The sequence below is a fragment of the Leptodactylus fuscus genome, chromosome 5 (assembly GCF_031893055.1).
Source record: "Leptodactylus fuscus isolate aLepFus1 chromosome 5, aLepFus1.hap2, whole genome shotgun sequence".
Taxonomy (NCBI): domain Eukaryota; kingdom Metazoa; phylum Chordata; class Amphibia; order Anura; family Leptodactylidae; genus Leptodactylus; species Leptodactylus fuscus.
In genome coordinates, this window is record NC_134269.1 from 74,084,208 (window position 1) to 74,228,386 (window position 144,179).

General features: G+C 40.7%; 2 protein-coding genes across 3 annotated transcripts; both read right to left on the bottom strand.

Moving 5' to 3' along the window:
• Window positions 1-1,482: 1,482 nt before the first annotated feature.
• On the bottom strand, window positions 1,483-8,385 carry DUT (deoxyuridine triphosphatase). 2 transcript variants are annotated; one of them, XM_075276201.1, is made up of 7 exons: window positions 8,273-8,385; window positions 7,708-7,813; window positions 6,488-6,579; window positions 4,210-4,254; window positions 3,423-3,497; window positions 1,970-2,040; window positions 1,483-1,814 (listed from the first exon to the last, which is right to left on the bottom strand). In XM_075276201.1, exons 1-7 carry the CDS (start codon window positions 8,382-8,384, stop codon window positions 1,758-1,760), a joined length of 558 nt encoding a protein of 185 aa, XP_075132302.1. In that variant the 5' UTR covers window position 8,385; the 3' UTR covers window positions 1,483-1,757. The 2 variants fall into 2 exon arrangements, with proteins under 2 accessions (XP_075132302.1, XP_075132303.1); XM_075276202.1 differs by lacking the exon at window positions 8,273-8,385 and having other exon boundaries at window positions 7,708-8,266.
• Window positions 8,386-20,336: 11,951 nt separating this feature from the next.
• SLC12A1 (solute carrier family 12 member 1) lies at window positions 20,337-107,049 on the bottom strand. The gene is made up of 26 exons (XM_075273442.1): window positions 106,645-107,049; window positions 97,629-97,751; window positions 97,069-97,144; window positions 88,635-88,730; window positions 85,159-85,298; window positions 82,992-83,102; window positions 80,662-80,773; window positions 79,722-79,849; window positions 75,115-75,199; window positions 72,873-73,024; window positions 70,508-70,615; window positions 67,415-67,538; window positions 64,625-64,726; window positions 62,444-62,599; window positions 61,111-61,210; window positions 60,090-60,201; window positions 59,304-59,444; window positions 52,994-53,100; window positions 51,734-51,816; window positions 37,565-37,708; window positions 28,560-28,685; window positions 27,034-27,145; window positions 26,648-26,734; window positions 23,497-23,632; window positions 21,911-21,978; window positions 20,337-20,472 (listed from the first exon to the last, which is right to left on the bottom strand). Exons 1-26 carry the CDS (start codon window positions 107,047-107,049, stop codon window positions 20,337-20,339), a joined length of 3,270 nt encoding a protein of 1,089 aa, XP_075129543.1.
• Between the last annotated feature and the right edge of the window lie 37,130 nt (window positions 107,050-144,179).

Genomic DNA, 144,179 nt, shown 5'->3' on the forward strand with positions numbered 1-144,179 from the left:
CTTCAACTTTCTTAGTGGTGACAGTCCGTTGTCTTGATCAGTTGCCAATGGATACGACCACAAACGCAGAAACTTTCTATGATTTTCTTATTGTAGCTGGGATATCAGGTAGGGACACTACACGTATCAGAACATATCCCGGCCACAATAAGGAAATCATGGCCGATTTTCTGACCTTAGAAAGTTCCTGCTTTCATGGTCGTATCCACTGGCAATGGATCAAGACTACAACTTGTCACCACTAGATATTTAGAGTAAATCTTTAAAACTCTGCCAAATGTTTAACTTTTAATTGTCTACAAATATAAAAACTATTATGATCATGGGACTACCCCTTTCTGACATCTGCTGAAACAGTACAATGGATGTCTGGTATTTAAATATAGCAGCTACTTTAGGGCATGTTCACACTGAGTTTTCAGGCAGGTGGAGTTTATTCTGGAATTATTCTGCCAGCGATTTTTTTCAGCTAGCAGAAAAAAAGCATGGCCTGCTCTATCTTCACATGGATTCCACGTCTGAGTCAGCCACGCCTCAAGACACCCACCGCTCAGGCCCATACATCCGGGCCTAATCAGGAGCAGGATGTCATGACAGGATGCTGATGCATTGCATCAGCATCTAGTCGCGGGAAAAAGCAAGATAAGTTTCCACCATGTCACTATACCCTTACCCATCATATAAATGCTGTTACTTTGAGATGAATTAACATCGTAACGCATTGCATTAGTGGTAATCAGACCTCCTGGGGTTCAAGACTCCAAGAGGATCTAATAATTACAGCATTTATATATCTGAAGTTTCCACTTTCATTTTTTTTTTTTTTATATTCAATGCCATAAACGAGCATTTGACAGCAGTAGAAATGTCTTAAATAATGTCTTCGTTAATGCCTCATCTGGTTTCAGAGTTTGTCTTCTCTCACCATAAGGGGGCATTGACAAGGGGCAAAAGGGCTCGGATTCTGGTGCGACTCAGTGTGGAATTGCCGCCAGAATCCGCACGGTTAAAAAAAAAACAAAACCTCTCAATAGAGTTCTATGGGTAAGCTTTTTAATCGCACAGATTCTGGCAGCAATCCAGCACGGAACTCCGCCAGAGTCGCGCCAGAATCCGAGCCATTTTGCCCCGTGTGAATGCCCCCTAAGGTGTGAGTGCTCTAATCAGATACTATGGAACGCTTTTCCCCAGTTATCATTGACGAGTGCTCTTACACAGAACTGTGTTACAGCTGTCTGTATGCACACAAAGTGCTTATGCAAACATAAGTAGAGACTCATTTACTGTACATTTTCATTACCAATTTGACTCCTTTACCCCAACACAAGTTGGAACATTTTCACACACCAAGTCTCTTTAGATCATACCACATGTTTAAAAAGGAGAGGAATGCTTTTACACTATAACAGGAAAATAAACAGAATGACAAACTAGGATTAAAAAAAAAATCTATATACTTTATTAATGGACAAAAAACTCCCCAAAAAACATGGACAAAAAATTAAAGTGTCTTTTATGACGTTAAGCGCACACAGTTTTCTTATGAACACATGTTGTGCTTCTGAAGCTTGATGGATAACATGTTTTTTTGCGAATAAAAAAAAAAAAAAAAAAAAAAATTATATATATCCTGAAAATGTAACATTTGGATTACAAATACAACCCAAAATGGAACCTTTGGCCTTTGACAGTGTATTTGAGAGTAGAGGATGTAGCAGTCAGTTTACAGTAACGACACAAAGTCCTCTTTACTAATCTTAGTTTTGACCAGTTGATCCAAAACCACCAGCACCTCGCTCTGTATCATCCAGAACCTGTATAGCAAGAAACGCAAGAGAAAAAACAAAAAAAACCCACTAAGTTGACGCATTATTACAATTTTACGATGTTCACTTATAACAATTATTTATTATAATCACCAGTCTAGCTGAAAGGCCAGACAGGCACTATATGAAATGTAGTTACTTACTTTAACTTCCTCAAGATCAGGGTAGACTATTCTTTCACATATTAATTGAGCTACTCTGTCACCCTTTTTAACTAAAACAAAAAAGTAAAATGACATTGCATTAGTAGCTTAATAAATGGATGATACACCGTTCTGTAGAGATCACTTTTCAGTAGACACCACATAATCATAGGCAGAATTACAAAGAATGGTAGATAGATATTATATAGAGGACAAGATTACACCACTCACAAAAGGCACATCTTACCTAGTCCTCTCCTTGCACAATGACCTTGTTCATAAATCACACGCACAGAAAATTCCCCCATAGAAGTCAATGAATACTCTAGTTTCCATCTCTGAGAGCCTGCTGTAAAACCCCTCTATCCCAGGCAACAAGAATTGGCTACAAATCCAAAGACTGTTTCTGTAGAGGTGAATATAAAGTACAAAAACAGCGTAGCACAACTACATTGTTTCAACACTTCCATATCTCTGCTGTTAGAAAAATAATATGGTTGTATGTGCTGCACTATTTTTACACCTCCCATTCACCTCTATGGGAGTTAGGGTAAGTTTACAACGGTTTTTTGGACCAGAACCTGAGGCGGAGGCCGCCTCAGGTTCCAGTCCAAAATACAGGTAGCTGCAACTGAATGCCAGTGCACACTCCGCCCCGGTTTAGGCCCAAATGAATGTGCCTAGTAGGGGGTGTCTTCAGGTGGATGTCTGCCTGAAAGAATGAGTATGTCGCTTCTTTTTCCAATGCCGGAACAAACGGCTCCCGGAAAAAGAGAACTGACCGGCTCCCATTGATTTCAATGGGAGCCGTCTTTTTGGTCAGGATTTTGAGGAGGATATGGCCTCAAAAACCTGACCAAAAAACCCTGTGAACTTACCCTTAGGGAAAAAGGAAAGAGCAGCATTGCCCACCTGTTTCTGGAAGTTCCGAACAGGTGGTTAAGTCTTGTGGCCATTTACTGCGGTCTCAATAGCAATTTGCACAGATGGGAATAACCCTAAGGCCCCACGTAGGAAAAGTGTTTTTCTTATTATACCTAAACGGAAAAAGCCAGTTTTTTTGACATGCTGCAATTTTCAAAAATGTAGGCGGTTTCTGAAGACACAGGTTTTCAGCTGCGTTTTTTTTTTTTTGCAGAGGGAAAATGAGTGAGCAAGCTTTAGCTGAGCAGATTCTCCTCTACTTTGTGTGTATTGGAAACGCGACAGGTAGCTTCTGCTCAGCAGCTCAAGGTGCAACTAAGATTTAGAGAAAGCCTTCAAAAGTAACTAAAAAGGAGGAAAGAAAAAAAAAAAAAAACCATAGGAAGTTCCCTCACATACATAATAGTAGCTTACATGAAGTAATCTACTCTTTCAATGCAGCATTACCCTGTACCAGAACTACTAGAGCTTCATGACATGCATGTATCAATTTCCACAAGCAAAACGTCCTTTACAAAATAGGACATACCAGTAAAAGGCTCCTTTCCAAAATTGAACAACACAACACCGACATTTCCTCTATAGTCTTCATCAACAACACCAGCTAAATAGAAAGAAACAAATGTTAAAACTGCTTAAAATTTTTATTCACATTTAAGATAGTGACTCTAGGCTCCTTAAAATGTCATCAGAAGGAAGCTATGTGAAATGGCCTCCGTAATATAGAAAAATATTCTGCATTGTGTAATGAGACTGGAAAATACACTGCAGTCATCAGTGGAAAATGCACATTGGTGCTGGCAGGTTAATGTGATGGCCCTCAGATGCAAAGCTCTAACTGTGTCAGGGCCTTGGCTCTAAAAGCTGCCGACGCCTTCCAGCTGTGGAGGAGAGTACAATGTTACATTGTGTTTGTATTTCTATAGAGTATTCAAAAGGTTTGGAAATGAAGATTAAATATTTCAGTTACAGAATCAGGTTTTTTTGGTTTTATATAACAAAACTGCACCAATATAAAACTGCCCCACATCAACTTCATTACATATAAAGTGTAGTTTTTACAAAAACCTACAGGTTTGGAGACAGTCTCAATATCCGACTCAATTTTATATCCTTATAGGCTATAGGGCAGTGTAGTCAAAATCATAATTTCCTGTATACTACTACTATAATATAAAGTCCTACCTCTGGGGTGGACAGGGTGAAAATATCAAGATACCTGAAGCTGTCTGCACTTCGGTACTTCATTTCGGGACAGTAGGAACACAGTAAATGTAGCAATACTTAATATTTCTAAATGTAAAAACAAGGATTACCTCCTACGTCAATGAAGTGTTTAGCTGCCAAACCAGAACGTGGAGCTAAGAACAGCAGGAAGAAAAGGAAAATTATTAATATGTAAAACACTCAATATAACAGAAGCCATAACTACCTGCTTCACTTCTATTAACTCCTAAAGATCATCTGTCACTAAACAACCCTGTGATCTGGATATGCTGAGCTAGGATTCTCCACAAAGATCCATAATTATAAGAGTTGTATAGAGCATTCTCATAAGTTCACAACAGCCATTAGCAGACTTCTATGGCATCATGCACACAAGCACTTTTTTTTTTAATGGATTAGCAAAAATAGATAGCAGAAAAACCCATTAATTTCGATAGCCCCTCACAAATGTCCATAGTTTTCATAGGCTAGTGTTCAGGCCATTAAAACAAAGCAGGTTCTATAACTTCTGTTTTTGCAGCTCTGTCTATTCATTCAAGTGTATGGGTCAATGAAAAACAAAAATGGCTTATGGATGCCATTGTGTGTACCATCCGCTCCATTTTATTGGACATGTGAATGAAGCCTTACTGCACAACTATAGACCTTGATGTTCACATGGATGTTTAAAATTTTGGATTGGCATGCCCAGTGATGCGCCCCTTAGTCTCCCCACTGATAACTGCACTTTTTAAGTAAAAAATGTGCTGCCTCTGACACCATATGCCATGCTGCAGCAAAGTAGTGGGGATATGGGTACACACGTCATGGCAGGAGCTTTCTACAGGTCATTTAACTCCTTCCAGTAAAGAATAGCTCCAGGGGGCAATATAAGAAAGCAATACTCACAATCACTCCACTCTCTAATAATTTGACTACGCTTTGGCACAAGGCCCTTTCTGGCGCCACATTCCCCATTTTGCACCTTGTTCACCACTTCCTGTGAATGTGGGAGGAGCAGGGACACTTTGGTCCATCATTTTTATTATAACTCATGCCAATTTTCAGCTGTGAGTTGTACAGGAAAGCTATGCCCCTTTCTGACAGATAAGGCATCCATCTACAGGTTGCAAAAGGATCCATTTGTTTTTTTTATGTTTTGTATTTATTTATTTATTTATTTATTACACAAAATTTTGGCATACTATGTTTGATTATATATGATTTTTAATTAGACATGCTGGGTTTTTCAAAAACCAGAGATTTCCGTTCTACGATGTGTGGATGGGATTAGCCAGAATCTCATTCACTTTGCTGGAACTATCAAATGCAGCACAGAGCCATAGCCCTAAGTGGAGTGTAATGTGTATGCTGTACCTGCCTTTAGTTATGACTGTGCTCCTGATTGCCACATTCCTCTCTTACGCTCTCCGTTCCATCATGTTACCAGTTACTTCACAGCATCTACTGTGTGGTCCAGAATTCTCTTTCTAAAAAAAAGTCTGAGACTGACATTGAGATATCAGACATACAAAAGGAGAGACTTCTAGTCCATACAGTAGACACTAATGTGAATAGGCTGGCCACATGAATAAAAGGGAGACCTGAAAAAAAAATCATTAGTGAGAAATGCAGTGATCAGAGGTAGAGCACATTATTATTTATTTATATAGCACCATTAATTCCATAGTGCTTTACATTCGGACATCTATCACACTCCAGGGAAAAGATGAAAAATTTCCCTAAACTAGTTTCCAGGAATGTAGTACAGATTACCTATAATTAGGAAAGGTTATCAATATCTGATTAGTGGGGAACACACACCCAGGATCCCCACTGATCAGCTATTTCAGGAGAACACAGCACCTAGGTGAGCACTGCAGCCTCTTCACTAAATATCAAGTGCAAACACAAACATTGCATAGGGGCTATGCTTGGCATTACTTCTCAGCCTCATTAACTAGTATTGTATGGACAGCAACAGGCCAGATGGTGAATAAACATGACATCACTGCAAAGTGGCGCTCACCCAGTTTCTGGACCTCCATCATAAGGTTTCTATTTCTATCATTGTTTTTTTCCCAGATAGCAATGAATGGGGTTAGTGTGCCATGGGCCCACTCACATAACTGAATATTACAAAGATTGTTGTGCAGGCCGACCTCCTGGGCCATAAAACTCAGGACAGGCCCTATTCCCGTCCAGTTTTGCTTCAACAGCTTGTATTCATAAAATGAATGGAGCCACGGAAGAATGGCTGGTACAAGGTTGACATCCGTGTGTCACCCGTACTGTTCAGTCGTGGCCAGTGGCAAGCACATGGTCGTGTGCAACTAGCCGAAACATAAATTGGAAAACAAAAAAAACCCACACCATCCTAATACTTACCAACTCTGCCATAGCATCCACTAGGAACACAAATCTGGATGTCAGTTTTCACTATAGCTTTATCTTGTGGTCCAATAACATAATCATAGGCACTAAAGAGTGGAAGGAAATAAAAAATAAGAAGCTATCCACATCTTGTTTTATATGCAGAAATAAATATAACTATATACTTTGCATTTCGCTACCAAAAATGAATTTCAATAGAAGCAACTTTAATTTTGATAAACCGAATGCAAAAAATGTGACATGACAGCGGAGGAACAAGCATTTTGATAAGTGTTCATACATTCAGGATTTGCCCTTACTGTACAAGCAGATAAACATGGGACCAATCCTACCTGCTGATACTCTATTTACACCTCTGCAGTTTTTTTTTTTTTAACTCTTAAATAGTATCCATTATGTGATTATCTTTGTAATTGGCTTTAATTAAAAACATTGCTTGGCTTTGCTTCTACAGCTGTATGTATAAGCACTGAGCACTCATTAAACGGACTTGTTCACATGATCATAATATGTGAAACAGTCCATGTGCAGGCTGCATTTCCCTGACTGACAAGTCAACTAATGTACAGGTTTTATTTCAACTGCATTTTTATTTTTTAAGCTACTCTTTGCTATATGTGGGGTTAAACTGAAAAATGTAATTTACATTGCTGTCACTGAGGTCTGGATCTGAGCAAACAATGCCATAATGGCCGACACTGACAGAGCACCCTCAGCCTCCATGATTCACTGTAACATAAAACACAAGATGGAAACTTGTTCTTTACTTTTCAAAAGGGACGTCTCAAAAGAGACATCTGCAGAACTTTAGCTTCCATTTGGAGAGCAACAAAAAAATAAGATATAAGAAAGCTTATTTTTTACATGACAGTGAATGCAGACGGACACAGAAAACATGGCTAAATACGGACGGCTTTCCACTGACGTGTAGAACAAATGTGACAGAAAGGAAGGTGCCCAAAGGGTTGTGGTAATAGTCACCCAGGCCTGACACTGCAGTCATTCACAGGTCACATTTGTACAACTATTTGTAGCAAAATGGAAAGAACACTAAATGGAAACATAAGTTTTTATTGTCAGAACAGGAAAACAAAACAAAACAAATTAAAAAATATATAAATAATAAAATAACACACACAGATAGATAGATAGATAGATAGATAGATAGATAGATAGATAGATAGACACACACATAGAGCTCTGTAATGTCTCACCTATAGAGGTCATAGCCTGCAGCCCGGGCAGAGCCTCTGGTAGGAGTGTACGCGTTTTCTGACAACTTGGCAAATCGCAGCACGACAGTGGCCGTGTCGCTGGCATCTTCCTTTGCCCGTTTGGCGGGAGATGAAGGCACAGGAGTGAGTGGCATGATGGTGACAGGACACAATGAAATCTAACTATCCCGCCAAAATCCTAAAGTACCCGCGTAATTTACGTCTAAGCCCACGTCACTCCCACAATCCCCTCAGAAGTGCAGTCTCCGCTATCAGTATTAGTTATATCCCCTACACTAGGACAGACACTACAGGCTGTGACATTATACACACAGATATATATTTTTGTTCCTCTATGTGTGTTACTGTACTCTGCCCCCTCCATGAACTGTACAACTACGAGTCCCAGAATTCCATGCGACCACAGTAACATTATCACAGACGGCCGCCTGTAATGTGGCATCATGGGATTTGTAGTTTCCTTTCGGTTTAGGTCTTCTAACACAATACGTGTAAAGCAGGCCTGTACACTGAGCTGACATATGTGCTGTAGGATTACATTTACCTGGCTTGGTGTAGCCCCGAAAAGAATTACGGAGGCAGCCAGCTACAGTCCGCCGTCTGCAGCACAGGCGCCCCGACAGCAGATACAGAGCACTCATTGTGGCTGCCGACATGATGCACAGAGCAGTGCTGGTCATGTGACATCAATATACAACGCCTCTAGGTATCCGTACACACCCTGCTGCTTCCACCTGTACAGATGTGACCGCAGGCCAAATGACGGATCCTATTGGATAATACATAATGTATACTGCTGTGCATGTTTTCTGTTATTACTTTCACTGAAGGACTTTTCACAAGAAATGTGACACGTGTTTGTGCAAAAGGCAGTTTGTGAAAAATTTTGCAACTTTTCTACACCTAAAAATAGATCCTGTAGATCCTGTCCTATGCTATCCTCCTATCCTATCCTATCCTATCCTACTTATCCTATCCTACTTATATTATAAATGTGAAAGTTTGTGTGTTTGAACCGATTTGGAAGAAATTTGGTACATACATAGTTTGTAACCTGGATTAACACGTAGGCTACTTTATATCCCAGTAAATGACATGGCTTCACAACTGTTATGAATTTATGTTCACATACTATATTACACTGCTCTTAGCACTTAGCAGCTCTTATCAGCTATATTGCATTTTGCTGATAAAGCCAAGTCTGTCATGTCTCTATGTAAACACACAGATAACTCCTCAGTCCATTGTGAACAAGCATCTGCATATCTGCTCCAGGGCTGAGGCACTGGATGAAAAAACACCTTTAATCCAGATTTGCAATTCACCAATTTTAAACATGCCAGGAAAAAGAAAATCTAATTTGTCGCAAAATTCTAAAACCATGAGAGCTATGAAGGTAGCCAGAAGTCACAGAGTTCTCCTCAAGCGGAGCTCAGGGGGATTGAGCAAGCTAGGGGTCAAGCGGTTCTTAGAGCAGCCGAAACACTGCAGCAAGCTGATAATCAGCGCCAACAACACACTCATTGTATGGCATCCCCACGAGCTCCCAAGATACCGGAATAATCACAGGCACGGTGTGAGGAACAAGTTCAGCAGCAGGCCCGCTTGAGAACTGCTGAAATGCCAGAGTAGGTGGATCATCAACGCCAACAACACACTCAATATATGGCGTCCCAGTCAGCTGCTGAGATGCCAGAACAATCATATGCATGGTGCGAGGAAGAAGTTCAGCAGCAGGACAGCTTGAAAACTGCCGAAACGCCGGAGCAGGCAAACCATCGACAACAGCAATTTGCTGAATATATGTGTCGACAACATGCAGACAAAGTCGTGGGCAGAGGCTAGTACTTTGATAACTCCCCCTTTGCTTTAACCCCTTCCTGCCGCAGACATTTTTTCGTTTTTCATTCTAGACTTTCAGGCCCCATAACTTCTCCATTCACAGAGCCATATGAAGGCTTAATGTTTGCAGGACAAATTGTACTTCATAATATTGTATATAATGTTCTTCTTAATATTCCTTTCAATGTCCTGGGAAGCTGGAGAAAAATTCCGAATGGGGTGGAATGAGAGAAAAAGGGCGTTTGTGTGAAGTTCTTACGGGCTTTGTTTATACAGTGTTCACTGTGCAGCCAAAATGACCAAAACTATTTTGGACAGATCACTTTTATATAGTTTTATCTACATTTTAACCCCTTAAGAAAAGTAATGTACCCCACAATACTCAATTTAGTGACTAAATAAATAAATAAAACGTAACTTTTATTTCTATTATTAAAATCAACCGACAGTGTACGAGTCCTGAAAAGGTGATATGTCTTTGTGACTGGGAATACCAGAGATCACCACTAGAAGCCACCGACCCTAATATAGCTTAACTCCAGGTCGTCTTGGTGTATCCAATTCTGAATTATAAAACACCCATTTTCTTAATCAATCGGGTCTGTGCTAACCGCTTAATATGTATTGAGCACGGACAGTTATTTAGATCCTATGGGCAATTCCTAGAGGGACTCATCTACTGGGTAGGATCACTTCACTGTACACAGCCTAGTCAGCCTTGGTTCAATAGTGTTCTTGAGTGAAGCCCTCATTAGTGGCCCATCTGGGCCCTGGAACTCTGCTTCATCTAAAGTTACCCTGCTCTGTCTTAGCCATTCGATAGTTCTATGTGTGCTCCTCAACGCGTTTCACCACTTTGGATCGTCAGGAGGTACTATGTTTATGCACACATTGTATCTGCTAGATGCAGTAAAGATGTGCGGTAAAAACTGCAATTCCCAGGGCCTTAATGGTAGACCCCGGTACTGATGTAGGCTTGACTGATGTAGGCTTGAATGATGTTGGCTTGTTCAAGCCTTGACTGATGTAGCCTTGGTCAAGCCTACATCAGTACCGGGGTCAGAGATGCGCTGAACCCTGCTACACACTCAGCTCTGCTGCATCAGAGATGTAGCAGAGCTGAGTGTGCGCTGAACCCTACTGCACACTCAGCTCTGCTGCATCAGAGATGCGCTGAACCCTGTTGCACACTCAGCTCTGCTGCATCACTCAACCCTGCTGTATCTCAGCAGAGCTGAGTGTGCAGCAGGGTTCAGCGCACACTCAGCTCTGCTTCATCTCCGGTGTAGCAGTGCTGAGCGCACGGCCAGCACTGCTACATCTCGGCATAGGAATGCATTGACCAGTGTTGATTGGTCGAATGCCATACAGACTACAGCATTCGGCCAATCATCGCTGGTTCTGCCGGAGTAGGCAGAGTCTAAGATCGGTCTATAGCAGTCTCCATTCTGGTCCGATCTTAGACTCTGCCTCCTCACAGACGAGCCTCCAGCAGAAAAAGTGATTGACCGAATGCTGCACTCTGTATGGCATTCAGCCAATCAACGCTGGTCAATGCATTCCTATGGGAAAAAGTCAGCTTGCGCATATTGCAAGCTGACAGGGATCCCAACCAGATAGAGCCCCAAAGAGCTGTTTGAGTAACATTCCCACCTAAATAAAGGTAATCCCTAGCTAACTCTGCCTGTACATCTGTCCCTGTCTCACTGTCACATAGTTCACAGTCTCATATGATCCGGATATTAAATCCACCATTCCTATAAATTGGAGGTCACCTGAATTAGCCAGCCAATTACTTTTTCCGATTTTTTTTCGATGCCTCCATTGTCATAGTTCCTGTCCCACCTCCCCTGCGCAGTTATTGGTGCAAAAAAAGCTACAGGGAAGGTGGGAGAGGAATCAAATTTTTAGTGAGTTTGCCACCTGGTGTTCGACTCGAATTGAACATCTCGAACAGCCTGATATCCGATTGAACATGTACTCGATCAAACACTGCTCGCTCATCTCTAATGACAATATGTAAGGTTATAAGATAAGATAAGATAATCCTTTAATAGTCCCACAGTGGGGAAATTTCAGTATGTTTCAGCTGCAAAGTAATACAGATACATGATAATACACAGTAAATATTACAGAAGTAGTAGACACAGTGCCGCACCTCCCATGAGGCGACCTGAAGCGAGCGCTTCAGGCGGCACTATGCCAGGGCCTCAGGGAGGGCGGCATTTTTGCTAACCTAAGCCAGTCCAGGACAAGCTGTCCTGGACTGGCTTATCACCGAGCGGTGGTTTGGGGAGGCCACTGAAGCAGCGCTGCTCCGGCAGCCTCCCCTCACGCTCAGGCAGAGAGCAGGCAGTCTCCGGGCCTACTCTCTGCCGGCGAACGGGGCTAAGCCACGCCCCCGATCCACCCGGCCACGCCCCCGATCCACCCGGCCACGCCCCCGATCTGCCCCCTCCTCCCGGCAGGGGGGGGGCGGCTTTCTGCAGTTAGCTCGGGCGGCGAAAGGGGAAGGTTCACCCCTGAGTAGACACACATATGCTGAGAAAGATATACTAGGAGTCCATAGCAGCTTAGGAACAGAGAAGAAAGAAGGAGGACATTCATAATCATTAGTTCTCTGTGCGGAGTGATCTTCGCTTGGTCTGATGTAGATTATACAGCCTGGTCGCGGTTGGAAGGAAGGACTTGCGATAGCGCTCCTTCTCACACTTGGGGTGAAGCAGACGGTCACTTACAGTACGGCAAAAACAAATTTCTCCGGCAACTCTCCGATGATAAAATATAACTTTTAATCAGAAAACATCATAAAATGACAAAAAATTTGATGTCGATCACAAAATAAAGAAAAAAAATGTAAACCCTCTAAAAAACGCATTTTTGCGTTTTTTAGGGGGTTTACATTTTTTTTCTTTATTTTGTGATCGACATCAAATTTTTTGTCATTTTATGATGTTTTCTGATTAAAAGTTATATTTTATCATCGGAGAGTTGCCGGAGAAATTTGTTTTTGCCGTGGAGATATTACACTCAAGGAATAGAGTGTGTTGCCGTGCACCCCAAAGAATTTAACCATTGAAAAGCCGATGTCTGATATCAACCTGTGGGTGAGCTGAACCTTTTTGTACCTTTTTTTGGTCACTTACAGTGCTGCCAAGTCCCATCAAGGTCTCATACATGGGGTGGGATTTGTTCTCCCGCATGGAGGTCACCACGGACAGTATCCTTCTGTCACCCACCACCTGTACTGGGTCCAAGGGGCTCCCCAGGACAGAGCTGGCCCTCCTGATCAGCCTGTCCAGTCTATTTCTGTCCCTGGTTGATATACTGCTCCCCCAGCAGGCTACACCGAAAAAGATGGCTGAGGCAAACACAGAGTTGAAGAAGGCCCTAAGAAGTGTCCCCTGGACTCCGTAGGCCCTCAGCCTCCTGAGCAGGTAGAGTCTGCTGTGGCCCTTTCTGTGCAGCGCCTCCAGGTGATCAGCCCAGTCTAGTTTATTATTGAGGAGCACACCCAGATACTTATAGGTCCTGACTATCTCAATACATGTTCCTTGGATCTCCACCGGGGTCGGAGCACTCCTCCGCTTCCCAAAGTCCACCACCATCTCCTTGGTCTTCCCAGCATTAATCCTGAGCTGGTTCCGCTGGCACCATTCAACAAAATCCCGATTTAAGTCTCTGTATTCCCTATCGTTGCCATCAGTGATAAGGCCGACTATAGCAGAGTCATCAGAGTACTTCTGTAAGTAACAGCTGGAGGAGTTGTGCCTAAAGTCAGCAGTGTACAGTGTGAAGAGAAATGGGGCAAGAACTGTACCTTGTGGTGCCCCCGTACTACAGATCACAGTGTCAGACACAGAGTCCCGGGCTCTCACATACTGAGGGAGGTTTGTCAGGTAGTCTAGGATCCAGTTGGACAGGTGATGGTCCACACCATCAAGGTTCAGCTTCTCCCTCAGTAGCTCTGGCTGAATGGTGTTGAACGCACTGGAGAAATCAAAGAACATTATTCTCACAGTGTTCCCGGGTTTCTCCAGGTGAGAGAGAGCTCTATGAAGAAGGTGGATGATGGCGTCATCTACCCCAATGCCCGGTCGGTAGGCAAACTGGAGGGGGTCCAGAGCGGAGCTCACTAGGGGCGTAGGTGTGTCAGGACCAGTCTCTCTAGGACCTTCATCAGGTGGGATGTCAGTGCTACAGGTCGGTAGTCATTGTAGTCCATCGGGTTGGGTTTCTTTGGGACTGGTACCACACAAGATGTTTTCCACAGTTGAGGTACCACTCCCAGCTTTAGACTCGTATTGTACATGTGCGTAATAATACCACACAGCTGGTCACTGCACATTTTAAGAACTCTTGCGCTTATCCCATCGGGCTAAGCCATACTGGTAAGCCATACCATTAAAACCAGTGAATTGAATAATATTTCTTCTTTTGTGGCAATGCCATCTGATAAGGCAGTGGTTCTCACCCTTTCTAATGCCGTGACCCTGTAATACAGTTCCTCATGTTGCGGTGACCCCCTTCAGTTTGAAACGCGCGTCCATAATGGCGTGCGTTCCAGCTGAATAGCGCTGCTGCAGACAGTAGCGCGGCTTCTCAGCGGCTAAACCCATCAGAAATATTTATTTTCTGATGGCTTTAGGCATACCTCCCAATTTTCGAAGATCAGAAAGAGGGACAAATTGTGTGGCGTGCGCAGCGCGTGTGGCAAATTTAGCTCTGCCCACTTTTATGTTGACTCCGCTGATTCTCATTCATTTTTCATGTGCTCCCACACAGTATAATCCTCCTACAGTCACCCTACATGATATGTCCCCCGCCATCTCTCCCCCAGTTTCATATAACCCCTTCATCTGCCGCCAGTTTCATGCCCCCCCTCCATCTCTGCCCCAGTTTCATATCCCCCTCTCCATCTCTGCCCCCAGTTTCATGTCCCCCCATCTCTGCCCCCAGTTTCATCTCCCCATCTCTTCCCCAGTTTCATGTTCCCCCATATCTGCCCCCAGTGTCATGCCGTACCCCCTCATCTGCCCACAGTTTCATGTCCCCCCATCTCTTCCCCCAGTTTCATGTCCCCCATCTGTTCCTCAGTGTCATGTTCCCCCATCTTTGTCCAGAGTTTCATGTCCCTCCATCTCTGTCCCCAGTGTCATGCTGTCCTCCCTCCTTCATCTGCCCCCAGTTTCATGGGCCCCTTCATTATGTTCTACCTTAATGTTTAAAACAAAAAAATCCCACTTATACTCACCTTCCAACGCTCCCCCGCCACTCTCTCCACAATCTTGCTCACTCATATAGTTGTAGCCGCGATGTGACATCATCACATCACAGCTACACATGCAGAAGCCTCCGTTAAAGCAGGAGCGGAGCTGTGACAGCTCCTGCTTTAATCGCTTGTGTGTTCAACTCATCGGCGTCCTCCAGGCGCTGATGAGTTGAAACCGGGACATACCTCCCACCGACCAGGATGGTTGGGAGGTATGCTTTAGGCGACCCCTGTGTTTTGGTCGTTCGGCCCCCGCCGGGGTCGATACCCACAGGTTGAGAACCGCTGGGTTAAGGGGTATAATGTGTGAGTGGCAGCAGTTGGTCAAAAGTGAACCATGGAGCAATGGAAAGATATAGTCTGGTCCAATCAATGATGTTTTTACAACATGCGGACGGCAAAGAGTGTGTTGCTTACCTGGGAAAGAGATGCAACATTCACTATGGAGGAATGCAAGCTGGTGGAGGAAGTGTGATGCTGTAGGCAATTAAATCCTGGCCTCCATGTGGATGTTACAGTACATTCATATAACATATTTATAAATCAATTTCATCCAGTCATTTAATGGATCCATTAAAAACAGATGCCATTGTAAGGGTAACTGTTTGCATACGGCTCAGGTAGGTCAAAGGAAGAAAAAACTGTTGTTGTCCATTTTTTTATGATGCACAAAAGTGTGGTAGAATATACTTTAATAAAATTAGCAAATGAGCAAAACATATGATGCTCAGTATCTGCACCACAAATACATGAAAGGATAACACCAGGATCCGAAGTACTGAAATGGAAGCTGTCACCATGGAAATTCAGTCCAGTCTGCAGGCAGCATGTTGTAGCGGTGGATTTTCTGAGCAGACTAATATATGGTTTTGTGTGAAAAGATTCTTTATAACCTGTTATTTATTACTCTGTCTTTTTATGCTCAGAACTAATTGAGTCCAGTGGGCGGTCCTCATGGTTATTAACAACCTACCCTGTATTATTGTGCATACAGATGTGCCTGGACTCAATTAGATTGTAAGCCCTTGCGGGCAGGGCCCTCTATCCCAGTGTGCCAGTCAGTCATTGTTAGTATCATATCTGTTTGTACCAGTGGCGTAACTACCACCATAGCAGCAGAGGCAGCTGCCACAGGGCCCGGGACATTAGGGGCCCGGTGACAGCCGCTACCGCTGCTATCATTATTCTCGGGGGGTCTTTTTGGACCCCCGAGTATAATGATCGGGGCCCCCTGTTGGTGGAATACTGTGTGCAGGGGCCACTATGGCACATAATAGAGCGCACAGGAATGCGTAGGAGGGACTCGGTTGAGATCTTGGGGGGGGGGGGGGCATGTCAAAAGTTCGCCACGGGGCCCCACCATTCCTAGTTACGCCACTGGTTTGTACATTTTGTGTACTGTATGTAAACCCCCAAATGTAAAGCACCATGAAATTAATGGTGCTATATAAATAAATAAATAATAAGCACAGAAAGAACACAGAAAATTGATAAATGACAGGGTATGCTGAATCCTTTCTCACAAACCTATTGTTAGGGAATTGCTTAGATGACAATTCCCCAGTAGCTGCTGGAGAACCCTGGAGGAAGGCACAAGAGATAGTGAGCCCTAAGCGGAACCCCCCCCCCCCCCCCCCCACACACACACACACACACACACACACACTGTCCCTTCCTCTTGCCAGGCCCTATCCTATGTAATAGGCGGCAACTTGGAGACGATCCCCTCCTATATATGTGACACACAAAACTCAGACAAGACAAACAACAACAAAGGGAGGTCAGCTAGCCAGGGTTCGGTAACAGTCGAGCAATGCAGTGCCAAATCGAAGTCCAAAAGAATAGTCAATAGGAAAAGCCAAGGTCAGGATAAAGAATACAAGTAAAATAACAGCAAGAGAAAGCCAGCAAGGACAAGGCAATAACAGGCACCAGTGTGAATGTGAGCCAAGACTAAATAGGGGAGAATTAACCCGCCCTGGACCTGACAGGAAGGCAGGCTGTCAATCACAGGGCAAGACCAAATTAACTACTTCATGGACTGAGGCAGACAAGGGCAGAAGACGGGTGTGGTGCAAATTCAACTAAAGAACTAGAGCAGTGTTCACACAGTGCAACCAAAAACTCTAAGCAAGGAACTAAACTGCACACGCCTCCTGCACCGCCGCATGCGAGCAGAGGGTGGCGCAGTGACATGAACAGGCAGAGATGTTACACCTATACTGTATCTCAATCTTCCCCTGCTATATGAGATTCTGTCCGTAGGTTGTACGGCATTTTCCATGTGAGAGGTTTCCTTAAAGTAACACTGTTTTCTGTACATTATTAAGGGGCTGCCATTTTGTCTGAGCTTCTCCTCTGCGCTGTTAACAGCAATTTAATTATATGCTTTACAGCACTCTCATGGCCATAGTCAGCAATAGACTGGTGGTGACTCATTGAGGTCTATGAGAAAATTTTCTAGACATGCTCAGTACAGGGTGGGAGTGTAGATAAGCTTTGCCATCATTGATTGTTAGTAGAGAATGTCATGATGGGTCAGTGGTGTTATCTATAGAAGTGTTACTTTTTTTTTTTTTATTGTAATCCTGTCTGTTGTGTCTGTGATGTAAATAACAGAATTATCAATCTAATACTAGGATAATATTAGTGAATGTGGACTATTCACATGACTGTTATTTTGATGGTCCCTTGTCACAGTCCGTCAATATATAGGTCATGGCCTATTTTTGTCCGTTTTTACAGATCCGTGAAAACTGGTGCCCCTTCAGTGTAAGAGGGCTGTGAAAAATTGACAGTGCTTTGCACCTTAGTCATGCGGATCTAGCCTTAGGCTTATTTTGTTGCATTGCGTCCAAACAAAATGATCAAAAATACATATACAGCTCATAATGGTAACAATAGAAACTATAGCTGATCCTGAAAAGAAACATGCTCTCACGTAGCTCAGATGATGGAAAAATGAAAATATTACAACTTTCAGAATATGGTGGCATTAAAACAAATGATTTTTGGCAAATATGTTATTTTATTGTACAAAAGTGGTACAACATAAAAACAACTGTGTAAATTTGGTATTGCTGTAATCGTAGTGATTGGCTGAATAAGTATGTGTGGAGTGTCACTATGGAAGCCACTGTGGGACATTATACAGTGCGGAGGGGCCTCTATGGGACATTATACTGCTGAAGGACTGTTATGGGACATTATACTGTGTTGGGGTCACTATGGGAAATGATGCTGTGTGGAGGATCTCTATTGGACATTATCCTGCATTTACTGAACAGCCTGGGTTCCATGGTACTCTTAATGCATCCCTGGGGCCCCTGAAGTGTGATTGAGGAGAAGGGGCCCAGATAGGAAGGATACTAGTTGGCCCTGTGCCTAGATGTCATCTCAGCCATCCAACCCAATATGCCTATAGTATATAAAAATAAACTGGGTAGTTACCTGAATATTCTTCCCAGTGTATTATACAGATTGATATGCTGTATGAGTATCTGAATGAAGTACAATGAGTGTACTGTTCCAAGGAAAGGTGAGTTGGGGCCCATCTGGCCAGTCCAAGCCCTCTAATAGCTCGGCGATATGTGCAGGACATCCTGCGGCCACATGTGTTGCTTCTTATGGCAGGGCTACCATCTCTCTCCATGTTTCATCAAGACAATGCTCGCCCACACATAGCAGGGGTTTCACAGAAATGTTTCATCAGATTTCATCCCTTCTTTGACCTGCCTGGAAGTCAGATTTATCACTATTTGAGCATTTTTGGGACCATCTGGGAATATCAGTTTCAGTATTATCTAGATTATGCAGAATCTACAGGCCCAGCAGCAACATCTATGGGCAAATGTACTGCAGAATATCATATGGAACCTGTATTTTTTTTTTGTGAATGAGTGTATATATTACAGCCCCCTAGAATATAGCAATTCTAGGCCAATGTTCCAAAATGAGATGCCCACCATCTAACTTTATTGATAACCCATTTGGCCTTTATGTCCACCATATACTCTGTGCTGTCTCTGTTATCTCCACTATATACACTGCGTTGTCTCTTGTTGTTTCTTACATAATGGAGACCAAACAGATATTAATAGAGCAGTATTTCATGGTGGATCTTTTATTATGGAACATTATGGCCTATATTTTAGGTGGCTGTAGTATACATTTAGATATTAATTTATAAAGTGGGTAGTATGGTAAAGGCCTCCTCATAAACACACCTATTGTTGAAATGCATAATGAATCTTTTATTTACTATGTGATAAATCATTTACTTTTCATTTCTTTTAATTAATAAATATTTTGTGGAGTTATGATTTTTTTATGCTGACATTTGCATCCAAACGGCTTCAAAATTAAAGCAAGATTACTCATATCACCGATCCCCATTGCTGCCATTCTGCCACTCTCCAAGTCCTTTGCTGCTCTTTATTGCCTGGTTGCTTTCATCATGCAGTAAATTATCACTTGACCCATCAGTAAACCACAATGGTGGCCTGTCTGATGGGGTTATTGGCCATTGGAGTGTGTGTGTGTGTGGGGGGGGGGGGCGGTTTAGATGGGGGCAACAGAATGGCAGCTACAGGGATTACTGAGTTGAGCAATGCTCCTTTAATTTTATTAAACCCCCTTTTAAAAAAAATTTCCTCCTGTAGGACAACCCCTTTAAGCTGTAGCCAGTTTTGTGCACTCATAATGTATATATTCACATTTATACTAGAACTTCATTGTAGCCAGTTTGAATGAAAAAGGTGAAAACTTGAAAAATGCGTATGTTCAAATCTCAATTTCACGGCCAGTATAATATTGATTTCATTACTAGAATAAACACACCAATTGTACTTTTTTCCTTGTTCTGGTAAAAAAGGACCTGCTGTATTTTATATATATGACAGATATCCAATTACAAATGTTATTACATTTATTGATTGCTCAAAAGAATTCCAAATCAACCCATTACAAAGCATTCTAGATGGGTAAAAATATCAAAGAATAGTAAACCAAAGAAGTGTGAATAAAGAAAGCTTAAGAAAAACTTTAAAATACTTTATTTATATAAATTTGTTATCTTTACATACATTCAGATGTCTAGAGGCAAATCATTAGGTCTAATTAAATAGTATAGAATATTACTGTCTTCAAAAAAATATGACTTATAGTTCCTACATAACTGAACATTATACTCAAAGCCCCTCGCAAAACACACCTATGCCATTGACGATCTAAGACGCCATACTGACTTACAAGTAAAGAGCAGAGAAATGATTATGAGAATTACAGATTTTGACAAATAAAGGTCATATTTTAATATTTTATGTTGCATCAATCATTGTTGGTCAACTGAATTGTTTTAGTCTTTCATATCAGGTAAAGAATTAGATTTTTATGCATTTAATCTTTTTTCAGCATCAATTTATAACTTGTATATAATTTATTTTAGTTACACAGGCAATAATATTCAAGTGCATGAAAACAGCAGCTTTAAGTGTTAAGAGTAGAATGTCAGTACATTTTTGTGATTTCCTCTAACCAGTAGCACAGGTGGAAGATTTTTAGAGAGAATTTCCACCCATGCCATGTATAGGTGATCAGAAATGGTTGCTTTTCTTGCGACAGGGAGGCTCCTGTTAAACAAATAAGAACAGAAAATTAATTCAACCAACATTTTTAACCAACTTGGAGTCTCATGGATACCATACCATGAGTTATATGCACTTTTAGAACTCAGGATATATTGCTGTAGCATTAATGAAAGGTGCCATACAGTTTCTGTAGTCATGTGTTACTCTCTACCATCTGATCACTTTTTTTCCTAACCCGTATACTTTAGAAGAAGTAGTAAATGGAGAGTAACATAAATAGTTCATTTCCACCAGTATTCTGTCCCTCTCGATGGCGGCTCCAGCCATCTTACCTCTGACGGGGTCTCGGTGCCTTGTTTCGCTCCATCCCTGTTTAGCATCCTCCTCTTTCACCATCCTTGCTAGTGGTGCCCATAGAGTACATGCACTGGCTCTCTTAGTTTCTTAACCGAGCACATACACCAGTTTTACTGTGTCCCTGTCAATCTCTATAAATCTGATCAGTCCTCTGCTCTGCACCTGAACAAAATGGTAGACCTGCTATAAGATGTTACTGTATATGACCTTGCCTGTCATCTAACCTTCAGCTTGTTTATGACTTTGTGCCTGTCTGTTGTTCCTGTCCTGTACTTGACCTCCATACTGTGCCTTCTGCCCTGACTGCCTGCTTGTATCTGACCACTCTTCTGCTTGATCCCTGGAGCTTTGCACTGGTGTCTCGTGACCCACCGGATCAACTGCTCCCAACACTGAAACCACCTAAGGAGGCATTGACTTAGCAGTCTCCACACATGAAGTCCACATCCCTGTACAGAAGTAACGGTAAATACCGGTGAGGGTGCTTAGAGAACGCATGTAGAGGTGGCCAAACGTCATACTGGTTTGGTAGCACAGTGGGTTCACAGCCTCCCTGATAGGGAGTAACACATAACTGCATGATCAGACTACATATGGTTTGTTTGTTATCTGGAACCATGAAGAAACTTAAATCTGCACAAGATCACTTTGCACAAATTGGTAGGGGATCTATAATAAAGACTATTTGCAAAGTTGCTTTGTTTTTTTAATTTATTTTAGATGTATTAGAGTAATAAAAAAAATAAAGTTTGTAAAGAACACATTTTTGACATTTATGGAACATCCATTTAAACCTCCTATACGCATTAGTGAAAATTCAGCTGAATCTACCAATTTCATCAGGATTGCCAGAATATCTAATAATGTATGGCAGCCTCCCTATCCTCTCATGATAGTTAATGTAGGGGGGGAAAGGATCAGGCATGTTGAATTTCAGCGCCCCAGTCTTTTTCTCTCCCTGGAGATAAGCAGCCAGCAGAGGTGTGCCAATCTGCTGACACAGAAATGCAAAAGCTACTGGCATAGCCCTAGCCACATAGTGCACTTTCTACTCTAGAATGACAGACATCAATATATATATATCTTTATTAGAACTAGAAGTTCAGTTTCTTGTTTTACTTACAGAACAATGAGGTTAGCGGAACGAGAATGTTCCTGTAGAAGTTCATTAAGTCGGACTTGACGATAGCTCTGTGAATAAAGGCATATACTGTGTTAAGTATCTTGTAAAGTATGACAATTTTAGACTACTTCTAATAGTGGATGAGAAATATACAAATATTATAATGGAGCACAGTGTAAAGGAGATCTTATGTGCGCCTAAGGGGTTGTCCAGGCAAAAAAAATTATTTTTGCAAGAGGCCGGTGGAGGTGAAAAAAATAAGATCATACTCACCTTTCCCCGATGCCTCACAGCCGGTCCCATCCTGCAGGTCCATTGTTGTCTTCTGGCAGGAGTCCCTGCTGCACGTGAACTACCTATCTGTGACATCCTGGGTCCTTTCCCGAGGCCGCTGATTGGCCTTTGTGGACACAATCAATGGCTTCAGCAGAAGGGATCCAGGGCACCACAGCCGGTGAAGAGTTTCACTTCAAGAAGACATCAGATTAGCAGGACCAGACCATGCTGGGAGGACACCGGAGCACCAGGGACAAGTGAGTATGATTTTTTTTTTAAATGTTCACCTCCCCGGCCTAGATTCACCTCTTTAAAGTTTTTCTATATTCTATATTTTCTATATAATTAGCCAACTATACATAGACAGTCCAACACTGCTCCTAAAGTAATTATTCCTCTTTGTTAACTTTATATAATGCTTTGACTTAAAAGTGAACCTGTCATATGGAGAAATACAGTGCAATATGCAAGCAGCATGTGATAGAGCAGGAGGAACTCAACTGTTATATATTTATGTGGGGAACGTTTAAAGGGGCTCTATCATTGGGAAAAGTTATTTTTAACTAAGCACATCCTTGCATAGCCTTTAGAAAGTCTATTCCACACATATCTTTTGTATGCTAATCACCTCAGTAGTTTTTGAATGAGACCGTTTTTATCCATATGCTAATTAGCCTCCACTGTGCACCCCGGAAGTCTCATTATGCACCCTCTGCTATTCTCTCCTTTGTGTGTTTACAGCACAGGCTGCTGCTGCTGATGACTCATCTCCCTGCTGGCACACACATAGGAGAGAACAGCAGAGAGGGTGCACGATGACAATTTCCTTTGCTGTCTGGAAGCTAATTAGCATATGAATAAAAACGGGCTCATTTTAAAAACTACTGAGGTGATTTACATACAAAAGGTATGTGTGGAATAGCATTTCTAAAGGCTATGCAGGTATGTACTTAGTTAAAAATAACTTTTCCCAATGATAAAGCCCCTTTAAGTATAATTTGTTATTTATCCTTGCTCTTCCTATGCTGAGAAGTGAATGTGGTGGTCCCATCAGCAATATTTCTATGTTCAGTCATATTGGAAAGGCTGTCACTTATAGGACTTCCCCCTCCTTTATTTCTCAGCATAGCAAGAGTAGAGATTTAAATGAATAAAATACAAGTTATACAGAATGTTTTCCCACAAAACTACTGCTCAATTCCTCCTGCTTTATACATACAGTTTTCAGAATGCACTGCATTTTCTATGTCCCGGGTTTCCTTTAAAGGCTTTGCACACTTTAGATATAGAAAAAAATGTACACGTGCTACCTTTTCTCTGAACATCTCAAGCTCTGAATCTGTTATTTTCCATGGGTTTTCTCTTCTTATTTTCTCTGCAGTGGGTACATCATTGGCGCTTTCATGGAGTCTATACGGTTCAATCATCTCTTCAAAAAATTTCCAGCTGTTAAAACATTAACAATACTGTTGTCAATAAGTTCAGCAATTATATGGCTGCTAATTCTATTTCAGCACTTTGTGAGATATTTTGATATAATGTCTTTTTTTAGATGAATGTACAATTATATTGACAGGATTGTGTTCATGTGCTTAAAGTGCACAGCTTTGCATAAATGAATAGTACGCATTAATGCAAGAAAGTTTGTAATATATCTTATGAAAGAAATATGTTTTTTTCTCCACTTTTCAGACTGAGTTACTTTTTATATATTAATCTGTGAAAAGGAGAAGGGGATGCAGAAGCTGCTAGAACACACTCAAGTAATAGCTTCTGTTACATTCTGCTATTCTATTCTTTTAATACTGCAAGGTTTGTAGATAAGTGGCTGCTAGTGCACAGAATGAGGCAATAAATCGATTAACCAGCTAGCAGATACTTCCTATTTCTCCACCTTCTCCATAGATCTTTATGCGTAATGCTGAATATGGAGACAAATATAATGAAAATAAGCAGTCTGATTAAAGATAAGGAGCAGGAGAAAATCTTAATAGTTTGGGAAAAATACAGATCTCCTTAAAGGGATTCTACCATTAAAATCAAATTTTTTCTCATTGACACGTAGGAATAGCCTTAAGAAAGGCTATTCTTCTCCTACCTTTAGAAGTCTTCTCTGCACCACCGTTCGGTACAAATACCAGTTTTCATTTGTATGCAAATGAGTTCTCTTGCAGCACTGGGGGCGGTCCCCAGCGCTCGAACAGCACTGGCGGCGTCCACAATGCTGCGAGAGAACTCTCTCCAGCGCCGCCTCCATCTTCGTCAGCAGCATCCTCTTCAGCTTCTTCTTCCGGCGGTGGCTTGTATCTTCTAGAAGTCTAGGCAGAGCAGACTGCGCATGCCCACAGGCCACGGGAAAATGGCCGCTTGCACAGTATTGTATGTGGCCATTTTCCCGTGGCCTGTGGGCATGCGCAGTCTGCTCTCCCCAAGGCCCGAGGCCTAGAAGTTACAAGTCACCGCTGGAAGAAGACGCTGAAGAGGACGCTGCTGATGAAGATGGAGGCAGCACTGGAGAGCGTTCTCTCGCAGCATTGGGGACACCCCCAGTGCTACGAGAGAGCTAATTTACATACCGAGTAAAACCGGGATTGTAGGCGAACGGCGGTGCGGAGAAGATGACGACAGGTAGGAGACAAGTAGCCTTTCTTAAGGCTATTCTGACGTGGTACGTAGAAAAAATCATGTTGGAGTGATAGGATCCCTTAAAACATATATTACAAAGTTTATAACAGGAGGTACACTTTAAACAGGTACCATGTGTTATACATTCATGTCTTCACACAGTATAATGTCCCATCGTGGCTCCTCCATACAGTATAATGTCCCACTGTGGCCCCTGCATACGGTATAATGTCCCACAGTGGCCCCTGCATACAGTATAATTTCCCATAGTGGCCCACAATGTCCCATAATGGCTCCTCCACACAGTATAATATCCCCTTGCAACCCCTGCACACAGTATAGCGTCCAATAGTTGCTCCTACAGTGTTACTTGCAAATCCAGCAAAATCTCGGATATGGTAGAACTCCAAATTTTTGCCCTACACAATCCTTGAACTATTATTATACTCTAGGGTCTTTTCAGACCTCAAGAGTATAATGGTTAGCGGCCAAGGGGAGGTGACAAACATAAAAACCAGTGTTAGTCACCTCCCCTTCCGGTGCAATTCCCTACTATTTATGGATTTCTTCAATGACGTCACAGACATAGGTTACACCGGCGTCATTATGTGACATGACACCACTCTAACCCACATGATGCAGAGGGCGTCATTGAAGAGGCCTGAAGACAGTAGGGAGTTGCGCTGGAGTCCAGGAGAGGTGAAAAACATTGTTTTTTTATGTTTGTGCACCTCCCCTGGGCCTCTGATCATTATACCGAAACAATAAAGTGGAGCTCCACCACCCAAAATTATAAATAGAAAAAATTATAAACACATGAGCTGAGGGCTACATGGAGAAAGCTCTGTACTGTGTCACGGAGTCTATGTAAGTAAACCAAAATAAAGAAAAAAGTTCTCCAGCATGCCTAATAAAATTTATCCTTTACTTCAAATAGTCATGGATGACATCTCCCTCACAGTCTCCTTAGACTATATTCACACACCAGTTAATAATGGCTGTGTGAGGTCTGTGTGCCATAGATCAGCATTAAATTCAATTCAAGTGAAAGAACACTAAAATGTATGGGGATCCAAAAAACCTCGGGTGAAATAAATGAATGTTTTTCACAGCCATTTTGTACCTCGGTCATGTGAATGTAGCCTTACTTGCGATCATCATAAGACAAGTGTGATTACTATGGGTAGTGTGACTAGGCTGAAGCTGTCCCCGCCCCCATGACTACTTAGGGTAATTTGCGTACAACTTTTTATACTTTCAAACATTTATAACTTTACTTTGCAGCAACAGAAAGATTACAGAAGGGCAGCAATGCAAAGGGAATTATTTGATCCTGCACATTATGGGGAATTTATGATGGAAAAACCAAGAGACAGTTTCCCTTTAAGTAAAGCTTCACTTGATAGCTATATAGGTGGGACAAAGAGCTCCATATCGACTTAAATGAACTTTGTATGTAACTTTGTGTTGTTGTATTATAAAAGTTAATAGAATGACAAAGTTGATAAATCCTGTATACTTTCACACAAATGTACTAGCTATTATTGTAAAGCAATGCTGAAGATTATAAAGAGCTGTAATAATAACAAGAACAATGACAGTTATAATATAATAAAATAATAATGACTGCATAGTTAATAAACACTCTAAAACTTTACAGCAAATGCGCAGTTAGACCATTTTCGATGTACTTGATCCATGGGGGCCCTGTATTGCTGTATCGGTAAATGAGTTTTATGTTACTCCTGCTTACCGACAGTTCCCTACCTATAAAACAGGTAATAAAAGTATTGTAGTTTGATGCAGCAAGTCTGACAATATGCCACTGTTACATACCTTTCTTTGCTTGGCTTAGTGTTAATGTCTGCAACAATATATACATCGGCAAATTTAATGCGGAACTTACTGAGAAGTGCGGCCATCCTGTGAAGATAAAGAATAAAATATGAATGTAATGTGCCTGTGGTTCCTAACTAATTTCCATCCAAATGAAAAGCTACAAAAATAAATTCTACTTTAGGTAGGATATATTTTCCTTCCTCTCTGAGATGCTTACAAGAAGGAAAATATGCCTGGACCCTGGGGAAATAAATATATATATTTGATGAACATTTAATTACAGTCTTTAAAAAGAATAATGAAGACGTGCCGCATTTACATAAGATTATTTTCAGTCTTTGAAGTTTATAAAATAAAGCCGGACAAACTATTTGCATAATTACATCAATTTTTCATCTTCAATACGGTTCACTTTTCCGCCCATAAAGATTCGCAGTTTACAATCCTTCCATTTCTTTCTCAGGGTAAGAATATGTGGAAGAAGTAGCGTCAAGCCTAAAAAAAACAAACACATTTCATACAAGAGGAGTAAGGCCAACCTGAACATTGGGTTACCATGCAATTCTACCCTATTATAAACCTACCACCAACAGAATTTAGCTCCCTCGTGCCTTGACCTTTCCAACTTTCCGAAAAGTAGCAATTCACCTTAAGTTCTGTGTAGTTCTTATACTGAGGAAGCGAAAAACTCCATAAAGAAGAGGGGCTTATCTTCTGAATCCCCTCCACTCTGTCTATGCTGCTCTCCACCAGTATTTGTTGTTTATTTGCTAATGGGGGATGAAATGGTGGCATCATATTGGTGGCTCATGACCAGTGATGGCCTGCTCCAGTAATGTCACCGCTTCAGCCCCATCAATAAACATTGGTGAGGAGCAACGAAGGCCGATTGCCAGGGAATGTAGTCGGTAAGTGCACTCACTTTCCTATTTAAATATATCCACTACAAGTTCTTTCTTAAACCAGAACTTTAACTTTAAGGAAAGGATTTGGGGTGGTTAACAAATCTACAGTAAGCATATTAATTTATATGCCTGGGATAAAAACATATCTATACTATGATAAAAAAAAAAGTCAAGTGATTTATGCTGCTTTATCTGAGAGCAAAATATGCTAGAGAGGGGAAAACTTGTATCATGTGATAGGTGTATATGATTTAGGGGAAGGATTTCTAAATATAAGACACAGTAACTACTCCGAGGATTCCTAAGGCCAGATTCACACTGGGTTTTTTGGTCTGGAACCTGAGGCGGAGGCCGTCTCAGGTTCCGGACCAAAAACGGGTAGCCGTGCAGTGCACCGGCATCCAGCCACGAACTCCACTCCGGATTAGGCCTAATGAATGGGCCTAGTTGGGAGGAGGGAGTTAGTTAGGCGGATTCGTGAGGCGAACGGCTCTCAGGAAAAAGACCTGACTGGCTACCATTGATTTCAATGGAAGCCGTCTTTTTGGTCAGGATTTTGAGGTGAATACAGCGTCAAAATCCTGACCAAAATATCCTGTGTGAACTCAGCCTAAGGAAGACAGTAAGGCTGAAGCCCCATGTTATGAGAAAGCTGCTTTTTTGGTTGCAGATTTTGCTTTGTTGGTTTTTTGTTTTTCTTCAAGTTGCAGTCTCAGCTTCAGAGTCCTGATTTCCTTGCCCAAACAGAGTGATTAACTGCTTTCCCTGTGTCAATGTGTATGCAGAAGACTGTCATTCACTGTGTGTATGAGCGAGGAAAGCAGGACTCTTACGGTTTTCCCTAGGAGTCCTGTCAGGCTCCTGCTCCAAATGACATACATATTATAGAGCATAGTTTATCTCTCTCTATTATATCCTGCTCTCAGATAGGTCAGCAGATATCGTGGAAGGTCCACTTTAAATGCAGTAAATTATTTCTTACATATCCTTGCATTATATCTTACCTCCATCATCAAATAGCCACCAAACATCAATAGTGCCTTTCCCTTGCTTCTTCTTAAATTGTTCACTAGCCTCTACAAGTCTCTGGTTATACTCGCCCATGTGCATTGTTGGACTTGTACTGATTTCTAAAACATGAAGGAAAAATAATAAATTGTTGCCACTAGACACCAGCAATTCCATTGTAGATGACAGCAGAGTGCCATTAAAAATGCATCTTCATATTCCAAGGTAGAGACTGAATTTGATTATAAAATCTCATATATTTAATATCATACTCCAAAATATGGAAATTTTAGCTGCCTAGAACAAAGGAAATGGATTTGTCAAATTAAACAGTAGGCTGAAATGAGAACAATGCAAACAGTTTAAGAAATGTCATCTTAAATTATTTAGTGGATGTAAGATCATAGCCCACATTATTTAAAAGTATCAATCTTGACTTCTGTAATGTTTTTTTTCCCTGCAGATGCTTAGTCTGTCTGTCAGATCCATTCTTTATTGGTAGGTTGTTTAACATATTTTGTTAACAAAACTACATTCATTTTTACAAAATGTTCCCCTTTTCCCTGACCCGCTATGACATGGAACATTGATTAGGAGGCAGGAAAAAATTCAGACCCCAGTGTATAATAAATGGAGGCCCGGGAGAGATGTAAAAGATAATAAAAAAAACATTCACACTTACTTCTTTGGGCCTCCTCGCAGTTCCTGGCTTTTTTCTTATGTCATTTGGTGCTCGTCTGTGATGTCATCAGCCTGGAGGTCAGGGTGGAGATTGGGCCACCCACAGTCATATGGGCATGCCAAACATGATGTCATGACGCTTAGTATCCCCAGTTGACCGTTCAGGCCCAGTCAATGCTGAATCCAGGCCGATGACATCACAAAAAAAGCACGAGACACAAGGCGGGCAAAGAAATGTAACGGGAAGTGAGTATAAGTGTTTGGGTTTTTTTTATCACCCCCCCCCTTCCCTCTGGGCCTCCACCTATTATACTCTGACGTCTGAAGAGACCCCAGAATATAATGCGATGGACATTTTAGTTTGCCATGACAAATCTCAATTTGTTCAGTTTCATAGTTAGGACAAACCTGGCTCATTACGAGCCAATTCGCCCATCGGTAATGGAAATGGAAAAAAATGCAGCTGTGACATATTGTTATGGGTTATGTTTTTATAGCATTCACTGTGTTGTAGAAATGTTATTGACATGTTATTTATATTCTGCAGGTCAGTAGGATCATGGTAATATCAAATGTATGTAGTTTTTTTGAAAAAAAAAAACCCATAGAAGGTAAGTAATGACTGGTCTGCGAATCTTCCACAGGCTCCACTGTGTCATGCCAACTAGTCACTACCTCCTGTTGATACTCTAGGGGCAGCAGTCAGTTTCAATATGGCGGTGCCTACATGTGGCCGTTTAGAAGCTGTGCTTGTAATTGATTACAGCATCTAACAGGTTAAACGCAGAAAATGTTGCCATCCTGAGAACTCTCCGAACTTCCCTACCTAGATAAAAATATATGCTTAAGTCCTCTTGTAGGAAGGGGTTAATAAAGGGGTCCTTCAAACATTTATGTAATATTCACTACTAAAATTGGGCTCTAATTTTTAATTCTTTAGATTGCTACTTTATTTGTGTGCCATTGTCCTCAGGTGTGTTAGACCTCTGGAAATCTCATACATGGTAATGTATCAGTAACACCCAGTTTGTGACTTATAGTCGTAGACGTAAGAAAAGTAGACGAGTAGACGTAAGAAAGTAGAAGAGTAGACGTAAGAAAAGATGATTCAGAATTGATATATTATGGTGAATAAAATTATTCACTAAAACAAATTCACTCAAATTATTCACAATTATTCACAAAAACAGTCAAATCAGTTCCTCTTTAGGATCAGGAGGACCAAAGCTAATTTTTAGGATTTGTCTGACTGAGATGTCATAAATGTTCAATACCAATAATCCCCTTCCAAATTGGAAACATTGAATAATATATTGTACTAGAGGGAGGACCCGGCTTCGCACGGGTATATTACATTTTATGTTTGTGTAGTGGCCCCATAAGAATTGTCCAATTTTGCATTGTTGTATTTTGTATGTTGTTTGTGTGTATGTCCATAAGCATCATGTGATTATGTGTATCTCATTTTGAATGTCAGTGAAAAACCTGTGATCAGTTGTTATGGATACCTGGAGTAAAGCTGTATCTAATCCTTCCCCATGTAGTACTGTGTTTAGATGCAAGTATCTAATCCTACGGCATGTGGTACTGTGTGCAGACGTGTGTATCTAATTCTATGGCGTGTACAACTGTGTGAAGACACGTGTATCTAATCCTCCCCTGTGTGGTATTGTGTGAAGAGGCACGTATCTAATCCTACGGCGTGTGGAACTGTGTGTAGACGCGCGTATCCAATCCCCCAGCATGTGGTACTGTGTGCAGACGCGCGTATCGAATCCTATGGCATGTGGTAGTGTGTGTAGATGCGCGTATCTAATCCTCCCCCGTGTGGTACTGTGTGCAGATGCGTGTATCTAATCCTCCCCCGTGTGGTACTGTGTGCAGAGACGCGTATCTAATTCTCTGACTTGTGGTACTGTTTGCAGAGGCATGTATCTAATCCTCCAAAGTGTGGTACTGTGTGCACACACACGTATCTAATCCTCCCCTGTGTGGTATTGTGTGAAGAGGCGCGTATCTAATCCTTCGGCGTATGTAACTATGTGTAGATGCGCGTATCTAATCCTTCGGCATCTGGAACGTGTGCAGACGCACGTATCAAATCCTTCAGTGTGTGGAACTGTGTGCAGAAGTGCGTATTTAATCCTCTGGTGTGTGGGACTGTGTGCAGACCCGTGTATCTAATTCTACGGCATGTAGTACTGTGTGTAGACGCGCGTATCTAATCCTATGGCGTGTACAACTGTGTGAAGACACGTGTATCTAATCCTCCCCTTTATGGTATTGTGTGAAAAGGCACGTATCTAATCCTACAGCATGTGGTACTGTGTGCAGACGCGTGTATCTAATCCTATGGCGTGTACAACTGTGTGAAGACATATGTATCTAATCCTATGGCATGTGGTACTGTGTGCAGAGGCATGTATCTAATCCTCCAAAGTGTGGTACTGTGTGCACACACACGTATCTAATCCTCCCCTGTGTGGTATTGTGTGAAGAGGCGCGTATCTAATCCTTCGGCGTGTGGAACTATGTGTAGACACGCGTATCTAATCCTACTGCATGTGGTACTGTGTGCAGACGCGTGTATCTAATCCTATGGCGTGTACAACTGTGTGCAGACGCGCGTATCTAATCCTCTGGAGTGTGGAACTGTGTGTAGACGCGTGTATCTAATCCTAAGGCCTGTGGTACTCTGTGCAGACGCGTGTATCTAATCCTAAGGCCTGTGGTACTCTGTGCAGACGCGTGTATCTAATCCTATGGCGTGTACAAATATGTGCAGATGCGCGTATCTAATCCTCTGGAGTGTGGAACTGTGTGTAGACGCCTGTATCTAATCCTTCGGCATGTGGAACCATGTGCAGACACACGTATCAAATCCTTCAGTGTGTGGAACTGTGTGCAGAAGTGCGTATTTAATCCTCTGGTCTGTGGGACTGTGTGCAGACCCGTGTATCTAATCCTCTGGCGTGTGATACTGTGTGCTGATCTGTGTATCTAATCCTCTGATGCGTGTATCTCAGTTTGGATATCAGTGTTGTATTGTGCATGTGGAGTGACCGTGTGTATTGCAGTTGGAATATGAGTGAAAGTCTTGCAGGTTTGTATTGGCTAAGGGGGGGGGGGGCATTGTGTTTGGAATGCTGTATCTCAGCAATGGTGCGTCCGAGCGAGTTGGAGTCTCGTCTTAAACCTTCCCGGATACCTGAAGTGTCTCTGTACCAAATTTGGTGAAGATCGGTCCAGTTGTTTGGTTCGCATTAGAACACAGACAGACAGACAGACAGACAGACAGAAATTCATTTTTATAATATAGGGAGATGTACTAATATATTGATTTCTCCATTTCTGGCCATGTCAGGGTGGGAAAGCACAGACTGCGGGATCTTCAATAGGAGTACTGAGGAAAAGAACTAACAAATATGAAATCATTTTCTTTATCCTCTAGTTAAACTAGTTATACATTTTCCACAATATTATAATTCTTACATATGACTTCAAATATGATAAAATGAAGTAAGCCTTACTGTTTTGATAGGACAGGGGAGTTTTTATTTTGCTGTGCCGGTTCTGTGAGAGCTGGTAACTTGGAGAGCAATTACAGTGATAGATGGCCTGTCATGTGGGCACTAAGAGTGGCGATTAGTAGCTCTTGACATGTTCAGTATTGCACAACATAGCGTAATGGGAGAGGTGATAACACCATCAAGCATTTGAAGTGCATCTTTCCACAAATTGTTATCTTCTCAGAATACTGTCAGAAACAATTCACTGGAGCTTGTATATTTACAATATTTTTTTTAAACAAAAAATTGCAATAAATTTAGGGGCATTTGAGTAAAGATAATTTCTTGATTCTTGTTTAGGTTATTATTTTTTGTTCTAAAATATCTAACTTAGAAACAATGCTTTTCTAATATTTTCTTCATGAATTCTCATGATGGTAATAAAACCTCATAAAGCATCTAATCAGGAAACATAACTTATACAGGGGCACTGGAAACATGGTGAGCATATAGAAAACATTACACTACTACCAACCGCCACAAAGATGGATATCCATCATACCGGGCAATAGACAAACTCAGCAAGATGGTGTGGACATGAAATAATCCCTTTGTCTTGTCTTAATAAAGATAGACACTGACTGCTTTTCAGTTGCCGCACAATTCCTCACAATGTTATAGTAGTCTATTTATCAGATAAAAAGAAAACAATGCTTTGCCTTTAAAGAGGTTTTCTTATCTTATAAAATTATGGAAAAAATACTTACCGGTATTTCTGTATGAATATTTTATAGGTTACACTACAAAAGTTCAAAAGTATGTTTTTCATTTTTGTGGACAGTTCTGTACAGTGCCTATGTTACAATGCTGCCAGAGCTTACTCTAGATGAAATTACCAATCTGAAGGACTGCAATTCCCATAATTCCTCCCTTCTCTGACATATATTGCCTTTATATACAGTGCCTGAAAACCTATTATATCTATTATTATAGTTTGCAATGTAATTTTGTAATTATCCTCTTTCTTTCCTGCTATTCTCCTACTCACTGAACACTACACTATCTACTGCTCAGTATGTGAAACACAATCCTTACAGAGAATGAGAGAGAAAGGAGATGCCAGAGAATAGTTGAGATAAAAACATGTGATCTGTGAATTCCTATACTACAGGGAGGGAAGGATATCCATGTGTTCAGGGTATAAGACACCCCTTAGGGAGATAAACACTAGGTCCATGGTCCTGTAAATGCCTGCGAGGCTTGCTAACAGACGGTATATTAGTAAGTGACTAGTCTTACTGTATTTAACCCATTTTCCAACATTTTTTAAAGATTGAAATAATCCCTGGACCAATCACAATTGATAGTTGAATGGCTGTCTGACAACCATTATATTACGCTTCATAATCAAAGGTAAGTATGACAGGGGTTACAATCTTCTCTATCATTGTATATGTACTGCACCCATGGACTAGATAATAATGCATTATTTTCGTCACAAGGGAATCATTAATGAAAATTGGACAAACTAATGATGGCATATAAATTATTTTGCAGACAGAAAGTTTCTTGAGCATCACACATCTATAGTTGTGTACACTTTATCATTTGTCTTTGTCTGGTCTTTTCTATTTTTTCAGAGTATAAATAGCTCTTGACAAGTTTATTCCAATGTTATCATACAGACCGTGCCAGCGTATCTATCTCACTGACCCTGTCAACACCAGCAATCACAAATTCAATGCATATATTTGTATATAAAATCATTTTAGTCAGGAATAAAATTACATTAAAATACAATGTACGATCAGTTTGCAGAGAACATGACATGGTTTGGAATCTGAAAAGTTGATAATATATTTAAATTGACTTGTTTTTGTAAAATATTCCTTTTTTAGTTCAAGTTCATTTCCTCAGGAGGATAATTCATATTCATAAATATGTTGTAAGTTTTGTAGGCTGCCATATTATCTGTCCAGCTGTCTTGCTTAATTTAGGAGTTCTTATGTCAAGCTTCTACCCTCATAAAATGCGTTGAAACTGACAGAAAATGAAAGGCTTTGCATTGCCACAAGTAATGGGTAAATATAATTTATGCATATTTAATGAAGACCCTCATAGTCGGCTTTTTCTATAAAAGTACTGTTGGCAGCTGGCACTTAAAGGAGTTTACCAAGACTTGATCATGATGTTTTAACCTTAGGATAGGTCACTAATATCAGATCATTGGGGTTCTGAAATCCTGTACCAGATCTAAAGAGTGTAGAGCAGAACACAGCCGTGTAGTAATGGAAATTTTCACAGGCATACTATGTACTAGCAGGTTAGGGTTGGTTCACATCTGCATTGGTATTCCTTCGGGGGACCCCCCCTCCCCCGAACGGAATACCAAATGCAATTGCAAGCGGTGTGCTGTGAAAGCACACGGATCCCCATAGACTATAATGGGGTCCATGTGCTTGCCACGAGATCTCCGCACAGAACATGCGGACTGGAAAGCACTTCACAATCTACATTCCTGTCCGCATGATTCATGCAGGCAGCGCGCGGCAAGCACACGGATCCCATTATAGTCTATGGGGTTCGTGTGCTTTTACTGCACAGCGCTTGCAATTGCATTTGGTATTACATTTGGGGGGGTTCCCCTGGCACCTCCCCCGGACGGAATACAAATACAGATGTGAAGCAACCCTTATATCAGGTAGGGGATTCAGTTATGTACTAATATTTGATATTTGTCAATACCCCAATATGCACTGGGTGATGTGTACAGTCTCTACATCTATGCTACATCTATGACAGTTCCATGTATGTCTGTAAAACAGCGAGCTTATGCTGAATAATAACCCTACCACATCTCTTGACAATTTTGTATAACTTTATGCATTGCAATGCTTTATCATTAGAATCGAACCGAAACATAGAATACAGATGAAATGTAATTTTGGTTGCAAAGTGAACACCATAAAAACAAAGCCTCTAAAAAAATTTGCACAAATGTTTTTTTCCTCCAGTTCCACCCCATTCTGAATTTTCTGGTAAACCATGCCCAATTTATATTAAGCCAACTCCTTTTTTGTGTACGGCAAAGTCTCACATGGTGAGCCACAGCGAGAAACCACTAAGGAAAAGACTGCGGGAGAAACAAAGTCTGCAAAGTTTTCCTTTGTGGACTTTCTGTCACTATTATACCTAAATAGAAACCGCCAACGTTTCTGTAGGTATAATTGACATGCTGCGATTTACAAAAATGCCAGAGTATACATGTGATACATGGCTTGTGTGCCAGAGTTTGTTAAAAAGACCTCCCTCCAGACTATTAGACTGCTAGATTCTTAGAGTTCATTTGAGCTATTCCATAACTTTTTACACATTCATATACATAGCTGCTGTCAATTTTTTTGTTTCCAAAAATTTTAGCTTCAGGGTGATCTCACAGCTAAATGAGTTAGTACATATTAGATTTAGGTCAGCCAGCCAAATGTAACTGTCTGATAATATAATGAGTATAGGTCAACCCAAGAGTCCCCTAACAGCAGAAAAAGGGGATAAAAGGATTAGATATGTTGAATTTCAACATGCTTGATCATTAGTATATATTATAACAGAGGGGAATGACTGCAGCCTATTCCCCTCTCCCCATTGAGTTAAATGTGTAGATTAATCCAAAAGCTAGCTAATATGTAGAAGCAGGAACGGCTCTATATACTTGCCATCTGAATTCCTATAAAGCTTCCCGCAAGCAACATAATAGTTCTTAATTTGGCATACATTAATGAAGACTAATATACGGACTAGAAATCAGTATATATAAAATGATACTGTAAGTAATGAATTCCCTACTATGGAAATCCACTAGGGGCCCCACACATTCTGCTTAGAAGATGGCCATTGATCTTGATAGAACTCTGTTGGCGAAGCCGGGGTCTTTAGCTTCCTAGTGATATCTTCGGCTCAGTGCAGACCTGCTACATCGACCCCAAGGCAAGAGGAAAAGAGCTTCATCGAGTTTCTTGGTAACGGGACTTGGTAAGTATTACATTTTCTTTTTTTTTTTTATATGGCACAACTATTGTGTTGGAACACTGCTGAGCATTATACTGTGTATATAGGTTCTTGTCATCCAGGAAGACTTAAAGACTTAAGAATCTTATTGCATTCCTAATTTACTAATTCTGAACATTTTCCTAGAGTTTCACATTGAGCCGTACATTTGTATCACAAAACTTTACAAACTTGGTTCAAGACACACAAATATGCTGAATGGAGAACTCAACGTATTGCTGTCAGTAGCGAAAAATGAGTCAATAGCATCTAATACTGGAGGCCGATATACAATAGAATCCACTGCATCAGATCTAATTTATGTATTTTCCTGCAATCACTTTATTTGTGAATACATAAGCAGGAAATCAGGCTGCTTACCATGCAATAAGTGTGAACTCCCTTCAAGCTAAATGCAAATGTCGCTATAGCTAAAGTACGCTATTATTTAGTGGGTGCTATTTTGACAGCTCAACATAACATAAATAGTTATAAGTAGAAATCCTTGTAATGTATATAAATGACACCGCTATTCCTTCAGGCTCTAATTTTAATTTAGATGAAGTCATATATTTTCCTTTCAGGAACTATTTTGTAAATTATTTAGAAAATGGAATAACTCACACAAACACAATAACAACTTTTTTTTTTTTTTTGGGGGGGGGTTCTCTTAAAGTATATAGTTAGTTTTAATACCAACTCTCACAATTCTATAACCGTGAGATATAGTCTAAAGAAAACCTGTGAAAACTCTGCAATGGGGTTACCTTTATTAGACACTTGACTAGAAATATTCAGCTTGGTGGATTTCCCGAAGAACCTGCGAATTCTACTATGCCCATCTTGAAATTCACTGTCTTTAATGGTTGCTTCAAGTGCCAGTCTCTCTTGTTCTAGTCTCTGGAACTCTTCTAGAAAATAGTATATGAAGACAGAAAAAGTTAGGATAGATTCTGGAGACTTAAATGTTGACTACATTTTCAGACAACTTAGACTAATTTAATAGAGGATATGATTCTGGACCACAATTTAATGTAGTCTAATTAAACATGGCGCTGTTTTCTGACTCTCGATCCTCTCCAAAGTTCCTGCCACTAGGTTTTTCCTTTCTAGCTTGTTTGCAATTCACTCCTTGTTACTAGGGAAGGTCCATCCATACATACCATCCAAAAGCAAGATATCTTCCTAGTGAGTGGAGGGTGGAGGGGTTGATTCTCCTCACAGCCTGTCAGCAAACAACTTGCTGTGTGAAAAGGACTGAACATTCAGCAAATCTCACAGCTTACAATTTAAGGAAAGTCTTCTATATACTTGTTTCTACTTGCTTGTGTATTTAGACATGGGACTTTATGACAGGCAGCAAGCAACTTTTGTGACTGTGCTCATAGATTGTTGTTTTTTTCCTGTGTTTTAGCTGCATACCTGCATGTATTTGCCCTGCATTTGTAGTTCAGTATTCCTGGATCTCCTATATTATGGTCACTTGGTCTTTTCTCAGGTATTTGTTTGCTACTGTACAGTCACTCCTGGCAGAATTACATATGAAGAGACCAATACTATCAGTAATGGGAGGCAGACTGCTCTTTACTGTACACATCCACAGCCTTTGTAGATCAATTGTTTTTGGACGTGAGGATATATAATTTGTTTATGTTTAATTTTGTATTATTTCCTTTTTGTATTTCAAATCCAGGGAAAGGGGGTGATTTGAATTTTTTTATTTTTCAAATTTTAAACTTTCTTTTTTTAACTATTTCATTAGCTCCACTAGGGGACTTGAACCTGCAATTGTTTTATAGCATGTCCCATATACTGCAATACAACTGTATTGCATTCTATGGGACTTTTGCTATATAGCTATTGGGGCTGGTCATAGAAAGCTTTCAGCTGTCATAAAAACAGGATGGCTCCTGCAATCTCTACACATCGGGAGCTGTCCTGCACAGATAAAGCTGGCCCCAGGGGGGTTTACTCTGGGTGGGGGGGGGCACAACACAGTGCAGTGTCTCCATCTTTAAAGCCCCAGCAATCTCCGTAGGGCTTAGTTCACACATGAATACCATGTAGCGTAATTTGGTCCGGAAAAAAAAAGCTTCCTAATTAGGAAGTGGTTTTTGGACTTTGAGGCCTGTGTCCTGGGTCATGTGACGTCCAACGTCATTGAAGAAGGATGGCAGCAGAGGCCGACAGCGTAGGAGCCTGGGGACAGGTAAGAAACAGTCGTTTTTTATGTTTTTATTCCCCCGGGTCTCCGATTATTATACTCTGGGGTCTTTACGAGCGCTCCCATTGAAGTGAATGGGAAGTGTTCGGGAGCCTTCCGCAGCGCTCGCGTGTACGGCTGTGAATGAGGATTTTTACAAGCCTGGCGTTACTCTGTGTGAAGGCAGCCTTAGTGAAAAAGTCATGCATGATGTTTGAGGGGGCTGCCCCTAGAAGGCAGCAAACAGAGGCACTGTTTTCCTATTTACATCTTGGAAAACAGATTTGCATATTTTTCTCACAATTCCCCAGTGGAGAGAAAAAGGCTTTTTACTACTCCATACGCCTGCGAAGGTGCACACTCGGTATTCCCGGACCTACATTTTTATCATGTTTCCAGGGCCCTTATCGATCAGCTGATTGAAGGGGCTTTGGCCCTTGGGTGGTATTGCAGCTCAGTACAATTTCCCAATGCTTGAATAGGATTGAGCTGCAAAATAACAACGTAACTGATAAACATGACATCTCAGTAATATTAAAGTTTCAGAAGTGATCTGGTGGTATTTCTTAATATAGTTGCACTGAACATGTAACTCAAGCTAGACTGATACATACTATACACATACTAATGTATGGAGCGCAACTTAACAGGTGCAGAGGTTGTGATCACACCACAATGCATGAGTCTTAAGAGGCCCATAAGGTGTATTTTCCCAATATGAAGAGACCAGTACTACAAATGATATCTTATAACTGAGGCGCCTGGTACAGATATAGCAATGGGGCCTAGGAGCTTCATGTTACGCCTCTGCTAATGTATATACTGTATTAACACTGCATTAATATTTTTATATATTCAAATACAAAAATGTACAAGGAATTACAATAAAAATTGGATAATATAATGGCCAATTTCTATCGTGAATGGTACATATTTCCATCAGAGAAAGGGGCATCATTCAGAATTAAGCATTAAGAGGTTTGTTATCCATTAATGTGATAGGAGCACTAGACTGTGGTAAAGGTTCCTCACTGGGAAAGTTACCTTTTATTGTACAAGAATGAAGTACAGAGCTAATCTTCCTTGTCTGGCAAATGGCGTATAAAAATGGTTTCTACACAGTGCATAGTCAACTGATACGGACTTCAATTACCCATCTGACACTTACGATCGTTAATACTTCTTCTTTAATTAGGCTGTGCTATAATAACAGGATGGCTGTATTTAATAGGATATAACATTAATCATCCATATGATGCATACAGAAAGGTTATCCCTAATAATTCTCTCAGTATTTTCATCAAAAATCTCTTCACAAAACAGGTTTCTCACATAACTATCCTCAGCACATACAGGGGACTCAAAAAGGTTCATCACGTTTTTGTTTAGCCTACGAAATAATACGTGGAACCGCATTATAATCTGAACACGAGGTGACCTTCTGCAGCACAACTGAGAGCTCCTACGCTTTCTTTTACAGGTTATGAGGGGTTAGTGCATGCTGTTTTGTGGCGCTGATTTTAATGCTGAATCCGCCTCAAAATCAACCTCCCAAAAAAATCCTCCCAATAGAGTTCTATTGGGAGAGTTTTTATGGAGACTGATTTTGAGGTGGATTCACCGTCAAAATCAGCGCCAAAATACTGCACTGACCCTTCATAACCTGTAAAAAAAAGCATAGGTCCCCATAGTCCCCTGTATGTAGTAAGGATAGTTATGTGAGAAACCTGTTTTGTGAAAAGAGTTTTAAGCGTTCAATATATATATACAGTCCTATGAAAAAGTTTGGGCACCCCTATTAATCTTAATCATTTTTAGTTCTAAATATTTTGGTGTTTGCAGCAGCCATTTCAGTTTGATATATCTAATAACTGATGGACATAGTAATATTTCAGGATTGAAATGAGGTTTATTGTACTAACAGAAAATGTGCAATATGCATTAAACCAAAATTTGACCGGTGCAAAAGTATGGGCACCTCAACAGAAAAGTGACATTAATATTTAGTAGATCCTCCTTTTGCACAGATAACAGCCTCTAGTCGCTTCCTGTAGCTTTTAATCAGTTCCTGGATCCTGGATAAAGGTATTTTGGACAAACAATTCAAGTTCAGTTAAGTTAGATGGTCGCCGAGCATGGACAGCCCGCTTCAAATCATCCCACAGATGTTCAATGATATTCAGGTCTGGGGACTGGGATGGCCATTCCAGAACATTGTAATTGTTCCTCTGCATGAATGCCTGAGTCGATTTGGAGCGGTGTTTTGGATCATTGTCTTGCTGAAATATCCATCCCTGACGTAACTTCAACTTCGTCACTGATTCTTGAACATTATTCTCAAGAATCTGCTGATACTGAGTGGAATCCATGCGACCCTCAACTTTAACAAGATTCCCGGTGCCGGCATTGGCCACACAGCCCCAAAGCATGATGGAACCGCCACCAAATTTTACAGTGGATAGCAAGTGTTTTTCTTGGAATGCTGTTTTTTTTGGACGCCATGCATAACGCCTTTTTGTATGACCAAACAACTCAATCTTTGTTTCATCAGTCCACAGGACCTTCTTCCAAAATGAAGCTGGCTTGTCCAAATGTGCTATTACATACCTCAGGCGACTCTGTTTGTGGCGTGCTTGCAGAAACTGCTTCTTTCTCATCACTCTCCCATACAGCTTCTATTTGTGCAAAGTGCGCTGTATAGTTGACCGATGCACAGTGACACCATCTGCAGCAAGATGATGCTGCAGCTCTTTGGAGGTGGTCTGTGGATTGTCCTTGACTGTTCTCACCATTCCTCTTCTCTGCCTTTCTGATATTTTTCTTGGCCTGCCACTTCTGGGCTTAACAAGAACTGTCCCTGTGGTCTTCCATTTCCTTACTATGTTCCTCACAGTGGAAACTGACAGGTTAAATCTCTGAGACAACTTTTTGTATCCTTCCCCTGAACAACTATGTTGAACAATCTTTGTTTTCAGATCATTTGAGAGCAGGTTGTCCATGTTTGGCGACCATCAAACTGAACTGAACTTGAATTGTTTTGTAAAGAGGAATGGTCCAAAATCCCTTCATCCAGGATCCAGGAACTGATTAAAAGCTACAGGAAGCGACTAGAGGCTGTTATCTTTGCAAAAGGAGGGTCTATTAAATATTAATGTCACTTTTCTGTTGAGGTGCCCATACTTTTGCACCGGTCACATTTTGGTTTAATGCATATTGCACATTTTCTGTTAGTACAATAAACCTCATTTCAATCCTGAAATATTACTGTGTCCATCAGTTATTAGATATATCAAACTGAAATGGCTGCTGCAAACACCAAAATATTTAGAACTAAAAATGATTAAGATTAATAGGGGTGCCCAAACTTTTTCATAGGACTGTATATATATATATATATATATATATATATATATATATATATATATTTATATTTAAAGGGATTGACGAGGCAAAAAATTTATTATTTTAATTGGCCTGGGGAAGTGAAGAAAAAATAAAAAAAAATCACACTCACCTTTCCCTGGTGCTCCAGTGCCTTCCAGCGTGGTCCAATCCTGCCGGTCTGTTGTAGCATTCCAGCAAAATCTCTGCCGCACATTACTGCTGAGACCAATCAGTGACCTCAGTGAAGGACATGTGATGTCTCTACCTGGGACGTCACAGCCGGTGAGGAATTTAACTTCAAGACAACATCGGAGCAGCAGGATCAGACCGCGCTGGGAGGACACCAGGGGCAGATGAGTATGATTTTATTTTTATTTTTTTTCACTTCCCCCAGCCTATTTAAAAAAATTATTTTTTTTGCCCGGATAACCTCTGTAATGCCATTTGAATACTCATGTTGCTACAAAACATTTGCAGTCTATCTATCTATCTATCTATCTATCTATCTATCTATCTATCTATCTATCTATCTATCATTGGCCAGTATTCACTTGATAGAGGCCAAAGGAGTATTATGGAGGAGCTAGACAGAGTTAGAATGTTTGCCATGGGTAAAAGAACAAGTAGTTTCATACCATGTAGAAGTAAGTGAGCATAAATCTTGATTCTGTTTTATTTTTAATCATGAAGATCTATTGCACATATTTTGTTCAATGGGATTATCCCTTAATGGAATCCCAATATACAAATAAGGACCACGTGGAATGGGTCTAACAGTATTCCAGTATTCATAAAAAGATGCCTGACAACTATATGCTGGTGAGCTTAATTTATATAGCTGTAAAATTATGTGGAAGTCTATTAATAGGCCACATTGATTTGTGTTTTAGATAGCAATATAACCAGCAGTATCTAGCATATCTTTATGAAGGGCAAGTTGTGGGGAACCAATTTATTCACTTTTTATGTAGTGGTAAGAAATAGAGATGAGTGAACACTAATGTGTCCGAGGTTCGAAATCCGATTCGAACAGCCGCACACTGTTCGATTTTTTGAACGGATTTCGAACCCCATTATAGTCTATGGGGGGAAATGCTCGTTTCAGGGGTAGGCAACACTCAATAAAATAAAACTTACCAAGTCCACGAGTGACGGTCGGGCTGCATTCCCCTTGAAGTCTTCTCCCAGCGCAGGGTCCCCGTGTCCTCTTTCGGGTGGAATTCACTCTGCCTAGGCATCCGGCCTGAGCAGAACCGACTGCGCATGCGCGTGTATGCGCGTGCATGCCCGCGCATGCGCAGTCAGCTCTGCCTAGGCCGGATGCCTAGGCAGAGTGAATTCCACCTGGAAGAAGACGCGGGGACACAGCGCGGAGAAGACTTCGAAAAGGTAAGAGAAGAGCCAGCGTTGATTGGCAGAATGTATAGCATTCTGCCAATCAACGCTGGTTCTGCATCGAACATTAAACTTCGAACAGCTAGTAGTGTTCGATCGAGTACGAGTATTTCGAATACCGTAGTATTCGATCGAACACCTACTCGATCGAACACTACTCGCTCATCTCTAGTAAGAAGCAGTGGCGTAACTAAAGTCCCCCGGTGGGCCCCCGGTATAATCTTTTGTCCGGGGCCCCCTACCTCATCCCTACAGAGTATTCTTGATGGTGATGGTTACAGATGCTAAGGAGTTTAATCAGCCTTAGTGTGGTTAGGGTAATCTGTAGGTCTCCTTGGCTTATGGGCCAGATGCAAGCTGCAATCTCAATACTGATGTCAGGGCTTATAGGCCCTGCTGCGACTGCACCCTCTGCACCCCCTCAAGATACATCCCTGGTAAGCAGGAACCTGGACAAGGTGCTGCCACTAGACATCATATACTTGGAATTTCTGAAGCCTTTGATACTGTCCCTCTCATGTGCTACAGTCCTATGAAAAAGTTTGGGCACCCCTATTAATCTTAATCATTTTTAGTTCTAAATATTTTGGTATTTGCAACAGCCATTTCAGTTTGATATATCTAATAACTGATGGACACAGTAATATTTCAGGATTGAAATGAGGTTTATTGTACTAACAGAAAATGCACAATATGCAATAAACCAAAATTTGACCGGTGCAAAAGTATGGGCACCTCAACAGAAAAGTGACATTAATATTTAGTACATCCTCCTTTTGCAAAGATAACAGCCTCTAGTCGCTTCCTGTAGCTTTTAATCAGTTCCTGGATCCTGGATAAAGGTATTTTGGACAAACAATTCAAGTTCAGTTAAGTTAGATGGTCGCCGAGCATGGACAGCCCGCTTCAAATCATCCCACAGATGTTCAATGATATTCAGGTCTGGGGACTGGGATGGCCATTCCAGAACATTGTAATTGTTCCTCTGCATGAATGCCTGAGGATTTGGAGCGGTGTTTTGGATCACTGTCTTGCTGAAATATCCATCCCCGGCGTAACTTCAACTTCGTCACTGATTCTTGAACATTATTCTCAAGAATCTGCTGATACTGAGTGGAATCCATGCGACCCTCAACTTTAACAAGATTCCCGGTGCCGGCATTGGCTACACAGCCCCAAAGCATGATGGAACCTCCACCAAATTTTACAGTGGGTAGCATGTGTTTTTCTTGGAATGCTGTTTCTTTTTGGACGCCATGCATAACGCCTTTTTTTATAACCAAACAACTCAATTTTTGTTTCCAAAATGAAGCTGCCTTGTCCAAATGTGCTTTTTCATACCTCAGGCAACTCTATTTGTGGTGTACGTGCAGAAACGGCTTCTTTCTCATCACTCTCCCATACAGCTTCTATTTGTGCAAAGTGCGCTGTATAGTTGACCGATGCACAGTGACACCATCTGCAGCAAGATGATGCTGCAGCTCTTTGGAGGTGGTCTGTGGATTGTCCTTGACTGTTCTCACCATTCTTCTTCTCTGCCTTTCTGATATTTTTCTTGTCCTGCCACTTCTGGGCTTAACAAGAACTGTCCCTGTGGTCTTCCATTTCCTTACTATGTTCCTCACAGTGGAAACTGACAGGTTAAATCTCTGAGACAACGTTTTGTATCCTTCCCCTGAACAACTATGTTGAACAATCTTTGTTTTCAGATCATTTGAGAGCGGGCTGTCCATGTGGACTGTGTTTTTCTTGTCCATGTTCGGCGACCATCAAACTTAACTGAACTTGAATTGTTTTGTAGAAAGAAATGGTCCAAAATACCTTCATCCAGGATCCAGGAACTGATTAAAAGCTACAGGAAGCAACTAGAGGCTGTTATCTTTGCAAAAGGAGGATGTACTAAATATTAATGTCACTTTTCTGTTGAGGTGCCCATCTTTTTGCACCGGTCAAATTTTGGTTTAATGCATATTGCGCATTTTCTGTTAGTACAATAAACCTCATTTCAATCCTGAAATATTACTGTGTCCATCAGTTATCAGATATATCAAACTGAAATGGCTGTTGCAAACACCAAAATATTTAGAACTAAAAATGATTAAGATTAATAGGGGTGCCCAAACTTTTTCATAGGACTGTATATGTTAAGTTATGATCCTTAGGTTTAGGGAATAACACTTGTATCTGGATCCAAAACTGGCTAAAAGACCATAGTCAAAAAGTAGTCATAAATGAGTTATAGTCTACAGGGGGTGGTACTGGGATCTTTACTGTTGTCAGACACATTGGGGAACAGAATCTCTTATTGTTCCCATGTGAAGTCTGTAGGAGACATGATAGGATGTGGTAGCAAGAGGTCTTTCTCCACCACTAACAAAGGGGCAACTGAGAATTAGAAATGACTGAAGGTCTCTGAAGACTCAGACGTGAATGTTTTCTTTTGCTTTGTATTTGTCATAATGTTTCATTTAGAATAAATAAATTGTATTTTACAATCTATACTAATCCTAATGTGGACTTTGAAACCAATAGGAATGCATGCATCTAGTTGGAAAGTTGGTTTTTATATACAGTATAATAGGAAATGAAGCCTACAAAGCAGAAACTTGATAAAAATGTAGGGCCGGCAATATACTATTTCTTGTATACACACGTCAGCTTATCCTAAAAAGTTCCCATAGTTCAGGTATGCATTAAATGTGTTTCCCACCGCTATGATATTGATGACCTTTATCTAGGATAGGTCAATATCAGATTAATTCTTAACCATTTCTGTAGTCACATGCTATGGGCTATGATTTCCAGCAGATGGCAGCAGATACATTCCTGGCAAATGTGTTGTAAAACGAAATATCTCAGGATTTGTCTTGTCCTACTGTCTATGCAGTATGAGTCACAAAAACACTAGAGCTGTTTACATTGCCATAAAAAGTAACATAAAATATGATATCACCACAAAATGAAATCTCCAACTTTGCAATGACTTTAACTATTATGTTAGAATTTACATTTTTAACAATTCTTTACAATATACTTATTATCCTAATCATTCCCTTTAGGAGAGAGGGGGAGATCCAGGTTATAATATATTCATATGCAGCAGATCTGTTGTAAAAATTTCTGCAGCTGCTTTATTCATTATAATTTACTTGCCAAGAAGACAACCTCATTCAACAGGATGGAACCGAAACTGGAATTGTACATGTTGGAGTTCGACATGACTGATCCTTTTGCATTTTTTAGGTGCATTTTGCTATGTGCATCCTTAGCCTTTTCTTATAGATCTTATTTATTATCTATCCCTTGATATAAGGGAAAAACATTTGACCAATACATCTGATATTAGGCATTTACTCCAATAGGTCAGATGTATAGGATAACAACATATTCATGTCTATTTCAAAGAAATCTGTTCTACAGTATAATGGTAGACAGCACAATCCCCCCTGATGACCAATAATGTGTAATATTGACCAATGTTGTATTAGAGGTTTAGGCTTTCCATGTATAGAATCAATGACTAATGTTAAGTGTCTGACATCTTTACTCTAATCTCTAATGACTTGTTCATTTGCCTAATTTATTTAAATTGTACATAAAAGCCGGAGTGAAATATAATTCTATCACCACTAGGGGCAGTTTGCTTTAAATAAAGTTACCAGTTTGTGCTCAGTAAACTCCATCCAGTTGTTGCTGCAGGCAACAGAATTATTATTATTACTGTCCCAGGATCTACAATTCTCACCCAGATAGTAATAAATATCTGATTGATGGGGTTTCCTCTGATCACAAGCACACAGTCCCATGTCCTTTACTTTAATGGAGCTGATAATTTCACATCCACAAAGACTCTTTGAGTGCTGTACTTGGTTAGGTACAGCAATCTCATAGACTCTTATTACAGCAACTACAAATTCACGTAAACTGGGGACTCGGGACCCACATTCTTATGATCAGTGGAGACCCCAGCAGAGTGATCACTAGTGATCAGACACTTAACATCTATTCTTGATAATAAGCGTCAATCTTGGGACAACCTGATAAGCTATATAAGCAAGATGTTTGTAGGTGTGCAACAGAAAAGCAATGGGAAATACACTATGTGATCAAAAGTATCCAGACACCCCCCAAAACATACGTTTTTCATATTAGGTGCATTGTGCTGCCACTTAATGCCAGGTACTCCATATCAGCGACCTCAGTAGACATTAAACATCGTGAGAGAGCAGAATGGGGCGCTCCGCGGAACTCACGGACTATGAACGTGGTCAAGTGATTGGGTGCCACACATCACACAGGTCAATGCCAAACAACGCCTCGCTTGGTGTAAGGAGCGTAAACATTGGACAATTGAACAGTGCAAAAACGTGTAAAGTGATGAATCACGGTACACAATGTGGCGATCCGATGGCAGGGTGTGGGTATGGCGAATGCCCAGTGAACGTCATCTGCCAGCGTGTGTAATGCCAACAGTAAAATTCAGAGGCGGTGGTGTTATGGTGTGGTCATGTTTATCATGGAGGGGGCTTACACCCCTTGTTGTTTTGCGTGGGACTATCACAGCACAGGCCTAGATTGATGCTTTAAACACCTTCTTGCTTCCCACTGTTGAAGAGCAATTCGGGGATGGCGATTGCATCTTTCACCATGATCGAGCACCTGTTCATACTGCACGGTCTGTGGCGGAGTGGTTACACGACAATAACATCTCTGTAATGGACTGGCCTGCACAGAGTCCTGAATTGAATCCTATAGAACACCTTTGGGATGTTTTGGAACGTCGACTTCGTGCCAGGCCTCACCAACCTACATCGATACTTCTCCTCAGTGCAGCACTCCGTGAAGAATGGGCTGCCATTCCCCGAGAAACTTTCCAGCACCTGATTGAACGTATGCCTGCGAGAGTGGAAGCTGTCATCAAGGCTAAGGGTGGACCAACACCATATTGAATTCCAGCATTACCCATGGAGGGCGCCACAAACTTGTAAGTCATTTCCAGCCAGGTGTCCGGATACTTTTGATCACATAGTGTATAAACGGAGCAGTTATATTTTTAGTTTCTGCTAAATTCACTTCTCGCTTTGGCTCAAAAAAATGAAGCAAAATCTGCAACAAAAAAGCAGTTTTTCTGCAACATGGGGCCTCAGCCTCAAGCTGATAGGGCTCTCTGACCTGAATAGCCATTGTGTAGCTACATAGGTCGTATCAATGCTATGTCTACCCCTGGATTGATCATAGACCCTGGTATTTAGCAAACCAGTTTGCAGATTAAAACAATATATAATTTGTATAACTGCATTTATCTTTAAGTCTGTGTCCATTTCCCATTCTAATCATTGATCTATTTTTTATCATTGCATATATTTTGTCTTTAGAAGAAGATGGAATATGGAATTACATGTGACAAAGTATAAATCATGCATGTTATCATCATAACTGAATGTGTCACTGTATGCTACAAACCATTACTATACTGGTTCAGTCCACCAGTTCCAGGACATTTATTACTATCATAATTGATGTCACTTTCATTGAATGTAACATTTTCCTTTACACCCTGTTCTCCGCTATCATGAAATGAGTTATGGCAACGCAAGGTGAACAAGAGAATGTGTATTTCATTGCTTTCCAATAAACAGATTACAGGAAATTCACAGCTCAAATCTGAATTAATTATAGCTTTGCATAAAACCGGTAATTTGTAAGCATCAATCCCTGAAAAGGAATAAAACAAAACTATAATTCAATATTTTTATCATCTATAATTTGATTTAGTAGTGCCAGAAAACTGGGATTTCTGTGTCCTAAACTGCTATTTCTTCCTACTTGTTCACAGATATCTGATTTATAAAGGCCGGTGACCTGGTTGCAGCCATATTAATTAACAATTTTGGCTTTTTATAAAACCTAAATGCTTGTTCCATCCAAAATATCTTAATGAATTGGTACAAAGGGAAACAAATAATCAGTAGGGGTTTAAAACACCATCATATTATGCACGTGACTCTATGAAAGCTATTGATCAAAACCTGTGGAGAGTAATGCTACTATAATAGTACCAAAATAAATGTGTCACACTGGGCCTAAATAATGCTACAGCAGTAAATAACAATATAGTAGAATGCATATCTACACTATAATACAGTATCCACATTGTACAGCCATATTGTGTATACATATCAAAGCCATACAGTACTGAAAGTAGCCTAGTTATATAGTACCAAAATAATGTCAGCATGAAGCAGCTGTGTGATATCACAGCCACTAACATGAAGTTCCCAGTGAGATGCCAAAGTACAAGTTTACACTGTAGAGGAGAGAGGCGATGGCCTTTAAATGGTGCTAGCTTTTGGGCAATTGACCCTTTTGCTCATTATCCTTGTATGACAAAATGCCAGCAAAAAACAGGCTTCTTGTACACTAAGATTGTATGAACCATGAGTTTGTTCTAGGGATCCATGATAAGGATAAGGATCCCTTTAGGCTGAGGCCCCACATTGTGGCAATGTAGCTTTTTGTGTTGCAGATATTACTGTGTTTTGTTTTTGGGTTTTTTTTTAGCCAAGTCAGGAGTGAATTGAGCAGAAGGTAGAAGAATAGGAACCTCCTTTTTATTTCCCATTCCTTCTGTAGCCACTACTAGGTTTGGCTCAAAAAAAAGCACCAAAATCTGCAACAAAAAAAGCTGCATTTCCACAATGTGGGAACTTAACTTTAAGCTTTTTCATGAGATTCAAATCACTAGTTGTGGCCACCTAGCCTGCTGACAAACACTTACTAAGTGAAAACTACAGGCATGAGTTCCATGTGATGGCCATATAAAAAGTGGCCTAACTGTGTATGAATGTGAGACTTCAGGAGAAGGCTTTCCCAATTTTTGAGATAACAAACCAGTGGTAGTTTTACTTTACAGTCTAAAGGCTGAGTTCACACGTAGTCTTTTGGTCAGGATTTTGAGGTCGAATTCACCTCAAAATCCTGACCAAGAAGACAACTCTAATTGAAACCAATGGGAACCGGTCAGTTCTTTTTTCTGGGAGCCGCTTGTTCCGGCCCCCGGAAAAAAGAAGCAGCTTGCTCATTCTTAAAGAGGACCTTTCATCAGATCGGGCACATGCAGTTCTATATACTGCTGGAAAGCTGACGGTGCGCTGAATTCAGCACGCTGTCGGCTTTCCCGATCTGTGCCCGGTGTAAAGCGCTATTGGTCCCGGTACCGTAGCTCTTTACAGTCAGGAGGGTGTTTCTGACACTTAGCCATGGACGCCCTTCTGCCCAGCAGCGCCTATCGCGCTGTACTGTGTGAGCGGGGAGGAACGCCCCCTCCCTCTGTTCACAGTGCTCGTCCATAGACGAGTATTATCAGGACGGGAGGGGGCGTTCCTCCCCGCTCCACAGTACAGCGCGATAGGCGCTGCTGGGCAGAAGGGCGTCCCTGGCTAAGTGTCAGAAACGCCCTCCTGACTGTAAAGCGCTACGGTACCAGGACCGATAGCGCTTTACACCGGGCACAGATCGGGAAAGCCGACAGTGCGCTGAATTCAGCGCACTGTCAGCTTTCCAGCAGTATATAGAATTGCATGTGCCCGATCTGATGAAAGGTCCTCTTTAAGGCTAAAGCCTCACATGCGTAAACACAGCTTTTTTTTTTTATTGCAGAATTTGTTGCGGTTTTTTGAGCCAAAGCCAATAGTGGATTGAGCAGAAGGTAGAAGTAAAAGTACTTCCTATACATTTCCCATTCCTTTAGTAGCCATTATTGGTTTTGGCTCAAAAAACCACAACAAAAAAAGTTGCGTTTACGCAACATGGGGTCTTAGCCTAAGGCTGGATTCACATAAAACTGTTGTTTTTTTACCTAATTTGGAAACAACTGATACCAAAGTTGTGCAACTTTGGCGTCTGTCTTACATTATACATTTAAGCCCAAAGACTTTTGGATGGCCATTTTTACCTTGAGCCTGAAGAACTGCAGAGATGTCAAATCCTTGGCTATTCCTCACAATTACAATTCCATATTCAAAGTCAAAGGCATCACTGTAGAGAAACACAGAATATAATATATGTGATAGAAAATCAAGGAATCTATATCAGTAAGACAATCCTCGTAAGACTAGCCATATTTTATTTGTGTATTTCAGCACAGTCATCTAACACAGCCTAAATAAAAGTCCTTATTTTGCTAAGGTGTCCATATGGCATCACCCTGAAAAATATATTACTCAGAATTGCTGTATAACTGGTTTTAAGAACTTCTTATGTATGGGTTATTGTTTTTTATTTCCTTTTAAGTTCACTAGTCCCATCCCTACCATCCCATCCCTACCATGTTTCAGTGCGATATATTGTCAATACTTCACCATACTTGTGGGTGAAATGTTTACCAATGTTCTTCCTTTGTGCAGGAAAACAAGAAATAACTGAATACAATTTTTAAGAACTTTTTTTTATTTATTATGTAATGGTGTTTTTATCCCTTCAGTTAATCAATCCTTTCCCTGCCAAGTCAATGCTTGAAAATCCATAGTAGCTTGGAACTTGTGGGTTAAAAGTGTAGACATTTTCTCACTCTGTAAAGGTGACTTTTCCCTCTTAATTTTGTAGGATTTTTCTCAGTGTTTTGTATTAGAATATAATAACTTTTTCCTTCCGAGCCACTAATTACCACCTTCAACAAGATATCCATTATTTCAGCTAAACTAAAGAAGTGAACTTTTCTATGGGTTGTTCAGTTACACAGCAGGTGCCTTGTTTCTAATAGACTTGTCATTATCAGTGTAACAGTTGGGACACTCGTTCAACAGCGAATCTGAGAATGCAGCAAGTCCAATCTAGTGATGATTGAGAGCCTAGACCAAAGCAAATGCATTACGCTTTGTAAATATAATTATGGCGTGACCGTTTGGTCTGTCATTTTATGTTGGCGCTTTTGTATTTTTGGCAAGACTTTATTCCTTTGAGAGCAGGTGTTGGCATCACCTCGGCTCAGTGAGCAAGTAGAACAGTTGGCAGCCAGATGCATCCTCATTGTAAATATTGATTTCTTTTAAGTACAGGTCTTGTTGTATCAGTTATAGTTAATGTAGACCAACAAGTATTCTGTATTGAATATGAGAATATATGAATATAACACATATGTCTACACTTGTTTTATAAATGGAAACAACATAAGTGAGCAAAGCTGGCCCACAAAAGCCAAGATAAGAGCACTTACTGCAATATGCCCACATAGTTTGCCAAGTCCACAGTGCTGGCCTGTCTCCAGTCTTTCTTGAAGCCCATCACCAGGGTATTTGGCTTCATTCTTCCCAAACCGGCAGCCTGCAGAATAATAAATGATTACTAAATAACAGTCTATTAAAAATATCATTATTATATTGTTTACTTTGCAATTGATTCTTCAACCTTTTAATGAAGAACTTTGAGGTATTCTAAATCATGAAAATAACTATCACTTGGTATAAATGTAATGTATATATTCTCTATGATTACCTTGGTAAGAATTCTCTACCACCCAGCCCTAAAAAAGCAAAGACTATATTGTGTGCCACAGCAGTAATATTCCTCTGCAAGGACTCTGGATTTGGGGCAGTGCTAAAGATTTGAGTTTGTTCATTTATACCAGGAGTAGGCAACCTTTTTTGTACGGTGTGCCAATTTAAATAAAGAAAAAAAATCAAAGGTGAGGTACTTGGAGTACCGGGCAATAATTGTAAGGCTGACGACCCCTATACTAAAGTCATAGACCACAGACCTGCTGCCACGAGATGCATATAGGCACATGCATTTACTGCTATTTCCCGGGAAGGCTGTAAGCAATGAAAGTCCATGTGCAGTCGCCAATTAGTGGTAAATGTATGCGCTTAGAAGCACAGTATGGCAGCAGCTTTATGGTGGAAACACACTATGTACTGTATCTGGATGCAGCTATAGCCACTGGTACTTTTACTTTGATGTAAATCTGAGTTCACATGGTGTTTTTTTGCACAAAAAATTCATGCATTTTTTATTAGAAAAGTGCTTGTGTTGTTTGTGCAAAAACACACCGTCATACAGAAAAATGACCCATAGTGGCCCCTCCATACAGTATAATGATCCATAGTGGCCACTTCACACAGTATGATGTTCCATAGTGGCCACTTCACATTGTATAATATCCCATAATGGCCCCTTCACATGGTATAATGTTCCATAGCGAACCCTTCACATGTTAAAATGTCCAATAGTGGCCCCTCCTCACAGTATAATGTCCCATAGTGGCCCCTTCACATGTTCACATGGTATAATATCCCACATTGGCCCCTCCACATGGTATAATGTCCCACAGTGGCCCCTCCACATGGTATAATGTCCAATAGTGGCTCCTCCTCATAGTATAATGTCCAATATTGGCCCCTCCTCACAGTATAATGTCCCATAGTGGCCTCTTCACATGGTATAATGTCCCACAGTGGCCCCTCCACATGATATAATGTCCAATAGTGGCTCCTCTACATAGTATAATGTCCAATAGTGGCCCCTCCACACCGTATAATAGCAGAAGCTATTATTATGTTCTGGTGTCTTTTCAAAGTTCCTGGGTGAGTTTGTCCAAGTGCTGCTCCCTCAGGTACTTGGGTTGCCAGGCCAGGGAAATATGCCTCACGTGCCACTCTTAGCACACGTGCCAGGGGTTGCCGACCCCTGATTTGTATATTAAACAGGTTCTACTAAACACCAAACCACAGGATAAATTATAAATATCTGATCGATGGGTCTGACTTCTTTGGCCCCCACCAATCACAGCAACAGGGGTCCTGTGTCCTCCTGTATAAATGGAGTGATAGTCAAGCATGTGCTTTGCTACTCATCTGTATGGGACTGCTGAAGGTGGATTTAATCACAGTTCTATACATTTGGGGTTATATATACATTTTTTATGAAGCGTTCTGAAGCGTTCTACCCAATATAATATATTGGTAACAATCTTAATTTTACCTTTGCGTGTTTATTAATTGTAATACCTAATTGGTTTGCTACTTGGTTATAGATGAAGTGTGTACTTTAGAAGAGCTCCTGGAGAGTGGGGTAATTTTATAGAAAAATCTTACAAATATTTTGTAGCCAGTGCAGTGATGCTGCAGAGACACTCTTGTCATGCAGTGTTGAGGACCTAGGCTTGAATCCACCCAGGACAACACCTGCATGAAGTTTGTATGTCCTTGCCATGCCTACATAAGTGTCTCCCCACACAGTAAAACATATTGGGAGGATAATTGGTTGGTTATAAAACATGGCCAATTATTGATGTCCGTCTGAGATAAGAACATTAGATAGTTAACGCCACTGGAGACATGGCCAGAATCTTGTATAGTACTACAGAACATGTGCTATATAAGCAACCTAATAAAACCAAATTCTGGGTTTAAGTAATTTCCACGAAAAAGTTCTGTCTTGAAGTTGCTGATGATATGACATACTGTACAAGATTGGCAGGCAGCATTGTGAAATGTCCACCAGGGCCTTTTTTTTTGTTTGTCTATGGAAGGGGAAGTTTTGCTTTCATTGGTATATTAAATGACTTCAGATGAACGGAAATGATTTCCTTGCAATTAAAAGGATTTAGATTTCAGCTGTCAAGCTGTCATTTCAATAGATCTGTAACTTACTATCTCCAGAGCACATGTTGTTTTCCAGGGGTTTTATTGTCACAGAAATGACAAGTTTGTTCCTGGCCGACTTTACGAGAGTGCAGCTGTGATGTTCGCCACAATCACATGTTTACTTTTATTGATTTTTGTCATTCAAAGATGTAAAAAGCCGTAATGATTTTGTGGGAGTTTTCAGGGACGAGTGCAATCTCCTTATTTTACATTCTGCCTGATGGCAAATTCATCTGCTCTCAGAAGTTTCCATTAGAACGCTTGACTAGAAGGAATCGTGTTTCAAAGGCAGCATTTAGCACAAACAGGTCATCCTCAGATGGTAGAAATAGCCGTTTTGTAGGGTAAATCAGTTTTTATTGGAATGCAGGGTATAAGGTGTGAATAGGTAGTGAATTAACCATAAAGTGGACCTGTCATCTCTCCTGAGACATTGTTATGTCTGCTTTAGTAAATAACTATATTCCACGTGAAATAACAATTCAAGAACATCTTCTCTTATATCTCAGCATGGTGCTGTTCCTCTGTTATTCCTAAAAATGTATGGCTAAATTCATAGCTGGGTGTTACCAGTGGACTTAGCTCTTTGAGAAGAGACCTAGTGGTTAACCTAGTCATACATCTTTAGGGGGAATGGCATAGTACAAGGAGAAGTCTATCCAGAATGGTAATTTCTTCTTCTTCAAAAAAAATCTGTCACACTGAACAGGATTTCCACCCAAATCCTAAAAATATCCTGCATGCACAACTTCTGCTTCCATCAGAAAAGTAAAAAACCATGACAGAAGAGGGGGCTCCTTTTACATTTGTTATTTAATGTCTGTTAAATAGCATTAACAATAATAGACATTAAATAACGGTAGTGTGAACTTACCCTTAGTATGGTTCCCCAAATTCATTACTGCTCCTGTTCTAAAATTGTCTCTGGTCCCTTTTGACACACAGTAAATGCTTCTCCAAAAATCACTGGCTGAGGTGTGTAATGACCATGGTCAGTGATTAGCTGGTCATTTCCTGTGTGTTGTGAGGTGCTAAGAATTAAAGACCAGCAGGGGGTCCAAGCAGCAGGCAAAAGCCAATCTTTCAGGTGTAGCCTTATTGTGAGGCTACAGTACAAGTGGTGGGTGACAGAAGGATACTGTCTGTGGTGAGCTCCATGCTGGAGAACAACTCCCATCCCATGTATGAGACCGTGATAGCACTGGGCAATATTGTCAGTGACCAACTGCTTCACCCCAAGTGTGAGAAGTAGCGCCATTGGAGATCCTTCCTCAGGGGTGAACCTGCCCCTTTCGCTGCCCGAGGCGAACGACAGAAAGCCGCCCCCTCCGGGAGGGGGAGGGGTGGGGCGGAGGGGGCGTGGCTGAGTGAATGGGGTGGGACGAAGTGAAGGGGCGGGGCTTAGCGGCATTCGCAGGTAGAGAGCAGGCACGGAGAGGACCTGCTCTCTGCCTGTGCATGAGGGGAGGCCGCTGGAGCAGCGCTGCTCAAGTGGCCTCCCCAATCCACCGCTCGGTGCTAAGCCAGTCCAGGAGAGCTTGTGGTAAGCAAAAATGCCGCCCTCCCTGGGGCCCTGGCATAGCGCCGCCTGAAGCGGTCGCTTCAGGTCGCCTCATGGGAGGTGCGGCGCTGTCCTTCCTCCCAACTGCGGTCAGGCAGTATAATCAACATCAGGCTAAGCAGAGATCACTCCACACAGAGAACTAAATGATCCTGTGTCTTTCTTTTTCTTCCTAGTTGCTATGACTCCTAGTATATTTTCTATCTGCTATGAGCTTGTATGTGTTTCTTTCTTGAACTATATTACTGTACTATCCATGCTGCTGTAACTCACTGAATTTCCTCATGGTGGGACTATTAAAGGATTATCTTATCTCTTATTGGTTGTCATGAAATACATTATAAATTATACATTTTAAATACATTAACATTGGGTGGTTTCTACATAAGAAGTGCCCATCCACTTGCATTATTGGGTCCATATTCTGTTTGTATGTTATTCTATGGAGCTGTTATCATCTTTGTATGTTAGATGTATGGATGTTTTCCAATAAACACTATGTATTTTCCAATATGACATTCCATGAGACGCTGTATAAATTCCAAAAATTCATATGTAAGTCTGACTAAGGATTTTTTCTTTCTCATATTTTTTCCCCTTCCAGGGTGAAAATTTCCACATTTTAGCTATAAGAACTGTGGGTTTTAATAGAATTATTGCTTGTATTTTATTTCAAAACTATAAAAAAATAAAAAATTCTCATTTTACTCAAATGGAAACAATGATATCTATTTGATAAATTATTTCTACATAACTTTTTACCTCCAGATAAGAGCAGATTCATTAAAAGTGACCCTCAACTTTTTATAATCAAGGAAAAAGTTTCTGTCTATAAAAAATCCCAAGTGTATCTGGCCATCATTAAAAATGTAATAGTGTATAAAACAGTCAGGAAATATGTCAGCCCTGGAGCTGTCTGGAGTTAGTAGCTAGCACTAGTACACATTGTTAGATTTTTAATGATAGCAGAAAACGTTCTGAAGTTTTTATGTTGCAAGGACTTTTTCTTCATTACTGAAGCCGTGGATCACTTGCCGTGACACGTTTATGTCATATGCAAGGTTTAGAACGCTGAGGATCTTACCTGCTGAAGTTAGTTAGAAGCTACGTTCCTCTAAGCAGGGATTAGATTTTTATTGTTGCCTGCTAATGCTCCGGAAAATAGAAAAGAAGTTTTTGGGTCTTGGGAAAAGCATGCAGTTAGCCTACATTCACACAACAGTGAAAATCGGCCGATCATCACACGGCTGCATTAAATTCACTTTATATGAATGGGGGCTATTCACATGACAGATTTTTTGATGGTCTGTCCTACTTTGTATGTATGAGGGATCTTTGAAAACGGGTCCTCCTTGGGTGCAAAACAAGTGAGAAAAATTGTAATTTTTTTTACAGTCATTTTGTACCATGATTGTCTAAACGTAGGCTAGCTGGGAAAAATGTGTATTTTTCATGGCCATTTTCTACCACCGTCGTGTGAGCGTAGGTTTAGTCTTAATGACCTTTTCAGAATATGGAATGATTTAGGCTAAGTCCACACTGAGATTTTTGGTCAGGATTTTGAGGCCATATCCACCTCAAAATCCTGACCAAAAAGACGGCTCCCATTGAAATCAATGGGAGCCACTCAGGCACTTCTTCCGTCTCCTGGAAAAAAGAAGCGAGATGCTCATTCTTCAGGCCATTTCACCTCGCGATTCGACCTGAAGACACACCCTCCTCCGGACTAGGCCCATTCATTGGGCCTAATCTGGAGTGGAGTGTGCGGCTGGATGCTGGTGCAGTGAACTGGCTTTCAGTCGCGGCTACCCAGTTTTTGGTCCGGAACCTGAGGCAGCCTCCGCCTCAGGTTGCGGTCCAAAAATCTCCGTATGAACTTACGCTTATGGGCAGGTGGTGATATAAACAATAAAGCCAATGTTGTTCTTATTACTGGAATTTGCTTTATTGTGTAATATAGTGGTTCTTGTAACAATAGCCCCGTAGTTTAGGCTGTGTGTGCATCTTGTTTTTTCATAACTGTGATCCTGGTTCACACACTGATGCAATGTACCCATCGGCCCCATGTTCCTAATACAATATGAACACCTTGAGAACATTTGGTGTTTACCTGAGAGCCCCCCCCCCTTCCATTTTATTTCTCTCTCTTCCCTCCCCTTGTAGTTGCTCCACCCCTCTTTATCTGCTCCTAGTCTGGTCTCCCTCTGATAGTTTCCCTCCTCTGAACCTGTAGACTCTATGTTCCTGTTTTGATCATGCCGAAGATTATGATGTGTTTTGTTATGGAGAAGAACACATAATCTTCTGTGCCTTAAGCATACCTGAAGGAGTGTTCTTGTACCCTCACGGAAGTTTTCTGCAGCAACAGCAGCGTAAAAGGCTTTCTTTTTGTTTTTATTTAACCACGTCTGCTTTTTGATCATCCCACTGTTCATTTCTTTTACAGCTTGTTTGCGTGGTCCCTGCATAACACAAGAAGGGTTTAGCAGAATGAAACCTTATCAAATGTTCAACCCAATCTTTGGAAAATGTTTCAAAGTATAACATGAAAATAAAACAATTATATTTTCTTTTGCTCGCCACAATGAAGATGACAGATGGATGAGATTGCGTATTATTTATTACCCAGTGATGGATAATGAGTACAACACAACGGTAATGTAATGAATGTATCAGAGTCTGGAAGCCATATTGATCTATTAACTAGTTAATTGCTATCAATATCTTTAGCTTGTACTTGCTACAAGCAACCAGCATTGAGCCGCAGTGAAACTAATATTGAAGTTTAAGAACTCTGAAGGTCTTATCCATATGAAAAATCTATTTTCAGTGGAGGTTAAACCAAGACATGTTTTACTATGATTTAATGACTTGTGCTGAAATCCTTAAAGCAATCTAATCTATTTCTTGTTTGTACAGACATCACTCGATTGCATTATACGCTACAAGTTCCAGAATCTGCCTGAATGCTTAGAACAGTGGAAAATTGGAAAGAAAGAAGACTGAACAACAATGAGGGCATGTTTAAGCCTCTCCTCTGGCGAAACATTACTTACGATTTTCTTTGTATCAGAGAAGCATACATAACATTAGTTCTGTCTACTTACAGAAAACACCTCACAGCAGATGCAAAGCCCTATATTCTTGGTGATACTGTGGGTAATATCCAAAAGGGCTGGTCTTGCCATTGGTGCACCAGTTAAAACCAAGCATTGAGGTCTACAAAATGAAAAATAAAATAAGACGGCTGTTTTTATCTATTACTACACTGCATATATCACAAAAGAATAAGAATCTTTGCAAATAGTCTTCATTAAAGGGATCCTATCATTCAAATGCCTTTTTTTCTGACTAAGACTTCGGAATAGCCTTAAGAAAGGCTATTCTTCTCCTACCTTTCATTGTCTTCTCTGCACCGCCATTCGCCTGAAATCCCGGTTTTTGTCGGTATGCAAATGAGTTCTCTCGGAGCACTGGGGGCGGGCCCCAGCGCTCAAAAAGCACTGGGGGTGTGAACTCTCCCCAGCGCTGCATCTTCACCTTCTTATTCTGGCGCGCTGTGGGTCAAAATTCAACGCATGTGCAAGTCGGCTCTGCCAGCAGGCCTCAGGTAGAGCTGACTTCACATGCGGGCAGCAGTACGCTCCTGTAGTTCTATGGCCACTCCTGATGCCTGCAATATGGGGCCAGACTGGGAGCTTCCAAGAACCTGGCCAAAGTCTGCAGAATCAGGCAATATCATCTGCAAGGACAGTGGCAGTGACCAGTGGAAACAACAACTAGACCTATAATTGATAATGGGGCTTAACTAAAACATAATGGTATTTACAGTTATTTCTTATTTTACATCAGGAACATGGATAAGATAGGGTAGGATAGGATAGGATAGGATAACACAGGTCATTAATAAAATAAGAATTGGACAACGCCTGAGCAGCAGGACCGGACTGTGGTGGGAGACACCAGAAAACCCAGGACAGGTAAGTATTTTTTTTTTTAAATAATTTTCCCCAACCTCCTTGCCTCCTAGATAACCCCTCTATTTTTTACATGCATCAGACCAATAAAATGGTACATAGCCTTTAGGTCAGTGACAGTTTAAAAGAGCAGATATATCATAGGCAATACCTGAAGTTTTTCACATGCTCATCTATAATGTTCAGGTCCAAGGCACCACTTAGGGCTTTTGTGTATTGAAGAGCTTGAGTTGAAGACCCCCAATTAACATCTGTCCAGAAAACAATGACATTAGTTTACTATGAATGGAATGGGCAAGTTTAGACACTTTAACACCATAGATAGAATTATACATATCATTGCTTCCATACTGATCAATAAAAATCGGTGTTGACAAAATATGCAAGTAATGTTAATATGGTTTTCTGAATAAAATTGTAGGAACTAATAATGATGAAGATTATATATTTTCAGGGTGACTGCAGTTATGAGTAAAACACTGGTTTGACTAGGTTTGAGGCATTTGTGGGGATATTAAGGATACTATATCTCCTTACAAAGACCATCATGAAGGTACAAACAGTCTTATAGTAAATTGATAAAAGGCACATATCCTGAAACAGCTGACTGCAGATGACAGTCTGCTTTGGTTTATATGCTAGCTGAGTACTAATGGTCGGGCAATGACTTATAGGACTGCTGCCTGCTGGTGTTTTTTTTTTTTGTTTTTTTTTCTGAAAGAGAGCTATAATGCACATACAATGTTAGGTCCTCCATATGGAGAGATGCTCTTAGTAGACAGTCTCTAATCTGACTAATAAAAGAGCATAGTGAATAGGCTACCCCCACACTAATAACGCAAATTTCTGTAATAGAGCAGGCCTTTTTTTTTTTTCTTTTTCACTTGGGCCTCCCCAGTCATAATGTAGTTATCCCTGAGCCACATCATCTGTGGTCAAAATCTATACCAAAGTTAAATAAAATATTGCTTAGATTACCATTTATTTCTGTCCAAAACATTAAAATAAGCACAAAATGAGTCCATTAGGTTGGTAAACCTGACATTACTTGTGATGATAGGAGGGAGGAAGCCAGGGGGTCAGGTCTGCACAGACCTCCATTCCGAGCCACTGGCTTCCTCCCTCTGACCACCATCTAGTCCATGGCGACCAGTCTGTGGACTCTGCAGCCACCTTCACCTTCTATGCTCCCATTGGTGCTGTGACTCATTGACAACACTTGAAGGTGAGGGACCAACTGGTCCTTTCTTCTATTTCTTTCTGTTTCCAGAACCCATTGCCAACATATCTACACTATAAACTTGCTCGGTGTTCTTCTCTTTTTGTCTTCATTACTTGTGATGATAACTGTTTAAAGGGATTGTAGCACCAGAGCAGGTTATGATCCATCCATCTTTCCATTAGTGGGAGCCCAATGATTGGACCCAACAGGTCAGCAAGTTATGCCTTATTCTGTGGATAATTTGCTATACAGTTTATTATACCTGGCTTCTTGTAGGTCACATAGATGTACAGGAAAAGTTCTATCCCATAGGTGATGACAGCAGCCCACCAGTTGATGACGAACATCACTCCACAACACAGCATAGCTCCAAACAAGGACACCCACATGTTATAATATTTGAATGCAGGTCTCCATCCTGTTTATATAAGATTGATACATCATTATATATATTAAAAGTAGGCAGATACATAAATTATTAGGACATTTTATTAAGAAGCCTACATACTATGTATTTCCCTACAATCGGTTCTATGACTGCCTATGAGCTAGTTGTACCGAATAATGTGGTTGTGTTTTGAACATCGGATAAATCTTCTAGCGGAACATCCCTACATTAAAAACTTATGCTAGTAATACTGTAAATAAGCAAGGTTAACAGTTTTGTGTAACAATAACATCTTTTTGCAGGCAATGGAGCCGAGGCCTTTGAAAGGGTTATTAAACAATGCAAAATAATGTTTGTTTTTTTTAAATTCCCTTGATCTCCAGAGTGTCTGTTTCCTGCCAATATTGCCATTAAATATCGCATTAGTATTACTGGCTTAATTAATATTGTGTCATATTTCTAAATGTATAATCAATGCAGCAATACAGTGATGCAGGGATGTGTGCTTTAAAGATATGGTCTGGAAGAAGGATATTGACAATCTTGTCTCTACTTATTCTAAAAACCTTCAAGAACAAAGGAATATGGCAATGTTGGCTCCCCAGATAGAGCCCTGCATATATCCTATTGCTGGGACCATTAACATGCAATTTGTACAACCCATATAAAGAAATTGTCACTGAGCAACATGTAGTTATTTTATAGCAACATACAATATTATTGTTATTATATATTATATAACATTACATGGATCGTTGTGGTTGTGATGTAATAAACCGCAAACAGGTTAAGGGCCCTATGTTTGCTTTGGAGCTGTCTTCCCCCTGTTTCCATAACCACATACATACCTCGCAACAATCCCAGACTCAGCAAGACAGTCCCAGATTCTGTATGTCCCGGTTTCAACTTATCCAAGTCTGGAGGACACAGATGATTGAGTACAATAGGGAAGCAGGGAGCTGTCAGCATTCGCCTGGCTCTGCTCTGGTAGTAGAAGGAGCAATGTAGTGACGTCATTTACATCACCCCAACAGTTCCCTGTAGCCACCAGAACCAGAGACGGCTGACAGAATAGCAGGGGAACATGTTGAGGTGACGATTAGTTTTTTCATGTTTGTTTAGCATCAGAAGACAGATATAATATTATGGGGGCAACTGCAGGATCGGCTTTAACTGTGGGGGCATATGGAAGGACATCAATCTGTTGGGGCACCTGGAGGGGGGGCATTAAATTGTGGGAGTAGATGAAGGGGGACTTTATACTGTGGGGGTAATTGGAGGGGGACATTATAATGTAGGGACATATCATGCTAGGGTGACTGTAGGGACCTCATACTGTGTTGGAGCATGAAGAAAAATGGCAGGGGTCAGAGTGGAAGTGGGTGGGGATAAATTCCCTGCACATTCTTTCCCCTTTGCTGTCATTTGAAAGTTGGGTGGTATGCCCTTAGATGAAAGTAATCCTGTATTTATTTTCTGTATTAGACAGTCCACGCAAATCCATGCAAACACGGCGAGAACATACAAACTCCTCGCAGATGTTGTTCCTGGCATGAATTGAACCCAGAACTCTACTGCTGCAAGGCTGCAGTGCTAACCACTGAGCCACCATGTTGCCCCAGTAACAATGTTTTTTATGTTTCCTTACCTCTCCTGGGCCTCCGATCATTATACTACGGCCACGGTAGGGAACCTTCGGCTCTCCAGCTGCTGGGAAACTACAACTCCCAGCATGCTCCATTCACTTCCATTGGAGTCCCAAGAACAGCGGAGCAAGTATGCATGCTGGGAGTTGTAGTTTTGCAACAGCTGGAGAGCCGTACGTTCCCTACCCCTGTACTACGGGATCTGAAAAGACCCCTGAGTATAATAATAGTGTTTGTGGGGCCTCCTGCCAGGATTGGTAAGTAATTAGGGCCCATTACCGGCTGGAGTAACTCCAGCCGGTAACTGCCTATTAAGAAAAAAAAAAACACTGTTACCCTGGTAGTTACGCCACTACTATAACATAATGCCAACTGAATTAAATGATATGACTGTGTTCATTATACTGACCTGGTGATTTTGCATATGAAGCATGGAAACATGAGAAGTTGATCAGAGCATAAGAAGCCAGGAAGAAGTTAGAGATGATGGGTGCAATGGTGTTCAGCTCAGCTGCATGATGAAAAGGACATGTTATCATACTGTATCTAAATGGTTATGTTCTGTCAGTTCAATATACACCATCCCTGGAATTTCCTTCCAACTATATTGACTTCATAGTAAAAAAAGAGGTATAAAGCTCAATGACATTCATCAACCACTTCCTATCACAGCCATTTTTTTTATTTTGGTTTTTAACCCCCCACTTTCCAAATGCCATAACTTTATTATTTTATGTTCACAGAGTTGTATGAGAGCTTAATGTTTACAAGATAAATTGAACTTTGTAATTTTACCAAAATTCAGAACGGGGTGGAATTAACTGCATTTACGTGACTTTCATAAATGCTTCATTTTATGGTGTTCACTGAGTAGCCAAAATGACATGTTACCTGTTTTCTGTGGGTCAGTACGATTATGGCAACAACAAATTTAGGGTGAAGCACCATGTTGCAAAAATGCAGTGTTTTTGCCGCTGCAGAAATGCTGCAGCAAAAATTCTATGTTTTACAGTACCTGCAAAGTGAATGGGTTTCTGGCTAATCCCATTCAAACATTGCAGAAAAAAATCTTCAGCAAAAAAGCTGAGTTTTCAAAAATGTGCATGCTTTTGATAATCACAGCATATCAATTATACCTGTGGAAATTCTGGTATAATAAGGGCAGAAAGTCTATGGGGAAAAACTCAGCAAAAACACAATGAAGAAAAAACTGTGCGTTTCTAAAGCTAAGGCAAATCGGGACGTCCCACACCAATAAAGCGCTGCAGGAAAAAACGCAGGGGCAATGCATCGCGGTTCTTCCTGCAGCGCTTTAAACAAAAAGTTCACAGAGTTTTCCTCTGATGAATTTCTGTTACAATTATACCTATGGGGAAACCACCGGCATTTCTGTAGGTATAATTGATATGCTGCGATTTCCAAAACCACAAAGGTTTTGGACACTGCGGCGTGTCCGCACGACGGGTTTAACCACAAAGTGAGCATGGGATTCGCTTTAGCCTTTTATAGGTTTTTTGTGGTTTTTTTTTACATTTTATCTCCTTACAAAAAAATCCAAAACTTTGCAAAAAAAAAAAATTCTTGGAGTTGCCATATTCTGACACCTGCTACTTTTTTTTATACTTCTAAGCAGAAGACATCTTTTTATGTGGGGCCAGATGTACTTTTTACCATTTTGGGGAGTGTCATGTCCTATTGTTTTTGTATGTGTGTTACTTTACATGTGTTTTAGGAAAAGTGGGGTGATTTTTTTATTCTTTTTATTTATTTTTTAACTTTTATTTTTACACTCCCTAGGGGTCTTGAACCAAGGGATCTGATCACTAGACACGTCCAGGAATGGATCCTAAACAGATAAGTATAAAAGAAGAGATTGTTAAGTGAATTAACTTACATCATGCAAAAACGGTTCTGTGTCAATACAGGTCAATGAGTGAGCTGTGAGCATGAGATCCTACTACCTACCAAAGGAACTATCACATGATATCGGGATACAGTGGCTTAACTAGGAATGGCGGGACACCGTGGCGAACCTTTGACATGGGCCCCCCCCCGACCGACGCCGAAGACCCCGACCAACACCCCCCCCGCATCCTGCGCGCACTATTATGCCCCATAGTTGCCCCTGCACACAGTATTATACCCCATAGTGGCCCTTTCACCCAGTATTATGCCCCATAGTTGCCCCTGCACACAGCGTTATAAACCATAGTGGCCCCTTCACACAGTATTATGCCCCATAGTGGCCCCATCACCCAGTATTATGCCCAATAGTGGCCCCATCACCCAGTATTATGCTCCATTGTGGACACCCATTAACAATTATTATACTCTGGGGTCTTTTCAGATCCCAGAGTATAATAATCGGAGACCGAGAGGGGGATACAAACATAAACACTTACTTACCTATCCCTGCGCTCCCCGCTGTCGGCTATCTTCAATGACGTCAGGGACGTCATGTGACCGGGGGCCTGCGTCGCGACGCATAAGGATGCAGGCCCCGGTCATGTGACATCTGAGACGTCCCACAAGTAGGCCCCGAAGCCTTCACGGAGCGTGGAGAGGTAAGTAACACTGTTTGTTATGTTTGCTTACCTCTCCTGGGCCTCTGATCATTATACTCGGGGGTCTGAAAAGACCTCTGAGTATAATAATGATGTTTGTGGGGCCCACGGTTTCACTTACAGATCCCGGCCCCTTCCAGGATCGGTAAGTAAGTAGGGCACGTTACTGGCTGGAGTAACTCCAGCCTGTAATGGCCTATTAAAAAAAAAACTAAAAGGCAGCGGTAGCGGCTGTCGACGGGCCCCCTAATGTCCCGGGCCCTATGGCAGCTGCCTCCGCTGCTTCCCCAGTAGTTACGCCACTGTCGCGATAGCTGCACATGTCCTCCACCTCTGAAAAAAGCTGATTCTGTCTGTTATGTGTACATGCTGTGCCCCCTCCTCATGTCCTCAAATCAGGGTCAGGCTGTATTATCAACATCACTCCGCATAGAGAACTAAATGATCCTGAAGTCTTCCTTTCTTTTTAGTTGCTATGACTCCTAGTATCTTTTCTATCTGCTATGAGTTTGTATGAGTTTCTCTCTTGCTATATACTACTATACTATCCATGATGCTGTAACACACTGCATTTCCCCATTGTGGGACTATTAAAGGATTATCTAATCTTATCGAGTTACAATAAATTCACTAACCAATCAGGATAAAGCCCAGTGCGATGATAAATGTAAGTACATATCCTCTGATTGGTTCGTTGTTTTTTCCATGTCCTTTAGCGAAAAAGTGAAGTGCTTTGTAAATGTTATCCTTGCAGAGAGCCTGTAGGGAAATCAATACACGAACACTTAACTTATTTCTTTGCAATAAAAATGTTCCAGTCCACTATATGACCCTTCATCATTGAGATGATTCACTGTCTCCAACTGATTACAAAAAAGCTCCCATCATGGATTGCATTAAACTTTATGGGTACAACCATATAATATTTAACCAGATAATCATTGAGACTGAACCTTTTGAGGACGCGGCATAAAAGTGTTAAGATCTCGTGTAATTTGAAAGGACTTTGGTGTTGATTGTACTACAAGTGTCTCTCCGCAGCTATAGAAATAATATTACATGCTATTAACCCATCACCTGAATGCTCCATTCCCGGACATTAAGGTCAAAATGTTCTGTATCTACATGAACACTAGGTAATGCTTGCATTGGTGCAGATGCTAATTACTGACCGACAGATTGTCTTTAATGACTATGTGAAATGAAATAATAATCTACAAATCCTATAGAGAAAATGAAATCTATTCCAACAATGACCTCCAATTGTACTTTCTCTTATGTCTCCCAGCTGAGATGTGCATATATAATGTGTTCTATATATTTAGATTTGGTTTATGACGGTTTGAAGTTACCTATTACTATTTGCAGTACAGACATCCTACCTTTGCAAGCAAATAAGTAAATCAGTGATAACATTCTCAAGTGTTATATACTGTAGTTTCTGGCATGGAACTGCAAGATAATCTGAAATCTCACAAGAACAGAAGCTGAAGCAGCTACAGCCAATTATGAGAGGGTAGATAGAAGTATATTTTATGTTAAGCATTTTATTTTATCCATTTTGTGGATATGTTTTATGTCATTTTATAACCTTCCGGTACAATATAGATTTATACATTAAAAGCTGATAAAGACAATGGGGATGATTCATGAGGACTGGCATTATTAACCCCATCACTGCGCCCCGTTTATGAGGAGGCACACACCCCTCATAAGTGAGGTACACCCTCACTCCAGGCCGTTTGCATTTAGGGAAATCTACATCAGCATCATTTTTGCCAGACTTCAGGTACAATCGATAATAAATCTGGTGGGGCCAATATCTCTGCCCCCCTTCGTCCCCCAACATGCCCCTTTTCAGCACAAAAAAATAAAGTCACACATTTTTTTGCACAAAAAAAATTGAGACTTTTTATGTCTTGTGTGCAAGAAAGCTGGAGTGCAAGGTTACACATGCTATACTAGCAGGCAACGATCAAGAATGGATATTCCTAGGAGTGCTCATTCCAATCATCGCCCACTCCTATACTGCATTAAAGAAATTGTGCCTTTAAAGGGGCTCTATCATTGGGAAAAGTCATTTTTAGATAAGCACATCCTTGCATAGCTGTTAGGCTATTCCACACCTACCTTTAGTATGTAAATTGCCTCAGTAGATTTTGAATAAGTCCGTTTTTATTCACATGATAATGAGCTTTGACCGTGCACCGGAAGTTTCTGTCTGCTCTATGCGTGTGCACAAAAACACGGCTACTTTCTTCTTCTCAGGAAGTGACATCATGTCCGTTGGTCGCATGGCCAGGCTACAGCTAAGTACCATTCATTTTAATGGGATGGAGATGTAGCATTGCCAAGTACCCAACTGAATGAGGTCACTTCATGAGAAAAATAAAGCAGTCATGTTTAAGTCCTGCACGAACCCTTTGAAACACAGCAGATAATTGAAATGGTGTGGAGATAAAGTGATCATTCATTCCCATACAGTTTGCATTTGTCGGCAGCACATTGCCGTATGCACATAAGGCAATGTACTGCTGATAATCTAGTATCTTTCCCACAGGGTAGGCTTTTGCGCAGTTTCCAGCACCTATTATTGGTAAAGGATGCTGTGCTGATGACTTGTCTCTGCTGTGCACACACATAGAGCAGACAGACACTTCCGATGCATGGTCGAAGCTCATTATCATGTGAATAAAAATGGACTTATTCAAAATCTACTGAGGCAATTTACATACTAAAGGTAGGTGTGAAATAGCCTTTCTAAAGGCTATGCAAGTATGTGCTTATCTAAAAATGACTTTTCCCAATGATAGAGCCCCTTTAAAGGCACAATAGTTCCCAATAACTAGGATGTGTAAAAGCCTTGCTCTGCTGATTCTGCTGAAGCTGGAATTTTTTCTCTAGACCCCACCATTACTGAGCAATCAGTGAATCGCCTAGTTGCAGATCTACTCCCGTTAGGACCACAGTATGCCAAAAATATGCCAAGTTGAGATGGATTTTTGGCCAACAGAATATAGGCATTACTATTACTATGTGATTGTCTATCTCTATGAGTGTCTAATCTATGAGTAGAGTGACTATTGAAATATATATATAACTTATAAACAATGCTATATACACTGTAATTGTAAATCACTCTATTTATCTACATACCAGTATATATACAGTATATACGAATAAGGGACTAGGAACATGTACTTTAATAATCTCTATTAAACGTTGCTGTGCTTATGTAACGTGATAAAATAAATGTGCAGTTGCTAATTTACTGTGACTGAAATGATAATTGCATTTCCAAATATTGTAAGGCCTAATTCCCACAGGACAGTCTGGTGCAGTTTTTGATGGTTTGATGAAGAGCAATGACTGGAAAAGTTTTAGAGAACTTCTACTTATAATTTCAATCCACTCTTTCCTAGAAAACAAATGCACCAAAAACTGCATCCAAACTGTACTGTGTAAACAAAGTTCTAAGCATTTTTTAAATAAAGGCTTCATTAAAAAACTGGATATATAACACACAGCTTTTTTTTTATTGTGCAGCATTGCACTACACCAATATGGCTGTATATTTAAGTGTTAGTATTTTGCTAAAGCTATTTCTATGCTATAGGTTTTGTAGGTAGATCAGAATATCACTCAAGATTTTACCCGTTGTTACTAGTGATACAGTGTATTAAAATAGAGATTAGAAAAGGGCTAGAATATTGGCATATCTGCATTACCTGGAATACTTTTGGTGCACTGACAAGTGATGCCAAAGCTGAGGATAGCGTGGCTGAGAAAATACCGGCAATGATCAGGGGGCCAAATCCTGATACCATACTCATCACCTAGAAAAAAATCAAAGACAGTACTGCAGATGGTGTGTGATGTTGTCACATCTCAAGAAAATGACAATTAAAATAATGACAATTAAAATATTAACCATTTCACTACCAGGGTCTAAATACACTATGATACTGCAGTTAATATTGGGCTATAGCCACGTCGTGCAGATTCTGGCAAGTGCCTAATTTATAGAGATATTCTCCCTAATGCTTGTCTTTAATTACAACAATGGCCGATTTCGGCCTAAGATCAGGCATGAAAATAATGTAATATGTGTTTGCAATGGCTGACAGCGGACTTTGGTCTGTCAAAAATAAAGTAACACGTTGGATATTTTTGTTTGGTGGTTTCCAAAAATATGTACGTTTGGCACGAGCGGCCGCTTTTGTCACATCATGGGACAATTTGCCAAACTCACTGCATTTCTTAAAGTAAACTAGCCATTGATTAGTGAATTTAGTTGTTAATATTGATAGTGGGATAGTTCGCCTGAATGGTCCCATCATCAAAAGATGGCATGGTTCACATTTGCTTTTTGTATTCCGTCCGTGGAGAGTCTGCATGGAGACCCCCCGAATGGAATACAAGCGCAATTGCAAGAGCTGCGCTGTCAAAGCGCACGGACCCCATAGACTATAATGGGGTCCGTGTGCTTGCCGCGCACTGCCTGCATGAATCAATATGAAACCAGAGGTATACTGAGATACAGTACAGGCCTTATTCACTTGAATGGCTGTCCTATTAAGCTCTATTATATATGGCCAAAGGCAGATATGAATGCATGGGGCAAATAGTTATATCCATAACAGCAAAATTCCCAATAGGTGTCATGGCTTCTCTGAAAATTGTAGTGATAATTAGTGTTGAGCGAGTACTGTTCAGCTGATCCGAACAGCACGCTCGCATAGAAATGAATGGACGGAGCCGGCACACAGGGGGTTAAGCGGCCGGCCGCCATCAAAGCGGAAGTACCAGGTGCATCGATTCATTTCTATGGAGCGTGCTGTTCGGATCGGCTGATCCGAACAGTACTCGCTCATCTCTAGTGATAATACCTGACCTGAGTGTTGTTAGTAAATGTGTCACAGCACTTCTGAGAGAAACACATCTCTGGAAATAACTATTAAAAACATTAGCCCATTCATTCACTCATGAAGTCTTCTTCTCTAACAGAGACCACTTCTTAGAAGACATAGTATATATGTTTTAATTACTTATCAAAAAATTAGTAGTCTTAAGAACACACAGGCATGTCATTGGAGCAGAACCGAATCCACCATTGAAATCAGTGGGGAATGGAAGGCAAATGGATGTCATCTGGTGTATTCTACTATAAAATGGACCCCCCCACCCCTAAGTCTGGTCGTGTGCATATAGTCTCAAGCTGAACTCAGTGTGGATGGTCAGCCAGTCTCATGAAGGGAGTTTTCTTTTACATCAACTGAAAGTACCTACATATTAATAAGATCAAAGTAGAGATTATATAAATGCACATCATGTGCTTTGTTATGTATTTCACTTTTTTAGATTTGGAGAAAAACAAATTTGAGGTTTTATGCAAATGAGGCAGTTGGTGCACTGGGGACGGGCCTTCAGCTCCCTGGACCACTGTTCTTGCTGTTCAAGTAGGATGAATGATATCATAGCAGTGAGACGACCAACTCTCACCTCATACACTGGCGCAAGCAGGAGATGTATTATTTATCTCTAGAATGTGCTCTGGATCATGATGGTGACAGTTCAATATGTTTGAGAGAGGTGGTAGACTGCCTTTAAGATAACTTTTGGCTGACGTGACCCCTCAATACAAGTGTGTTAAAAAGGGGTGAGGAGAGAAACCAGAACCTCCTGGCAGTAGCTTCTCTCCCAGAGAAGAAAAGGATTGGACAAACTCCAACCACTTGATTCTCATCTCTCCTGATATTTTCCAGGGTACAGTTCCCATACACATTAGATGGTCTGCTGGTGTTGCACAAATGGACTGGTTTGAATGGCAGTCGTGTAATGTTTATGGCCAGCTTTAGTCAGAATGTTATGTCCCTATCTTTATGGTGAGGAATACGTTAACACAGAATGAAGAACAGTTGGTTATTGAAGGAATTAATCTATACTGTTTTCCCATTATGAATTATATTGTCCGTTGAGAAGCTAAATAGAAAGTTATTGGCAATAACGAAAATAGGCTATAAAATGCCCCATTATCTTTTATGCCTAATACAATGTGCGCTGCTGTTTCAGAAGCCAATGATCAATACTCACTTGAAAGTTATTCATCAGCCCATAGTTACATTTCTGATATTCGCATATGGAGAAATCATAACCAAGACTGCAGGCAGCCGATCCATTGCAGTTTGTGGCAGAAGTGATTGTATCGTTGATGCTTCCCGTGGCATCGCGCACTACTGATGCCGCTGCAGAGTAAAGCAAACACAGGTTTATTGTTTTTCAAATACAAATGTAATGTTATTATCAGCCATAAAAGACAAGGAAATGAGAAGCAGAAGAGAAACAGTATTGTAGATCCAATACAAAATGTGGAATACTCATCAGTGGAGGCCTGTCCTATGTTTTTGTATGTATGGTAACAATTTCTTACCATGTGAACCATGTGGTGTTTCCTTCCACGATTTAAGGACCAATAATTTCGAGTTCAATAAGTCAGATAGTAGTTTTATTAAAGAGGACCGTTCTCGTCCTCATCGATGTTTGGTATTATATACGGCTAGAAAGGCGACAGTACACTGAATTCACCTGTTGGCTTTCCCTGTATGTCTCTCGGTGCTGGCGATATCGGTACTGTTAATTTTGACACTGATATCTCCCCACTGTCAGGCGGGCAGGCCTTACAGCTCAGCGTCATTGTTGGGTGGTAAGGAATACCCCCTCTGAGAGTACAAGTCTATGGAAGAGTACTATCAGCTCACTAATATAAAAGGTGAGGGGGCTAAAAAGTTGGCCATGAGTATTGTATGAGGCACTATGTGAGGCCCAAAACATGCACAACTAGCGTGCATGGGTACTTCTACTATGATTATTTTGCGGGACACAAAGGTGTACATTTTTTAAAAGAAAAATCAAAAGGAAAAACTGCTACATCTGACTGCATGTATATATGCAATGACTGCAACGGACAACCCCAGACTGTAAGGGCCAACAACAGACAAAATAGAAAAAATTATCGTCCGGCAATCAAATACTTAAAATGTAACTTTTACTTCATTGATATAAAAAACATAAACATGTTTCAGGAGCAAGAAAAAAAGAGGAACAGCTTACGCGTTTCAGGACATGGTGTTGAGTCCCTTAGTCATAGCATGACTTGCATTATTTGATTGCCGGACGATAATTTTTTCTATTTTGTCTGTACATCTTTTACATGAAGTATACATTGTACATGAACAATTAATGGGGTACAACAGGACACTTTATATTTGCCACTAATTTTATTTGAATTTTGTGTTGTAAATCTATTTACCGTATATACTCGAGTATAAGCCGACCCGAATATAAGCCGACCCCCCTAATTTTACCACAAAAAACTGGGAAAACTTATTGACTTGAGTATAAGCCTAGGGGGGAAATGCAGCAGCTACTGGAAAATTTCAAAAATTAAAATGGCCGGAGTTTTTGGGTGCAGTAGTTGCTTGGAAAGGGGAGGGGGTGTTTTGGTTGTCTGTATGCCCCTTCCCTGAGCTTCAGGACTGGGTTTTTTCTTCCCCCCCTACTTGGAATTCAGTCTGGCTGAATATAGGGTATCTGCAGTGCTCCTATAAACCCCTTCCCGATGGAACAGGAGCACTGCAGATCTCCTATATTCAGTAGACCGGGCACTTTCAGACACAGGGATACCTAATGTGTATGCGTTTCACAGTCATTTTCTACTTTTGTATGTATTCTAGGAAAAGGAGTGTTTTAGAACTTTTATGTTTTTAAAATCTTTTTTTTTTTTCTTTTGCACTATTTTATGGGAGATTCTATACATTAATGTTGTGGCTGATCATAGACCCTCCCTCCTTAAAAAAAAAATAAAAAATGTTTTTTTGCTAACTCGAGTATAAGCCGAGGTGGGCTTTTTCAGCCCAAAAACTGGGCTGAAAAATTCGGCTTATACTCGAGTATATACGGTAATAATGGCACATAGGCCTGAAAAGAAGAGCGTGTAAATATATGAGTGGATACAATTGTGATGGCAGTCATCCCCTGATAAATGAGAAGATATATATGAACACTAACAATGGTAATATTTTCTGATAAGTTACTAATGGCTTCTGAATATAAAACAAGATTATAATGGAACAAAAACCACATTAGATAAACAAAAAGAAGTATGCAGTTAGTCTCCTGCAATAAAGATTTCATTGTAAATGCTGAGAATACATTGTATCATTTACAGATCTTGAGCTTTTCTATTGCTTTTATCATGACAGATATTATAATTTGTAATACTGGGATTAACTTAGGAGCTAAAACACTAAAAGACCATAACAAAGAGATCACTCACCAGCACAAATAGCTACTGCTAAGTAGGCAATGGTTGTGATAAAGATGGCCAGCATGGTTCCTTTTGGAATAGCATCTTGTGGATCCTGAAAATGAATCATTTTTATTGATGTGATGATAGATTTTTTTTATTTGTATGGAAAACAGATAAAAACAACTTTTGGTAGGAAATGGAATAATATGACAATAAAAAATATTGACCAGATAAAACCCCTGCCAATCCAGCACCAGTGGCCCCCACGATCTTTGTTCATTTTCCTACAATGGGGATGTCCTGTACACCCATGTAACCACTGCAGCTACCAATGGCTTCAGCTATTTCTTGCTATAAATGCCAGGATCACCGCTGAGGCCAATAATTTGCTGCAGTGGCCATGTGGGGATACAGTATGTTACCCAAGCAGGAAAATCAAGAAAGGCCAATGTAGACCACCCGAGCATCATTGCTATTTAAGAAAAGAAGATGAAGGCGGGGAAGAGCGAGGACAGGAGGGCGTCGCTGGAAGAAGAAAGAAGAGGAAGGCGTGACAGCAAGATGACGTTGGACTGTGGAGGACATGATTTCCAAATGTTTTTATGGTTTTATTTTAAAACAGGGGGAGGTTTAAAATAACATTAGCGGTGCCTAAATGGCCTTTTTAAAGGCTATTCACGCATATGTGGGGCTCATACAGCATAATTTTGCTGATAGAGCTCCTTTAACCATACATTTATTTTTAACAATAATGTATTAATGGACAGGCCGCATCATTGAACTGACCTGAAGGTCCTTGTTACTTCCCATCTACCAGATTATTGTTGTGCAAAGGTAGTTTTAATATTGAATGTGGTGTAGAAGAAGCCAAACATATATTCATTTAATAAAATTAAAATTTTTGTATAGTGCATAGGAGGGATCCAGGGCTAGAGTTCCCTTTTATGATAGCCATATGCCCTAATACATTATACGGACACATTGTTTTAGTAAGACAACCTCCTTAAGGTAAATTTACATTTATTTTAGCCTAAGACATCTATTATGTACAATTCAAAAATATTGAGATGAGATATAAATTCTGAGTGTAAGAGAGAAAGCAATGAAGTGAAATTAATAGAGATGAGCGAACAGTGTTCTATCGAACACATGTTCGATCGGATATCAGGGTGTTCGCCATGTTCGAATCGAATCGAACACCGCGTGGTAAAGTGCGCCAAAATTCGATTCCCCTCCCACCTTCCCTGGCGCCTTTTTTGCACCAATAACAGCGCAGGGGAGGTGGGACAGGAACTACGACACCGGTGACGTTGAAAAAAATTGGAAAAAGTCATTGGCTGCCGAAATCAGGTGACCTCCATTTTAGACGAATAGTGGATTTCAAATCCGGGTCATATGAGAATGTGAACTTTGTGACTATGAGACAGGGATAGCTGTACAGGCAGGGATAGCTAGGGATAACCTTTATTTAGGGGGGAATGTTATTAAAAATAACTTTTTGGGGCTCTATCGGGTGTGTAATTGTGATTTTTGTGAGATAAACTTTTTCCCATAGGGATGCATTGGCCAGCGCTGATTGGCCGAATTCCGTACTCTGGCCAATCAGTGCTGGCCAATGCATTCTATTAGCTTGATGAAGCAGAGTGTGCACAAGGGTTCAAGCGCACCCTCGGCTCTGATGTAGCAGAGCCGAGGCTGCACAAGGGTTCAAGCGCACCCTCGGCTCTGATGTAGGAGAGCCGAGGGTGCACTTGAACCCTTGTGCACCCTCAGCTCTGCTACATCAGAGCCGAGGGTGCGCTTGAACCCTTGTGCACACTCTGCTTCATCAAGCTAATAGAATGCATTGGCCAGCGCTGATTGGCTAATGCATTGTATTGGCGTGATGAAGCAGTGCTGAATGAGTGTGCTTAGCACACACATTCAGCTCTACTTCATTGGGCTAATAGAATGCATTGGCCAATCAGCGCTGGCCAATGCATTCTATTAGCGTGAACTGAGTTTGCACAGGGGTTCTAGTGCACCCTCGGCTCTGCTACATCAGATTGCTACATCTGATGTAGCAGTGCCGAGTGTGCATCAGATGTGTAGTTGAGCAAAACTGACTCAGCACTGCTAAGTCTCTGCATTCGCATAGGAATGCATTGGCCAGCCTTCGGCCAATCAGCGCTGGCTCTGCCGGAGGAGGCGGAGTCTAAGGTCGGACCTGAATGGAGACTGGTGTGGAGCGATCTTAGACTCCGCCTCCTCCAGCAGAGCCAGCGCTGATTGGTTGAGTTCCGTACTCTGGCCAATCAGCACTGGCCAATGCATTTCTATGGGGAAAAGTTAGCTTGCGAAAATCGCAAACTGACAGGGATTTCCATGAAATAAAGTGACTTTTATGCCCCCAGACATGCTTCCCCTGCTGTCCCAGTGTCATTCCAGGGTGTCGGTATCATTTCCTGGGGTGTCATAGTGGACTTGGTGACCCTCCAGACACGAATTTGGGTTTCCCCCTTAACGAGTTTATGTTCCCCATAGACTATAATGGGGTTCGAAACCCATTCGAACACTCGAACATTGAGCGGCTGTTCGAATCGAATTTCGAACCTCGAACATTTTAGTGTTCGCTCATCTCTAGAAATTAATAAAAATAAAAGAGTCTCTGTGCATTAGGCAAATAGCACTTTAATGAATGTATTTAATATAAAGTACAATGTATTCACAGAACATACTTTTCATGCATTTCTTATAAGCACTTCTGGATGTTTCTCCCGCAGAAGTGGAACTAACTAAACTATTGTTATGAATGTAATTGTTCTAGGAATGCTTCTTTTTATGTTATTAATACTCTATAAGGCAGATTCACTTACTTAGTGAAATGCACTAGAATTAATTTGTGCAGAAAAAAAACTTTCTACATGGTGTGTACCACGTTTATTATATGTTTTAGGCTAAGGCTAGCTTCACATCTGTGTTGGAGCTCTGTCATAGTGTCCATCGAAAATCGTTGAACAAAAAAGTTCCACAAGCCCAACTTTTTTGTCCAAAGATTTCAGTCAAAAAGAACGAACATCCAACAGCCCCCATCATAGTCATTGGGGTCTCTTAGGCTCCACTATTTTAGTGTTAAATCAACACGTTGCCCCTTCAAAGTGAATGAAACACTGTACAAAAAAAAATTAAAAAAATGAACAGCATTTTTGAAAAATGCAGACTGTTAATTTTACCTGGGAAAACTCAGCATTATTTTCCCATAAATAAGGTGGGTTTATCACATTACGCATTTTGGTTACAATTGTTCTGCAGCAGTTCTCTGCTGCATTTCTGAAATGCATGGTCTTAGGCTAAGGCCCCACATTGTGGAAAAGCAGCTTTTTTTTGTTGCAGATTTTGTTGCGGTTTTTTGAGCCAAAGCCAGGAGTGGATTGAGCAGAAGATAAAGGTATAAGAGTTTCCATTATATTCCCCATTTTTTGTAGCCATTTTTGGATTTAGTTAAAAAAAACGCAATAAAAAAAAAGCTGCGTTTCCTCAATGTGGAGCCTCAGATTCTTTTTTACCTCATCTGACAATAGGTATGGTTTACTATGTGGCAGAAAAATTAAATGAATAAATCTATGACTTGGGACAGCTGGCATGCTTGCTAGGTGTAGCTGCTTGACATCCCTAAATAAGACGTCAGTATAGGATCTATTATGTCACTGCCTGTTGTTATAGCACATTTAGTTTGACTTCACTGAACCGTATGCGGCATGGTGGGCATGCCCTGTTGTCTAGTCACTGTGGCTAAAAGTACTTAAATTACTTGAAGCAGAAGCTTTACAATAAACCCCCCGGCTTTACATCTTGGTAATACATTCCCTGGTGTTAGCCACGTAACACATAACTTTATAAAATACTGGATTTGCAATGGTCACCATAATTCATATTGCTACAAGATAGCAGACTGTTTTGTTCCAGGTCTTTAAATGGATTAATGACATTTTACTTTTAGAAACAAATGAGACCCCCAGGTCAGACAGCAGAGACAGTTTCACAGTTTCACTATTAAATGGGGCCCTGGATTTCTTACTTTGTTTTACTCAGTAACCAAATAGCTCCTAATCTTCCATATTAGCTAATGATGAGTATGTTATATTATTATTATGTACACATCTTCATTGGGATATTGATATCTTGTTGCAGCACAGTTTGGATTGGTTTTGTTTTGGCTTTCTGGTTCCCATTTTTGTAAGTAGTTGTTAATTATTATTATTATTATTATATATTATTTTGTACGTAATTAGTAAGTAGTTTTACTTATTGGTATATTCATATTCATTAGTTTTTGAAATAGTTTGTTAGACAAGATGTACAACTTACATTCTATTTTCACTCATCCCCCCCGTGTAAATGTGCAAAATGTTTTACATATTTTTTGCATCAAAAGCCTTTTATTCTTAGGCTTGTTTCTTACGGTTGTATTTCCCAGGTGTAACCCTGCACTGGGAACTGAACTCCCAGCATAATAGTCATAATCATGTTTTAAGATATAGTACAGTATAGACGGCAGGGATACACTTCATACACTGTACATAATATGTATATCCTATATTGTTTACTTTGATACAACACATGGCAGGGTTTGATGCAATTTTAACATAATGTACCTTCAGATCTCCTGAGATGTTTGCCCCTGCAAGAATTCCAGTAGCTGCCGGGAAGAAAATAGCAAAGACAGAGAAAAAGCCTTCACCGTTGCTGAAGTTTGGACCAAAGTTTTCAGCAAATATTGAAGCTAAAATAAAAAGAGTTGATGTTTATTAACCTGCAATATTGGAGCATAAAGATAGCGATCAGTAGAATGGAGACAGGAGAGCTAAGTAACCCATAAAATGGATTTAGTCGTGTCTGTTATAAATGTAGGAATCTGAGTCCATGTATTATTACCCGTGACTAGTGTTTCACTGACTGTAGTTTGTTTCCACATGTTGCCATAAAAGTATTTATGGCTATAATCCATATTCACCCATATTAAAACCCATGAACTCTTGGCGTATTAACACATCAAAATAACCATAATGTTTTGTTAAAGTTTCTACAAATCACAGTTCACACTGCCAAAAAATGAGGCTTTAAACTATGAGGAAGATTCTAGCTCTAAAAACTTGGATTTGTCAATGACTTTACTATGATAGTATTGACTGACTATGACTCATAACACCAGCACGGCTTTTTTTTATTACAGTGTTTTTTAACTATACATATTGCATAGTTAAAATACCTGGTGCCCTCATTTCAATCTTTCTGGTATAATTTCTCTAGTTACCAGTCATCCTTCTTTCTGTAAAACCAGCTTCTTGGACTACTCTACACTCACACTGTGCTTTGGTAGTCTGAGATTATGCCCTTGCCCTCAGTTGGTCCATCCAGGAGTGTGTGGGGAGAGGGGGGATGTCTCAGATTATAAAAGCACAGTCTGTAGCAACTGGTGGTCATGTTACAGAAATGATGTGGGGACTGGTAACTGGAGGAGATGCAACACCGGTATTTTAACTATACATTATACATTGTGAACTGGATGGTGGCTTCACTCCCTGTATACTGCACCTTGGTAATTAAAGAATCCTCTTGCTCTTTTCTCCTCTGTGGTTGGAATAACAGTTCCGATAAAGAAGTTGGCAATGGCAATAAGCAAGATAACCAGCAACACAATTTGAGCCTTGATGAAAGAGAACATTAATGTATAAGATTATATTTGTAGTATCATTTCAATGACTTCAATGCTATCTGTATACCTTCATATTTTGGACATATAACACAAAATATTCATTAACAATGAATTATCAATATTATATTCAGTGGCATGAAAACCGTGGCCCCAAAATACTATGTGTTATTTAGAATAGTGGTATATTTTTTGTGACAGATGGACTTCTAGGCCCCCCTAAGGTTTCTTGGCCCTGTAGGGACTGCTAACTCTGTATACCTCTAGGTCCTCTAAGGTTTCTCGACCCTGTAGGGACTGCTACCTCTGAATACCTCTAGGTCCCCTCAGGTTCCTCGATCCTGTAGGCATTGCTATCACTGTACCCATCCAGGCCCCTCTCAGATTCGTCAAACCTGTAGGGACTTCTACTTCTGCACCTCTTACATAAATTATAAGCTTAGGAAGCAAACATCCGCCATCTGTTTTGGTCCTAGTTTCATATTAATTCTGTTAACTGGTACATGCTACCTAGGCAGAATTGTTTTGTCTTGACAAATGTAATTTCCAGAAAGCGTACTTGTGGGAAAGCGGCATGTTTTGAATTGTTCCTTTTATTCAAATTGTACAATATTTTAGCATTATTTCATTTAAATATATAATATCCAATATTTCAAATACAGTCAGACTTCAGTAGGGAATTCTTCAGTCAATTAGCAAAATGGAAAAAAAAAATAGCATGACAGTTCAAATTATACAGCTGGTATAATACAAAGCCTTTTCCATCAAGCAACTATATGAAAATGTCTATAGACTATAAGGTACGGTAGATATAGAAATAAATACAGACTGTAGCTCACCATATATTTTTTTTTATTCGGACCTTCAGGGGGCACAACCAGCCTCCTCTGGACTCATGGAGTGAAGATACAAATGGAAAAGCGATTAAATAGTCCGCACTGCACTTTTTTTTTGTAATTTTTTATTTTTATTTTTTTAAATGTTGGATTAAAATTAAAATTTTACGGAACTCGTGTGGACTATTTCATCGCTTCTCCATTTGTATGGTAGATATCCTAAGGACAGGTCATCAGTATATTAGTTGGGGTTTAACACCTAGCATCTATATTGGTCAGCTGTTCTCAGTAACTTATGCATAGAGAATGGAGCAGCAAACAGACAGCTAAGATCAGTCTTGGTTACTCGATATGATCCAATTTACTTAAATGATAGCAAAGCTGCAGTGAACAGAGCTGTCTGCTTCCTCTTCTATTCCCTGGGTATCAGCTGCTGAGAACAGTTGATCATTGGTGGTGTCAGACTCCCATGGTCCAGTATTGATGACCTATCCTTAGACTGGGTCATCAATTATTTAGACTGGAAAACACCTTTAAACATGCTACAATCTTTACAGAGTGCTTAGCAGCCAGACCATAGTAATCGCTGGGCCCCATTAGTGGTGACATTTTGCACCAAAAATAAAAATGTTAAAAGTTAACTTTAAATTATTTTCTGAATGCAATGTAAGAGTAAGAAAAGCACTAGAAGATACTAAGCCAAACAGCAGTGGAGTCAGATATAAGCCTGGCCTGTGCGGGATGTCTTTGTCAAAGCCATCCTAGTTGTGCCCCATTTTTAACTAGGGGGTACCTCACAGATTGAAGAGCCCTATCTGTAATGCTACTAGCAAATAATCAGAAGATCTTTAACCACAACATGTATCAGAAATGTTCTAGGTTGATTCATTTCTCAATATATATTATATTTTATTATATTATCTGTTATGTATGGAAATATAGGTACATCAGACATAAATGATATATTTACGTCATACTTACTTATTTCAATGATATTCCAAAAATGTGATGTTTACGTAAGCGGCAGAGGACAAGAGTCATGATTTGATGGTCCATTGTAAGTAGTTAAGTAGTAAAGTTTCAGTTTTATGATCCATTAGCAATTGTGATGCAAAGTTCACATTACCAGACGTCTCCTCAGAAGACTTTCAGTAGTATCTGAACAGTTTATAAATAAACTTATACCGCAGCAATGCTGATTTTTATGATGTGGCCATCATTCCACAGCTGCCTAGATAGTGGCAAGCTGAGGATATGGCCATCATTGCCATGTGCACTATTATATATTATTTCCATATCACCATTTACATTGCCGGTATTGTATTTGGCTTTAAGTACAGTAGGTAAAAGCAAATTCTTGTGTTTCGTCCCCTTACCTTGGCTTCCCATTCCATGCCAGCAACAGAAATGCCAAGCAGTATGATAACCGTTATTGTCCCCACAATCCGAATATCATTCATTTCATCCACCATGATTGCATCGTTGTCCTGTAGTAATGAAGGCAATTGTTTAAAAGCTTTTATCAAAGTCTTGGTTCTGCCAAAGCTAATAAGCCATACACTGTTGACTTTTTAGACTACATTTGTTAGGGAATAGCCAGATGATAATTCCCCAGAAGCTGCTGGTGAACCCTGGAGGGAGGGGCACAAGGGACAGTGAGCCTGAAGCCCCCCGCTTTCCCTTCCTATTGCCAGACCCTATCCTAGGTGATAGGCGACAACCACGAGGACAATCCCTCCCTGAATACGTGAAACACAAAACGCAGACAAGACGTACAACAACAAAGGGAGGTCAGGTAGCCAGGGTTCGGTAACAAGAGAGCGATGCAGTGCAAAATTGGAGTCAAGAGAATAGTCAATAGGAAAGCCAGAGGTCAAGGATAAGCATACAAGTAAATAACAGCAAGCGATACCAGAAAGCAAGGGCAATAACCGGCACCAGTGTGACTGTGAGCCAAGACTAAATAGGGAAGGAAGAACCCGCCCAGAACCTGACAGGAAGAAAAGCTGTCAATCACAGGCAAGACAGATTAACCACTTAATGAACAGAGGAAACCTTGGCAGAAGACGGGTGTGGTGCAAATCCAATTAAGGACTAGAGCCGTGTTCACACAGTGCAACTAAAAACCTTAAGCAAATTGTCAAACTGCACACGCCTCCGGCGCCGCAGCATGCGAGCAGAGGGTGGCGCAGAGGCCCGAACAGGCAGAGATGTTACAACATTCTTGCTAAAAACAATAATTGGCACTTTCATAGGTAAAACCAACTACTTACGGCATATTCTGCATCTGGCATATGTCAGGCATTTTGAGTCAAACAAGGTTGATACTCCCAATCATTTATCCTCCAGAAGAGGGACTGTTGTAAATTTATGGTTATCAAGAAATGAGTTGGTGAAATTGCTCACTTTATGCCTGTTGGGTTCAGTGGACTTAACTGATCTGCAATACTTTTTATTGTGATCACATGCACATTACTAATGACATTGTTTGTATGACATCTTTGTTAGGCTGACCATGCACTTGAAGGGATTATTTAATTTAAAAAAATTATCTGCTGATTCATCCACAGCAGTGCTAAACACTCACTGTTCCCTTGTGCACCCTTTGCTTGGCTTTATTTTTCTTGCGACTTCTTGTATCACTGCTCTTTACATGCAGTGAATCTGTGGACAAACTACACCTCTCCTGATTCAATCTTCCTGCTCTCATTCTTTGTGTATCCCTCCCTTCTCCACTCGCCCCTAAAATAAAATCACCGGACACACGCTACCTGTATGCAAAATCTCCCCCTCGAGTCTGTGTTGTGTAACATTTCTTCTTCAGTCCTTGAAGCACCTTCTCAATTCGGAGAGTGGTGTAGACTAAATACCTATAACAACAGCTCCCTCTTGTAAGGATAAAAGATTAAATCCAAAAGATCAACTGACTGTTGATATCTTGGAAATAATATAGATAGCCCTGCATCTTTGCACCATATGAAATAAGAGAATGTCCTCTTTCTTAAGACACCGAAAGCAAATTTTGTTTAATGTTTTATAATGTCTGAGATATACGATAACTGTTTGACGTGACCCTCCCATATCCTCATTTTTTCTACTACACAACCCCGTACTCCATACCCAGTAACATTCAGTAAGAGACAGAAACAGCTCTCAATACAGAAGCAAGAGAAAGAATAAAGAGATGCAGGATGCAAAATGAGTAAAGGCATACTATAGTAAAGGTCTAGTGGTTCCATATAAATCCACATGAACAGAGATGTAAGTCCATATCTTTATAATTTATTTTAATGACAAATACATTGTGCTATTTATCACTTTGAAAATAGCAGCAGTCTGTCATTGCTTTTGACGTAAGTCAAGAAGGGTAAGAAGGTGGAACATCTACTGGCAGAAGCTGGACGAAAGTAATCAAAAATACCATAATAAAGCAATATACATATATTCCATTAGTTTATTGCCACCAAGAATCATTAACCACGTAAGTAATTCAAGCTAAGCAGAAATACTTAAATCATCTTTCTCAAGGGTCATAGTATTCACCTTTAGAAGGTCCACAACGGTTTCTGAGAAACCAACCACGTACATAGCAACAGCGACAGCATTGGCGAAAGCAAAAATGAGTCCAATGGATCCACCAAATTCTGGTCCTAGGCTTCTGGAAATAAGATAATATGCTCCACCTAAAAGAGGCAATAACTTAGTTCAGCATGGGGATAGATGAGATTTTCAGTTGGTGTCACTCAAATTGTCAATGTTCATGAACAGACCTTATTAGTATTTGGATGCTGCTGGAAATTGTTGGGCTCAAATTTACAATAACAGAATCCAGACAGAATAATAGGCCAATGGCTTTCGTTGAGGTCCTGTGGTATCTGTCATAATGGATCTGACACTGCAGTGCGCTATCCATTTTAAATGGTGACTTCCAGATATGAGTAGAGTCTAACCAACTCAGGTAGGCTTTGTGTACGTAAACACGTCATTAAAGCACCCAACATAGAGCATTAGGGACCATTACAATTTCCAGGTAGAAACATAAGGGAGCTCACAGCTTTCACGTAAACTAGAAAAGAGAATTCCAATAGGCATTTGTCCTCCTGTTCTCCTTGCCATGCCTTCCTACGTCACTAAGTGACCATGCCAGGAAATGACTAATCTATGCTCAGACAGGAGTTCTTTTAAAAGGTTAGGTATTAAAGTTGTTCCCGTTATATTTTTCTTTATTTATTCTGTTAAACATTTATCCATGAAGCAATTTCACATGTAATTGATATTGCCCACAGATATAAACAGAATTTGGTTTGTTCATTGAACTTGAGAATTGGAGGAACCATTACTATCTAAATTTGCATAAAGCACAGAGGTTTCTCTTATTGATATAGACTTGGTTGCCATCAATAGACATGAATTATCAGTAGATTATCTGGTGATTATATAGTTAAACAGAGATTTCCATAAGGGAATTTCTCCATGGCTTGTGGTAGTAATGTACACACTTACCTGTTTTTTGGTATCCATATTCTATTTGTTATTATGGGACATATGAACAAATTATTCCCTGGTTTAATATTACATTAAATTTAGATTTCGATTATAAATAAATAATGATATTTTTTTTGTTTACAAGACTGCTACCATAAAGGAAAGCTACATTAGGGCTCAAGCATAATAAATAATGTAGATAAAAGCTGGAGGTGTTACACTGAGGAACCAGGTCGCCGTCACAGCTACAGATTTTAGCTTTAGTAGGTTTCAGACATTGAGGCCCAGTATGGTTTATTTGGGAATAATCTTTCAATATGACTAGAGTTTGAAAAGTTAAAGTGGTTTGCTTATCATATAAAGAGACGGCATATCAGTAGGATATACCCTCACATTGTGATCAGTGAGTGCGCGATCTCAAGGACATTCCACCAACCTTGAGAATGAAAAGGATATGTGATGGCATACCGCAGCTTCTTCTTTGCCGTTTTTCTCTGCACAATGGCTTCTCAGCCACTCATGGTACAGGCAATTGCAACATGGCATCATTCCATTGAATGGGACCAGTTATAGTACCCTATCCAAAGTTGCGTGGACAGCAGTACTGTGCAGAGAAAACATAGTAAGGGATTCAGCACTAAACCAGTGCTATGTACCCTTCATTATCAGGATTGGTGGGGGTCCTTAGTGATATGCTGGCACTTTATACGATGAGAAAATGGAGAAAAGAAATCAGATATATTGAATGTGAATAGACTCTTTTACACTTACCTTGTTTCAGAAGTGCAACATGAATCCACACATTAGCCCACCAACCAGCCATTCAACCAACAAGCATAAGTGGGTTACATGTGCAATATCCATGTATTTCTATTAAACTTACAGTAAAGCCATCTGGGACATCAGGTTGACAGGTATCATTTGTCAACACTTAAAAAGAACGTAGTCTTACTCGTTTTAATTCCAAGGCACCATCAAGGAACCTGCCATTATTCTTACTTACTTACCTTTGCCGTAATTGGACCTAGTTACTTCTCTCTCATCATCAAAACTATAAAAACTACTAATGTTATACAGTTACATAATGTGGTTGAAAAAAGACAAATGTTCAATAAGTTCAACCAAGGAATGGGAAAGGGCATAACTGAAGGAACGAGTGATGAAAATGAGCATTCTATACCTTTCTATAAGCGTCAATGCTATTTTGCTCTAAAAAGTCAACTGATCCTTTTTTGAAGCTGTCAGTTGTGACTGCTGTGACCAGCTCCTGGGGTAGGCTATTCCACAGATTCACTGCCCTTACAGTGATGAAATTTTGTCGCCACTGGAGATGAAAATTTTTTTCTCCAGACATTGGAAGTGCCCCTTGCCTTCTAAGGGGTGTCTATAAGAAACTGTTTTTTTTTTAATTTTTTTTTGCACAGATCATTTATATATTTATAAAGTTTTATCATCTCTTCCCTTAAATGCTTCTTCACGAAACTAAACAAATGAAACTTATTTAATCTTTCCTTGATTCGGACTGTATAGGGAATAATTCTCATTATGAATACATAGTAACTTTTTGTCATAGGGACATATTAAAATAAAATTTTCTAATATATTGTTATATGAAAAAGTTGTCTTTATTTATTAAAGATTTGTATGTTTTTTGTTCTTTTTTCATAATAATAAAATGTAATATTAGGCAGAAGGGACCTATATACCACACAGTTTTTGAGCCATACTTTAATTTGCCCTTTCCTTCTGTGGTGAATTTTACATTTTTTATTTAGGGTTAGATTATATCATTCACATAGCTGAGGGCTTGTTTTTTTGCAGGGCATATGGTACTTCCTGTTGGCACCATTTGATATACCATAAGACATACAGAAAACAATTCTGAGTTTCACCGTTTTCTTACTGATTTTGGTTTTATGGCATTTACTGGACAATAAAAATGACAGGTTACCTTTAATATATGGATCAGCATAATGACAGTAATACCAACTATGAATAGTTTGTGTAGGGTTTTAACGTCTTTAAAAAAATTAAACCTTTTTCAAATAAAAATTTTGGCCCTGTTTTCTTTAGCTGAGGTTTTTTCATTGATCCCATTATACAGTACATATGAGTTTACTTTTATGAGTTTGCTTTTGAGGGGGTAAAATGACCAAAAATTGTGATTTGTGCATTTTTTTTACATTATAGCATTCACTGTATGAGATAAATGCTTATTATTTTGTCATTTTGGATATGGCAATACCTAATATGTTTTTTTTACTGTTTTATTTCTATTATTAGGTCCTCTAGGGACTGATGTCAATTCAATATAACTGTACTATATAAAAAGAAAGAGCTGAGACCTTCCCAAACTGTGTATAAATGGATATCAAGCATCAATAGTTTTCCCACATATCATTGTCACTCAGACATTTGTCATTGTAGTTTACAGGCACATTTACCTTCACATTCTGTCAAAGTGTCAGTAATTCTAAGCAATGGCTTCAGAAATAATGAAAATGTCTATTTAAACTGCATTGAAATGTACTTACCTCCTCTGACAATGCCATTGGTGCATATAGCTGACATGGAGAGACCAGTGAGTGTGGTTACCACCACACTAAGGGCAATGATAACCACTCCAAGACCTGAAAACAGCAAAAAAACCTAATATTTACCTGCAAACTGTACAAACATTAAATAATGACGTTCCCTGGAATTCAGTCGCAGAAAAAAAAAAGTTCTTCTGATTCCTGAAATGCACTGATATTATAGTCACTTACCTTAGCAATGTCCAATTGTGGTACTGAAGTCAACTATTGCTTCAGCATTGCTAACTGAGCTTTATGCTAAGGCTCCACATAGCGAAATGCAGGATAAAAAAAATAAAAATGCAGTAAAAACGCTTTATCATGAAAGGCATAATACATACCATGGAAACCATATTGGTTATGATGCAGACCGAGACTTAGTTTTTTGTAAAATGGACACCACCTGAAATGTTCTTAGTAACAAATGTGACACTGATAACCATCTTCCATTTTTATGTGACTTACCTCATTCTCATAGGAATAGTATAGATAGTATAGATACATATGATGAGATCATGTTATTATGCCATCTCATTATATGTAGTGAACTAACCAAAAATGCTCTTATAAGTCCAAAGTCAAATTTTTGCCCATCAGAAGGTTTAGGAGAAGACCTGTCACCACCTCCTCAAACTCAATCTTTTTGCATCCTTCAATAGTTGCTGTCTAACTAATTCTGGCACAGCTGGAATGCTATCTAAAGCCCGCTACGGCCCAGAGCAATTTGTGTTGTTAGTTTCAGCAGGCAACATGCTAATTGGGCTCTTTAGTGTCAGGTAGGCGGTCCTGGGAAAGCACAAATAGTTTGGGACCAATCACCTGGCAGTACAGAGTCTAGTTAGCATAATGGGTGCTGAAATTAACAGCAGCTCATTAATGGTGGGGAAGAGAGAAGAAAATCCAAATGTGCGTAAACAGTAAAGCAGATCCCATTAAAAAATGCAAAATGTTGTTGGAATTGGACTCAACCTTTTACATTGTTTCTTGATGGATTTAGGCACCTGTTATCTCCTCCTAGACAACATTACCTGATCATTCCTTGACCTTTATTCTCCATATCCAAAGGACCCAAGAAGACTTTCCAGAACTGAAAACAGATTGGATAGAATCTCCTACCTAACCATGCAATGACTCGATATCTTAAGTATCCTTAACTCTTTACCTCCACGGACAAAACCGTTGGTTGCTATTGCAGAAGTTGACAACCCAGTAATTGTGGTTACCATGGTCGCTAGTAAAATTATGACAACTCCCAGACCTGTTAGTAGTAAAAGAAAATGAAATATTTTATATATGCCTTTTGCCCTTTGATACAATATAACACTGGGAATGATGATGCTAGGAACTTATGAGCCTGGGAAGAAAGGACTGAACTGTTGAGAAGGGCTGTAAAGGAAAGAGTGACTGAATACCAACTTGTGAAGAGCAAAGCCGTACCGCTCACGTAAATCCTGAAATGAAGAACCTAGGAGAAAGCCTTAACTACCCACTGTTGGAAGTATTCGGCCGCGTTTAAAATCCTGAAATAAATTCCTCTTCTTGTCTCATTTTTGCTTTATACTCCGATGCTAAAAAAAGCCTCCGGCAAGTCAAGTATGTGATTACCTTAAAATAATGAGATTCTGAACTGGCAGCGACCTTTAGAACGTTCATGGCTCATATTTTATTACCTCCACTGACACATCCATTTGTGGCAATTGCAGAGGTGGACAGGCCAGTTATAGTAGTTACTGTCACAGCTAACCCGATGATAATGACACCAAGACCTCAGTGGAAAGAGAAAAATGCAGTCTGTTAACTATTAAAACATACTTCCACTTGAGCCTTGTCTAGAGTATCCCCCTCCAATAACTCTCTACAGCCTTCACTATGCTCACATTCAAGGTACACAAGGCACAAGAAACCTCAGAGTCCCAAACAGGACGTGCAATGATACTATAGTAATACCTGAAATAAATGATTCTGATCATACCCACCATGAGAACTGAATTTATAACTAGAAAGTGACAAGCAATAGCGAATCCCATCCACACATTGCAGAAAAATATGCGCAGATTTACAAAACCATTGAGCTTTTTGGAAATCGCAGCATGTCAATTACACCCTATAGGTATTATTAATGCAGAAAGTCCGCAGAGGAAAACTCTGTGAAACTGTGATGCTTTTCCACCGCGTTTTTTTCTGGCAGCGCTTTTTTGTTGTAGTCCACTACATGGGGCCTTAGCCTTTAGGTTGGGCTAAAGCTAAAATTAATGTGAGACTGGCAAGTTCAACAGGAACAGCCAACCATGCAATGTGTACTGAGCGCCCTCACTCTCCTACAACAAGATGCATACAGATGACACCTGAGCAGTTGTAACACCCACTGAAATTATTGGGTGCTCAAGGGTCCATTCACATGGAGGAAAATGGTGAGGAATTTTTTGTGGAATTTTCCACATGGAAAAAAAGCCTCCCATTGAATTCAATGGGTTCTGCAAGCTTTTTGTTCCACTAGTGGAATTTTCCGCTAGTGGAAAATTCCGCTAGTGGAATAAAAAGCTAACAGAACCCATTGAAATCAATGGGAGGATTTTTTTTCAGCGTGGAAAATTCCACACCAAATTCCTCACCATTTTCCTCTGTGTGAATGGACCCTAAGGGGATCCGTTTGTGGCTGAGGCTAAACATTGCGGAAACATTTTAAAAAAAAAATGTTGCATTTTACAGTCTCTGAAACTAAGGATTTATTCACATGATGGAATTGGGCATTGATTTTAAAATGGATTCCACCTCAAAATCAGCACCAAATTTCATGCTGAATCTCCCTCCTCAAGACTATCCTCTGATCAGGACCATTCATCCAAGCCTAATGAAGCCTAAAACCTGTGGCAGAGGCCCAGAAAGTGGAGAGGAAGTTGATGTGGAAGTGCAACTCAAATTCCTATTCATTTTACACCATATGAACATATTCTAAATGAGAACAGAAAACTGGAGAACTAAATGCAGATGTGAATGTAGCCTAAGTCCTCTCCCCATTGATAACACATGTAAATTCAGCTAAACTGAGCATCATGTGCATGGCGGAGATGGGACAGATAGTTGTAGTTGTAACAAGCATTTGCTATTTGAAGTGTATGGCCAGCTTAAGAAATTGATACGATTGTATCTAGTCTAGATAAGGCTTTATGAGCATCAGTTGTGAATTTCTACAATGTGTCTGTCTGAAATCTAAAGTGTTTAGGCTCACAGAGAATTGACTAGACTGGATACAATTGTATCTACTTCTCAACTTTTGCAATTCAACAGGTGAATTCCAGGGCCAGATGCCTAGAAATCGCAGCTGAAAAAGCCAGTCGGCTTTGTGACTCAACATGTGTAGCCTTCGCCTATGTCTGTTTTGGCTTGTTTAAAGTTATGAGAATAAACTGGGATGCAAGGAATTTTACAAATGAGTATCCCCCAAGGATCATGGGATTATAATTGTCTATGAGAGATTTAGTTATTAATTATTTGTTTTTAATTCTAATAAATAAGCATAAAGTGTTATGCAAACATCAAATTCTATATTTAATAATCCTCACTCACAATATCTATGACAGTATCGACTCTAAACAGAGCTCTGCGCACGGGACAGCTACAATATTATCATCTTAAAACATACTGCACCCGCCGTGTAAACATAATCTTAAGCAATCTAAACCAAACGGCCACAGGACTGTATACATGTTTGAAGGCTGAACTATTACAGGTTCAAAGCAATTTCAATAAAAAATAAACTTCCCCACAAATCCACAGGGAGAGGAACTGCCAACACAGTCCTGTTCATAAAAGACGGCAAATGTTCATGTTAAATTAAGAACTATATGAGATGTTTACTACTAATATAAGCTGATCTGAGTCACATCTAACAATTCCATCACAGCATACATGATAAATAACTTCTACGAGGAATACCCTTCTGGCTTTTCTCACACCTGAGAGCAAAGTAATACTTCTTAATGACCCAAATAAGTTACCAAACTGCCCTTAGAAAGCTAATTGTGCATGAAAGCCCTAAGCAAAGAATTGGCAGGTTTCAAAATGCTCCCTTTTTATGGCAGGACCGAGACGTGGCTGTACCCCTGTGGCTATAAGGTTTCATTTGATATGCATCATAAAATCACCGAGCGCTTATTTGTCAGGCACAACATATGCTAAAGTGCAGGCCAGAGAAAATGAGAATTTTTCAATTGGTAATATTTGTCTTTGGTAAGAAACAATCTTTCTATACATCCCAAATGACCCAATTCTGTTTTACAGCTCCGGCATAAGCTATTCTCATTAAGTGAATGATGAGCGCACAATTAAAAAGTGCCAGTGGGTAAGACTGTCCTTATGCCACAATCGCGGCACACTGTGCAATTAGGAGGATGTATGGGCCAGAGCCTGCGTCTCATGACTAAGGTCACAACGGAGGTTTCTTCATCACAGATTGAGAAATTCATTCTCCTGTATATGGACAAAGGGCTCCTTCAGTGAATTTCTCATGTGGCATTATGAACTTTTTCCATTTTTTAACACAGACTTAGCATAAGTCCCTTTGATGTTCTAAATATATTATACTAGCCAGTAGAGGGTTACCGCTCAGCAAATAAGAATCATTTACAAAACTGCCAAAACCTAGTCAAAGGACCGATGCCATTCTGGGAAGTTGTTGATTTTTTGCCCAGTCGTAAGCTACGTTCACATCTGTGTTTGCATTTCTAGTTTTCTGTTCTGACAAGTAAATCACCAATGGTGTCCATCTTTATTCTGGGAAAATACTGCCGCAGGTTACACTATTTTTGCCAGCATTTACAACAAAATCTGCAAATGAGAATCCCAATAGAGCCTGAGTTGTAGATGTGAACATGGCCTTAGAAACAGCGATATGAGTTCAGCACTCTTGCAGTGCAGTATCAGGGCTCTTTTGCATCTGTATCTTTTGGGGTATAACCTTTTTAACTGTACTTTTTTTACTATTCATTGTTTCCCCCTATTTATTATTCACTTTTGTATTCATCAATAATAATTAGAATAAATGTCATTGATTTCTATTTAGTTTAATGAGATATATCATTTAGATTGTGAGCCCTACTTGGGGCAGTTAGTGATGACAATGTCTGTAAAATGCTGCAGAATATGCTGGTGCCATGTACACAGGAGGAAAGAAAGGAAGAAATAGTGAGGGTGCATTCACATGGAGGAAAATGCAAGAAAGGACCGAGTTTGTCGATTTGTAATTCCAAATCGACAAACTCGGTCCTTTCTTGCATATTTACACACCCACGGGGTGTGAGGCACCTCGCAGCTGTATCCAACTATAGGATCCCTGTCCAGTGATCCTGTTGTTTTATGAAGTGTTGTGTATCCACACAACCTTTGAAGGTGAGCCTATATTGTAAATTCACCAAAATATTAACTATACAGATCTACACTACGGTCTGCTCGGTGTCTTTTTCTTTCTTCTTTTTGAGACATGGAAGAAAATGGCGCTGAATTTGGTGTCGAATCCATGTCAGATTCAGTGCTGAAAAAAGGCCTTCCATTGACTTCAATGGGTTCCTAGCAGTATCTGACGTGGATTCCACACCAAATTCAGAGCCATTTTGCTCTGTATGAATGCACTCTAAGGGTCCTATACTGCATGAACTGACCTGTCCAGACTAGGAGAGATTCAGACAGAATCTGTAAGCACAATGGCACATATGAGTACAAATTTACTGTGAAGCTATCCTTGGTATATCTATTGCACAAAAATGTCTAAATCAAAAAGTCCAAAGCAAAAAGTAAGTGCTGCAATATGATGGGTGACTTACTGAACAAGCTGATGGATTCCAACATGTACTAGTTCAGTTTTACATGCAAGAACACAATGTGACTGTAAGTTACTCGTATATTTATTATCTTGCATCCAATAAAATGTCAAGGGGAGTAAAGCATAGTCTAACATACAACAGCATACACAGAAAACATGATATAAAACACCTAACATGCTGGCAAATGTTGATGTATGGCTTTAAATTAAAAGACCATATAACATTGATAACATTATATTTCTTAATTACTGTCATTGAGCGTGAGTAATGAGTATCACAAGGAGAAGCTGTCCCAGGAAAGCAACGTAATAGCCCGTAATAATGTAGTAAGTCTTCAATATTATGATCATGAATGAAATCGTATGGTTATAGTTTTATAGTGCAATCATAATTCAAGGGGTTATTCAGTTTATGGGAGAAAAGAATTAAAGCGCCACAAATATTCTTAAAACAAACTGCACAACACTACAAAAATCTCACTACACATCTCTTCTATACCCTGCTGATCCAACATATAGATTCTACAACAGACCCTATGTCTTTGTTTACAAGAAGCCCACAGGTGACCGCTGCAGACAACTAGTGGCCACTTCAGTCACGTGTCACACTTATGGCATCACCACTCCGTGGCCTTAGCCTACAGGTGTTATCCAGGACTATGATACTGAACTCCACTTCCTATTCTCAGGAAGTGACATCATGTCCATGGCCACATGAATAGGACTGAGCTGCAGTATGGCCATTTGACCAATGGACATGATGTCACTTCTTAAGAAGAGGGAGTGAAACTCAGTATCATAGTCCTGAATTACATATTTAATACTTTAATAATATGCAAGCGTAGCAACTTCAGTTTTTCTGGTTGAAAGTAGTAGAATTAATGTCTAGGGTTATGTGCCACATCTGTTCATCTGTTTACTGGTTAAAGCCTTGGTGATAATCTAATTTAACTATGTATATTCAAAAGGTTAAAAAGATAGAACACGTTCTGCTAAATGCTACAAAAATACATTTTATATTGTATAGGTAGGACTTGTTTCCATGACGTGTATACCTTGGCATCCCCAATGAGATCATTGTACATTTTTTGCTTCAATGGGGAAGTTGCTAGCTTATAGTAAGTAAAATGACGCTTGGAAGTGGCACAAGCTTGGGATCTGTAATTGACATGGCACATTAGGTCCCAGCAGGTCTTCTATCATGGTTAGTTGATTTCAAGGCAAGAAGGGTTTTGTGCAGTTATCTGAACATAATTGGCAAGTGGATGCAGCCTAATTAATCAAGGCTCAGTTCACACCATGTCTAGGGTGAATGATCAGCATATATGCCGTGAAATTCATCCAACCTACATGTCTAACATGTATTAATGACTAAAGACTTTCATTAGGTAGACATATGTCTACAGAGTGTTTTTCAGGCATAAGTTGGGCTGATCTATCTATCTATCTATCTATCTATCTATCTATCTATCTATTATATTTATTTGTATTTTTTTTTTAATTATTATTTAAAAGTGCTGTTAGTTGGGCCATAAACATAACAAAAGATTACTCTACATTTTCCTATACCTGAGCCAGTCATGGGCCTCAGTGGTTACCTCTTCACAAACAGCATGTCACAGCAGTCGCGTGGTATTTGTGAAGAGGTCACATCTAAGGCCTGTGATTGGCCACAGTGGTCCTTTTGTCACTGGTGACATCAGCCATGGATGCTGAATACAAAACAAGAGCGCTGCTGCCTCTGTAATCAGGGTCTGGGGGATAGGTGAGTAAAATGTTAGGTTTATGAGCCCACTAGCAGCCATCTTAAATAATTAAAAAATGTTTTGGACAACCCCTTTAATGCTATTGTAGTTGGAGTTGCAGTTCCTATTATTTCTTATAAATGCATAAAAAAAAAAACATAAAAAAGCATTCAATGTATTGTAGTTATTCTTTTACAAGCTGGAGACAACTATTACCATTTGCATACATTATAAGTTATTTGCCAATTCTTCCAGAAGCTCCTGGATGTTCCAGAAAAAAAAGGGGTGACCTCCCTGACTCCTGGAAGATAAGTCAAATCTCCTGAGCTGCCAGGATAGCAGTCACTTTATATGGGCACTATATGTGCTGACCATGTCCAAAAAGGGGCATGGCCATCATAATTAATGCCCATGTCAGAAGGGCATTGTGACATTCAAAAGATGGTATAGCACTGTCCAGAAGGTATGAGACCATACACATAGGAGATTTAACCTACAAATGTAGTGGCGCACTCCACATGGTGGTCTCCCACACAACTTCAACTCAATGTTGGTGAATATTTGTTTTTTGAGATGTTTGCGTGGTAACTGAAGAGACACTATGTAAGTATTCTCTCTAAACTCACTGTTATTCCCTAGTAGCCATAAAAAACTGTACTGTGCTTTGTATTGCATCTCCTAGACTTCTAAACTCAGAGAAACAGAACAAAATACAGGCTCACAGTTTGGGGAATTAGTGCAGGGAATGAAAGTAAGTTCAGAGATAATAATTCATCTTCTGAATCTGTGTCTCTGTCTATTCATGCATTATACAATACAAATATACACTTACCGATTCCTGCTTGACCAACAATCCATGAAAGACGAATGAAAAGCATCACACCCCATATATTTAACATGCATCTGACCTATTAAGAAATAGAGAACTATATAAATATAGTTACAGATAAATGATTGTATTTTACTCACTATAGAATTCTCTGTTATTAGAAAATATGGTGGTTGAACATATTGATACACATGGAATGATTTTTGCAAATAAAGATATCTAAAACATCATAGTTTGACTCTAAAATAAAATAATTACTTGGAGATACTTTTCTTTACATATGTCATATAGTAATATGTATTTCATACTGCATTTTATATAATAATATGTATTTCATTTATATGTGGAAACGGACTGCAGGCTTTCCACACTAAGATGTGAGACACGTGACATGCATGAGTTAATTCAAGTATTTACAAAGCTATATCTGCATTGTATGTATGGTAACTATTGGAGTGTTCTTTACTGTGTTGCTCGTAAGGATGTTTTTTAATAACCCACACACTGTTGATAAGTGGTGGTATCTGCTTTCAATGTGTTTGTACATTAGGTTGTCAACGCACCAGAACACCTTTTATCCATCCAAATTTTACAAATCCTCCCTTTTCTTGTTCTTCTTCGTTCTGATTTTCATCGCCCAATGCACCTTCTCCATTGGAAACTGAGCCAGGAGTCACTGCAACATCCTTTATAATGAAGAATAAAATTAATGTGCATACATTGAATAATAGGGCCACTATAGTAGTATAGTATAGCAGTGGGTTTAAAAAAAATGTATTTTCAAGTTCAAGCTTTTTCAGATGCAGCTATATAAGTCTAATGAAGATAAAAAATTAAAATAATATCGAGATACTAGCAGCAACTCCCTAATATGTTATTGCTCAGATTATTGATAGTGACAGTAATTTGACAAAATGTCAGTCTTTCCTGTCCTACAAATCCATTAGCAAGCTCTTAAGAAACATAATTGAGTTCTATGGAACTGTGATAGAATACAGTTAATTTTCATTTAACATTTTCATGTGATCCAAACAATGATGCCCTAAATCTTATTTATCATCTTTACTGCAACATTTGCAGTGATCTTACTGGATTTTAGTTAGTGCTCTTTATTGAAGTTCACCTTGATCTGCAATGTCTAGGGACAGAGAACTGGCTTTGTTTGGAGTTTGTTTTTCAGTGAGAAACAAGGTGATCATATGTATTACAACATTAAAAGGCTCTATAAGCTCAAACCACTAGAGATGAGAGAACAGTAAAATGTTCGAGGTTCGATATTCGTTTCGAGTAGCCCCTCAATATTCGACTACTCAAATCGAATATCGAACCCTATTATAGTCTATGGGGGGAAAATGCTCATTTCAGGGGTAGGCAACGTTCGATCAAATTATACTTACTAAGTCCACAAGTGAGGGTCGGGCTGGATCCTCCGAGAAGTCTTCTCCTTGCAGCGTCCCCGCATCATCTTCCAGCTCTGAATTCACTCTGCCAGGCATCGGGCCTAGGCAGAGCCGACTGCGCATGCCCGCACTACAAGCGGACATGCGCAGTCGGCTCTGCCCAGGCCCGATGCCTGGCAGAGTGAATTCAGAGCCGGAAGACTCCGCGGGGAAGCTGCACGGAGAAGACTTCTAAAGGTAAGAGAAGAACCAGCGTTGATTGGCCGACTGTATAGCATTCGGCCAATCAATGCTGGTTCTGCATCAAACTTTTACATTCGAATAACGAGTGGTACTCGATCGAGTACGAGTATTTCGAATACCGTAGTATTCGATCGAATACCTACTCGATCGAGTACTACTCGCTCATCTCTACAAACCACATTTGTACATACACATCAATTCAAATAGCTGAATACATCAAGTATTTTCCAAACAAAAAGACAAGTTTTACTATAAGACGCCCCCTGGTTTAGACAAGAAAAATTAGGAAAAAAACAATTTTCTAATGTGGCATTATATTGTGTTCGGGTGGCACTAACATGGCACAATACTGTGTATAGGGACACTATGGAGCATTATACTGTGGGTAGGGGGCATAAATGATTATTATATTGTGGGTGGGGACATTAAGGAGCATTAATCCATTGTGAACTGGATTGTCATGCAGCACTGGGGTCCTGGGTTCAAATATGACAATGAACAACATCTGCATAGAGTTTGTATGCTGTATGTTTGTATTCACACTCTAAAAAATTAGTGATTATTCCTATGTAGAATTTTGTTCATCCCATTGGGAACTGGGACTCTCCTGTCTAGAGCTGAACAAATTATTAACACTAAACAAGTCACAAGAAAATTAAAAGTTAATTAAAAATAAAAATTGCTACAAAACACATAATTATATAGAAATAGAAGCGTAAGCACACAAGCACAACTCTCATTACTGCCACAGTGTCAACCATAACAGTAGCAAGACACAGTAGAAAAATACACCCATGTGAGCTTACTATCTAAAGGATTATATATTATATAGATTATGGAGCTAGGTGACTATATTAAAATGTAGAAGAGATCACAAAAAGAGATTGAAGTGAATTATTAGCCCAGAGAGCTATGAAATACCTGATAGATTGTACACTGTTTTGATAGCATTATGCTTCATTTCACAGAGAAGATAAAAACATAGCAAAAGTCTTTTCTCTGCAGGATATAAACTGGGCTAGAGTAAATTAAAACACATACATAGCAGCAGCAAAAAAAGGAGCAACATTTCTGCAAAAGGCTGAAAGATTATTTCTCTATTTGGAATATTGATGCAGAGCAGGTGCCACATGCTTACGGACTATATACAGTATATATAAATGTATATAATATATATACATATATAAATATAAATTCTGTACAAGGTAGCATAATATTTAGTAGGGCTGGCCATACACATTTGATCATTTCTACCAGATACTACCATAATTGACTATAGGTTCTGACAATCTGTGTGGGTGGGCCGCCAGCTTTCACCCTATGTCTGTGTTGAAGATAATAAAGATCAGGTGTATAGTATTATAACATTTCTGATAAATTGTTATTCTCCAGACTAGTGGAGCTGAATGTGTCGGGCATCTGCTTATTACTTATTCACGGCTATAAACCTGAATGTTTGATCACTGGATTTCTGCTAGTTAGCAGTGCAGATAAATGGACTTTGGAATACTAAACAAAGAGAAACTCCTATGTCTAGCCAGTCATTGCTTGGGATGTATTTGCAGAGCAGGGAAGCAGAGGCTCTAAATTTTGAGAAACTCTGGGCAATTGCCTTTTGCCCTAATTACAATGATTGCCTGTGTATATGTTGATCAGCTATAGTGATTAAGTAAATAACATTAGTTATCTTGAGAATATGGCACCTGTCAATGGTGGTATATCTAACCCTTCGTTCACATCTGCGTTTGGTAATCCATTCAGGGAGTCCGCATGGGGACCCCCCAAATGGAATCCCAAACACAATTGCAAGTGCTGTGCAGTAAAAGCACACGGACCCCATAGACTATAATGGGGTCCGTGTGCTTGCCGCATGCTGCCTGCTCGAACCATGTGGACAGGAAAGTAGATTGTGAACTAATTTCCTGTCCGCATGTTCTGTGCAGAGATCTTGTGGCAAGCACACGGACCCCATTATAGTCTATGGGGTCCGTGTGCTTTTACTACACAGCGCTTGAAATTGTGTTTGGTATTCCGTTCGGGGGGATCCCATGAATACCAACGCAGATGTGAATGAGGCCTTAGGCAGCAAATGAACAACCTATTCTCAATGTTATGTGATGGAAGCAGAAAGAATGGCCAAGTGTAAGCATTTGAGTAACTTTGATTGGCCAAATTACATTGGCTAGACAATTTCTAGTAGGGAATAGAGATGAGCGAACAGTGTTCTATCGAACACGTTTGATCGGATATCAGGCTGTTCGATGTGTTCGATTCGAATCGAACATCACGTGGCAAACTCCAAAAAAATTCGATTCCCCTCCCACCTTCTCTGGCGCTTTTTTTGCACCAATAACAGTGCAGGGGAGGTGGGACAGGAATTACGACACCGGAGGCATCGAAAAAAATCGGAAAAAGTCATTGGCTGCCGAAATCAGGTGACCTCCATTTTAGACGAATAGTGGATTTCAAATCCGGGTCATATGAGAATGTGAACTTTGTGACTATGAGACAGGGACAGCTGTACAGGCAGGGATAGCTAGGGATAACCTTTATTTAGGTAGGAATGTTATTAAAAATAACTTTTTGGGGCTCTATTGGGTGTGTAATTGTGATTTTTGTGACATAAACTTTTTCCAATAGGAATGCATTGGACAGCGCTGATTGGCCAATGCATTCTATTAGCCCGATGAAGTAGAGCTGAATGTGTGTGCTAAGCACACACATTCAGCTCTACTTCATCGGACTAATAGAATGCATTGGCCAGCGCTGATTGGCCAGAGTACGGAATTCGACCAATCAGCGCTGGCTCTGCTGGAGGAGGCGGAGTCTAAGATCGCTCCACACCAGTCTCCATTCAGGTCCGACCTTAGACTCCGCCTCCTCCAGCAGAGCCAGTGCTGATTGGTCGAATTCCGTACTCTGGCCAATCAGCACTGGCCAATGCATTTCTATGGGGAAAAGTTAGCTTGCGAAAATCGCAAACTGACAGGGATTTCCATGAAATAAAGTGACTTTTATGCCCCCAGACATGCTTCCCCTGCTGTCCCAGTGTCATTCCAGGGTGTTGGTATCATTTCCTGGGGTGTCATAGTGGACTTGGTGACCCTCCAGACACGGATTTGGGTTTCCCCCTTAACGAGTATATGTTCCCCATAGACTATAATGGGGTTCGAAACCCGTTCGAACACTCGAACAGTGAGCGGCTGTTTGAATCGAATTGCGAACCTCGAACATTTTAGTGTTCGCTCATCTCTAGTAGGGAAACCTTGGTAATATAATATATGTGGTTGTTACTGCGATACGTATCAACTACCTTAAACAGTGACGCCTATCCAGTACACCCTTCATAGTAATGCTATTCCCTAATGTCTGTGAGCTCTTGCAGCAGCATAAAGCACCAGAAACATTGATGTAGTTTAAGGAACATGAACATGAATGGTGTTGACTTAATTCCTGTGTCCTGTATCTGACCAAGCAACCATGATCAGCTGACCAGACTAAGGCCGGATTCACACGATGTCTTTTGGCACGTAATGTGGCACGTAGATGCCGCGGGAGCTTTTGCGGGCCGTATACGCTCCCATTGATTTCAATGGGAGCCTGGACCATATACACGGCGCTATTTTGCGGCTGCCACAAAATCACGGCCGCAAAATAGCGCCGCGTATACGGTTCCGGCTCCCATTGAAATCAATGGGAGCGTATTCGGCCCGCAAAAGCTCCCGCGGCGTCTACGTGCCACATTACGTGCCAAAAGACATCATGTGAACCCAGCCTAAGGCTAACTACATATAAGATAATGATCAGACCTCCATCAATATAAACAACTAGGCTGCCTGACTGGGACAGTATCATGCCAAAATGGCCATACACTTTTGTTTTCAAAAATTTCCAACGTGTTGGATTTTTTTGGTGTATGAAATATGTGTATATTCTAAAATATGAATTTATTTTTGCATTGCCACTTGCACATGAATTATGGTTTTACACCAAATTTGTACACTATAGTACAGTGGCACAGAGGATGATGGGACTGATTAAACAAATAATATCTCATTGTCTTCCTTCTTGTCTGTGTCTGAAAGGCCTGTGTATTATTAATGCTCTACCACAGAAATGGTGAATATTAATGTAAGCGTCAAACTGCCTTTAGCATAACTATGCAATGCTTTCCTGTTTTTATTGGCAGGGAAGTGGTTAATACAAAGTTTTTTAACAGCTATAAATATCAATGCACAGAAAGTATCCCGACCAATGAATATGCATATTTCTATTTGTAGCAAGAGCACAGAGCCAAGTTTTTTTACCGATAAAGAAAAACCTCAATTATTGCCACCTGAAACCAGTTGATTCCTGCATGATGAGAATTAATGCATACTTTCACACTCCATTACCATAAATAACACCTCTTAATGTTCTATTAATGTGCTCTGAATTCCTGTGTTTGCAGCTACAATTACTCATTTACCAGCAGAGTTGCCCTACAAAACCTATAAGTCATCAAGCAAACAACCCTATAGATTCATCACAATGGGGAAATTCAACTAATTTTACATTGCCCCATATAAAGATGTATTCACTAAGGGGCATTTACTGAATAAAAGGTCTAACAAAAGTGTTGTAGAGGAGATCTTTCAGGACTTATCATGCCATCAATATCAGAATGGTGGGGTTCCTATACTTGGTACCCCTACCAATGACCTGCTTGAAGAGGCTGCAGTGTGTGGATAGGCTCATTGCATATGTAGTCCCTGAACAGGCCATGTGCCAATTTCACTGTTTAAGACTAAATCCCCAATTTTCAAAAATGCTACATTTTAAAGTACCTGAATGAGATTCTGACTAATCGTATCTACACATTGTAGATAGAAATTCACTATGGAAAAGCATTTTTGAAAATCGCAGCATATCAATTATATCAGCTGAAACGCTGACGTTTCCCCTACAGGTTTAATAAGAGAAGAAAATCCTCAGATAAAACCCTAGAAAAAATGCAATCTTCTCGTTGCCACTGAGTTTTTTCCGCAGCATATTTTTAGGTGCGTTTTGCTATGTGGGGCCTTTGCCTATGGGTATAAGAGATTAAGAAAATCATAACATACAACTAAAGGGTCAAGGAGGAGGAAGGGCAGAGTTGGTCCATTGCTGGAGACTCTGGTATCTATCAAAGTGAATGTTCTACAACCAAGATCTCCTCATGTTGACCATGTTTATCATGGTTGTCAACTTGAGATCACTGTGAACAGACAAGTTTGTGATAGGTAACTATCAAATGAGACTTATCAAAAACTTATCAAAAATATAGGAAAGGCTGTTACATAGGATCCTGTTACACAATGCATATTTACTCCTTGATATTCCAGGTTACTTGAGATAATCTCTATTCTCAAGAGATAAAATAATTTACCAACCCATTAACCTACTAGAAAAATGTTGGCATCAATTCCTGAAGAAACAAATCTTCCCACAAGCATTGTATATACAGCAGATACAATAAATTTCTTCCATAAATGTTCCTTTAGTGTACAAAAAGTATCAAATTTATGAGACCATTTGGCACAGTTAGTGTGTTATTTACTTGGCCTTGGTGGAAGTGGTACTGGAAGTGGCCTATAAGTGTAAATCACTACCTTCCGACTGTGTCTGTGATTGTCACCCGGCCAGTGGTTTGTGAATAATGTGGAATTTAGAAGAGTAACCTTTTTATCCTTGAGACGGGATAGTCAGAAGAAGTTTCCACTGAACGTAAAGTGCAGTGCACGCAAAATAAAGAAATGCGTTTCCATTCCTCAGACAGGGTCTATGATATTGAATGTCATTATTTATTAACACAAGTAAATGCGCTGATACCAGCTGACATATCTCTGTCCCTGCATCTCAGTATATGAAATAAGCCTCGGACAACATTCAATTTTGAAAAGATTTATTCACATAAACTAATCAACATTTGGGTGTTGTCAATCCAACTTCATCAGAACATGTCATCTTGGTGAAGATGGATTGACGCATTGACTTGTTCATTTCAGCATGTACCATTATGCAAATAAGTCTCTTCTATATTTACAGGTGCTGCCAACCTGATTTTATTTATGGAAATTCATACAGCAATGGGCTCAATGTTCCCCTGTATGCACACAAGATTATACTATTCGTCCTTAATGTATGCCTAGAAATTTTTCTTAATAAATGTCCCTTGCCTTCAGTAGGTAGATGATTTGTGTTTTATTATTTATACTTTTTTTTAATTTTTTTTAATCTGGTTCCACCTGAAACTTTTCAGACACAGGCTGCTCAAAATGCAGTAACAAACTGTTTTATGATAATATATCCGAAACAGGAAATTGTAATGGTGATTCAGACATTGCAAAGAAATCCAATAACGGCAATGTCTGGTATACGTATCACAAGTCTCTATGTGTGTAGCAAAAAAGTAAAGGTATTCCTTATGTATGTGTTATTCTAGTCAAGTTATGGTCATGACATGGTTATTACGGTCCTTCTATCTTGCTTCCAATTTCATGTATGCATTGTTAAGTTTCCAGATATTATAACTTTTTCATTTTTGTCTTCTACTTTCTATTTTCTGCATGGCAGTATACCGATTTAACACAAGGTAAACTGACAAGTATAATGTCTGATTTTTCTCCAACCCCTGCAGTTGCAGCAGGAGCAGAAATATATATTACAGGCCTGCTGCGACCACTGATCTTGTGGGAGATCTTGATGGACATATACCTCACCTTTCACTTAATGTCAGAAAACTAGATGCAAACTGTATTTTTTCTGTTTGTTCAGCAAATAATAAAGTTACAGGTTTATCTTCAGTTTCTCAGTTTATTTTAAAGAAACAGCTAATATTCCGCTGCCACAACAAAAAAATGGGACATATTTACCTCTGAATTGGAGTTGGCTTAAGTTATAGTAAATCTGATGGAGGAAGGCATCCCTACCCTGGCTTATATAGATTCACTAGATTTTTTTTTGAGTGGTGACTCTGACGAACAGGCACAAAATTGGAAAAGTCTACAAGACATAATCAATTGGCCTATTTGTGTCTCTGGCCTAAGGCTGTGGCTCCGCATTGCAGAAATGCAGCGTTTTTGGCTGCCGTGGAAATGCAGAGAAAAAAAAGCTGTGTTTTCTAAGGGTCAGTGCATACTGAGATTTTTGGCACTGATTTTGATGCTGATTCTGCCTCAAAATCAGCCTTCAAAAAAGCCTCCTAAGGGCTAGTTCAGACGTGGGGCGACCGCACGGGTTTTGACACAGAGATAGACGCAGCGAGCCGCGTCTCTCTCTGGTCAAAACCCGCCTGCCACGACCATCGCGGTTGCGGCTTTCCCCTCCTATGTCGGCTCAAATGAATGAGCCGACATAGGAGGGTGATGCCGCTAGGCGGAAGCCGCCGTCCAGCGCACCACAGCTTCCACCTGAAGAAAGGACATGTCACTTCTTTTCTCCGCTAGCAGCAGCCCGCCGCTAGTGGAAAAAAGAAGCCCAGCGGTCTGCATACACCACCATTGTAAAGGGGCGGATTTTGAAGCGAAATCCGCTGTCAAAATCCACCCCTTTGTTCACGTGTGAACGAACCCTAATTGAGTTCTACTGGGAGGCTTTTTGTGGAGGCTGACTTTCTCCCCTGCAGAAATATATATGTATCATCTCGGCTTCTGCTATATATCATGCTGCCCACAGATAAGAAAACATAACAGGCTCTCTTTCATTTCCACATATGTTAGTTATTTCATATTGTCTTGATGTGCAGAAAGCAGTGACAGGTGTAGAGTCCATTCACCTTAATGTGCTACCTCTTATGGGACCCTGTAACGTACCCCCACAGAAATCCTTTAGTGCCGCTTAGATACTGTTGGGCTTATTTACGAGCAATAAAGAAAACAAAAGAGACAAAACATGAAGCGCTTACTACTTGACTCACCTTTGACAGCTGCTCATGGATTTCTGCCAGACTTGGACGTATTTGCTTGGCTCCAGAGACACTGCCAGTGTTTCTGTAATAATCAATCTTGGGAACGGCATCCATGGTGTTGTGGCCAAATGTTTTCATGTAATATGTGTGACTGTGAGTGTCATATGGATGGAAACCTCCTTCTGTCTTAATAGTGTCTCCATTGTGAAGGATGTTGTTCAACATCTCTCTATTCCCAGGACCATAATTCATTCTAAGCCTTTCTTCACTAGCAAAAGATGTCTCTTCATACTGCGGAGGGTCCTTATCTCCTTCACAGGTGGGATTGTCATAGCCCTCGCTAACAACATTGACCTGAAATCGTGTTGGGCTGAGGGGAGCTGTGTCTGGAAATGAATGTGAGGAATTATTCATTGTAAGTAATGCTGAGACACTACAGTATACTAGTGAATGCTGAGAGCTGAGACTACACAACTTTCACTGGGATGGGTCTAAGTTCATTATTTTTACTACAGAATATGTATATTCTTTGTCGTGCTTCTTCAGCCTCCTCCAAATCTAAAAAAAATAGAAGAAAAGAAACACAATTAAAGACAATTTGCTTATTTTTCAATAATGTGAAGAAATCTGATCCTTCAGTAAGAAAGCGTTCCATGGGTATTGGGACTGGAGTTCCCTCATGACTATATTTTGGTTAAGTTAAACTTTGAAAAAATGAAAATAATTTTTGTAGAAAGGAGACTTTGAAATTAACAATTTTTATAACATCACATCAAGATGGTCCATAAATTTCTAACACACTTGGGAGATGGTGACTGTTGTCTTTTGTGTAAAAGCGTCATGACAAGTAGAACAGGGACAGTGAATGTCATTGTCTTTAAAGCGCTCAGTAATATGATTGCGCTATATAAGTAAGCATAATAAATAAGAAAGATAATAGACAAATTCAGCATATTCCTGACAGAAGCCCATTCAACCAGTGTAACACGGTGGCTCAGTGGTTAGCACTGCAGCCCCAGGAGTCCTGGGTTCAAATTTAGCCAAGGACAACATCTGCAAGGAGTTTGCATGGGAGCTTTCCTCCCATACTCCAAAGACATACTGATAGGGAAAAATGTAGATTGTGATCCCTATATGAGGCTCATAATCTACAAAAAAAAAAAGAGAACTCATCTGGCATACTTGGTTGAATATCTTTATTAGGCTAGGTTCACACTGCTGCTATATAGACCATTGTTTTGATCCGTCATACAATGATAGATATAGATGGAGCATATTCTGTCTGCATCTGCCAAAATTGACTTTAATGTTATAAACAAGATGGAAACTTTCTTCTATCTTGTTTATCTGATTTTGAGACAGAAAAGAAAGTAATTTTTTTATACTTTTTTGCAGCCCATTGTTCTGATTCTATGACAGGATCATATACAAATGTTTTTACAATGATATGACAATTATAAGATAAAAATAGTATCATAAACAATTTTACTGAAGTGCAGCTTATTTGTATCCAGCTATGTATGGATGCACTTAGACACTATTAACAATTCCATAATAGACTTTATCTAGCGGGTTCTCAGTTCTAAGGTAACATGAATGAGCTTAATACAAAATAGTGCATTATTGACCCTATGGGTGACCTAAGAACCTGTTGATATTCAACTATGTGAATATCCCCCTCGAGACAAAGCAAGTATCCTATGGGGTACATTTAGTATTAGTTCATAACATTACCTAGAAATGACTTAGTAGGGAAGTCTTAAATTATTATACACAAACCATAATACATCATACATTATTTTGGCAGTACAACAACTTTTGTCTGCCCTTCACTAGAATTGCTCAATAACCCCTGTTGCAATAAGTAAAAGATATAAGAAATATTTTATGATACTGTTAGAATATATAAATCTTACATATGTGTTCTGTCTCCCAAAACCAAAACTGTACATGTCTATTACCTACGTAAAACAAGCTATATAAGTATAAAGTGTGCATTGGTTAAGAGATTCCAAAAAAGTGGGCAGCATTCCAACATGAAAGCTGCAAAAAAGACTATTTATACCATTTTAAAACATATACCCTTTATGTTGGAGTGCTGCCAACTTTTTTGGAATATGGTACAAGGAGAAAGTTTCTTGGTTTCTGGAATTTGCACCTATTTTTGCTTTTTTTGTAGTGCTGCTCTGGACTTTCCATTAGATAGATAGGAGGATAGGTAGATAGATAGGTAGATAGATGGATAGATAGATAGATAGATAGATAGATAGATAGATAGATAGATAGATAGATAGATAGATCGATAGATAGATAGGGATTGTAGGGTTATAGGTTGGACTTGATGGACTGATGTCTTTATCCAACCTCATCTACTATGTTAATGCACTATGTTGTACTTTTGGTGAACCTAAACCATGATATTGTGGAATTGCAAAATAGCAGTTTCCCAATATACCAGCTATTACTCCTACTACATGTTAGACCCAAAATCCAAGAGCTGTTCAGTCTCTCTGTTTTTGGCGTGTAAGTCCACTAGCAAAATATAGGATTGCTTAACATAAAGCAGCCCATATCTACTTGTGAATTTATAGGGAAAACCTCTAAAGTATTCTGAGTATCTCCCCCTATTATTAACTCATGTCTGCTTTCAAAGTGACAAATTCTTACAAAAAGCATACATATGGGTGTTGCAGTTTCTGCAATTTTTTTAATATGGTAAAATGTAAACCTATACTTTATAAAGCAATGTGTAAACTATAAAACCCATACCTTTCTTGTCATAAGACTCCAGCTGTCCTTTGTATCAGTAAAACAGATATATCACAAAGTGGTGCACAGAATGGTAATCAACATTTAGAAATTCATTAAGAGTGAAAAGGCGGAAAATGAACATATCAATATATCTCTATTAAATACAGAGAAGCATTCAGGCTGATACTGACCTTCCAAGGTGCAGAATGTTGGGTACAAACTCTCTGCATAAGGAATGTACTAGAAATTACACCATGATCTTTTATATTATCCTGATTTGACATCACCCTGCCCTTCATTATTCATTGGAAAAGGCTATTGGTTCAACACTAAAGAAAATTCCCATCTCTACCAGTCACAAGCCCAGTAGCACCATTTGGAAGGGATATCATTAATGGCTTACTCGCACAATCCATGTGTTAAACATCAACTTCCAGACAAATAAACCAATTCCAGTGTACTTAGAAGAAAACTAGAAGGACACTTGTACATTCTGGAAAAATATTACAACATGCCCAATTTCTATAGATTCTTAACTGGATTTACAGCTCCTGTAAAATGACATAATAACATGGAATGGCATTTATAACATATGTGCAATTGTATGTCAGTGAGGAAAGTTATCAAGGTTATTGGAAAGTAGATCCTGGCTGAAATGAAAATGGATTATTTTAATTATATTTTATTTTATTGAGAATGAAATTGAGTAAGATGAACAACAGTTATATTAGGCAGAATACATACATGCAGTTTAAGGCAAGGGTCACATAGGCAGCAATAGCATGTGGTTAGCTGCCGCAAACTCACCAGTGACTAACATGGATACAGAAGCAGAGCAAAGTAACTTGGGCTTTACACTGCAGAATTTCTCCTTCATCACAACCAGAAACCTGGCAGACCGTGTTCGGCCGTGAGCGTTTTGTGCTCTCCGTGGCGAAACCGTTTTTTTTTTTTTTAACCGGACACAAAGTCCTGCATGTCTGACTTTGTGTCTGGTTAAAAAAAAAAATGGTTTCACAGCGGAGAGCACAAAACGCTCACCGGCGCTCACGGCCGGACACTTTTCAAACCCATTCAAATGAATCAAAATCTGTACATGTGAAAATCCAGCCTAGCCAGACAGGAAGAACACCATGAAGAATCTCCCACAGGCAAATTTGGTTCATGGTTCTCAGAAAGTCACCCAAAATCGAGTGACATCAAGGTTTAAACCCATGGGTGAAACCTGCTATGATAACAGCATGCATGCTCCTAGCTTAATGGTCCTGTTAAGACAACTAAATGTTGCTACCCGCTGTCATTTCCATTATTTTATGTAATAACAAGTCAGTAAATGGATTGGGGGAATACAAATCTTGCTTAATTTAGATTTCCACCATTATCAGGTTTATACATACATATTTTAACCCCTTGCAAACATAGGATATACATGTACTATATGTTATAAGCGAGAAGGAGTAGCTCCAAAATGTCAAACACATATTGTCAAGGTGATCACACAATTGGACCATATGTGCCCATGAAATCACTGGGGGAACCTTGATGTATTTGATAGCTGTAACAACTAGGATGGAGAGAACTTAAATTCTGGCTTTTTAAGCACCTAAATGGTCCAGTTAATGCTGACCCCAGCATCTTAAGTGGTTTACGGAGAAAGGGGCCTATTGCAGTATACAATGGTAGACACGGTTGCCAGAGGCCGAATAATCATTACCCAGTTTGGTAAACTGCATTCCTGCCAACTATCGAGCCTGAGGCAGGGTCTATTAGAGAGCCAGCTTCTGTAATACCAAGAAGTATAATTCAATACAGTAGAGTAGTATATATGGGTGATTAGTTAGTCATGTTCAAGTCCTCTAATGAAATGGTTCTTGACCTGCAATATGTGTACCACACGGGTTACAACCTGAGTCCCCAAGGGCATGAGAACCAGCCGAGAATAGCTATATCCTCTCCACCCAGGATGAAAACTTGAGCACAACTGTGGGTGTCCTCCTTATTTTAGAAACACAAAGAGCACTTCCATCAGTATTGATAGAGGTTCTGATTTCAGTTATTTGTGCCTGGGAAGTAAGTGATAAACTACATTTTTTACTCACCACTTCAACTTTCCTCCCAGTGAGAAGCAGAGTGGCAAGTAAAGAATGTAAATCATTATTTGCTTCTACATGTGGGAGCACTAAGGTAGAGGGGCAACCGGGGCATTATAGTACATGTGGGGGCACCAAGGGTGTCCATTATAGTACATGTGGGAGCACCAAGGGAGAGTGGCAAAGGGGTCATAATAGTACATATGGGGGCACTAAGGGTGTCCATTATAGTACATGTGGAGGCACCAAGGGGTCATTATAGCATATGTGGAGGCAGCAAGAGGCATAGTACATAAGGGGGCACCAAGGGTGTCCATCATAGTACATGGAGGTCACCAAAAGAGGGACCCTTGTACTACATATGGGGGCAATAAGAGAAGGCATTACACTACATGAGGTGGCATTGAGGGGGACCATTATACAACATGGGGGGGAGGCACTGAGATAGGATTATATAACTGCTGACAGAGTCTCCGAATGAATCTTTATTTTGTTAATATGTAAATGATTGCTACTTATTTGGGGGTTACTTGGTTAGGACTTTTTTCACTAGGGGTTACTTTGTTTAAAAAGGTTGATAAACACTGCTCTAGTTGAATTATAGTAAAAAGAACAAAAAATGGTTCAAAATGGAATCATTATTTTTAATAAGCCTCATTATTATGTAAAACAAATTAACTTATAAAAAACGCCCACAATTCTGATATTGCTAGTTCTTCAGCAAGTGTTAGGTATAAAATGACATGAGTATATACATGATGCTGGATCACAGGTTTTATCAGTCTGTCATTCTGTCATTACATCACAGATGAGCTCTTCCATAGAAAACCAGTAGTCCCGGTCATTGCCATTATAATATGTCTCACCAGTAGCAGGGGCTTTATCGCTGTTATCTGAGTTATTGGGGGAACAAATAACATATCTATCATTGGTACTGATATGACCTGTGTACAGTGATAACAGCTTTGTATACAATGTAATTAAAAGAGGACATGAAGTATATAGTCAGACAATGGGAGCTTCCATCCAACCCTGCATTTCATTCAAAGTTTTCATCGCTATTCCTACACACTTTTTTGCTGGGCTGCTTGGGATATTCATAGGTAAGAAATGTTTCCTTGCTTATCAGACAGGGTCTCGTTTAATGGAAGTAAAGCAGTAAATAACCCCATTTCTCATGGAGCCCTGCACCATCATTATTCCTGTCACAGTCCTGTTGGCAGTACAGAGTAAAGTAAAGCTTCATAGCTTCATATTATAGTATAAGTTTAAGATGTTTTTGTGCGGTTCCCTGATGTGTATCAGCATCCACAGCAGAGATTAACACATGTGCTGCAATCTGCACCGCATGAAATGTATTAAAGCAAGTGCTAATGTGCACAGAAAAATGGCCTTCTCACAGGGACGCTAGGCTTCAATTAGTGTGAAATATAGAGGAGCGTATATTTAGGAACAGGTAGCAATTTACTCTACACAAGATGCTCAGTATTTAGACAAGCTCTTAGTGACAGGCTTGTATTTTATGTTGGAGCTAGTGAATGACAACACTATGCTCCATTGATGTCTCTTGCTAATAATCCTTCTTCCTTCAGTTTGTAAATGTTGGGTTTTATTATGTGACATATTGAATGACAGGTGTGGACATAGACAGGGGAGGTTTTGGTGCAGAGATGACTTTCTGCTGCCTAAGGGCCATTTTACTTGGCTCTGTTTGGGCTAGGAATAATGATCTATGTATCAACCTGATTTACTGGAACAAATTTATTATGTTTTATACGCCACTTAGGGGGTGTTGACACTACCGTCGGTGTCCGACAGCTAGTGTCCGCTGTTAATGTCTGTTCAAAATCTTGTGCGGACATTAGCAGCAGACACTAGCTGTGTCCGTGACATTTTGCATTGATTTAAATGGAGATCGGGTGCGTTCTTTTACAGTCCGTGCCTGTCCTTAACTGTCCGTTCCCAAAGATGTCCGACTTTTCAAGCGGACAGCAAAACCCGACATGTAGGTTTTGTAAAAGTCGGACATCTTTGGGAATGGACAGTTAAGGACAGGCACGGACTGTAAAAGAACGCACCCGATGTCCATTTAAATCAATGCAAAATGTCACGGAGTGGCCGATGAAGATCGGGGGGTGAGGTGAATTAAGCGAGCAATGCAGTTTAAGGTGGACTGGAGGGGGGTGAGGGTATTAGCTGGGACTCCATGGAGAAGGGTGTTGCAGTAGTCTAAGTGGGAGATTATGAGGGCCTGGACGAGAATCTTAGTAGTTTCAGGGGTGAAGAAGAAGCGGATTCGGTGGATGTTCTTGAGTTGGAGGATAGGTCAGGGTGCCGTGTTACCCCAAGGCATCGGGCCTGTGGGACAGGAGTAAGTGTGGTTCCATTGACTTTGATAGATGGGTCGCTTGGAGGGGCCATACAGGGTGGGGCAAAAATGATGAACTCCGTTTTCTCCATGTTGAGTTTGAGAAAGTGGGAGGAGAGGAAGGAGGCTACGGCCGTTAAACAATCTGGAATTCTGGCCAGCAGAGAGGTAATGTCTGGTCCAGAAATGTATATTTGGGTGTCATCAGCATAGCAATAGTATTGAAAACCGTGAGATTCTATGAGTTGGCCCAGGCCAAGGGTGTAGATGGAGAACAGGAGGGTTCTAGGACGGAGCCTTGGGGGACACCTACAGAGAGAGGGCGTGGTGAGGAGGTGGTATGCGAGTGGGAGATGCTGAATGTGCAGTCGGTGAGGTATGAGGAGATCCAGGAAAGGGCTAGTTATGAGATACAAAGGGATGAAAGAATTTCTAACAGGAGGGAGTGGTCAACTGTATCAAAGGCAGAGGAGAGGTCATTGAGGAGGAGGAGGACAGAGTAATGGCTCTTGGCCTTAGCAGGTCATTAGTGACTTTTGTTAGGGCAGTTTCAGTGGAGTGACGGGGTGTGAAGCCTGACTGTAGTCTCAATTATGAAGAGATGTGTATCTTGTATCCACTGACAGCAAAGGACTAATGATAACACCATTTAATAATACCAGTTTTCATAAATCTACCATAATGGGGGAAATTATTAAGACTTGTCTTTCCTATGCCAGTCTAATCAAAGACCTTACGAGTGCTTGGTGTGTCTGAATTATCAAGTGTCTCCAGTCTTTTACTAAATCAGGTGCACACCAGTTTGGTACAAAGGAAATCTATGACAGTCAAGAACTGGCACAAATTTCAAATATAACTCATATCTTGGCATCCCAGCCCTGACCCACTCTATCCCCATTTGCAGAAAATAGTGAGCAAGATGCAGAATGGAAGACGTGATGCGTCCATGGCACAAGAAAGGGCTGTGCACTAAGGATATATCACATTAACATCCATCTATACCAGGTGTAGATAGGTTGATAGATTCCCTGCAGTGTGTCATTTCAGCCAAGCTGTGTTGGTTCAGTAAACTAAATTAATACACTGAGCAGACTTACTATGCCTCATACACAAGTTTTCTGTAAGGCTAATGCCCCACGGGACGTTCCGCAGCAATAAAGCGCTGCGGGGAAAACCACGCCGGCAACACATGGCGGTTCTTCCCGCAGCACTTTAGATAGAAAGTTTGCAGAGTTCTCCTCCATGGACTTTCTGTTACAGTTATACCTATGGGGAAACTGCCAGCATTTCCATAGGCATAATTGACATGCTGCAATTTCCAAAACCACGCCAGTTTTGGAAATCGCAGCATGTCCGCACCGCTGTTTTTACCGCAAAGTGGGTTTGGGATTCACTAGATTCCCATCCACTTTGCCATTACTGTAAAACTCAGCGATTTTTCCTGCAACATTTATGCCGCGGGCAAATTGCGGAGTTTCCATCCTGTGTGGCGGAAATATGTTTAAACACTACACTGCCTTTGCCACTTTCCTTCATAGCGAATGTGGTGAGGGCATGCAGTGGACCAGTCAGCATAAATTTGCCCCAATTACCTTTTTTTTTTTTTTTAAGAAAACCTGCGTTGTATCTATTCTATATCTGGTAAAGCAATTCCTGCTTCATTTTAGTTATATTTAATTCTATTTTAATGGTTAAGAAAGAATGTTACATTACACCACAGGCTAGATAGTGTCTTCACTAGTCAACAATCTCTGGCACGTACCAAGAATTTAAGAAACAAAACGTCCCTATGAATAAATCATTCCAGCTGGAAAAAGCGAAAAATAAGTTTTGTAAGCTTAGTGCTTTCTTGTGTAATCATTCACTGGAGTAGAGCCAGGAGCCAAAATGTAACATGATGGTGGTTCAGGTGATTAGTAGATGGGAAAGTAAAGGGCTAAGAAACAAGGAAAAAATGGAAGAGCGCCCTGTCTTTTAACCCCTTAAGCATGCAAGGTAGTTTGGGAATTCATATTTAACGATATTTTATTAAAATTTTCCATCTCTGCCTTCCAAAATTTATAACTTCTATATTTTTATGTCAACATAGCTATATGAGGGCTTATTAATTGTGTTGGCACCATAATAGGATACATATAATGATTTCATTAGCTTTTATTAACATTTCATATCGTTTTATATTATTTATATTTATTTTCTAAAATATTTATATTGATTTTATTATATTTTACTACCATTACTGAATAGTATGCCATTTTGTGAAAAACAATATTTTGCTTGGAGACATATTACCTAAAACTTGTTATCTAAACCTATGCACAGATTCCTTTTTGGTACGGATATCTGCTAGAAGTGTGAAGCATTAGGCTAGGGCTACAAGGCGGATTTGGCCACAACTCCCGTTGCACAACCATATTTCACCATGCTGTCCTGCAACTCCTTGACATAGCACAGGAGTAAGGCACACACAAAAAGATCACTGTGACATCATAGCATATGAAAAAGCAATTAGAATCATGCATTATGATTTGCCAATAAAGTGGCAAATGGTGGCACATTCAGTTTCTACATCGTCTTCTACCATCCACAGTCACCACCAATTACACCCTAGGTTTCAGTGGAATTCAGCACCCTTGGCATTAACATTAACCCAGAAATTGTGTGCATGGATTTATATGCTCAAGCAGCTGCATGCAAGTCATACATCACCAAGCACAATGCCAGCATTGGTGGCTTGGGGTAAAGCACATTGCCACCAAAGTAAGAATACCTTTATTGGATTGCCTCTTACAGTGGATGCAAGATGACATATGGTTGGGCATGGAGGCTTTACTGGCTCTGTATGGTATTCATCTGTGCACAGATGTTGCAGCTGAGTCATTGGCAATAAATTTGATAAGAGGGTAGACCAAGTAAGTGTTGTAGTTTATGGGAGACATTCAGACTACACCCATAATCATTTACATATTTGCCTGAGATATAATGACTTGCCAAATTTTACAGCAATCTGACATTTCTATCTGGGTGCTTTTTTTTTTTGTTATCGATGAGTTTTGTATGTGTATATATGTATATAACGGTTAATAGAATAGAGAGAACACTACAAGACTCAGCATATTTTACCACTGGTAAGAGAAATGAAATGAACAAGAAAAAATCCATGTCTCAATCTGTCTGCAGATTGTCTGAGACGGCAGTGACATTCATTACATGGGAAACGCTGCAATTCCAGACTCATCTGTCTGATTAAAAAACATCTCCCTGAACAAGTGTATTTTGTGCCTGAATTGCAGCCTCTCCAGGTTGCTTTCTTCCTGCCATCAGCGAGATGACATTCAGTGTGACTGGCTACTGCTTACTGCAGGACGGCAATGAACTCATCTTTTGCCAGTCAGTTCCTGCGAGCGGCTTCCACATTATGTCAGAATTCTAATGACAGGTACCAATTCAATGATGCCTTTCTCGCTGAATAAAAGAGGAATGAGATGGATTTGTCAAGGTGATTAACAGATACTTTACTATTGATAGAGACTGAATTCACTGGCAGGGAAGAATACACATGAAGAAAGAACAGCAAAGTCAACATCTCATCTGCTAGTGTAAAAACAAAGTACATGCATGGAGTGAGCTGAGTAACAAGCCACAGGAAGCATGGACCTCTGTAAAAACAATGATAAAAAGTCATTAGAAAATGTTTTCTCATTCAGTCATATTTTTATATTCACTAATTTTATTGAATTCTGTATATTGCAGTATAATTGGAAACATAGTAAACCAGATAGAGCAAAGGTACAATGCTGACATGCTATTTCCACTTCCATTATGCATGTCTTCACCCTTTGCATACCCATGGGTGGATACACTAAAAAAGGTCATTCATTTCCACTGTCCCTTGTTATCCTTTCATGAAGGGATGATTGTTATATGCTGAATAGCACAGTAGATGGCCTTAAAGGGGATCAATACTGAGAGACCAATCTTATTTTTTATTGTATATTAAAAAGTTATATAATTTTTTCCTGTATACTTTCTGTATCAATTCCTCAAGATTTTCTAGCTCTCTCTTGCTTTCATTCATTCTGCTTACTTCCAATGGATAAAAATCATGGTCATGTGATATACTGTCCATGGTCATGTGATATACTGTCCATGGTCATGTGATAAGAACACAGGTGTACAGCATCGTTACCAGGCAGATGTCTGATTACTCAGCTGTGACTATAACGAGCTGTGCACCTGTGTGTACATCACATGACCATGGACTGTATATCACATGACCAAGGACTGTATATCACATGACTATGGACTGATTTTTATATACTGGGAGTAAGCCGAATGAATGTCAGCAAGCAGAGATCTAGAAAACTGTGAGGAAATATTGATTTGATACAGAAATTATATTAAAATTTTACAACTTTTTATTATACAAACAATGAGCTTTATCTCTCAATATTGGTCTGAAAGTGGCCAACCCCTTTAAGAAAGAGAACACAAAGGCATAAAGAAGCCCCAATCTTCACATGGGCCGAATAGTTGATGGTATTGATGGGTATGTTCTCCTTGTCAATGGGGAGAAAGGCATATGCTAAAGTAGTATAGAATTGCCCCTGTACATTTGTTAATCCAGAAAGATCAAAGCAGAGGAAACCAAGAGGGGACTGGAGAACAGCTCAGATTTTCACAGATCTGAGATGCCCATTGAAAACAATGTAAAATGGATGGCAAAAAAGTACAGCAAAACCTGCAACAACAAGGCAGCTTTTCTGCAACATGGGGCCTTAAACTGCATTGAAGAGCTGACTGCGCATGCCAGCCGGTGGCCATTTTTGGGAGGCTGCTCTTGCTCTTGTAGTTCACTGCAGGAGTGGCCTCCCAAAAATGGCCGCCGGCCGGCATTCGCACTCGACTCTGCTGGTGTCTCACTGGCTGAGCCAACTGTGCAGGCGTCGGAGGTGACGCAGGAGGAAGACGACAGAGAAGGGGAGGATCCAGCCGAAGATAGAGGCGTCGCAGGATCGTGCTCTTGAGCTGCAATGGGGACGCCCCCATCGTATTTTCAGCGCTGGGGCCCGCCCCCATCGCTGTGAGAGAACTAATTTGCATACCAGTAAAAACCAGTATTTCTAAAGAACGGCGCGGCGGAGATCACATCTAAAGATAAGAGACGAATAGCCTTTCTAAAGGCTATTCCGACGCCTTATCCACAAAAAAAGAGGTTTTAATGGTAGAATCCCTTTAATCTAAACATGACTATCAATTGCTACAACTGAACCCTTTTATCTGATATTTACTTGCAACCACAATTTACATGCTGTCTTATATTGTCTTCCAAACTCCATAACATTTTTCTGTTCACAGAGCCGCATAAGGGCTTAATTTTTGTAAGACAAATTGTAATTTGCAATGGTACCATTTAATATTTTGTATAAGGTACCGGGAAATAGGAAAAAAATTCAGAATGGGGTGGAACTGGAGAAAAACTGCATTTGCGCAACTCTCTTACGGGCTTTGTTTTTATGGTGTTCACTTTACAGCCAAAATGACAATACCTGCATTCAATGGGTTGGTATGATTCTGAAGTTACCAAATGTATATAGTTTTAAAATAAAAATAAATAAAAAAATCCCCCAAAATTTATCTGAGTTGCTATATTCTGACATCCGTATTTTTTTTTTTTTATATATATATTTACGTGTACAGGGATGCATGAGGTGTCTTTTTTTTGTGGGGCGCCATGGACTTTTTAGTTATGCCATACTGGGTTTGCATAGAGCAACCTATAATAGAAGTAATGTAGAGACAAGCCTGGGAGCCTTCAATAGGTTGTTTGCTGTCATGTGAATGGATCAATGCTCCTGGATCTTGTTCCAGGGCCAAAGATCTTCCTTAAAATGGATGTACCCATGCTCCACTGGGAGAATGGTGCCTCAGTCAGCTGAGTGCTTATTATATAGTGGAGACCCAGCGGAGGTGAGCGGGTCACCTTCATCTTACATCTGCCATACTATTACAGCAGATGTCAGGAAAGGGTTAATATAATATATGATATGTAGCAGGAGACAAATATCAACAAAGTATACAATCTGTAAAGGTAAAGGTCTATAAAAACTATAGATTTATACATCGAATTTATGGCCATTTTACATTGAGTCTACATTAATTTACTTTTTTGTTATTTTAGATGCTATTCACATAGCCTTTACATGAATGGCAAAACTATCACTATCTATGCAAAAGTGACATTTCTCCTCATATAGTAGAAATACAGATTTTCCTTAGAATAGTTGCAGGTCTTTCAGCCTCGTCTGTCAGGATTCCAAGTTCCATGATTTATCTAGCTGGTCAGAGGTTATAGTACATCGAAATGTAATTTCTTCCTCACCTTGGCTTCATTCTTCTTAGGCAACTTAAAATGTCATAACCAATATTCTGCACGCAACAAATGGGTCTTTCTGCAAGTAATATTGAATAGTCAGTCCTTCTTTTGCAAACAAATCTACCTATCAAGACAGAGAATTGTTTCATTCAGCCGAGAAATTGTCTACATGTTCACAATGTATATCGCATTAATATATCTCATGGAAACATATATTTTACAGATTTTTTTTTTAAATGTGGGAATTTCTTTTTACATTATGTTGAAGTTGAAAACGTTAAACAAAAACTAGTTTATCCGTCGGTCATACAACAAACTAAGACCTTTTTATTGAAAGTGTTCCACAGAATATTCCCAGGGGAATGATCCCAAGCAGTATAACATCTACAAAAACTCTGATGCACGGCTTATTCTGTATGTGCTAAGGCAGGATGGGTAGTGTGAGAATATATAGAAATGCTGTACTCCAATACCGGTATATATTGGTTGATCCAAGGGGTCCCCACTTCAATCCTCGACCCACTCTGCCCACATTCCCACAACGGGGTGAGCTTGGCATGGATCTCAGTTTGTGGCACACATTTGGAACAAGAAAGAGCCATGTACCAAGTGTGAGGCACAATATCATCCCTCCATACCAGAAAACAGGTAATGAGGGATTGATGTATTCTCTCCAATGTTCCTGGTTGCAGCATAGCCACACTCTGGGCTGGGGCTGCCAATGCTTTCAATTATAAGGAAATGAAACCCTTATTACTGATGGTTTCTTCTCATTACTAGTGGCAATAGCAAAATTGTGCATGCAGCAATTAGAAATAGTCCATAATTAATCAGTGAAAGCATTGGTAACCCCAACTTAAAGTGTGGCTATGCTGCCGCTCAGAACACCGTGTGGGTGTGGACTCATCCTTAAAGGGGTTGTCCCATCACAAGGATCCTATCTATACTGCTTGTTAATGTGGATGTAAGACTTTTCCTAAATACACTGCTTCAGCAAAGCTGCTTTGTTTGTCCACTATCTTACTTTATTCAATTCATTGTTAACACAGCCCTGACTTATCTGCTCAAAAGTTAAGTGATGTATCCGCCTGCTCTCAGGGGGGGGGGAGAGGGGCTAAGTGCACGGGAGCGAGCCTGTGTATCTAGCTATTCCTGTGTCTACACCACGTGACCTAGTTCCCTGCTATCAGATAGGGGAGAGGAGCTGCTTTCATTTCTGAACTGTCTTCTGTTCTCCCAGTTATCAGGCTAGCTAACTCATTTGTGTTCATTATGGCAGAGACAGGCAGTCTCTGTATGTAACACAGAATGGAGTTGCTGCTGCCTGTACTTCATAGTCCAATATGGGTGGGCGGAGCTACACGTGAATTTGGGGGCGGAGCTAAATGGCAGGTTGCCTGTGAAACCCCGCCCACCAAATGATGCAAGAAACCAGGAAGAAAGAAGAATTTACCGCAGTGAAGACTGCTGAGTATGTGACGTGGGAATACCCCTTTAACTATTCACTTGCATGGTCATCTGTAAAATTTGGGCACTCAGCCTTCCAAATAGTTCGGAGCTTGCTTCAGTATGGAGCTTGATTCACATAAGGTAATTGCTTCCCTTCTTATACCAGCACAGTTATTTTCATCCTCAAGTGTAAACACATGTTATTCCATTATTGCTGCCTTAACAATCACTAATTAAATAGGAGCTTTGCAAAGCAACTTGGAATTCATGATGTGTTCACAGCTTAAACACCATACCCTACTGAGTGTAAGTACAGCTTGTTAAGACCTATAAGTATTTCACTGTATGTGGCACATCATTCAGTAAATCAGGGCTCCGAAGTCACCGAAAGTCCATTTTCTATTTACTTCTGAGAAAACTGATAGCTTGCAGTGTAATTACAGCTTACATAAACCCTTGATGTATCTAGGAATGAAAATCACATATAGGCAAAAAAGACAATTAGCATTTTATCTAATAGCTGAAATGAATTGCTCTATACTATATCACAGTAGGATATGAGAATCCTTAATTAAAACTTAATACAATTAATATTGAAATTAAGACTACTTGAAGATTCTTCTTTCATATGTATGCAATCAAAGGAGCAGTGACTGGTACATTAAAGCTTCCTAAAATACACTTTTTATATCACCAGTTTTGGAAGGGTATGCAGTTATTATTTGGACGGTCTGTATATTGTAGGGTAAAGCGCTTTATTTAAAGGGAACCTGTCAAGAGCTTTTTCCACCATAAACTGCCTCATCATGTGCAGAATCAAGTAATTTCCTTTCATTTTCTGTCATCTGTAGAGATGAGCGAACAGTGTTCTATCGAACACATGTTCGATCGGATATCAGGGTGTTCGCCATGTTCGAATCGAATCGAACACCACGTGGTAAAGTGCGCCAAAATTCGATTCCCCTCCCACCTTCCCTGGCGCCTTTTTTGCACCAATAACAGCGCAGGGGAGGTGGGACAGGAACTACGACACTGGGGGCATTGAAAAAAATTGGAAAAAGTCATTGGCTGCCGAAATCAGGTGACCTCCATTTTAGACGAATAGTGGATTTCAAATCCGGGTCATATGAGAATGTGAACTTTGTGACTATGAGACAGGGATAGCTGTACAGGCAGGGATAGCTAGGGATAACCTTTATTTAGGGGGGAATGTTATTAAAAATAACTTTTTGGGGCTCTATCGGGTGTGTAATTGTGATTTTTGTGAGATAAACTTTTTCCCATAGGGATGCATTGGCCAGCGCTGATTGGCCGAATTCCGTACTCTGGCCAATCAGTGCTGGCCAATGCATTCTATTAGCTTGATGAAGCAGAGTGTGCACAAGGGTTCAAGCGCACCCTCGGCTCTGATGTAGCAGAGCCGAGGCTGCACAAGGGTTCAAGCGCACCCTCGGCTCTGATGTAGGAGAGCCGAGGGTGCACTTGAACCCTTGTGCACCCTCAGCTCTGCTACATCAGAGCCGAGGGTGCGCTTGAACCCTTGTGCACACTCTGCTTCATCAAGCTAATAGAATGCATTGGCCAGCGCTGATTGGCCAATGTATTCTATTAGCCTGATGAAGTAGAGCTGAATGTGTGTGCTAAGCACACACATTCAGCTCTACTTCATCGGGCTAATAGAATGCATTGGCCAGCGCTGATTGGCCAGAGTACGGAACTCGACCAATCAGCGCTGGCTCTGCTGGAGGAGGCGGAGTCTAAGATCGCTCCACACCAGTCTCCATTCAGGTCCGACCTTAGACTCCGCCTCCTCCGGCAGAGCCAGCGCTGATTGGCCGAAGGCTGGCCAATGCATTCCTATGCGAATGCAGAGACTTAGCAGTGCTGAGTCAGTTTTGCTCAACTACACATCTGATGCACACTCGGCACTGCTACATCAGATGTAGCAATCTGATGTAGCAGAGCCGAGGGTGCACTAGAACCCCTGTGCAAACTCAGTTCACGCTAATAGAATGCATTGGCCAGCGCTGATTGGCCAATGCATTCTATTAGCCCGATGAAGTAGAGCTGAATGTGTGTGCTAAGCACACACATTCAGCACTGCTTCATCACGCCAATACAATGCATTAGCCAGTGCTGATTGGCCAGAGTACGGAATTCGGCCAATCAGCGCTGGCTCTGCTGGAGGAGGCGGAGTCTAAGGTCGGACCTGAATGGAGACTGGTGTGGAGCGATCTTAGACTCCGCCTCCTCCAGCAGAGCCAGCGCTGATTGGTCGAGTTCCGTACTCTGGCCAATCAGCGCTGGCCAATGCATTCTATTAGCCCGATGAAGTAGAGCTGAATGTGTGTGCTTAGCACACACATTCAGCTCTACTTCATCAGGCTAATAGAATACATTGGCCAATCAGCGCTGGCCAATGCATTCTATTAGCTTGATGAAGCAGAGTGTGCACAAGGGTTCAAGCGCACCCTCGGCTCTGATGTAGCAGAGCCGAGGCTGCACAAGGGTTCAAGTGCACCCTCGGCTCTCCTACATCAGAGCCGAGGGTGCGCTTGAACCCTTGTGCAGCCTCGGCTCTGCTACATCAGAGCCGAGGGTGCGCTTGAACCCTTGTGCACACTCTGCTTCATCAAGCTAATAGAATGCATTGGCCAGCACTGATTGGCCAGAGTACGGAATTCGGCCAATCAGCGCTGGCCAATGCATTCTATTAGCCCGATGAAGTAGAGCTGAATGTGTGTGCTTAGCACACACATTCAGCTCTACTTCATCAGGCTAATAGAATACATTGGCCAATCAGCGCTGGCCAATGCATTCTATTAGCTTGATGAAGCAGAGTGTGCACAAGGGTTCAAGCGCACCCTCGGCTCTGATGTAGCAGAGCCGAGGCTGCACAAGGGTTCAAGTGCACCCTCGGCTCTCCTACATCAGAGCCGAGGGTGCGCTTGAACCCTTGTGCAGCCTCGGCTCTGCTACATCAGAGCCGAGGGTGCGCTTGAACCCTTGTGCACACTCTGCTTCATCAAGCTAATAGAATGCATTGGCCAGCACTGATTGGCCAGAGTACGGAATTCGGCCAATCAGCGCTGGCCAATGCATTCTATTTGCCCGATGAAGTAGAGCTGAATGTGTGTGCTAAGCACACACATTCAGCACTGCTTCATCACGCCAATACAATGCATTAGCCAGTGCTGATTGGCCAGAGTACGGAATTCGGCCAATCAGCGCTGGCTCTGCTGGAGGAGGCGGAGTCTAAGATCGCTCCACACCAGTCTCCATTCAGGTCCGACCTTAGACTCCGCCTCCTCCAGCAGAGCCAGCGCTGATTGGCCGAATTCCGTACTCTGGCCAATCAGCACTGGCTAATGCATTGTATTGGCTTGATGAAGCAGTGCTGAATGTGTGTGCTTAGCACACACATTCAGCTCTACTTCATCGGGCTAATAGAATGCATTGGCCAGCGCTGATTGGCCGAATTCCGTACTCTGGCCAATCAGCACTGGCTAATGCATTGTATTGGCTTGATGAAGCAGTGCTGAATGTGTGTGCTTAGCACACACATTCAGCTCTACTTCATCGGGCTAATAGAATGCATTGGCCAATCAGCGCTGGCCAATGCATTCTATTAGCGTGAACTGAGTTTGCACAGGGGTTCTAGTGCACCCTCGGCTCTGCTACATCAGATTGCTACATCTGATGTAGCAGTGCCGAGTGTGCATCAGATGTGTAGTTGAGCAAAACTGACTCAGCACTGCTAAGTCTGCATTCGCATAGGAATGCATTGGCCAGCCTTCGGCCAATCAGCGCTGGCTCTGCCGGAGGAGGCGGAGTCTAAGGTCGGACCTGAATGGAGACTGGTGTGGAGCGATCTTAGACTCCGCCTCCTCCAGCAGAGCCAGCGCTGATTGGCCGAATTCCGTACTCTGGCCAATCAGCACTGGCTAATGCATTGTATTGGCTTGATGAAGCAGTGCTGAATGTGTGTGCTTAGCACACACATTCAGCTCTACTTCATCGGGCTAATAGAATGCATTGGCCAGCGCTGATTGGCCGAATTCCGTACTCTGGCCAATCAGCACTGGCTAATGCATTGTATTGGCTTGATGAAGCAGTGCTGAATGTGTGTGCTTAGCACACACATTCAGCTCTACTTCATCGGGCTAATAGAATGCATTGGCCAATCAGCGCTGGCCAATGCATTCTATTAGCGTGAACTGAGTTTGCACAGGGGTTCTAGTGCACCCTCGGCTCTGCTACATCAGATTGCTACATCTGATGTAGCAGTGCCGAGTGTGCATCAGATGTGTAGTTGAGCAAAACTGACTCAGCACTGCTAAGTCTGCATTCGCATAGGAATGCATTGGCCAGCCTTCGGCCAATCAGCGCTGGCTCTGCCGGAGGAGGCGGAGTCTAAGGTCGGACCTGAATGGAGACTGGTGTGGAGCTATCTTAGACTCCGCCTCCTCCAGCAGAGCCAGCGCTGATTGGTCGAGTTCCGTACTCTGGCCAATCAGCACTGGCCAATGCATTTCTATGGGGAAAAGTTAGCTTGCGAAAATCGCAAACTGACAGGGATTTCCATGAAATAAAGTGACTTTTATGCCCCCAGACATGCTTCCCCTGCTGTCCCAGTGTCATTCCAGGGTGTTGGTATCATTTCCTGGGGTGTCATAGTGGACTTGGTGACCCTCCAGACACGAATTTGGGTTTCCCCCTTAACGAGTTTATGTTCCCCATAGACTATAATGGGGTTCGAAACCCATTCGAACACTCGAACAGTGAGCGGCTGTTCGAATCGAATTTCGAACCTCGAACATTTTAGTGTTCGCTCATCTCTAGTCATCTGTAATGTTTCTATTGTAGCAAAGTGAAATTATAAGTGTATGAAAGCATAAAAAGTCATATGTAAATTAACCTAAGTAGTCACAGTGGGCGTGGAGAAGCTTTAGCCTAACTGCGCTTTCTCCTTGCTTAGGATAAGTTTTTTGGACTGGAACTTGAGGCGAAGGCTGCCTTGGGTTCCGTCCAAAAGTCTCAAGGTCTCACGGTCTCAAGGTGACAGTGTGGCTAGGCTGAAGCTGGTCCCCGCCCCTGTGACTATTTAGGTGAATTTGCATATTAATTTTTATGAGTTCAAACATTTATAACTTCATTTTGCAGCAAACTAATTGAATAAATGGTTGCCGCTGAGTTGCAACCATCTGTCATAGGCACCCATGTTAAAAAATGTATACTGTGTGCAACTGCATGGAAGAGCATAGCCTACTAGGCTGTTCAGTTGGTGAAAAAAAATGCAAACTCCTCCACATTCCTTCCAAACAGAGGCTATTTTATCCTCTATAAGCTGAATAGGGGTCAATGGATCATTTTTATGGTAAACTCAATACACGTGTAGAGTAAAAGCAGCCTTATAAAATGGAACAGAAAAATTAATTAGGTTCTAAGATGAATTAAAGATTAAGTGTAAATATGGCCATATACAAAAGATTTACTGTGACTGAACCCAACCATCTAATGTGTATTAAATTTTGGGGCGATGTTTGTTCAGTATACCCTTTTGTTCTGCAAGGAGATAAGCCACCACCAGATGTGTCTTGCAGAAGCTTATTCCTCTCTCTCCACTGATAACAAAGGCATAAGAAAACAGTTATTTACCAGCTTACTGGAACTTCATGTTGATCAGGTGCACTGATCCCACTCCAGCCCGTGTAAGCATACATAGAGCAATGAAAAATTATCCATCACTTGTTACTTCAAAAGAAGTAATCCAATCTTTATTCGTAGCCAAAAATGTAAAAATCCATCACAGCAGAATGGCTATGCACGAGCTACCTACACGTTTCAGATGTTAGCTACATGAAGTTACACACTCTTGGCTGAACTGACCATTCACGTGTATGCAGAGTTTATTAGAAATAGCTGCCGACTGAATGAGCATTGGGTCACCAGCTATTGTAAGAGTATGCCCAGCTTTAGTCAGAGGACGGCTAACAACAAGACTCCAGAAACAGCAGAGAGAAGAAAAACAGGTTGGCAGTAGTTATACATTATTGTCCCCTGTTATATACCGCTCTATCATTTCAATGTATCATGATGCAGTATGGAATAATGATTGTATATCCTTTAGGTTGCGGAAAAATACAGTCGGGTAGATTTATTATGGCTTGTACAGCAGTTTTCTGGTATACAAAGCATAAAAGTTGCAATTTTTCGTGCAAATTGGTGTTTTCTCCAAAAAGGGGCATGACGAGAGCCGGAAGAGTACATAGCCGTCGACCCATCCAAAGTTATTAACAATTACACAAGATATCTGGTATGAAAGGTGTGCCATATACATCCCCAAGGCACAAAGCCCGGCAGAGGGTTCAAAGGAGTAATGGAGTACTACGTCTCAATAGGGAAACAAGAGGAAATTGAGCAATGTCCTTTTTTCTAAGTTTGCATCTTCCTTACCCAAAATTCTTAGAAGGGCATGCGTGGTCTAATAAGTCCTGTACCTTCTCTCCCTAATGAGACATAGTACTCCTATAGACCCACATCTAGACCTCTCACACAGCCGGACAGTACCCTTTCTCAATGACAAAATGAAGTCAATAAATTAAAATGAATTGTAAATCACATCAATATTTGGAATGACCACCCTTTGCCTTAAAACAGCATCTATTCTTTTAGTTACACATGCACACAGTTTTGGGAGGAATTTGGCAGGGATATTGTACCAAACATCTTGAAGAACTAACCATAGATCTTCTGAGGATGCAGGCTTGCTAAAATGTCTCTGTTTCTTCATGTAATCCCAGACAGACTTGATGGTATAGAGATCAGGGTTCTGTGGGGGCCATACTATAATTTCACACCAAATATTGATTGGATTTAGATTCTCTTATTTTCATTCATCTAATTTTACTAATTAACAACAATAAACTATTAACACTTCTATTCATGAAAGTATTCCTACGGCTCAGTATTTTCTATGCTACCTAAAACAATATACTGTCAAATTGTAGTATCCAAGAGCTGACTTCTGGGAGTATGGATCCTGAGCTGTATACTCCGAGTTCTTGTATTACACCAGGCATATAATCTCATAAATCCAATAAAGATAATGTTTTTATCTAATCTTGTTCTAATACAGTGTTACCTATATAATGATATAGCCATATAATGTGTAAAATGAAATAGAAGGCACAGATCCATTTAATGTAGCTACTAATATGTAGCAATGATCCCTGTCAACTTCTATTCAAAGAAGGTCTGTTATTGAAGTTTGACTCTTCAGCGCCATCTCTTAACCACTAATGGTACTACAGAGATTTTTTTCTCACAGTTTTATTTGTCATGTATCCCTAGATGCCTCAGTAAAGATAATTGTGCATATTGTACCCTGCAAGGATTTGTTGGAGGCGGTACCTATATCAAACATCCTGCACCATTATATAAAGTTTTTACTGGTATTTGTAACATTCTGAGTGACCTATGGCTTATGTGGCTAATGTGTGACATCATTGGTTGACACTTATGGGACAATTAGCACATATAGATGTTTCTTAGGATAAAGCACCACGTTGCGAAAATGCATCTTTTTTGTTGAAGATTTTGCTGCGGTATTTTCAGCTAAAAACAGAACTGGATTGAGCAGAAAGGAGAAGTATAAGGGTCTATTCACACGGAGGAAAATGGTGAGGAATTTGGAGTGGAATTTTCCACGCTGAAAAAAAAGCCTCCCATTGATTTCAATGGGTTCTGCTAGCTTTTTTTTCCACTAGCAGAATTCTCCATTGAAACCAATGTGAGGATTTTTTTCCAGCGTGGAAAATTCCACACCAAACTCCTCACCATTTTCCGCCATGTGAATCGACCCTTTTATTTTCCATTCCTTTTGTAGCCATTCTTGACTTTGGTTAAAAAAAAAAAATCTGAAACATAAAGGCTGCGCTCACGCGGAGTAACGCGCTGCTCATTCTGACACGTTCACACGTGTCAGAGTGAGCACAGTGAAACAGAATCCTATTGACTTCAATGGGTTCGGTCTTACGCAAGCTACCCATTGCGCGTATCATGCACATATCACATTGAAAGCAATAGGTAAAAAAGCCTCCCAATTGAGTTCAATGGGTAGCGCGCGTAAGACTGAACCGATTGAAGTCAATGGGATTCTGTTTTACTGCGCTCACTCTGACACGTGTTTCGTGCGTCACTCCATGTGAACGCAGCCAAAAGCTGCATTTCCGCAATGTGGAGCCATAGTCTTAAGGTGTGAACTATTACTTTTTTTCTAATGCCAACACTGTTGGTTATTCTGTTGTTGGGGAACACATAAGGAAATTTTTTAAAATTTTCATGAAAAACATCTATGCTACATACATCACATGCAGTTATATGTGATCTCAGAAGAATGGAGCTTATTGGGGAATACTAAAACTTTATTTAGCGTATTGCAGTTGGAAAGGTGCTCTGTCAGATACCTTTTACAGCAAATTAATTGCACTTATAATGGTGCTAATAGGTCCTTTCTAAACTACATTTTAGATTGATCCCTTTCTTGCATAATATGTTCAGCATTAAATATCTACCAAACTGCAAATATTTCAAAGTCAACACTTCCTGAACCTTGACCATTCTCCTGCAACTATCATTTAGGCTGGGGCTCCGTGTGGCGTACATGCCATGGAAAAAAATGTGGTGTTTTACAGTTTCTGCAAAGTGGATGGGATTCTAGTGATTCTATTCCACTGTGTTGGAGGTATACTGTGATTTCCAAAACTGTCATGATTTTGGAAATTGCAGCATGTCAATTATACCTACAGGAAAATGCCAGTGGTTTCCCTATAGGTATAATTGAAGCAGAAAATCTGTAGAGGAAATCTGGGGCCTTCGCTTAAGTAAGGTTTTGGATTAACTTGCATTGAGTAGTTTCTATTGTGTACAATGGGTGTGATCTAACAGTATATCAACCATTATGCATATGTAAATGACTGGATGTTCATTATCATTCTGAAAAGTAAAAGACTATATAAAATCCTACAGTATAAAATATAAGGTTGTAAAAGAAGCAAAGATGAAGTAGCGTGGCGTGCAGTAATTATGATACGTGGAAGTCATAAAGCACAAACTTTTACTATGTATGTGACATAATAAACCAATTAGTCAGTTAATTAAACTTTCAATGTGATCCTTGTCCTGGCTTGTTTTGCAAAGATGATCCATCTGCACATTTGAGCTCTGATAAATGACACTTTTGCAGCTCACAGCCCAGTCTTTCTTCTGAATACATGCATAAAAATCTGTTCAGTCTTGTCAAAATGAATGAACATCCATTTCAGGGCATTTAGGTGCAATGTTATATTATGTTTTAACCAGGGCCCTTTTTTCCAATTCCTACTTGTTTTGGCTTCAGAAGCAGCATGCAAAAACCTGAACATGTAAATGCACCCTTAAGACTGACCCTTGGTTCACATTAGTGTATGTATTCCCTCCGGGGGAGTCTGCATGGGGACCCCCCGATTGGAATACCAACACAACTGCAAGCGCTGTACAGTTAAAGCACATGACCCCATAGACTACAATGGGGTCCGTGTGCTTGCCGCGCACTGCCAGCACGAATCATACAGACAGGAAAGTAGATTGTGAACTACTTTCCTGTCTGCATGTTCTGTGCAGAGATCTGGCGACAAGCACACAGACTCCATTATAGTCTATGGGGTCCGTGCGCTTTAACTACACAGTGCTTGCAGTTGCGATTGTATTCCGTCCGGGGGGGTCTCCATGCGGACTCTCCATGGACAGAATACATACGCTAATGTGAACCGACCCTGAGGCCCCACGTTGTCAAAAAGCAGGGGTTTATTTTTGTTGCAGACTTTGCTATATTTTTTTGAGCCAAACTCAGAAATGGATTGAGCAGAAGCATAAGTGATTCCTTTATATTTCCAGTTCCTTTTGTATCCACTCTTGGGTTTAGCTACAAAAAAAAGCAATAAAAATTTGCAACAAAAAAATGCAGCTTGTGACTAAAAGAGAGGGTATGAGTTTTAACTGTAAAATGCTACAATGTATTAATGGTATAGGAGCGTTTTGTACCAAAGTACTGGTATAAAATATATCCCTCAAGCGGTGAAATATAGAAGTGAAAAGAGTCTAACAGCATTGAGATGTCCCAAATGTTTTTAATGTTCAAAATTCAACAATTTTTTAACCTTGCCTTGAAAACTTACAGGACCAGTCAATGTCTTCTACAAAGTGCACACGGTATATACATCTGATGCCGCAGAAGATACCACGTAACCACATTCATGGCATCTTACAACCTACAGTTTTGTGGATGTGGCCAAACCACCCATGTCACTTATATACAAGGCACACTAAGGGTGCATTCACACGGAGGAAAGTGGCACTGAATTTGGGGTGGAATCAGCGTCAGATTCAGAGCTGAAAAAAAGCCTCCCATTGACTTCAATGGGTTCCTTTTTCTGCTAGCAGAACAACGAAATGGATTTGGATGAAATGTGGCACATAATTTGTAACCTTGATTAACAGGCTACATTTTTCTCCCGGTAAATGACATGGCTTCACCACTGTAATGAATTTATGTTCACATACTATAATAAACTGCTCTTGGCAGCAGGCTTATAATGCCAGGGTTGTTATCTCTCTATGTAAACACACAGCTAACCCTGAGTCCATTGTGTACATATATTTACATATTATCTGATCTGCTCCATGAAGTGCTGACACACTGGATGGAAAAACACCTTTAATCCAAATTGGCAGTTTGCTACTTATAAACAGGCTGGGAAAAAGAAAATCAAATTTGTCGCAAAATTCTAAAACAACAAGAGCCATGAAGGTAGCCAGAAGTCACAGAGTTCTCCAGAAGTGGAGGTCAGGGGGATCATCGACGCCAACAACACACTCATTATATGCTGAGATTCCGGAACAATCACAGGCACGGCGTGAGGAACAAGTTCAGCACCAGGACAGCTTGACAGCTGCCGAAATGCCGGAGCAGGCGAACCATCGACGGCAGCAATTTGCTAAATATAGGCAGATCATCGACACCAACAACACGAAGACGAAGTCGCGGGCAGAGGATAGTGAACTAATAAAAATAAGCTAGAAATCTGAGACAATTTGCACCAAAAAACTGGCATATATGTTTTGCACCACATTTATCAATCATTTTAGACACTTTTTATGACTTGTCTGACAAAGGGGTGCGTTTGCTAAAAAATCAGGGTGATATTTAATGCAAAGTGGCGTGCCTTAAGATACAGCATAATGCCTTCAAATTATGTCAAACGTTTGCACAAATGAAGCGAAAAAATTAGTATATGATTTCAAATAAACAGCTGCCATATTTTAAGACTGTCTATTAGGTCAGGGCCCCACGGGAAACACTGCGATTTGCTGCCATGGAAAAAATCGTGGCGTTTTACAGTAATAGCATTCTAGCGAATCCCATGTCCACTTTGCAGTAAAAACTTTGCAGTTTACTAACATATACTGTCACTTTTTTGGAAATTGCAGCATGTCAAGTATACCTATGGAAACACTGGTGGTTTCTCCATAGGTATAATTGTAACAGAAAGTCCGCGAAAACTCTACAAACTTTCTATCTAAAGTGTGGAAACATGGCTTGAAAAAGAGCTGTTTGTGCAAAACGGCTGTTGCCTTTTTTCTTCGCCCTGATGTCATTTTCTCCCTTTGTTTTTAAAGAATGTGGAATAAAGAAATTCTTTTATGAAAAAATGCCTTGGTGAGTGCCCCCATTTTTCCTTCTCTTTTTTTGTATACATTTTGTAAAGCGTGGGAAGAACCACGATGCGTTGCCGTCGCGGTTTTTCGTGCTTTTTTTGCTGCGGGACGTACCATAGGATTTTAGCCTTACACAGTATTAGTAAATCTGACCATTGGCTTGTCAATGAGCCATTTACTCGACTTCTTCATCTGTTATGTTTTTTTTTGGAGTTCTCTACATTGTAATCATATACTCTCCCCTTCCAACTTTTTAAACACAACTTGTGACAAAATTTGTTGCATGTAGTGTTTTTATGCCAACTTTGCCTAATTTATGAAGAGGGGCCAATAGTTGGCCTCAATGTTCATGTTTTAGAGGCAGGGTATTGAGAGTCACCATTTACACCAGTTTCAGAGGAGGGAAAACAGACATTCCTACCGTTTTCATCAGTCAATAATGACCAATAATAAAGCTACATGTTGGGATCTTATTACCATGAAAAGCAGTTTATAAATGCAACGCACAGCTATATCCATAACACACTGTGCTTTCAATACACCCCCAGACAGCAGGTACACAGGGGTAAACAAATACTATTGTATGCTATACTTTGCTTTCCTTTCTTACACATTCCTGAACTTTTACCATTATGAAAACTTATTAACCCTTCGGGTTGTTTAGAGGGATGTACAAGTCTACTTCTCCCTTTTATCTACAACATTCGTATGATTTGTGCACAATTGCAAAGATTACCTGCAAAGCGTTTGCCATGTATTCAGACTTAATGGGATTTTCCTTAATTTTATACATTAGTAAGCGTTCATATTGTGCAGCCTTACAGTATAATAAAAAATGAATCTCATTTGTATGCGATGATTCTTATAATTGAAAACTATTTGTCATGCACTGCGTTTCCTTTATAACAATGGAACGTAAGCCGGAACAACAGACATCTTTCAGCAAAATCCAAATTAGTTTTGCTTCAATATGTACATTGTGCAGACTCCTTTTTCATCTCCATAAGTTGAGCTGCTAAGAAATTAATTCAGCTCTAGGGCTTCTTGCAGAAAAAGTCTCATGCAGAGGAACTAATTCATTATTGATTTGCCAATAAGATTTTTCTCCCTATAACTTGTTTCGGGAGAGAACAATATCAATTTGTAACTTGCAAACGGAGGATTCAACAGAGAAATATTGCAGAGTTCATCCTAGTTGTTTCAGCTCAATTGTGAGCAGAAAACAGAATGAATTCCACTAGAACATACATTTGCCATGGTAAATGTAAAGTCAATATATTTTTAAGTCCTACTTTCTCATGTAAAAAGTAATGCGCACAAACCGACAAAGCAAATAATTCATTTTTTGTTGTTGTTATGCAGAAACAAAAAGACAAAAGGATTTACACCCCACAAAGAACATTGCCATACAGACACAATATAACTCAACAGCTAGGAAGATCGATTGCCAGTGTCTGCACTTTAAATAAACCGTGCCTGGCTACTTTTAAGAGATGATGCAATGAAAAAAAACAAAACAGATGTGGTGCACGTAGCAAATTTTTCATACACAAGTCACATCTTCAGATATTGGAACCACACCTCATTGTTTCAGGTCATACCCAATACACAATACGTTACCTCCAGCCCAGAGCACAAGCCTACCAATGCTTTTATCTTAGGCCATTACAGCGGCTCCTTTCTTTAAAGAGGAACTTTCATCTCCTGGGGCACATGCGGTTTTATATACAGAAAAGAAGACAGTGTGCTGAATTCAGAGTACTATCGGCTTTCACGTTCTGTGCACCTGGGGAAGAGCTATTGGTACCGGTACCGTAGCTCTTCACTGTCAGAAGGGAGTTTCTGACAGTCAGTCAGTCAGTCAGTCAGGAATGCCCTTACTCATAGTAGCGGCTATTGCACTGTACTGTGAGAGCGGTGATCGTCATCGCTGGGTGGTAAGCAATACCCCCTCTCACAGTACAGAGCAATAGACGCTGCTGTGAGGAAGGGCCTTACTGACTGACTGTCAGAAACGCCCTTCTGACGGTGAAGAGCTACAGTACTGGCACCGATAACTCTTTACTGGGGACACAGAACGCATACCTCCCAACTTTTGAAGAGCCGAAAGAGGGACAAAACATGCAGCGCGCGTGCGTGCTGTGGCAAACTTAGCTCCACCCACGTTTATGTTGACTCCACCCATTCCCATTCATTTTTCATGTGCCCCCACACATTATAATCCTCCTATAGTCACCTGTAAATTATATTCCCCCCTCCATCTCTCCCACAGTTTCATATAACCCCTTTATCTGCCCCCAGTTTCAAATCCCCCCTCCATCTCTGCCCCCAGTTTCATGTCCCCCTATCTCTGCCCCCAGTTTCATGTTCCCCTATCTCTGCCCCTAGTTTCATGTCCCCCTATCTCTGCCCCCAGATTCATGTCCCACCCCCTTCATCTGCCCCAATGTCATGCCGTTCTCCCCCCCTTCATCTGCCCCAGTGTCATGCCGTCCCCCCCTTCATCTGCCCCAATGTGTTGCCGTTCTCCCCCCCACTATATGCCCCCAGTTTCATAGGCCCTCTACATTACGTTCCCCTCAATGTTTAACACAAATATTTATACTCACCTTCCAACACTCCCCTGACACTCTCTCCGCTCTCTCACTCCACTGACATAGTTGTAGGCCCGATGTGACGTCATCACCTCGCGCCTTCTCACGCCAGAAGCGGGAGCGCAGCAGTAAGTCAGGAACTGAACTGTGACAGCTCCTGCTCTACTCGCATATGTGTTCAACTCATCGGCGTCCGAATTTGTGAATGTCCCATGGAAATCGAGACGGTTGGGAGGTATGCAGAACGTGAAAGCCTTTCTAGTGGTGTATTACACTACATGTGCCCCAGGAGGTGAAAGGTCCTCTTTAAAGAGGACCTTTCATCAGATCGGGCACAGGCAGTTTTATATACTGCTAGAAAGCTGACAGTGCGCTGAATTCAGTGCACTGTCGGCTTTCCCGATCTGTGCCCGGTGTAAAGCACTATCGGTCCCGGAACCGTAGCACTTTAGTGTCAGAAGGGCGTTTCTGACAGTTAGCCAGGGACGCTCTTCTGCCCAGCAGCGCCTATCGCGCTGTACTGTGGAGCGGGGAGGAACCCCCCTCCCTCTGCTCACAGTGCTCATCCATAGACAAGTATTATCAGGAGCGGGAGGGGGCGTTCCTCCCCGCTCCACAGTACAGCGCGATAGGCTCTGCTGGGCAGAAGGGCGTCCCTGGCTAAGTGTCAGAAACGCCCTTCTGACTGTAAAGCCCTACGGTACCGGGACCAATAGCGCTTTACACCGGGCACAGATCGGGAAAGCCAACAGTGCGCTGAATTCAGTGCACTCTCAGCTTTCCAGAAGCATATAACACTGCATGTGCCCGATCTGATGAAAGGTCCTCTTTAAATTAATAGGAGCCACGGAAACAAGGGCTGCAAAATAGGACAGGAATAGGCCCTGTTCTATATTTTGCAGCTTGGACTGTTGGCCCACACATGTGACCGCGTAATTCACGGTTATGTGTACGGGCCCATACAAATGAATAGTTCAGTATGCTATCTGTGAAAAAAAAGAGATAGCACACTGATCACAACCACGGTTGTCTACAAGGGGACTTAAAGAGGAACTTATTCTACATTCACAAAATTAAAAAGAGTAGGCACTATCAGCATAAAATGATCAGGTATTTTCAGTGTGATCCCGTCAATCTCAACGTTTTCCAGGGCATCATGCACATACTCTTCTGGCAATGATATACATATTACTTTAAGTGGTGGATAGAAAGCCTTTACTTTACTAAACACATGTAGGGCAAAGCAAATGCTCAATGCATGTCATTTATTAAAACTTCCTAAAAGTAAAAGTAGCCATGTTGTCCATGTTGCTTTATTCCAGTATTGTGACAACAATGTGTATGTTATCCCTGTACTGTAACAGGTCACCCTCACTACCCTAAGGCTTACTGTACTGTGGCATCACTGTGTGCTTTACCTGTACTGTAAAATTACTATATGCATTATCCATGTGATTAACACCTTAATGATACAGCCAAAAACACCTTAAGGACACAGCCCCATTTTTTAAAACTGAACTGTCACTTTAAGTAGCAATATCTTTGAGATGCTTTAAGTTATCCAAGTGATTTTGAAATCACTTATACTTCATGTTAGTGGCAAATATCAGTCAATATTATTTGCATTTATTTATTAAAAAAGATTGGAAATTTGATTGAAATTTGGAAAAACTCGCAATTTTCAAAATGTGAAATGTTCTGCTTTTCAGTCATACCACCTAAATACACTAATAATACATTATATACCATATCTCTTCTTTTTTTGGCATCACAATATAAAACTTACAAATCTAACAGCAATTTTCCAAATTTACAAGAAAATTTCCCAAACCCATTTGTTAGGGACTAGAGATGAGCGAACAGTGTTCTATCGAACTCATGTTCGATCGGATATTAGGCTGTTCGGCATGTTCGAATCGAATCGAACACCGCGTGGTAAAGTGCGCCATTACTCGATTCCCCTCCCACCTTCCCTGGCGCCTTTTTTGCTCCAATAACAGCGCAGGGTAGGTGGGACAGGAACTACGACACCGGTGACGTTGAGAAAAGTAGGCAAAACCCATTGGCTGCCGAAAACATGTGACCTCTAATTTAAAAGAACAGCGCCGCCCAGGTTCGCGTCATTCTGAGCTTGCAATTCACCGAGGACGGAGGTTTCCGTCCAGCTAGCTAGGGCTTAGATTCTGGGTAGGCAGGGACAGGCTAGGATAGGAAGGAGAAGACAACCACAACAGCTCTTGTAAGAGCTAAATTCCAGGGAGAAGCTTGTCAGTGTAACGTGGCACTGACGGGCTCAATCGCCGCAACCCAGCTTTCCCAGGATCCTGAATGGAATACACTGTCAGTGTATTCCCGTATACCCGATATATACCCCGATACCCGTTCCAACGGTGTGCCCCCCCACCTTCACCCCAGAAATACCCTGCAAGTCCCCTAGCAATAGAATTGGGGCTATATACACCCACAATTTTTACTACTGGTATACAGTGCCATTGTCTGACTGGGAATTCAAAGAGTATATTGGGAATACAAATACCCTCATTTCTTGCTACTGCCATATAGTGCCAGTGTCTGACTGGGAATTCAAAGAATATATTGGGGTTACGTGCACCCACAATTTTTACTACTGGTATACAGTGCCATTGTCTGACTGGGAATTCAAAGAATATATTGGGGTTATAAATACCCTCATTTCTTGCTACTGCCATATAGTGCCAGTTTCTGACTGGTAATTCAAAGAATATATTGGGGTTACGTGCACCCACAATTTTTACTACTGGTATACAGTGCCATTGTCTGACTGGGAATTCAAAGAATATATTGGGAATACAAATACCCTCATTTCTTGCTACTGCCATATAGTGCCAGTGTCTGACTGGGAATTCAAAGAATATATTGGGGTTACGTGCACCCACAATTTTTACTACTGGTATACAGTGCCATTGTCTGACTGGGAATTCAAAGAATATATTGGGAATACAAATACCCTCATTTCTTGCTACTGCCATATAGTGCCAGTGTCTGACTGGGAATTCAAAGAATATATTGGGGTTACGTGCACCCACAATTTTTACTACTGGTATACAGTGCCATTGTCTGACTGGGAATTCAAAGAATATATTGGGGTTATAAATACCCTCATTTCTTGCTACTGCCATATAGTGCCAGTTTCTGACTGGTAATTCAAAGAATATATTGGGGTTACGTGCACCCACAATTTTTACTACTGGTATACAGTGCCATTGTCTGACTGGGAATTCAAAGAATATATTGGGAATACAAATACCCTCATTTCTTGCTACTGCCATATAGTGCCAGTGTCTGACTGGGAATTCAAAGAATATATTGGGGTTACGTGCACCCACAATTTTTACTACTGGTATACAGTGCCATTGTCTGACTGGGAATTCAAAGAATATATTGGGAATACAAATACCCTCATTTCTTGCTACTGCCATATAGTGCCAGTGTCTGACTGGTAATTCAAAGAATATATTGGGGTTACGTGCACCCACAATTTTTACTACTGGTATACAGTGCCATTGTCTGACTGGGAATTCAAAGAATATATTGGGAATACAAATACCCTCATTTCTTGCTACTGCCATATAGTGCCAGTGTCTGACTGGGAATTCAAAGAATATATTGGGGTTACGTGCACCCACAATTTTTACTACTGGTATACAGTGCCATTGTCTGACTGGGAATTCAAAGAATATATTGGGAATACAAATACCCTCATTTCTTGCTACTGCCATATAGTGCCAGTGTCTGACTGGGAATTCAAAGAATATATTGGGGTTACGTGCACCCACAATTTTTACTACTGTATACAGTGCCATTGTCTGACTGGGAATTCAAAGAATATATTGGGGTTATAAATACCCTCATTTCTTGCTACTGCCATATAGTGCCAGTTTCTGACTGGTAATTCAAAGAATATATTGGGGTTACGTGCACCCACAATTTTTACTACTGGTATACAGTGCCATTGTCTGACTGGGAATTCAAAGAATATATTGGGGTTATAAATACCCTCATTTCTTGCTACTGCCATATAGTGCCAGTGTCTGACTGGGAAATCAAAGAATATATTGGGGTTACGTGCACCCACAATTTTTACTACTGGTATACAGTGCCATTGTCTGACTGGGAATTCAAAGAATATATTGGGAATACAAATACCCTCATTTCTTGCTACTGCCATATAGTGCCAGTGTCTGACTGGTAATTCAAAGAATATATTGGGGTTACGTGCACCCACAATTTTTACTACTGGTATACAGTGCCATTGTCTGACTGGGAATTCAAAGAATATATTGGGAATACAAATACCCTCATTTCTTGCTACTGCCATATAGTGCCAGTGTCTGACTGGGAATTCAAAGAATATATTGGGGTTACGTGCACCCACAATTTTTACTACTGGTATACAGTGCCATTGTCTGACTGGGAATTCAAAGAATATATTGGGAATACAAATACCCTCATTTCTTGCTACTGCCATATAGTGCCAGTGTCTGACTGGGAATTCAAAGAATTGGGGTTACGTGCACCCACAATTTTTACTACTGGTATACAGTGCCATTGTCTGACTGGGAATTCAAAGAATATATTGGGGTTATAAATACCCTCATTTCTTGCTACTGCCATATAGTGCCAGTTTCTGACTGGTAATTCAAAGAATATATTGGGGTTACGTGCACCCACAATTTTTACTACTGGTATACAGTGCCATTGTCTGACTGGGAATTCAAAGAATATATTGGGAATACAAATACCCTCATTTCTTGCTACTGCCATATAGTGCCAGTGTCTGACTGGGAATTCAAAGAATATATTGGGGTTACGTGCACCCACAATTTTTACTACTGGTATACAGTGCCATTGTCTGACTGGGAATTCAAAGAATATATTGGGAATACAAATACCCTCATTTCTTGCTACTGCCATATAGTGCCAGTGTCTGACTGGGAAATCAAAGAATATATTGGGGTTACGTGCACCCACAATTTTTACTACTGGTATACAGTGCCATTGTCTGACTGGGAATTCAAAGAATATATTGGGAATACAAATACCCTCATTTCTTGCTACTGCCATATAGTGCCAGTGTCTGACTGGGAATTCAAAGAATATATTGGGGTTACGTGCACCCACAATTTTTACTACTGGTATACAGTGCCATTGTCTGACTGGGAATTCAAAGAATATATTGGGAATACAAATACCCTCATTTCTTGCTACTGCCATATAGTGCCAGTGTCTGACTGGGAATTCAAAGAATATATTGGGGTTACGTGCACCCACAATTTTTACTACTGGTATACAGTGCCATTGTCTGACTGGGAATTCAAAGAATATATTGGGGTTATAAATACCCTCATTTCTTGCTACTGCCATATAGTGCCAGTTTCTGACTGGTAATTCAAAGAATATATTGGGGTTACGTGCACCCACAATTTTTACTACTGGTATACAGTGCCATTGTCTGACTGGGAATTCACAGAATATATTGGGAATACAAATACCCTCATTTCTTGCTACTGCCATATAGTGCCAGTGTCTGACTGGGAATTCAAAGAATATATTGGGGTTACGTGCACCCACAATTTTTACTACTGGTATACAGTGCCATTGTCTGACTGGGAATTCAAAGAATATATTGGGAATACAAATACCCTCATTTCTTGCTACTGCCATATAGTGCCAGTGTCTGACTGGGAATTCAAAGAATATATTGGGGTTACGTGCACCCACAATTTTTACTACTGGTATACAGTGCCATTGTCTGACTGGGAATTCAAAGAATATATTGGGGTTATAAATACCCTCATTTCTTGCTACTGCCATATAGTGCCAGTTTCTGACTGGTAATTCAAAGAATATATTGGGGTTACGTGCACCCACAATTTTTACTACTGGTATACAGTGCCAATTTCTAACTAGGAATTCAAAATGCGCAAGGCTCCCGGAAAGGGACGTGGACGAGGCCGTGGGCGAGGTCGGGGGAATGGTTCTGGGGAGCAAGGTAGCAGTGAAGCCACAGGGCGTCCCGTGCCTACTCCTGTGGGGCAGCAAGCATTGCGCCACTCCACAGTGCCAGGGTTGCTTGCCACATTAACTAAACTGCAGGGTACAAACCTTAGTAGGCCCGAGAACCAGGAACAGGTCTTGCAATGGCTGTCAGAGAACGCTTACAGCACATTGTCCAGCAGCCAGTCAGACTCTGCCTCCTCTCCTCCTATTACCCAACAGTCTTGTCTTCCTTCCTCCCAAAATTCCGAAGCTTTACAGAACAATAACCCAAACTGTCCCTGCTCCCCAGAGCTGTTCTCCGCTCCTTTCATTGTCCCTCAACCTGCCTCTCCACGTCACGATTCCACGAACCTAACAGAGGAGCATCTGTGTCCAGATGCTCAAACACTAGAGTCTCCTCCATCTCCGTTCGATTTGGTGGTGGATGACCAGCAACCCACCCTCATCGACGATGATGTGACGCAGTTGCCGTCAGGGCATCCAGTTGACCGGCGCATTGTGCGGGAGGAGGAGATGAGACAGGAGTTGGAAGAGGAAGTGGTGGATGATGAGGACACTGACCCGACCTGGACAGGGGGGATGTCAAGCGGGGAAAGTAGTGTGGATGTTGAGGCAGGTGCAGCACCAAAAAGGGTAGCTAGAGGCAGAGGCAGAGGTCAGCAGCTTAGGCGAAGCCAGGCCACACCCGGAATCTCCCAAGATGTTCCAGTTCGTACCCAGCCCCGAAAAACTCCCACCTTGAGGGCACGTTTCTCGAAGGTGTGGAGTTTTTTCAAGGAATGCGCCGAGGACAGATATAGTGTTGTCTGCACAATTTGCCTCTCGAAATTGATTAGGGGCTCTGAGAAGAGCAACCTGTCCACCACTTCAATGCGCCGTCATTTGGAATCCAAGCACTGGAATCAGTGGCAGGCAGCAACGGCAGGACAAAGGCCGCCTGCCGTTCACGCCACTGCCACTGCCTCTGCCACTGCCTCTGCCTCTGCCACTGCCACTGCTGACTGTGCTGGCGATGCACTCCAGAGGACGAGCCAGGACACCACTTCATCTGCCTCCGCCACTTTGTTGACTTCTACCTCATCCTCCCCTGGTCCTGTCTTATCTCCTTCTCCTGCACCATCAAAGGCACCATCAGGCGTTTCTTTACAACAACCCACCATCTCTCAGACATTGGAGCGGCGGCAGAAATACACTGCTAACCACCCACACGCGCAAGCCTTGAACGCCAACATCGCTAAACTGCTGGCCCAGGAGATGTTGGCGTTCCGGCTTGTTGAAACTCCCGCCTTCCTGGACCTGATGGCAACTGCGGCACCTCGCTATGCCGTCCCTAGCCGTCACTACTTCTCCCGGTGTGCCGTCCCCGCCTTGCACCAGCACGTGTCACTCAACATCAGGCGGGCCCTTAGTTCCGCGCTTTGCACAAAGGTCCACTTGACCACCGACGCGTGGACAAGTGCATGCGGACAGGGACGCTACATTTCACTGACGGCACACTGGGTGAATGTAGTTGAGGCTGGGACTGCTTCCCAAACTGGCCCGGTGTACCTCGTCTCCCCGCCTAACATTCCTGGCAGGGACACGAGAAGAACACCCCCCTCCTCCTCCTCCTCTACCGCCTCCTCCTCCGCCACCGCCTCCTCCTCTGCCACCGCCTCCTCCTCTGCCACCGCCTCCTCCTCCGCTGTTAGATTGACCCCAGCTACGAGTTGGAAACGTTGCAGCACTGGCGTTGGTAGACGTCAGCAGGCTGTGCTGAAGCTGATCAGCTTGGGGGACAGACAGCACACTGCCTCCGAGGTGAGGGATGCCCTCCTCGATGAGACGGCAATATGGTTTGAGCCGCTGCACCTGGGCCCAGGCATGGTCGTTTGTGATAACGGCCGGAACCTGGTAGCAGCTCTGGAGCTTGCCGGACTCCAACATGTTCCATGCCTGGCCCACGTCTTCAACCTAGTGGTGCAACGTTTCCTAAAGAGCTACCCCAATGTTCCAGAGCTACTGGTGAAAGTGCGGCGCATGTGCGCCCACTTTCGCAAGTCGACAGTAGCCACTGCTAGCTTAAAATCTCTCCAGCAACGCCTGCATGTGCCACAACACCGGCTTTTGTGCGACGTCCC

Excerpts from the sequence above, each read along its gene's own strand:
- DUT (XM_075276201.1), bottom strand. The coding sequence starts at position 8,384 with ATGTCGGCAGCCACAATGAGTGCTCTGTATCTGCTGTCGGGGCGCCTG. Across the intron at positions 6,580-7,707 it reads GCAGGCTATGACCTCTATAG|TGCCTATGATTATGTTATTG; the intron begins GTGAGACATTAC and ends TCCACTCTTTAG. Across the intron at positions 2,041-3,422 it reads TGGAAAGGAGCCTTTTACTG|TTAAAAAGGGTGACAGAGTA; the intron begins GTATGTCCTATT and ends TTTTTGTTTTAG.
- SLC12A1 (XM_075273442.1), bottom strand. The coding sequence starts at position 107,049 with ATGAATAATTCCTCACATTCATTTCCAGACACAGCTCCCCTCAGCCCA. Across the intron at positions 75,200-79,721 it reads ACATCTCAGGAGATCTGAAG|GATCCACAAGATGCTATTCC; the intron begins GTACATTATGTT and ends ATTCATTTTCAG. Across the intron at positions 70,616-72,872 it reads GGCTGATGAATAACTTTCAA|GTGATGAGTATGGTATCAGG; the intron begins GTGAGTATTGAT and ends ATTTTTTTCTAG.